General features: G+C 28.9%; 8 protein-coding genes across 12 annotated transcripts; 4 read left to right on the top strand and 4 right to left on the bottom strand.

Moving 5' to 3' along the window:
- The first annotated feature begins 40,602 nt into the window (after positions 1–40,602).
- Positions 40,603–45,659, top strand: LOC130667834 (uncharacterized). The gene is made up of 7 exons (XM_057469695.1): positions 40,603–40,973; positions 42,526–42,699; positions 42,766–42,968; positions 43,063–43,216; positions 43,825–44,093; positions 44,169–44,384; positions 45,283–45,659. The coding sequence occupies exons 1-7, from the start codon at positions 40,925–40,927 to the stop codon at positions 45,334–45,336; spliced, it is 1,119 nt and encodes a 372-aa protein (XP_057325678.1). The 5' UTR covers positions 40,603–40,924; the 3' UTR covers positions 45,337–45,659.
- A 10,888-nt stretch (positions 45,660–56,547) lies between these two features.
- On the bottom strand, positions 56,548–68,995 carry LOC130668200 (protogenin-like). 2 transcript variants are annotated; one of them, XM_057470369.1, is made up of 20 exons: positions 68,348–68,995; positions 66,841–67,106; positions 66,259–66,403; positions 65,431–65,587; positions 64,704–64,772; positions 64,393–64,619; positions 64,171–64,316; positions 63,614–63,773; positions 63,247–63,531; positions 62,386–62,550; positions 62,111–62,302; positions 61,854–62,038; positions 60,932–61,073; positions 60,758–60,856; positions 60,536–60,689; positions 59,842–59,972; positions 59,402–59,767; positions 59,058–59,335; positions 58,879–58,983; positions 56,548–57,961 (listed from the first exon to the last, which is right to left on the bottom strand). In XM_057470369.1, the coding sequence occupies exons 1-20, from the start codon at positions 68,415–68,417 to the stop codon at positions 57,767–57,769; spliced, it is 3,537 nt and encodes a 1,178-aa protein (XP_057326352.1). In that variant the 5' UTR covers positions 68,418–68,995; the 3' UTR covers positions 56,548–57,766. The 2 variants fall into 2 exon arrangements, with proteins under 2 accessions (XP_057326352.1, XP_057326351.1); XM_057470368.1 differs by having other exon boundaries at positions 56,549–57,961; positions 64,704–64,775.
- A 1,336-nt stretch (positions 68,996–70,331) lies between these two features.
- Positions 70,332–75,207, bottom strand: LOC130668215 (E3 ubiquitin-protein ligase RNF8-like). Its single transcript, XM_057470383.1, has 4 exons — positions 74,905–75,207; positions 73,107–73,977; positions 72,536–72,919; positions 70,332–71,820 (listed from the first exon to the last, which is right to left on the bottom strand). The coding sequence occupies exons 1-4, from the start codon at positions 75,022–75,024 to the stop codon at positions 71,753–71,755; spliced, it is 1,443 nt and encodes a 480-aa protein (XP_057326366.1). The 5' UTR covers positions 75,025–75,207; the 3' UTR covers positions 70,332–71,752.
- A 97-nt stretch (positions 75,208–75,304) lies between these two features.
- On the top strand, positions 75,305–78,355 carry LOC130668216 (nucleolus and neural progenitor protein-like). The gene is made up of 5 exons (XM_057470384.1): positions 75,305–75,497; positions 75,698–76,118; positions 77,116–77,286; positions 77,663–77,838; positions 77,910–78,355. Exons 1-5 carry the CDS (start codon positions 75,422–75,424, stop codon positions 78,182–78,184), a joined length of 1,119 nt encoding a protein of 372 aa, XP_057326367.1. The 5' UTR covers positions 75,305–75,421; the 3' UTR covers positions 78,185–78,355.
- A 4,104-nt stretch (positions 78,356–82,459) lies between these two features.
- Positions 82,460–85,513, bottom strand: LOC130667923 (uncharacterized). The gene is made up of 5 exons (XM_057469854.1): positions 85,399–85,513; positions 85,151–85,315; positions 84,889–85,074; positions 82,738–83,019; positions 82,460–82,674 (listed from the first exon to the last, which is right to left on the bottom strand). The coding sequence occupies exons 1-5, from the start codon at positions 85,460–85,462 to the stop codon at positions 82,577–82,579; spliced, it is 795 nt and encodes a 264-aa protein (XP_057325837.1). The 5' UTR covers positions 85,463–85,513; the 3' UTR covers positions 82,460–82,576.
- A 16,365-nt stretch (positions 85,514–101,878) lies between these two features.
- LOC130668722 (putative ankyrin repeat protein RF_0381) lies at positions 101,879–102,793 on the top strand. Its single transcript, XM_057471133.1, has one exon. It carries the CDS (start codon positions 101,879–101,881, stop codon positions 102,791–102,793), a length of 915 nt encoding a protein of 304 aa, XP_057327116.1.
- Positions 102,794–104,107: 1,314 nt separating this feature from the next.
- Positions 104,108–105,626, bottom strand: LOC130667852 (uncharacterized). 2 transcript variants are annotated; one of them, XM_057469721.1, is made up of 4 exons: positions 105,430–105,626; positions 105,278–105,351; positions 104,773–105,204; positions 104,108–104,699 (listed from the first exon to the last, which is right to left on the bottom strand). In XM_057469721.1, the coding sequence occupies exons 2-4, from the start codon at positions 105,278–105,280 to the stop codon at positions 104,265–104,267; spliced, it is 870 nt and encodes a 289-aa protein (XP_057325704.1). In that variant the 5' UTR covers positions 105,281–105,351; positions 105,430–105,626; the 3' UTR covers positions 104,108–104,264. The 2 variants fall into 2 exon arrangements, with proteins under 2 accessions (XP_057325704.1, XP_057325705.1); XM_057469722.1 differs by having other exon boundaries at positions 105,439–105,626.
- An 868-nt stretch (positions 105,627–106,494) lies between these two features.
- LOC130667842 (uncharacterized) lies at positions 106,495–108,019 on the top strand. 3 transcript variants are annotated; one of them, XM_057469709.1, is made up of 4 exons: positions 106,495–106,703; positions 106,791–106,864; positions 106,938–107,369; positions 107,443–108,019. In XM_057469709.1, exons 3-4 carry the CDS (start codon positions 107,049–107,051, stop codon positions 107,875–107,877), a joined length of 756 nt encoding a protein of 251 aa, XP_057325692.1. In that variant the 5' UTR covers positions 106,495–106,703; positions 106,791–106,864; positions 106,938–107,048; the 3' UTR covers positions 107,878–108,019. The 3 variants fall into 3 exon arrangements, with proteins under 3 accessions (XP_057325692.1, XP_057325691.1, XP_057325690.1); XM_057469708.1 differs by having other exon boundaries at positions 106,495–106,712; XM_057469707.1 differs by having other exon boundaries at positions 106,495–106,864.
- Positions 108,020–118,062: the final 10,043 nt, after the last annotated feature.

Genomic DNA, 118,062 nt, shown 5'->3' with positions numbered 1-118,062 from the left:
ATGGAAAATTACAATGAAAAAAAATTGAGAAAAAAAATGTACATTCAAGATTTCCACAAGAACCTTTAAGTAAAACTGAGTAAAAATCGATTGGCAGACGAGGTTATTTTCTGGGCTGTGCCCGGGACTCAACGCAAAACTGTCAGCGCGTGAGCAGACTTTTTGCACCATCCCTTTAATTTAATACAATGCATTAAAAGACCAACGTATACTTTTTATTATTATTATTATCCCATAAGAATCTTTATTAAAGTGTAATAATTAATATTGACACTAATAACAAAATCATCAAGTTAAAAACAGTAATTACTACACATGTCATGTATTACCTTACTAACTGGGCGTTAAAATTCCACTCAATGTTTGATGCAGAAAGTCAGTGAACAGAATTAGTAGTAGTGGGTCTAGTCTGAATATACATTGAGAAACATTACGGGGATCCTACGACGGCCTAGAGTCGTTGTTATATTTATCGAGATACTCAAATACATTTTATGATCTATTAAACACTACGTCAAAACGTTTCATACCGGCCCAAAGCAATACAGTAAAAACCTTTGCAGCTACGCTTAATCTTGAGAGTACAACAAATATATAAACAAACTTTGATTTCATGTCATATCGTGATGACTGATTGAATTTAATTACCCAATAGCCATCGAACATCATATTTTTATTAATTAATTAAATTTTTACTACTGACCATAACTTTGATAGAAAAGCTCACTTTTAATTTTGATAATGACATCAATTAGGACAAAGTATGAGATCATAAAAGTCTCCGTGTGAAAAAAAACTCGACGTCGAACTTCAAAACTTGAGACAAATTCAGACCTTTGTCGAACTTTTTCGAGGTTTCACAGATGCGAAAATGATCGAAAAGTTGTAAATTTTGATCATTTCTGCGACTCGATTCTAAAAAAGTTCGAAAACATTGAAAATATTGAAGTTTCATACTGATAACTCGTGGAAAAGTCTTTTGAAAATTGGAAATTCTGACCATTTTTGAAAGTTACTTTTTTATATTTTGGAGAAACTTAGTAGAAAATGAATGAATTTTCTGAAAATTTCTTTCTAAAATTTTGGTTTCTTTTTTTAATTTCATCCCATAATTTTTCCATATTTGTAATTTTATTAATATCGAGGTATTACGAAATTTTCTAAAATTTCGAAGTTCAAATGAAGCTTTTTTGAACTTATTTTTTATACGGTTCGTTTTTCACTTATAAAAAAGGTTTCAATTTTTTTTTTAATCCATTTGGAAAATTTTAGCAATTGATTATTTTTTTAGCAATTGATTATTTTTTTTTGAGTGAGATTAAACCACTCAATAGAAATTGGAAAATTAAATGAAAAATCATTTCATTTTCATAGTTATGTTTCATAGTTTGGAATATTAGAATAAAGTTCAAATTTTAAGAATAATCTTGATAATTAATTATCATTAATTTTTTAAATAAGCTCGTAAGTGGACCCATAATCGCTCACTAAAAGTTGTGATATCCCATTACTCGACCAACATATGGCCCTTTACGTGTGATTTTGAAAACAGTCACTTAATTTTAATTTATACTAAACCATCAATACTTTGATCCATCATGTTCTCATTTATTGAGATTCACAAATAATTATTTATCAATGATACTTTTTTACTTAAAATTTTTTTTTATAAAAATTTAAAAAACGCATGCATGCATGAATCAGTTAAAGTGACCGACTAATGGTACTATTAGTCTTCTACTTGTGTTTTTAATTTTGCTGAATGATTGTCTTGTCAATAGTTTTGGTCAAAGTATTTTTTTTTTAACTATAGAGTTTACCCGGAAATGATTTTTAAGCAGACTCATAACGTTGGAGTTCTACACCTTCGTTTTTTGTTTGAACGACCAATTAGAACACGTGCGAACAACCTGTTTAATACCGTTAACTCATGAGTTTGTAGATATAACTCATTGGTCTTGACCAAGAAAGAAATTAAAAATACGGACATCCGACGGATAACGTTCACTTGTCGACCTTCCACCTGTCAATTAACACCAAAAATCTTCTTACAAGTTTAACACTTTTACTATCAGTCTCGAATATTTTTATAAAATATTTCATTTTTCACAATATTGTTACCAAAATTTTAAATCTCAATTTAATCACAAACTGAACTATGAAATATATTATTTTTGTTTTGTAAATTTAAAATCTCACACAATATTTTTTTTTATCTCAACGCCGGCAAAGTGTAAAATCATGTCAAAGTGGTCGGTCCTTATGACGATTGAAATTTTTTTTAAACCTCAACACCTTGAAGACTTTGCACATTCTGAGGATTTTAACTGACCACAAACTGATGCTTCCTCATTTTCCGTTTTTTTTTTTATTTCTATATTTACGCTCCTCAAGGATTATTTCAAGGTCAGGGAAACTTTCTGACGGAAATGAACAAAGATGTAACGCGAAGTATTCTGTGGTCAAGTTGTCGGAAATATTTACCTCGTGGAACTAATTGTCTATTGACACAGATGGTGACAAACAAAAAAAACGAAATCTAGTAAAGAATAGAAATCTAGAGCATATACTTAGGAGCCTAAAACCATGTCGTTGTTTAGGCAATATCAATTTATCGAAATTTAGAACGGTTTTTTTTTTTTTTTAAATCATGCCAACTAAATTGTGTTGTTATTTCTTACTGAATATTTTTTTTTAGTATTTATACACAGAAAAAAAAAAATTTCTTGCCCCAAAAATTTTTCGCATTACAAATTGAAATCAAAAATTTTCTTGGGGTAAGAAATCCTTTTTTTCTGTGTATAAAAAATTCAAAGGACAATCGTTTACTGTGTTTACTATTTTCATATATTTTTCTTTGAAAAAGAATCATACATTGAAAAAAGAAAAACGGTGTTAGAATTTTTCCCGGTGATAAGAAATGTCAAAAAAAAACGTATTTTTATTTACGAAGGATCAGAAGTCAAATTTTGATTCAAATCGTCCCTCTGAAAATAGTCAAAATAGTCAAAATAGCTCAAAAAACGTCGACATCTGATGAAAACTCTAAGAAAAATCGAATAACTTCCCTTTTTTTGGAAAATTTCAATTTTTCATGGCGGGAAGTTCAAAAATGAATACGAATTCAATCATAATTGTTTTCGCAGGACAAAAAAACTTAAATTTTATAAATCCATGTTTTGTTTAATAAATAAAAATTTTATCCAGCAGAATTATTGTGCATAGAAAACAAAAATTCTTGACACAAGAAATATTTTGCATTATGAATTGAAACAAAAATTGTCTGAGGATTAGAAAAAATTGTTTTCCTGCCCCAGAAGAATTTTTTCTCGTCCTAAAAAATTTTTTTTTCAATTCTTAGTGCAAAAAATTTCTTGGGATAAAAAGAATTTAGGACTTAATTTATTCTACAGTAAAAATTAACGGTTACTTATAACGCTAATTATCACATGTCCTGTGAGTCATAAAAAATTAATTATAAAAAATCAATAAAAAAAAAAAAAATTCATTTTTGAAATTTTAATGTCTGAGCCTGATTATGTATTTAAAAACACATAAATATTTAAAATCGTTGATATTCATCAATTAAAAAAAAATAAAAAAAGTTCTTACCATCTCTTGTAAAATTTATTTTTTGAGGGTCATACATTTTAAAACATGTTACAATAATATTCAAAGATGTTAAAAAATAATTTTCGTTCAATCTCCGCTAGTAAATATTCAAAATAAAGTTGTAAATTAATTTTATGTATTCCTAAAAACTCGAAGTAATTTGATACTCCAAATTAAAAAAATTTTCGAAAAGAATATTAACTCTATGTATCTTTTGTTTTCATCATATATACATTTGATATCACCGCGAGATTAATATCAATTTTATCATGAAATTAGTGCCATTAATTTTTATAAACAAGGAGCTTTCACAAACATATAAGTGTAAACCATTTTAAATGTATGAAACGTGTTAAATTAAACATAACATTTTTTATTATGTTTGTAAAGTTTTATGGTAGTTAACTAAATTATATATGTACTAAATAACTATTTAATGGAAGTTAAATGTTATTTATCTATTTATTCATTGCACATAAAATAAAATGCTATAAATTAATATATTTAAATTACAAGAAAAAAAAAAAAGAAAACTTGATTCTACTTTTATTTATTCTATGCACTGTAAAAAATTTTTGGTGTGAAAATGGTCCCCAAGAACTTAGTAAAAAGTCCTTGGGGCCATTTTCACAATTCTTATTAATTGTTTCAAATATTAATTTATTTAATGCCGTAAGATGGACGGGCGAGTCGAATTTGAGATTTGCAATTTGCGATTTCCGATGTCGGAAAGCGAGGACTAATCGTGGAAATGGATAGGAAAATTCATTATTATTCTCATCCATCTCCACCCATCTTCATCCATCTTGATTTATCCTAATTTATCCTCATAATTTCTTATTCATTGTTTCAAATATCAATTTTTTATACTAAGTCCTCGGTGTGCATCGACGGTGTGAAATTTTTTTGGTGTGAAACATCAAGCGGTGTCAGTTAACACGGTATGAGTGTTATCTTGCACACCGTTCGGTGTTTTCAGCTCAAAACTCATACATTGTCCGATCATATGATCTGTAGTTAAAAATGACCCAAAAACTGTTTTTAATATTAAAATTGATTAGTTTAATTTCAACTTCAAAAATTTGCAACCAATTTTCTTCAATAATGATTAAAAAAAAGTACAACTTATAACTGAACCAATAAAAAACAATGTCAATGTATTTCCAATTGAACAAATTTCTCATTGCAAGTAACATTGGATTCAAAAATCTAATCAACTATAGAACATTTTTGGGCTTGGATAGATTTACAGAATATTTTAATTATACAGATTTTCGTACTGAAGCGGGAGCGTAAATGTTTTTAAACAAACCCATCAAATATAAAGGTATCGAAAACTGCATGGTTTAGAAAAAAATTTCATTACGAATATTAGTAAAAAAAAAGAAATGATCGGTAACAATATGAAAATATTTTATGTATATTGAATAAAAAAAAATATATATGCACATTGAGAATCATTAAAAGGATAAAATTTATTATTACTCACTGTTTTGTTGGAATTGAAGACGTCGTTTTATCCGCTGCTGAAAATTTACATCTTTAGACACTTAATAGTTAATGAAGAATCTTGAACATACAAACAATGCTGATAGTGATAGCTAAGAATAGAAACAAAAAAAAAGAAAATGATCAATTAACAAAATGACAAAATGATGATTAGAATTAAAGTCAATTTTCCTGAAGAAGAATATGATTGGATTTATTTATGGAAATGCAGACTTAAAGATAATAAAATAAAGTCACAGACTCACGTCATACAAACTAGAAATGGGATGCAAGTTAGTAACCAAGCCGACGGATCTGGGGTTTCGCGGTCCCTCGGCGTCCTTTCTAAAGCGTCGGCGTCGTTGAACTTTCCAACCCCTGCGCGATATTTGCAGCGCACAAAACACATCCCTGATGGTCCGGGCTGAATTTTGGGAGTGTATAAAAAATACAGACGATCAATGTCAACATTCGTATTGTAATCTTAAGTTTCACTGTTAATAGAAAAAATTCAAGAAAACGTTTCAAGTTTTTATATTTGCTACAAGTACTAGGGGTAAAAATGTTTCCAACATTGGCATCCCCAAATATTACAGAATTTTACGATTTCAAAAAGTGAATTTTTTTTTTACTACTTTAGAAGTAGTAAACTGTTCAGAGTAAAATGATTTTTGAAATCATTGTTGTTGGATTAATTACTAAAGCAGTAATTTGATATTAATATACTCGAAGAACTGATAACTTATTATAGTAAACGCATAATTTACTATCCCAGGTTAAAAAATTTGATCTAATTTTAGTCTCACTAGACTGTATTCAGACTAATTGATCTGTCTTTTAAATTTTGGCAAAATTTTAAGCTGCTTTTGATCTAAAGACGGTAAGAAACAGGCTAATAATTAGAAAGAGTACGATTTTGGTCTGGATGATAACAAAATAAGAGAAAAAAAGTCCGATTTTGATCTAGAAGCGACCAAAATTATTGAAAACGCGTTTGAATGAGGAATAGCATACGCTTATGAAAGACATACATAGATATTGTGGTGATCTTATACTAGTTAGTTAATTTAAAAAATACATTATTTATTTTTGGAGTATTATCGATTGATAAGAAAATCGTACGGTCGAGCTATTCGTAACTATTGGATTAATAGATATATATTGTACGTTCGTCTACAGTTTATAGCACGTGTTTACGGTTTTATGCTTGATCATAAAACGAAGAATATAGTTGGATGAACCAGCGATATGTTGCTTTATATATACATATATATCTAGTCTGTACATGCAAGCTTTTGCTTATTCTAGTTACTTCTAAAACAAAATTAAATGACTTTACCGGAGTGGGTGGGGATGTGGGGAAATAATTTTTATCACTGTTTTTAATTTCATTTACTTTAGATTTTACCAAACCTAAAATCTCTTTTACTAATGACGTAAATTTTTAGTATTTTATTTCACAAGAATATTATCTATAGGGACAACCGGGGCATGATGGCCCACTTAAGCCGCTAATTATTTTTTTTTGCTTTTGAGCACCGAGCACAAGTTTTTTTGATCTATCTCAAACAAATCCATCATAGTATTCCCATAATTAAAAAAAAATTCCGGGGCACGACAGACCCCTTCCAACAAATGATAAAAAAACGTTTTCATTATCAGCTGCTTGTACCCGGGCTTTTTTAGTTGAATTCCGGATGAACAATAAAACCAAATTTCCGCAATATTTATTGATAAAAGTTGTATAAAAAAGTATAAAAAAATATAGACTAAAATTTATAATAGGATGAGATGTATTTATATACATAAATAGAACTGCAAAACGTAAATATGGTCGGTATGTCCAAGAGTCGGCTTAAAGATTTACAAGTATATAGTTTCTCGCTTGTGATCATAAAACGTCCATTTTAAGTTTTGACGATCGAGAATTGCACATAACCGACAATGTAGCTGCAATAGCTGTACAAGGCATAACCCATACAAACTACAGGAGGCACATAATTTTCCCGTAAATGAATAAGAATAAATTGGATACTTGAACCAATGGTATTCTTCGGACCCAAGATGCTGCTAAGCAGTCTCACGAATGACGATGCGAAGAGATCGGTTTCAAAGTACACGAGAAGTTTTATGAAGCCTAATTACAGAGTCCTTCCGACCGCCTCCTGCCAACACCGACGCTCTAGGTGTTCGACAAAGGTTCGTTTTTTTTGCCATATTTTGCAGCATGACTAAGAATGGGCCCTTTAAAGCACTTAAATATTTACTGAACAGGAATCTCATTTTAAATTTCCACTCCAAATCAATGTTAGTATCATATAATTATACGCAAGAAACGTATTGGTTGAATAAAAAGAAGCCAATAATCTATAAATTTTTAGTAAATAAGAAATGTCTAATAAAAAATACGGTTTATGTATTTTATCAGGTATGTTACCGTTTCAAGCCATGGTTACGAAAAAAATTATAATCTTCTCTCTTTAACAGAAAAAAACTAATGAACACTATTGAAAATTCATTAATTTTGATGAGTGTTCTATTGGTGATCGTTAGTGACCATTAGTACTCCGATTATTGAATCCTACAACACTATTGGATGTGATTAATGTCGGTTTGTTTTCTATTATTGCTCATTAGACTAATGGATCTTGCCACACTATCAGAAGTGGTTAGTTTTGAATAATGTTCTATTAGTGTTCAATAGTACTCTGGCTAATGAATCTTGCAGCATTGTTGGAAGTGATTAGTATTGTATTTGTGATCATTAGTACCTCAAATATACTGAGTGTGACAGCATTATTGGAAGTAATTAGTGCTGAATAGCGTTTTAGTAGTGATCATTAATGACCATTAGTACTCCGACTATTGAATCCTACAACACTATTGGATGTGATTAATGTCGGATAGTGTTGTATTATTACTCATTAGTCGAAGTACTAATGGATCTTGCAACACTATTGGAAGTGGTTAGTTTTGAACAATGTTCTATTAGTGTTCAATAGTACTTTGGCTAATGAATCTTGCAGCATTGTTGGAAGTGATTAGTGTTGTATTTGTGATCATTAGTACCTCAAATATACTGAGTGTGACAGCATTATTGGAAGTAATTAGTGCTGAATAGCGTTTTAGTAGTGATCATTAATGACCATTAGTACTCCGACTATTGAATCCTACAACACTATTGGATGTGATTAATGTCGGATAGTGTTGTATTATTACTCATTAGTCGAAGAACTAATGGATCTTGCAACACTATTGGAAGTGGTTAGTTTTGAACAATGTTCTATTAGTGTTCAATAGTACTTTGGCTAATGAATCTTGCAGCATTGTTGGAAGTGATTAGTGTTGTATTTGTGATCATAAGTACCTCAAATACTGAGTCTGGCAGCATTATATGAGAAGTAATTAGTGCTGAATAAGCGTTTTATTAGTGATAATTGGTAGTCTGATTAATGAACTTTACAATATTACTGGAAGTGATAAGTGCTGATCAGATTTCAATAGTGGTCATTAGTAATTCGAATAGTCGATACTCTACTATGAAATTCAAATTAATGGCACTAAACACACTAATGGCACTAGACCATTAGTTCACAAAAAAACTAAAGCATTAGTGTTTCTCATTGGTGCTGATGATAATTCTCTTCCGTACGGGTAGTTCGTTTCAGCTCCCCCTCCCCCCCCCCCCTTTCCACCATATTGTTAATGGGATTTTTGTCATAATCACTTTGAAATATTTTTTAAAATCGGTTTAGATATTGATGTCATCAAATTCACTTTTTCTCGTAATCTTACGTTGAAAAAGAAAAGGATAACAAAGCAACAGGATGTTTGCGTTACAAGATAATAAACCACGGCAATATAATTGGAAATAAAACCTCAAACCTGAAATATCAGCCAAAGATTCGGCTCTGCGTGGATCATCCCTATATTTATGTTGCCTCTTGTACATTGTTCGTATTCAAAAGTTTGAGACGCAATAAAATGGCGGATAGTTGAAACTAGTCACGTAGAATAAGGTAAGAAAAATAAGATACAGCGAAAGAGTCAGTATCAGTATACTCACTCATGAATAAGGGATGAGCAGACAAGATCCTGGTATAGTCATGGCTGAATGACAACGTCTGACTTTGTATCATTCTCTAGTGCAAAATATATATCAGCACTGAAACATGTGACAACATTGAAGCTTCGGTCTTCAGGTTATATGTCGTCGTTAAACTAAAATAAAATTTCTTCTGCCTCTTGACTTTCAACATCCTTTTGTTACTGTTTCTGTTTTTTATACTTTTTAGCCGTAAGACAGACACATACACACACGTCATTATAAATCTGTATCCTTATGTCAGAGCATGATTCTCAGCCCAGATTCACCGTGTATAATGTCTCAATATGTACTTAAGTATCTACTGGACAATGAAATGAGTATAAAACAAATTCTCTACACGGATTCTAAAATATACATTTGAACATTAATATTTTTAGAGCCATAGTTGATGTGTGATGTATATTATACAATGTTATTTATGACGTATAAAACGGTTTGTCCTGCTTAATAACGCAGGCAGGTAGCAAAAGGAATAAGTATTTGCCTCAAGGACACGTTATCCTGAGTCACGCAAAGTAATTTCCGTGAGTGGAGTATCTCATACACGAGCAATAATTTTCCGAGTGAATTTTCTTTCGAAATGACATTTAAGTACTCAAACATCTCTTGTGATTTTATGACTCCTTTTTAGCGACACTCTTATCAATCAAATAAAGCGCGCCAAGGGGGGGAAGCTCACGTTTTAAGAGAACACAAAAATGACATCGAGTAAATCATAGCATTGCGATGACGTACACTAAAAAAAACATGATTCTATTAGTGATACCATTAATGACTCTGCTTCACTCTAATATTTATTGTGACATAAAATATTACTTTTTTTTTCATAATATTATCGTTACACAGTTAGAAGATTGGGGTTGAAAAAATGTCAATTATATTTGATATAGACGTTTCTCACTCGTGTTTGCTCGTCAAGGGTAGAGATCTGGATGAGCAAGAGGACGGGCCAAATAAACGAGGGTGAATGAGAAAATACTTGTCTGGAAGAGTCTTCGCATGGCCGGATTTGTATATTCAAAGGAAGTTATGATGGCGACTGCGAGACGTTGAGGGACATTAGGGGTGTGCCCCGGATATTAGCCAGAGTCACGAGTATCATACTTACGTTACCCTCTTGTGAAAGAGGCGGACTATGACGATGTACCATTTCCCTTTCTCTTCTTCTCATTTAATGTCCTGATATATATACATATAGATGGACATGTATCCAGTTATATTATACGTACTTGCGAAGACGAGAAATGCCATCATCATGTCGTTCCTCAACATCCCTTTTTGTTCCGCTTTTATTCTTTCACTTCTTCACCTCACCTCGAATTTCCAGCTCGATAAATCTCCTGGTGCGTTTATATTTCTTGCTTGCCAGAGAACGCAAGAGAGCAAGCGCTGGCGTTATGGATTTGCGGGGTGGATTCTGTAGAACCTCCATAGTCGTGGTGTAGCAAAAGACCATTCGTGATACACCCAGACGGAGGTACAAGACTTTACGAGCTATAGCCGACTATTATTCATCAAAATCCCGAAGCGAGAGCAGGTTTCAAAGCAGCATTAAATGCTATGAGAAGAACAATTGAATTTTTGAGCTTAGCTTCTTGTGGTTGGAGATTTTAATTTGACAAGTAATATATATATTTTTTTTAGACACGGTGAGAAATTAAGTGGCAATATATAGCTCGAACATTGTAGTATAATGTATTCATTGTAAATTTTTAACGACTTTCTACATAACGTTTTACGATTATAATATCAGAACAAAGTATATAATGTCCAAAAATCTTGTATATTTCTATAGAATTTTAAAGTATCTTTCCAATATTTTTTTACCGAGAAAACAGATATACATATCTATATTTATAATATATACAAAAAATTTTATTATAACGTATTATTTATGTCATTTCAGATTAAATGATATTTTTAACTTTTCATATGTTGAACAAAGACATAGCAAATCAATGGTACATTATATATTATATTCACACACACGTACGCACATATACACATGAACGTCTACCTGAAAATAGTCAAAACAGTTTCCTAATACCTCAAAATGTCGACATCTCATGAAAATTCGATTTTTGAGAATCGGATCGAAATCAATAACTTCTCTTTTTTTGAAAATTTTCAATTTTTATGGCGGGAAATTCAAAAAAATATATATTAGGGTACATAAAGCTAAAGGGTGTAATTTGAAATTTCAATCTTTTTCACTTTCTTTTTCAATGTACAATAAGAAGCTTCATATTTCTTATTTTATGAAATCAACATAAATTCTATATCTGTCCACTGTGCGTTAAATACTAGAGTTAATTATGTCTGAGATAAGAGACGAGATATTATTTGCATTCCAGATACTATGTGAGTGTGTGTGTGTGTGTGTGTGTGTGTGCGTGTGTGGGGGGCGGTTTGTGTATACATATATATCAGCACTTTACCACGAGAAAATCTCTCTTATCGATCCAAACTCACCCTGAATTACAATTCTACACAGACATGCACTTACTCTAGAATATTGACATACCTTTAGAACACGGAAATTGTCTCCTCTGAAAGCCGGGTTTATGAGTATCATAAACCATAAAGGTGGCCATTGACAAGTGATTTGAAATGTAAACGGTTGGGTACTAGAAACTAGAAGAGTTCGGGATCTTCAAAAACTCGCTGCCAGAAAAATTTAAAAATGGTCCGAAAATTGTACATTTATTTATCTTCAGTTTTTTAAAAGCTACTAAATTTTGCTTCTCTTTGATTTTTCTATTCCACAGTCACTTCGATAACAGTAACAGATAAAAAATAAACATAACGTAATATTTAATATTGTGATCAATATATCAATATTTGTATTCATATGCATGGACAAATTTTGATTTTTGAAAATGAATCATGAATATGCTTATAATTACAATATTCGTCATATATTAGAAATGAACGGAAAAAAATTGTATCCAAGAAGTTTTTAAAATGTGAGTTATTCAATACGATTTCTACAGAAATACCAGTATATTTTATATTTTGTTTTTTAGAGCAAATATATAATACAGAAAAAATAACTCAAAAACTCAGAAAAAACGAAAGGATTCCTCTTGAGTTAAAAAAGAACCCGAGACAGGTCTGTTGACCTTAATTAGTTTATTGCTGTGGATTATGCTATGGCTTACCGTCCATTGTGTGGCGTTTTCCTTTTTCCTTTTCAGTAGCATTGTTTGAAGACTATATAGATATACCCTTTATGTATGTTTAGAAACTCGACTAAAGTTCTTTTGTGTGTAATTCAGCACCTGAATTTTGTGGTTGTGGCATAGCTTTTACGCGTTTTTAGTGACAGGGTAACCCTGATTAAAAAAAATGATTAAAAAGTATTTAAAATGATTTGTTTTTTAATCATTTTAAATACTTTTTAATTCTTCAAATCATTTCTAATCCTGTCTCTTATGGACATTTAACGTGTGAAATCATTTTTAATCATTTTTTTTAATCAGGGAAGTGTTAGTGTTACTGCAGTTTGATATGTTAGGTCTAATTTTGAAAGTATGTTTTGAAGATCCACGAAAAGATATCAGTTTAGTTTTTTTTATCAATAATTTTCTTATTTAAAATCTATACTACTATGTATATAAATCTATATATGATCGGTCTGTACATTTGATTCAATATTAGGATGTGCGAATAGTTCGAAATTACAAATTATTCGTATCGAATCAAATCGAACTATTCAATTCAACTTTGAAACCGAATAATTCTAAATTTTGTATAAAATAAACTATTTTCTCAGTGTACTTATTACAAACAAGTAATTCTTTGAATTTCTTTAAACACAAAGATTTAAGGAATGGTCATAAAATATGAGCGCGTGGTGGTTTAATGATTTAACCCTGAAGCTATGGCAGCTCAATATACTTATACAAAAGAGTACAATTTAGCTGCAGAGTTGCATTACGGCTGCAATATATTTACACGTGTATTTACGACTGACCACTTTACTCGTTTTGTTTTACACTATACCTTTGTAACAAAGAAGAAGGTAATTCTCAACGTTCTTTGTTACCAACATACTTTTCACATAATGACCGTTTAAATATCCTTGGAAACTCGACTAAAACAATAAAAAAAAATAATGATACTAAACAAAATTAGGTATACTTTGAATGTTTTTAATAATCAGATCGTTCTTTTTCTTTTCAACTGAAAATTTGAAAAATAATTCAATCCGATACAATAAATTTATGAATTGATACAATAAAAGACCGGACAATACAAAGCTTATAAAAGTTTTAGAAAAAACAACTATTGTTGTTTATTATTTTAGATCCTTTTTATTTGACATCCTCCTGAATTTTTGTAATTTTTTTCGAAGGCAGTTTTTTTTTCCCACGCATTTACTGTAAAATCTTGTTTATTCAATTTAGTATCAAAAAGTGAACAATTTCGTGTGTTCAAAGTTTAAAATGTGAATTTTTAGCGCCCTCTCTCCCTTAAATAATAATATTATTAAGGACGAAAAGTTAAAAACTCTGTTTTATTTATTAAAGGGTTCTTGCAATAAACTTATATTACAGAGCATCATATATTCAGGACGACGTACGCAATACACCCTCGTAATTCATGCGTGGCCATAAAAAGTTGTCTGTCACAGGTGCACCCTCTGTACATAAAGGTCCTCATATCCTTCTGAAATCGATACCCATCGCTGCTCGTTTCCGATTTCACGACAGGATTCCCATCCGATGTAAATTAAATGCAAGCACATACATATGCATTTATTTCCCGTGGATATATACGCAGAAATATATACATTAAATAACAAAAATACGCAAAAATGCAGGCATGAAGAAAACAATTCGTCAAAATATTACTTTTAAAATATAAAAATGAACTATAAGTGTGTATTTAATACTTTACAATATGAAAAAGTTACCATCTGTGTAGTAATTTCTGTAAATCAGATAAATACCGTAGTATTAAATATTACAGCAACTAAAAATTACTAAACAGTTGCAATTTTTCGAAAGCAGATCGATAAAATTAACAATTAGTAGAGATAACGTATGCGAAAATGTATTACGAGTTCAGATGCTTCGTTCAAAAGAGACTTCGGACCAGCAGACTGCGGGCAGAATTTGCACGCGGGAGATCCGGGTTCGAATCCCGGTCAAGTCAAGTGGTTTCTAAATATGAAAATTGACACCAATTCTAATGAACATGTCAGAAATAATTGAGAGATGAATGGATTCAGTGATTTTTGAGTTATTTAAGATCGAAGTCCATTAACTCGGAACTTCCTCCAATCTTGACCCCTACTACGAGCTGCATCATACATGTAGATTTCAGAGCGCATGCGCTATAGTTTACTCTTTAAAAGAGAAAAGTGACATTCGATAAGTCGAAATTTCCAGGAAATTTCTACTCTTCCGCAGACTCTGTCCGAGTTAATGGAATTCGGCTGTCCTTAAAAATTCACTCTACTGATCAATCTCGTATTGATATGATTTCTGAAAAAGACTAACAACTTCCTCGTTTATTATGAAAAATTTTACATTTTTACTACCAATTAAAAAATGTATAATAAATATAAAATTTTCTACAAATGTTCTAAGTTTTTCTACTTAATTTTATGGAGAAGTTTACATCTAAAATAACTTTGAATTTATCTTTCGAAAGTTAAAATAATTTTAAAGCTTCTTTATGTTTTTTATCATAACCTTTCAGCAGCACCGCGATTAATAATTCACTTGAGAAATCTCCAAGTGCCATTTAATGGATTTTGTTGCAAAGCGCGAAGCCATTCTCACTATAGCTCCTTAAGAGTTTATGTATCGTTATAAGGGAATAGATCCTACCATCTTGTGGGAGTACTTCTGGGATAAAATAACGATCCGAAGGAGTATCTCTCCCTTGGAAATGAATCAGGACCAAAAGTAATCTGGACTTAGAATCCGGCGCGCCACTCCCACGTGTCTGTTAGCTGATGGAGTTTGTATGGCTAAAAAGGAATGATCCCACCTACAGATATTCTCTCAGGTTGTATCTGTACCCTCACAGAGAGATCCGAAGACCTGTTTTCCTCTCAGTCAAGAGCACAAATCATTTTTAAACCCGCGTAGCGCCACTCCTCTTTAATGGTTTTACCTCATACAGTTGAACATGCAAACGTTTTTAATGCTGAAACCCAACAAGATCAGTTTCATCTTGAATATACTTATACGTCTTATCTTCCTCCACATCCAATTTAATTTATAAAATACAATCGTCATTTCTTAAAATACAAACAACAAAAAGTTTCTTATCTACAGCTTATGGTAACGAGATTGTTTTTTATTTATTTTTTTACTACCAAAATTATAATGTTGGCTTTTCTGAAGAAATATTAATTTCTGAGGTAATAAATCTATAGTCAAGATTTATTGATAAAGGTAGGGAAGGATGGGACAAAACGAGCTGGAGAGGGGGGGGGGGTACCTCCCAAATTTGATAAAAGAAGTATCGAGACCAAAAACATGGTAAGGGACCGAAAGAAGTAAAACAAGTGAGAATTATTAACAATTTAAGCCCTTTTTTTCTTATAGGGCCCATTTTACCCCCTTTCACGTTTGTGAAATTTAATTTTTCTTCATGTGCATTACTTATAAAAAAATTTGATTTAACTAAACTTATTTGATTTCTGGCAATTTTTCTTTTCACCTTTTTTAGAGGTTACCCATTTTGCCCGCAAAAAATGGAAATTTTTTTTTTAACCAGAGCTGAAAATGTTTTCTATCTAATTTGAATATCATTAAATAAAAAAAATTTAGCGTATTTGAGTCCTCGAAAACTTTATTTTCGAAGTACTCCATTTTGCCCTCCTTTCTACTTTGAGGTTATTTTTGAAAATTTTTTTTACAGTATGTAATTTATTTGATAGTTACCCAGGTTTAATTATAACCATGACGGTAGTTATTACAAGACGAATGAAATACGTGAAAACCATAGAAAATGTGAAATGGAGGTAATAAACGAACGAAAAAACAAAGAAAACGACCAGTTAAATGTTTGGAAACTAGCAGTGTTGGTCGTGAGCTGATAATAGGTAGACGGTAAGTGGCCTTCGCGATTCCTTTTATCGGGGATCCAATAGGCACTTTATAGTATCATCACGTATAAATGTAAGATAACGATTCCAGAAGTTGAGATGAGGATCGTCAGACGTTACTTAACGAAAATAAATAAAAAAAAAGTTGTATAGCAAAACGAAAAATACTGATTTGACTTTTTATTATAGTCAATAAAATGAACGAACGCGAAAATTAAACCCATCAAAAGTCACCAAACTCAAGTGAAATATATAGAATTGTTTTACTAAAAGTGACGTAAACAGAAACTGTGTATTTTATTATTCTCTTTCATATATATTTTAAAATAGTATATTGTTTGACGAGGGATGAAACAAAACGATTTCAGAACAGAGTGAAGTTGGTCGCCCGAGCCGTAGGCGAAGGCTGACATCACCCATAGCCTGAAATCGTATGTCATCCCTTTTGTCACACAAGATATTTTTCATAATTGGATGCAGTGGAACTTAAAGTTTTAGTGTCAGTAACCTTTTAAAATCAAGTTAATGTAAGACCACACGAAAAAAACAAAACTTTAAAAATTAATGTTTTAAATTGTAACCCGGAACCTGAGAGTTCAGAGAAGAAATTTTAGCATTTAAAATGATAAATTTTATATTACGGCCTTTGAATATTAATATTTTAACTTGAAATTTAGGTATGTTTCTCTATGATTCTCATAGCAAAAGTCGGGCTAGTGGTGATCCAAAGATCTTGAAAAAAAGCTCTTAATAACTTGAAAATTAGAGGGAAATCATATAATACTTCAAATAAATTTGTTTTCAAAATGTCCACACAATGTTTTTTGTCATTTTATTTCTTCTAAAAACATTATTTTACTTCATATTGATGGAATTTTTCTTTTCTACAATTATTAAATCTATACTTGCGATAGTCTTCTGCTATATACTTACTTATAATACTTTACGTATCAGTACCATCCACCCAATCAGCTTAAGCTCGGTCGATATAATTCTGAAATATCAGAACAACAAATTCTGTCCGTTTTCACGGGTCTTACGCATAATATACATATTTTTTCTTCTGACTATTTTTTAAATGTAATATGAGATCCAAAGTTGATCATTTATCGCATTTCATACTTGTTATTGTGACAAAATAAGTACAAATTTTATTATTTTTGAAATTTCATAGATTAGTTTTGATAATGATAATTAATAAATGATATATATAATCGAAAAATATATTCCACTATATTTTATGTCGAATGCTACAATAGGTTTTGGCTAGTCTCTGAAAGTCTGAACAAGAGAATTGTTGTAGTTTTCGCTGTAGACTCAACCTCGACAAAACTCTAAAACTAAAAGATGAAATTAAACGTAAAGTAATCTTAGAATGAAACTCCGCGAAACTGTTTTGGAATTTAAACTACTCAAGTACATTTATTGAGTATATGAAACAATATTTTTTTATCACCTGAAACATACTTTTATTTTATGTATTGTGAGAAAAATTAATCAACGAAACATTAAAATTAAATATTAATGTCTTAATATAATATAGGATCCACTATATAACCATCAAATAAGATACTTGTCATTGCTGGACAACAGAGAAACATTAGACCCAAAATTATTTTCATGTTCGGAATATAACAGTTCTGAAATATATATCTTACCAGGGACACCACAAGTGGCTGGACGCGATCTAGCGGCAAGCATCGAACTCCTCCCGCTGCTGCTGACTAGAACCAGTGACTTCCCTCTCCTCGATGGATATCTTTTCTCACAAGAAATTTTTGGTTAGAGCAGGCGAGGCTGGCAAACTCGCGAATTGGGACGTCCTACCTTCCTTCGTGGTGTGTACGCTATTTTTCACCAGATCTGTACCTAAAAGTTTTTATTTTTGCTTCTGTTTGTGGGAAGAATCTCGCATGCGTTAATTTTTATCATTTGTTTTCTTGTAAAAAAAAAAAGAACGACTTTTTCCCTCTAGAGAGGCCAGGAATTTAAACTTTCGGTGTAGATATGGTGAAGAAGCATTAATTTCACATCTACCTATAGTCATAAATTATATAGGGGGAGGGGGGGGGGCAAAATGGGATACCCTCAAAATTTCGTCAAAATTTGTTTTTTTCGAAAAACTTTCGAAAATGATCAAAAATGACATCTAGTATCATTTTACACTATTAAAAGCTAAAAAAAAAACATTTTTATATTTTTTGCGAAAAGTATGATATTGGCGCCAATTTCAAATTTTGAAAAGAAATAACAAGGAAAAACTTCTTTAAAAATATGTTGAGAGTAAATTTTATTACTTACATCAATTTAGAAAGACATTATTACATCAATTTTATTCACTTGAAAAAAAAAAAAAAAAAAATTTGCTTTTTTTTTGGGGTATCCCATTTTGCCCGCAGAAAAGAAAAATGTTTTTTCTGATGGCAGTATAAAATTCGTTATATTTATTTCAAACAGAATCAAAATGAAGCCAATTTACGATATTTATGTCCCTAAAAACTTAATTTTTCGTTAAGTATCCCGTTTTGCCCCCCCCTTCCCCTATATGCAATAGTTATTAATAGTTACAACTTTCACAAGTGTAAAATTAAAAAAAAAATTATTCTTTAAATTTTATAAACTAATTTGTAATTTTTTTGATTATTATCCAATTTTTAGCCAGATTGGATAGATCATAAAAAAAAACAACAGCTATTATTTTTTACTTTTATTTTCAGAATAAGATTAAATTGAAGGCTCGGAATTCGCAAGGTTTTATTGTGCATTAATAAGTAAATTTGCTAATTATTTTTGTATACTCGTATCCGTTGAATTATTTTATCTTTCGTCATCAGCAAATATATTTAATATATATTTATAGTATATCTCTACATCACTATTTCTTTCTACAAAGCCAAAAAAAAAAAAAATATTAAATGACAACAGTCGATATCGTCCATTTTTACAAAACTCCTTACAACCGACTGTAGCATTTATGGCCGCAGAGTGAATATTTATGCTCGAATCATGATCATATACATACGAGGAGAGAAAATATATATAGACAAGCGAACGTATATCTGTAGATGATGGTTGGCATAATGGCCGCAGGCATATGAATGATGCATATCCAGACTCCCAGTGTACATAAGCCTGTTATTATTGTCCACGACCATCATCATGAATATGCCCGAAACGGGAGATACTGAAACCCGAATCAGGCATACATCAGCATAACAGACCACGCTATATAATTGTCGACTGCACTTCTGCCTGCAGAAATCCTTGATGTCAAGGCTGCTATTATATTCCATTCCGGTATCCGATACTCACCTTGCTGACGCAAGTTTACCGCAGAACTGTCTTCAGAGGTTGCCTCGGTGTGCAACGAGACAAAAAACGCAAATGTCCCTCATATAATATCATGAAACATGGCTAGAGCGAGATGAAACACGTTCATAGCTTACGGATAGGATCTTATAATATAGCATCCCATATAAGCCACGATCCTAAATCACCTTTGACTACCTTAATGGGTGGAGCCACATAAGGATGGGAGAAACAAAAAAAAATGAAGAGAATCGATGTAGAAGATAAAATAAAATCCCTCTAATAGTAAATCTAGCGACTTGACTTGACTTATTTTATCGCCTTCATTTTTGGTGTCTCAACAAGAAACTGAATGTCAGTTTGACGTATCTTGCAATATTATGTTGCCTTATCCCAAAATTCCTTTTTTTATTACACCTATGATGGCATCCCATTACTTTATGATAAAGTTCTCTTTTTACCAATAGATCACCTTCATACTTGACATTTTTAACTAATTTTATTTTTTTTATTTTATTTTATTAGTTTTTTTTCTGTCTATAAAAGTTTTTTGAAAATATATAACGTGACACTTGATAAAACATTTTTTTTTTTTTTTAGTTTTTTAAATAAGAAAAAAAAATAAACTAATACTTCCTTCGTATCCCTTTGACGTGGCCGAAAAAGGTTTTCCGCGTGTCAAGAAGTGAAATCTGTACCAACCATGAATTTTTTACAGCTCCCGAAACCCCTACACTTTCCAGAACAAAATTCCATCACTCTGAATTTTTCTTCACATAAAATCTAGGATGATTTATTACATCCGAGTTACTCTCGTCAGCAATCCGGGTTTACAATGGCATACAGGGGATTTCAATCTCATATATATATACTCTATTTGTGCTCACCAAGTCTAGCTTGTAAAGAACTAATATAAAATTCAAGTATGACTAATTTATTTTTTTAGGGAATACAGTTAACTAACGCTCTGTTATTTCAAACTTCTGCTGAACATAAATTTTTAATTGATAAAATTTTACAACATGTTCTACACAAAAAAAAAAAAAACATTCAACATTGAGATAAAAAAATTCAATAAGAATATAATTGAGCATTATTTTGAATTTTTTTACTGTTTTCGAAAAATTTTGTTTTTGTAAAAAAATATGATCCTGGTTAACAGACAATTACTAATTTTCGGATTTTTTTTTACAAGTAAATTACAAAAAAAAAATAAATAAATAAAAATATGCACATGTAGAAAATTTTAAAAACTACAAGTGCAATTTTTTCAAATATTTTTTTTTTATAATTTATTGTTTAAAAAAAAGTCCAAAAATTATTAGACGTCGACAAACTTCAGATCATAAACAATAGTATGAAATCAATTTGATTTATTCTCTTACCACTTTACAATAAAAAAACACAGTGTCAAATTATTTCAGATGTATTTCAATAATCAACTGGAAAATATTAAAAATTTTTTGAATTTTGAAATTTAATTAACTTTTAATAATTTTTTAATCTATTACTTTAAACAAAACATGATTGATTTTTTGAAAATATCTTCTTTGGAATAAAAACTGACTTAAACCTTTTACTTTGAAGTTAATAATGAATAACGATTAGGATCGACAAAATTTTCGCCATGATTTTGAAATGAGTGGTTCAAATGTGTGATATTATGGCGAAAATATTAGTCTTATCAGAAAACTTTTTAAACAAAAGTTGTAGGAAATTTAATTTTCTAAAAAAAATGTCTCATCAGATTTTTTTATACGGCCAATATTTTCACCGTAATTCCAAAATTAAGAGTCATAATGAATTATTCAAATTTTTGATAATTATGAAAATTTGAAATTTGAAACTACGGCTTTCTTTTTGGTCCTAAGAAAAAATTATAAGAGATATTTTTTTTATAAAATTAAATTTCCTACAACTTTTACTCCAAAAATTTTTTTAATCGACCAATATTTATTCCGTAATATCAAAAACTTGACACCATTATTTATGATTGGTTGATTTTAAATTGAAGCAAAAATCCTGGCCCTAATGATTACCAAATAAAAAATTACCAATTCAAAGTCAATAGTTAAGCTTTTTCAAAAGTCGAAACAGTCAAAAAATGTTAATGACTTTTGTTTTATCATAAAATCTATTAAAAATTTTTTTTTCTTCTTGTGAATTCAATAATTATGTGAAATATAATTTTCCTTTATGTAAATTACTTATAAGAAAATTTCATTTCCCCATATTTATTTAATTTCCAAATTTTTTCTTACCTTTCTAGGGGTTCCCATTTTTCCCACAAAAAATAAAATTTTATTTTAACGGCAGCTGAAAATTTTTTCTGTTCACTAAATTATTATAAAAAACAAGATTTAACATTTTTGAGTCCCCAAAACTTAGTAATTTCTTAAGTACCCCCCCCCCCTTAACTCCCCATAACAAATACGTTTTATTTTGTTATTTAATTATGCTCTGAAACGATGACATTAAATTATTATAATGTTTTACAGTTGTAAACTTAACTATCTTTTTACACATGATTAAATGGTCATATTATCCATATAATAGTTGCCATGAAATTTTAATACATATCTCCAGCTAATATTAATGAGTCGTTCTGTCGGCGTTAAAATAAAAATGAAGGGTAGCAGTTGTGTCAAAGACACAATAATATTACGCGACTGACGATTGTAAAAGAAACAGAGGATAAGTTTAAAGTATCAAGAGAGAATGAGAGGGTATATATGTTATAATATATATATGTTACTCACCGTCGGCGGCTCATGTCTCATTTCACGTGTTAATAAATAGCCGCGTTATTACTGGCAAGCTAATTCCTCAGTCACTCTCTTCATTTAACGAAGCCAATTATGACAGACATAAATGTAAGCGTTTTAATAGTTGTGTACATAAGCGCACGCGTGCAAACTTGCCCTCTACTCTGTCTGATGCCATATGAATTAACACAAGTAACCGATTTATACAAAAGAAAACATTTTGCCGTTTTTACTGGACTTGAAGTGAGTGTCAATGCAGTAAACTACTGTGCGATTCCTACATAATCAAGTATATGTTTGTATGTATGAATGTATATATATTACATATGTATGTTTTGTATACTGAATCACATTGCAAATAAGATTTTAAATGTATGTATACAGAAAAAAAGGATTCACTCGCCAAGAAATCTTTTTCTTCTGTGTAGGGGAGGGTGGGGCAGAGCGGCCCCCCTAAGCCAATTATTATTTTTTGTGGCTTTCAACCATAAGATCATTTTACTTTTGTCCTATTTCGAACAAATTTATGGACATTTTGCCAAAATTCTAAAAAAAAAAAATTATTTCTGTGGGGCAGAGCAGCCCCCCTCCAAAAAATGATAAAAAAATTTTTTTTTTCGTTTTTTTTTTTTTTTTTAATTGTTTTCATCATTAAGAATGTAGTGTTTTCTCTTGACAACTATTTTTGGTTTTATATTACTCAAAAAAAATATTTTTACGTGTAATAAATCGTTCACTCTCGATTTCCTTAATTACTAACTATTATTTAATAAAAAAAAAAATCAATTCTATAGTTTTACTTTATTTCAAAAATTTATCAACTAAAAAAAAAGTTTTATTTTTCTAAATTTTTAATGACCAAATTTACCTCTTTCATAGAGAAACGGCTGAAAAATATGAAAAAATAATTTTTTCAAAAGTTTCGGCTGGTTGATTTTGCCCCAGGTGTTATGCGTAGGGCTAGAAATGTGGAATTATAATAATTTTTTTTTAATTTGACAATAAAAAGATGAAAAAATCACTTTTTCAAAATTTTGAGCTTGTTCATTTTGCCCCAAATGTCATGCGTAGGGGTAAAAATAGTAATTAGTCGAAGAAAAAAAATTTTTTTTTTGATCAAAATTTCAGGGGGGCCGCTCTGCCCCACCCTCCCCTATAGTAGAACACTGAAAACAAAAATTTAATCATAATGAGTTAAGGCTGGTTCGTACTAAACGATTTTTTGAATTTTACTTTTATAGCTTCCGAAAAAATTTGTAAGAGAAACTTTTCTTCTCTTCTTATTACAAAAGTAAAATTCAAAAATTCGGTTAGAACTGCCCACCCTTAAGAGGATTCGCTATCTATTCTCTTTCTCACACACATGTGAACAAACGAAACGATCCTGATTGCACTTACATTAGCAAATGGAAATTTCAAATGAGCCGTTCTCAGATATGAACTGAAATTTCCGAACCGGAAGCGTTTCATTCGATGAATAATAACTTGACGCATCGAATGAAATATTTTATTGAATTGTTTGGGCCTTTATCTATGAAAACGGTTCATTTGAAAATCACCTGTTTCGCTCTTTCAAACGTTTTTTGTGAGATTTGAATGACTAATTTACGTAAAAACGCTTTTTTGATGTTCAGAAAATTCAAAGTATTTCTCAATGACACGAAGAAAAATATGAGAGCCGCAGTTTCTCATGAGAATTTCAAAGAATTACTCTGTGAGTTCATAAGACCCGATGAATCCGGATGTATTGGCTGTAATATTTGCTCCCCTGGTTATCGCACTGTCATAGCAAATACCTTCAAACAATCAATGAGATTTAAACTCATATTCTGTATATTTGACTTTTGCAGAAGAATTGAAAAATATATTTAAAAAGATATATTTTGAAACGTAATATTTAAATAATGACAGTATCTAATTTTACTAAAAGTTAAAATTTTTGTATTTTTAATTTCGAATTATTATTGACATCTCAATATTTTTTATGTTGCTATGACTTATGACACAAAAATTGTTTTGTTATCAATCATCAGTTATACATATTACAGAAAATGGGATAACTGAGGCACAATAGGATATTTTATTAAATTTTAATTATATTAATATTTCATCTACATAAATTACCATGGTATGATCATTTGCTTAGTTACATCATGATTCAAAATTTTGTAAATACTGATAATTAGTGATAGAATGATAATTACATAATATGGTAATGGTCAGCAAATATTTACTAGAAATCATTGACTTCTTATGCGAAGAATATTATGTCGTGTGAAAGAGGTTCTGGTCAGAAAGTTGTTGTCAATTAGTTGCGATCAATTTGATGACAACTTCAGCCTTAGTAACTGTTGACTACAAATTGTTGCTACCTTTCCCTTCCCTTTCCCACCATTTTTCTGGGAAAATTGATGTCAACTTTTGCGAGCAACTTTTTCAGAAAGTTGGCGTCCAGTTGTCATCAACTTGTGGAAACGCCAATTTTTCCGTCCAACTTGGTGACAAGTTGCAGCATTAGATTGCGCGTTGCTACCTTGCCATCAGCTTTTGGCTATCAAGGGTAGCATTCATCAACATTACCTGCTGCAGGACACTGCAAGACTTTTTGGTATGCTGGTAAAAACAGATTCTCTTTCGCAGCCAGATTCTTCCACAGATGGCAGTCGTACTAAATTATTAAAATACACTTCCACAAAACATACACAAATTTATAAATATTAGTGTACATGAGTTACGACCAACTTGATGATAAGTTGTCGATAACTTTCAGCTTTTGTAACTTTTGACTACAAGTTTCCCAAAAAGTTAGCGACAATGTACTGCCACAACTTGTCGACAACCATCTGAGAAACTTGTAGTCAACTCATTATCAGACTCAAATTCAATGTTTGAGTTTATATTAACGTAATAATCATTCAAGCCTTCAATATCCAGGGATAAGTTCATATAATTATTTTTTAGATTTCGTTAGTCCTAGTTTATTAAATTCATTCCGTATAATTTTTGAATTATTAGCAATAGCAAAACTATTTAACAAATAATCTGCCTTGTTTCTAGTTAACTTTTTCATCACCTTTCGAAGAGCTCGAAAATGTTTTCACAACAATGTTTTGAATATTGACTCAAGGAGCTCGAAAGCAACGGGAAGTTTTCGTGCTGGCCCGCAGGGTCAACTGACACACAGATTATGACTCCGATGTTAATTCTGTTCGATCGAAATCCAGCCCACAGATCGAAGATAACAAGAAGACGGAGCCTACACCTTCTCCGGTGAAAATTAATCACGATGAATCTGTACCTAAAGACAACCAATCATTAAAAGACGTTGTTCTAAATCTCTATCTGCGCCGTCGCATCAAATTAATGTTGTACTGCCAGAAATTATTTTACACCAAACTTATATATAAAGATTATGTATAAGCGTTCGGACTTATTCGATAGTTTTTAATAATATCAAACACCATTTAGGTCAAACGATGATTACCAAGGAGACCTAACTAACTTCGATGTGGTTAATCGTCGTTACCTTAACTGTGGGTTACGGTGATGTTGTAGTTCCACACAGTTATGGTGGAAAAATAATTACAACACTAACAGGAATTCTTGTAATAAATTTATGTATTATTATTCAGCTAATACACTGAGAAAAAATTTATTTTCTTCACGTAGTGAGAATGTGGAAAATACGGGATATCAACCTTCGCCGTCGACGTTGGTCGGGTACATTTAACGATATTCGATCATCTAACTAAGTTACGTTGCGACATGTTCACTAGAAATTGAATAGATAGTCAAGCCAAAGTATGAATAAAAATAAAAAAATTTGAATAATTACTGGTCATAATTTACTTGTATTTTGTTATTAATCAAGTTTTTGCATAAACCTAATGTACTGCATCAATTTTTGTATATATCGAGAGTAAGTATTCAAGAAAACATTGATGTATTGTCGTAATACAAGATATATTACAATCAACAAAGACAGTAGTCATTGAATAGTAAAGGTGTAATTGGCACATAAATGCTTCAAGTTGGGAATTTAAAAACTCTGGAATAAGTGTCTTACAAGGGACACTACAAATGGTAGGCGCGATCTAGTGGCGAGCACCGAACTACTCCCGCTGCTGTTGGCTTACATCGACTTAAACTAAGAGTAAAATTTTTTGGGAGTGTTACTCTAAAATAACACATATTAAGAGTAGCGTTCCTGTTTAGCCTTCGCCGAGCGAAATAACTGGGATGGAGATATAAGGATGACTGATTATTAAAAATAAAATAAAAATAAAAATGCTTCGTTGTCTAAGAGATAAATAAAATATTAAAAATAAGTAAAATAAAATTTAACAAATTCAGTAAAATAGGAAAAGCAAAATTAAAACTTCCGAATTTATTTTAGCCAAAACAATTATTTAAAAATCATTACAAAACAAAATTAAATTCACTTTAGACAATTAAATGCAGTTTACAATTTTAAAATTTTATAAAATGGATTAGCTCTCGATTTTACTTGTTATTTAATTTATTTAAAAACCATCAATTTATTATTCAAATTTTATGATTAATTATTCATTTAATTAAATTGTTACCTTGATTTATTTGGTGACTATTATTATTATAACCAACAATTATTTATTAGATTTATTAATTATTATTCTTCAGTTTTAACCTTTGATAATCGATGAAATTTTATCAATATTTAATTTTATTTATTACGTGAATTATAGTTTAATTATTCAAATTGAACTTGTTACTCGATGGAATATTTATCAAAATTATTTATTAATTTAATGAATTATAACTTTTTAATAATTTAATAATTATTTAAAAATATTCCGAATTATATAATCAGTGCACTGATAGAAGAATTTGTTAACATTTAAAAATATTTCTTAATATTTAAGAAATCATTTTTTAAGACAAGATTTGTTATATATCAAGAAACCATTTCTTAAATATTTTTAAATACCAAGAAATCCTTCTATCAGTGTAAGAATCAAAAGACTGAAATGGATTTTAAAATTCATGCAATAGATTGTTTGAAATATATTTCATAGTTAAAAAAAAACTTTTGTGTATACTCAGTTCAAAAAAATATTTATGTTACAACACTATCTAACCATATGACGCCTCATTTTTCTTTTCTACTTCAGTGTTAAAAACTGAAACGGAATTATTGGACCTGGTCATGGTGCTATATATTATTTAGTATACCAAAAAATAGAACAGCCAAGCGATTCTAATCATAGTATACAAACTTTAGTGTTACCGTAAAATATTTATTGCACCACTGACCTAATATTATTTGAACGCGACTTATATAAGAAAAGATCGTACCTTTTCTATATTATGCGTGAGTATTTTTATTGCTTTATTACTTTTTCGTGGAGAATTTTAAATTTTCAAAAAAAAAAAAGTTATAGTCATGCAAAATTTTTTACTTGACCATTAGGGTGGGTTTGAAAAAAAACTTTTTTTTTGTTTTTCTTAGCATGGGGGTAGAATTTGTACCTTATAGAAAAAAAAAAAAATTTCAAGAAATAAAAAATTTTTTTACTCAACAATTTGAGGTGGCCCACTCGTTTTTGAAATAAATAATTGATTAAACGGGGTAGTTCCAACGAAAAAATTTTTTTTTTGTCCAAAATCGTGGAAAACATTTAATAATTGTCGAATGTGATTTTTTTTTACGTCACTTTCATTTTAATTCAAAAAAAAATGCTTTTCATTTTTGGATTTTTTACTTAAATTACAAAAATAATAGGAAAAAAATTTTTTCAACTCCTGACTTTCAATTAGCTTTCAAGAGGACACCCTACAGATTCTAGAACACCATGTAATTTTTTTCGTTGGGACTACCCCGTTTGATCAATTATTTATTTTAAAAACGATTGGGCCACCTCAAAATGTTGAGTAAAAAAATTTTTTTTTTCTTAAAAAATTTTTTTTTTTATAAGGTACAAATTCTTCCCCCATGCTAAGAAAAACAAAAAAAAAGTTTTTTTTCAACCCACCCTATTGACCATAGGCGTATATTTATTTACTTTGATTTAAAAACGAGTTAAAAATCCCTTAGCGTATACTATTAGTCATTTTTTGTAATGAGATTTCTTACAGAAAAATATCCCACTTTATTTAAATAAATGGTCCAAGGGACGCTAGCTAGCGACATCCTGATCCGAAAAAATCCGATGAAAAATTTCCATAACTATGGGAACAATTCCTATAAATATGGTAAAATTTTCTATATCGCTTGATGATTGAATTATGGTAATGATTACCATAATTTTCCTTCCATGTGAATGGTTGCGGGTTCAAAACAAGTTTTATATTTATCAACATAAACACATGTGTGTTTATTAATTTCATTTATTTATTATTTGGATATAATTATATCTATTTAAATAGTCTCAGCTTTGATAGATAGATAATAAATTTTATTCGACCATGAGATCTAGATCTCCTGTGGCCGTTCAAAAACAAAATATTTACATTAGTTTTTACATCGAAAATAAAGCACAATAAAAGAAATATAATAATAATAATAAAAATAAAATTAAAATAAGTTGATACAATTATTGACACATGTGAACCTTGGAAACACAGAATTCGTCTGGAGCAGTGAAATATTTCACAATATTATTAATGCAGGTGGTTTAATAAAGACATAATTACCGAAGCGTAACATAAACTTCGAATTAACCATATATGGGAGTTGATACAATGTTCAGATAGCGAAATTTTAACTGTTTTTGGGAAAAAAAAACAACAACAAACTTAAGCTTATAAACCAATTGACTAAATATTTAAGTCGCGTCTTGTATATATTAGTCTATGATGGAACAGAGTATAAAAGGCGGGTATTTTTTATACAATTCATCACTGTTTGTCTCATTTGAGTTCACCAGCACTTCAATTATACTCGCAGGTATTATTATTATTATTTTTTTAAAATAATCGCTATTTTGCAAAAATAATTCGTGAAACAATAAGATGTGTTCTGTTAATGCTTACTCGGTCCAAGAGCTGATTCACTCACGTAGAAAATATTTTACACCATTCAAATATACTCAAAAAGAATGAAATTCGTACCATTCAAAAAATAATTTATTCATGAATAAAACAAACACATTTGAAGTCATTTTTTTAAAAACAATGATTGATAAAAAAAAAAAATATAAACAAACCCTGTAATATATGTGAGTATGTATGGATGTTGGTGAACGTACTACACTAAAAAAAAAAATCGCTAGCTGCTAGCGATTATTATCTTTAGCAGTTAGCAATTAAAAATCGTTAGCTGCAAGCGATTCTTTCGCTAGCAGCTAGCGCTTTTTTCGTTAGCAGGCAGTGATTAAAAATCGCTTGCCAAAAGCGATTCTTTCGCTAGCAGCGAGCGATTTTTTCGCTAGTAGCTAGTACGGTGTAGGTAGAGGAACCTGGGGCACGAAGGCCCCCAAAAAAAGTTTTTTATGCTTTTTCTGGAGAGGGGGCCGTCGTGCCCAAGAAAAAAAAATTTTTTTCGTTACAATTTTTTTTTCGAGTGATCCATAGTGCCCTACATATCGCAGATCAACTTAAAATATCTTTAAAACATCAGAGGTATCATGATTAGACCCAAAATGAAAAAAAAATTTTTTACCAAATTTTTGAGGGGGACCTTTTTGAGTTGAACTCAGATTGATTTGATTAAGAAAATGAGTTTGAATCAAATTTTCAAATTTTTACACTAAAGATGTAGGGGAGGGGCGGGCAAACCGGGGTACCCCCAAAATTTTAGGAAAAAAATTATTTTTTTCTAAATGCTTTTTAAACATTCCAAAATAACTTTTTTAAATATAACAGCATTATTTTGAATTTTTTTTGTTAAACTTTTCTACAAATCTAGTATCAGTCAAAAAATGTTAATGAATTTGGTTCTGTGAAAAAATGTTCTCATTTGACTCAAAAGTCACCTTATATCAAGTTCTCAATTTATGATGTTTTTCAATATTAAAATCCTAAAAGTTAGAAAAGATTTCAACTTGAAGTTCTACTCTGTCTCAAAATTAGAAGTACTATATTTCGAACTTTTTTGAAATTTTTTTGTAACTAATTTTTTTCACCCGGTTCTTTATAAATTTAAAGTTACAATACCTTTTAATTTCAGTTAATTACCAATTATTCTGCAAAAATGACTTTGAAATCGATGGCTCTTATCTTATTGTTCGCACTGTTGTCAATCAGTGGAATTGTTCAAGTTGCAGTAAGTTCAAAAATACAGTTTTAATTAAATTTATCAAAAATTGTCATTTAATTATTTATTTATTTTTTCTAATTACAGGCCCAAGAATGTGGAATCGAAAGTGCCGCTGACGTAAATTTAAAATTAAATTTTTCCTTTTTTCAAATTTTTCCGATAAATTTTAAATTATTATTCATTACTCTTTCAATTTTACAGGCTGATGGCGCCACTAGCAGCTATATGAACTAATTTAGTGACTGTAAGCCTAAAAACATATCGTCAATTATATTTGAATTGCAATGAAATTCGTAATATTTATTTCATTTAATCTTATTAAAGGGCTACTGATAAGGTAGAGAATAACGACGAAAATAATAATGACTCAGGCTCAGGTGTTTTGTCAATTTTCTTAACTTTTATTATTTCGGCTGGTCACCGCGTCCGTCATTCTCTTCCTTTTCAAAACAACTCCATGCAGAATTTCACTCGAATACTGTTTTTTTGTAAAATGAATCTAACATCCGCTTGTTTAATAAAAACTGCTTACTCAATAAATTTGTCTATTTTTTTTACATCCATGAAAAAAAAAATTTAATATGATTATACACTCATGCCATAAATTAAAGGAACAGAAAAATTTTAGAAATTTTTTAGTGATTTTTGCAAAGCTGTAACTTCATTTTTCGTTTGAAGGCTGATATCTCAGCGACAAGTTGTCGTACGAATCTAAAAAAAATGCAAACTAAAAGCTGATTAAATTTGCTAACCGACCTATGCATTGGTTTCGCTGAAAAAAAATTTTCGCAGCCCGTGGACTCTCTCAAAGAACAGAAAAAATTTAGAAAATTTTTATCTCGCGGTATTTTTCATGTTTGCGAAATGGCTAAAGGTTTAAAAAAAATGATTAGAATGCGTCAAAACTAGAGATTTCAAGCTACAAAATTTTTTTTAACTTCCCGCTAAGAAAATTGTAATTTTTCAAAAATTCGGGAAGTTATTGGTTTCGGTCCGATTTACGAAAACCGAGTTTTCATCAGATGTCGACGTTTTGAGGTCCTAGGAAGCTATTCTGACTAATTTCAAGATGATGTCCGAGTGTATGTATGTATGTACGTACGTATGTAAATACCTGTATCTTTTGAACGGATGAACTGATTTTGAACTTTAAGGTGTCATTCGACGCGGATTGTCAATATCTTGAAGCCGAGAGAAAATTGAGCTTGATCGGTAGGGCCCGTTCAGAGATATTCCAAAAATAAACTTTTTTCAAAAATATTTTTTTTGGATAACTTTTAATGTGCTCGATGGATTGATTCCAAAATAGACTGAGCTCTAAAGCTTTATAAGCCGCGTCGAATGCCACCTCAACCATCAAAATCGGTTCATTCTTTCAAGAGAAACCGTTGTCGAAAGAATTAAAAAAAAAAAATTTTTGTTTTTTCTGAAATATCTCAAAAGCGACTCGATAAATCGAATTCAAAATTTGAACAGCTATAGAACTTGATAAAACGCGTAGATTTATTTGTTTGAGAGATATCGTTAGAGAAAAAATGGTGAAAAACGTTTTTTTTCGAAAACAACAGCATACAAACGTATTTTCGAGCTCTTCGAGCTCGAATATGTCTTCACAATAATGTTTTCGAGGTTCTTGAGCTCGAAAACACCGGGAAGTTTCGGGGCTGGCCCGCAGGGTCAACTGACAGACCGATTTTTTTTTTCGATACCATTATTTTTCACGAAGTTACAGCCTTGCAAAAATCACTAAAAAATTTATGAAATTTTTCTTTTCCTTTAATTTATGGCATGAGTTTATATAGCCATAGAAAAATGACTCATAAATTTCATAATAAAATTGTTCCTTTAAAATCTCGAATATAACAAATTATGAAATACTTTAAAAATTTGAAAACTTTTCAGGAATATCACAAATAATATTTATTTATTAAATTGATTGATTTGAGCAATTAATTTATTTTTTAAATACCTTTTCTTTTCTTACTATCCCAAACGCGCTCCACTAGTCAGTTTTGAATATACTTCAGATACAATTTAGACAATTGACCTCGAAAACCGATCAGATGTAACTGACTCACAATTAAGTCCTTCCATTGTCCCAAAAATGACTTCGATATCTCGAAACATTGCAGATATTTTTCAGAGTACGATCTTCTTGCAAAAATTGAATAGATTTTTATTTAAAATATAAACTTAGTAAATCTGGAGACCAAAATATAAAACACTGCAGATTCCAAAATAACCTTCTGAACAAGTGAAATTTGTTATATATTTTGAAATTTGTGTTATCTAAATAGCGAGTAGTCATCAGAATCCATTTTTCTCAGAAAAAAAATACCACGCCCATCGCAGCCATAGTTTTACTCATATAAAGAGTATCCATAGCAACAACCGCAAATAAAATGTTAGAAATGACTTTCTACTCGTTATAGATCCAACCCTCATGCTTTTCACCCTTCGTAAAATAGAATCGGAGAAACATTAGAAAAGAAAGTTTAATTCGATGACGGTCTTTTCTGTCAGCATTTCTTAAGAACGATCATATGGTAATTTTATTTTTTTATTTTATCAATTCTCTTGAGAATAATGCGTCATATAACTTCATGATGTCATACGCTAGTTAGAATTTTTTATTGTGCTATTTTTTTGAATATATTTGAATTCAAAGGCAAATCTATAAATAAATCGTTAGTGGCAGTCGTAAATTAAAATGAAAATATATTTCTTCGCATATAAAAATTTTTCGTTGCGAATATAATATATGACGTAATGAGATGTCTAAAATTTGAAAATAATTTAAATGGACTTATTATTCATATGTTCAAAGCCATATTTTATGATTACTGCCAGTACTGCCTGGGTCGATCGACGGTCTGGGTTCGATTCCCAGTTCGGGCTTGTCTATATTTTTTTCAGTTTATCTATAAATTGTCTTATTGAGAAGGTTATTTGCATGGTTGCATGTTTAGGTTTCCACTACCCGGGTCAAAAATAAAATTTGATTCAGGCTCGCTTTGCCTTATTTTCTTTTGAAGTTATCAATTTTCCGACGATTTTTTGATAAGATCTTGACTTTTTCGACTTAAATTTAATTTTTTTCAACTTTTTGAACTTTTTCCATCTTAGTTTCAACTTATTCGTCTTTACTTTGAGCACGATAGTCATTCACATTACTTTTGACTTGCTAAACCAAGTCGAAAAAAGTCATTTATTCGCCTTACTTTCGCCTTAATATATCAAAATTATTTCACCTTAGTTCTGACTTTTTCGCCTTACATTTTAAGTCGAATAAGTCTAAACCAAGTCAGTTTCAACTTGATCTTGACTTTTTCGTCTTAAAATTTAAGTCGAATAAGTCTAAACCAAAGTCAGTTTCGACTTGATTTCAACTTTTTCGTCTTAAATCGTGACTAAGTAAGCCAGTTAAGTCTAAAACAAGGTGAAAACTTAATATGTTTCATACCTCCGTAAAAAAGTCGAGTTTGTCTTGTGAAAAACGGCTCCAAATTTCGACTTGGTAAACCAAGTCTAAATCAAGTTTTATTTTTGACCCGGGTATATTTAAATGGAACAAAATTCGTGTTTATAAAAATATGATAATTTTAATCTGACGATGATTAATGAAAAATTTAAGATCCGCATAAGGCTGAACCCGGAACAAAGGGAACATATAATAAAGTTATAGGGGCGTTTTTGGCCATTTAATATTTGAAAAAAAATTTATTAAAATCATTGAATGTTGATGTTTCCGAAATTCATAAAAGTTGAGGTAGATAATGCGAATCAATAAATTTTGTGTGGTTTAGATTGAATTTTTATTTTCTGTACTCTTTAATTACATATAGAACATCTGCACAAATTTGCAATAATTGATGTATGTCAATTACTGAAGATATATATCGCATATATGCGTTAAATTAAATATGAATATTAAATATGGGCTTGACATAATTTTTTTCCAGAAAATCTCTAAATTATTTGCGATTTTAGTTTGACTGACCCTGTGCTTGACGGGCACCTGCAACATAATTACGCCAAATAATGCTCCAGGCTTTGTTCCAGGCATCGGAATCAGCTTGACTGAAGTCGTCCTGGTTGCAACGTATAGTACTGATGAAAACGTCTTGGACAACCTGAAATGTTATTATAAATTTAACGGTTAACTTGATTAAAAAGAAAAAAGTTAATTTTATTATTAAATAGATCAATAAACGTACGTCCATATCCTTTTGACTGTATCCTGATGCTGCAGCGAGGTATGGCCATTTTCTCCAGAGATCTACGCTACTGATATTCTCCAAAAGAACAGAGCGGACAAGATCATTCAATGCAAGAGTGTAGTTAAATGATACTTGTCTGAATTCTTTATTATTTAGCAGACAATAATTTGGTATGTCCTTAAATCTTCGATACTGTTCTTTGTACTCTGGATATTTCTCGAATAATCTAAATTTAAAAACCATAAATAAGTTTTTTTGTTACGAGGACTTAAGGATAATTTTCAGGGTTTAAAAAGTATAAGGATGAGGTAGAGCGGTAAATTTCTGTTAATTTGAGTACCCACATCACTAGGTTTTGATAAAAAAAATGTATCATAAATTTTATATATATAAAAATATGATATTTTTAATCGGATGCGAATGTGAGCTTGTGGGTACTCAAACGAACGGAAATTTACTGCTTGCAAAAAGTATGACATTAATTTTACGGATTAATTATAAAGACAATGACAGTGTGCTGATAAAAGGATATTATATATATATATATATATATATATATTCCAAAAAAAAATAAATAAATATTTACGCCAATAGCCAGACGGTACCAAAGTCTACTTGTTAGTTTCCAGTATTACGAATGTATAAATCTAGAAGTCTGTTTTTTTCAGCATTAATTAACCGAATTGGATTTGGTATATTGACATTTAGGTAGCCACCACTTTGAGTTGAGCTTGAACTTTGCGATGAGCTAGCACTTTGCGCTGAGCTTTGAGCATTGGTACTTATCAAAGTATTTGCTAGGACTCCAACAAAGAGGACAAATAAAAATCCAGCGTACATTTTTATTTAGTCACGTGACACTGATACGGAAGCTAACAATCAAGTTATTAAAATTATTATTATTAATTATAAATTTATTTAATAAGTACTTACAAATAAAATGCAGAGTTATTCAAGAAAGAAGAATAATCTTTGATGCCAGAACATGACAACTCGAGGTATTTATACTCTCTGTTATCAAAATATTTTAATTTGAGTTCCCTCTCTTGGGTGCAAGGTTGTAAATAATGCATTAATTTTTTTAATGCATTAGCGATTTCATTAGCCATTAAATTTAATTTTTTAATGGTGGAATTATCCACTAGCTATGAAATGTAATTTTGGAATAGTGGAATTTCAGCGATTAAATTTAATTTTTAATGGCAAAAAATTCCATTAATCATTAAATTGAATTTTTTAATGGTAGAATTCTCCACTAGCCATTAAATTGAGATTTTTAATATAGTAAATTACCTGTAATCTTTGAAGATTTATTGATTTTTTTAATGAAAAGTAAGTCGTTTTTGAATAAACAAATTATTACTCACAATTTGAAAAATAACAATTAATCAAAAAGATTTTTATTCGAGTGATAGACCAAAAATCATCATATATATATCATCATATATTTTTATGATAAAATGAACTGTCTGATTATTGTAATTGAACTTACAATTTAAGATCAAAGTTCTATTTTCTAATCTATAATTATAATTATTATATAGATCACTCAAAAATTATACAAAACCTTTCTTAATATGCAGTAATCTACAAAGTTTATTTTTATGTATATACACTGTTAAAAATAATTTGAAAATTACAATACAAAAGGAATTGAATTTTCATAACTAAATATTTGAATTGTATTTTCAATGAAAAAAGCTTTAAATTTAATATACGTAATTTAATAATCAAGCTGGTATTCAAAATTAAGAAAAAAAAAAAGAATTTTAATAAACGTACTCAAAAATTATACTTGATTTTTAAATTTTCAAAGCAAGTATTGAAAACTCTAAAACATATATTGAATTTTAAAAATTCTATTTGAAATTTCATAATACTTATTTGAAAATTCAAAAAAAAGTATTTGAAAATCCAAAGTGTTAATTTGAAAATTCAAAAACGTGTATTTTAAATTTTCTATGAAATTAGTAATGAAATTTCAAGCACAAATGTATGTGTTTATTGCGTTATATACAATCTTTGAAAATTCAAACAATTTTTTTTACACTGTATGGGACAAATTCCACGCCAAATCGGACGGTTTCAAAAATTGTTGTTTTCGATTTTCATAGTTTTTTGGTATTTTTCAGTACCCTCAAAAGAGGCTTCCTGGTAAGTTTTGACATATTTTTGATCAATGGTTCAAAAAATATCGAATTTTTTTAAAAATCGTTCTGTTTATGGTTTTTTGATCATAACTTTCGCAATAATAGTTGAAATCCAATGTTTTTTTTTTTTTTTTCAAAATTTTCGTTTTTAGATGGCCTTTACAGAAAAAAATACATAACAAATATTTGAAGTGTTTTTAATGGAGATTTTTGAATTTTAAGTTTTCAATCGTGTTTTTAAAACTGTGTGTATCCTTCGATTGTCTAGAAAATTTTCTATATTAAACTTCTATCCATTGCAACTTTTAAGCCCGGTCCGGTAGTGGGCCCTCCATAATTACTATTTCCAAAATTAGACTAAAAATTATTGAAAACAAGTCTGAATTAAAATAGTCTAAATAAGGAATAAGTACATGCAAAACTCGATTAAATTTCACATGTTAATTAAATACAAGTAAAAATTGAAACTTAATAAAACCAACTTAAAGTTTTTATTTGACTTAAAATAGATTAATTTTTTGACCATATTTCAAAATGTTTGTATTAAAATTTTAGATATTGTTTAATTTTGATATAGAGCCATTGAAAAATGGAAGCATCGCCCATAAGAAGTTTTGAGAAAACTCGTGACAATACTTGATTTCTACGCAATAATGTCTTTCCAAAAATATTTTTTTCATTCATGAATACCAAAATTACAGATGAAAGGCATGTTACAGATAACCGTTAGCTTCTACAATATTGTTCTTAACAATTAACCGACGAATTCAACTGAAATTTAATTCTATACCCGGTTATAAAAATTCCTGTTAGCTTGCAACTTCTTACAGTAGCATTTATATATACTCGGGCAGCAGTAGCTTGATTTACAACGGGGTAATATATGATACCTTGTTACATTTATAAAAGGAACCCGACAGAATGTCTTGAGTCAGCCTAGAGATGGTATATAGTCGAAACGTTCGGCATCATCTCGCGAGTATGCCGTTTTATGATACAGGGAGAAGTTGAAAGATATACGATACGGACGTAGGGCACAAGCCTTGGGATCCTCGTAAAAAAGTTTATTAGAAGCATTGGGGTGAGATTACGATCAGCCAGCCAATGCTACCATTTTGCCAGGGGATATTAAAATAAGCCAACCAATCGACGTTCTCTTTTTGACGTACCCCTGCGACCTGCTTTCTACAGAGGGTACTTGTGCACTTTCATCCGCGTCATAAGAAATGTAATGGCGGACATTTGTGATCTGGTTCGTTAAATATTAACGACGACTACCTCCAAATTAATCTTGTTAAATAGATCGTTGAGAGCATTACAGACACCGCAATATAACAGATAACGATTTTATCACGTGATACCACTGACTATATTGTTATATCACAATCCGCTATGACTCTTCTATGGGCCAATTATTGAATGACGGTTCATTTTTTCACTGATACTTAAATTTATTTAATGAAAATAACAAATATCAGTTTTATATTCATTTTATACACAAAACCTATTAGTAACTTTTTTATTTCAAAATATATACATTCTTTATTTTCTGTTAATTTACACTTAATAACTACTATTTTCAGAAGAGGAATATAAAAAAAAACAACCAAATAAAAAAATAAAACTGAATAAGGAGAAACATAATAAATTTTAAATTTTGAACAAGTTCATAGTAAATCAGTAACAATTGATAAAAAAAATATTTTTGAACGCTGAAGGTGCATAATTTTTTGTTGGACAATAAAAAAGAAAATAAATTATTAATAATACATTTTATTAATTTTCATAAAATATTATAAGTAGTATACTACGTGTCAAGAGGTAAAACAAGAAGATTTCAGACGAGAGTGAAATTGACTTATCGAGCCGATAATACTCACCCGATCTTTAAAATTTTTAAACTTGATCAAGATAATTGCTTGAAGAATAAGTATACAAGATTTTATAGTCACCCGTCAAAAGCCTTCGAAGATATTACAATGACATTTTTATCATAACACAAGAGTCGATCATGTAACTTTGAAGCCTTATTAAAATTGAAAAAATGTTCGTGAAACAAAACATAAAAATTGATTTAAACATTTATTTATTTAAATAAAAAAAAATTAAAATTTGATGTCAAGTATCAGCAGTCTACATTATTTATTTAATTATTAAAAAGATCCTAGATCCTTTCTGAAATAAATAGTTCGTACAGAGATTAAATATCGGTGATAATATGGAGTAAACGTAAAAAGCGCGTAAAGAATGCCCAGAACGCAGCAGTATCCCAGTATAGACTAAGTAAAATTTCTTTTCTTCTCTTTCACTCGTAAATTTGAATTTTTGTATCCTTAATGAAGTTGTACATTAGAAACGAATTAGTGATTGTTTCTAATTAATAGAGGTATCTCTACCCTCCTTACAATAGACGCATTTCCAAGTAGAAACCATTAAAAAAAAAAAGTTTGGGTCGTTAGAAGGGAAGATTTAGAATTACGTAATTATGACACGCAATTTAAATGCATTTTTTTTTTTCATCTTTGAAAAAACAATTTTCTCTAATTATCATTTATTTTTTTCGCATTTTTAAAGATTACAATTATAGATTTTAAAAATTATACAATATAAATTTTAGTTTTCTTCAGATAATTTCGCCAAATCTATGTCACTCAAATATGAGGAAATCACGACTAAAAATATTTTTAAAAAAACTTTCAGCGTTAAATATCAACTTTTTTTTTTGTATTGCTTTTCTAAACGATTAAAAATCATTCCTCTATATAGAGGAAATTTTATGTTCGATTTCAGTTCAAAAATTTCATGTGTTTTGACATTCGTTATTCCCAATGCTAGCTTGCGTAGAGGTTTGTGTAATATACTATACAAATTAAAGTATGTATTAGCAAATGTAGTATTTTTCAAAAGTTTTACTTCTCTTCCTTGCACTGTTCACGCAAGTTATCAAACTCTTCACCACTCACAGCTTTTAAATTTTTCTCACAGACGTGATAATTACAAGCAATTAATTTAACAATATGTCGTCTAATTATTGGTATAACTCTATTCGATTTTCGTCCATTATATTCAATCGGGAGTTTATGCCTTTTATCTTCTGAATTGACATCAATACCATCATCCAGAAGAAATTCAGTTACCGTTTCATCAATATCGCAGGGGATCGATTTCCCCGTTTTAAATCGTTTAAAAATTAATTTTTCTGGAAATATCAACACTATTTTAGTTTCCTTCGTTATCGACTTTCCGAAGAGTTTTCTCTTCGTATTATCCGCCTGAAATACTTTACTATACCGCGCGCGCACAGTAGATACACAGAACAGAAGAGAAAGAGCACCAGACACCATCTGTCTCTTTATATTGGAACGGCTTTCACTTACAAGGACTGACCATATAGAAGTATTGAATTTATTAATGTTGAAAAAAATTAAAATAATTATTAGGCCTCTGCTAATTTCGGTATCATCTTAGATCCTTTCAAAAAAATAAAATCATTTTTTCTTTTAATGATTCAAAGTTCAAATTTTAAATTTCACAATCGAATGAAAAATATCGACAATCGATTGTTCGAGTAATCGATTCCATGTTACAACACCAGTTCCAGACTCCAGACCGTATGTCTGTATGCTTTCACATTCACGTGTGTTGTGTGCGCATACAAGCAAACACACAAATTAAATGTCGACTTACACATTCTTACATCTTATCAAATTTATTGTAAGCCAAAGATCATTTCAACTACCGAAGTTCAATCATTAACAGTTACTTGCTAAAAAAAGCCAACTGTCACATAACATATTTTACTTAATTGCTTTGTTTTTCTCAAACAATTAACATTCAATTGTAATAATATTTAAAGTTTTAACATCAGGCAACAATTGTCTAAACTTTAAGTTTTTTTGTCAGTTTACTGTAACGTTTTAAACGCATGCCGATAGTGACATCGTTAAATGATAATTGATAATTCAGAATGGCAACTCCCACAAACAACCGGAAACCTGGAGTTATAATTTTAGGAGGTAATTTATTATCAATTTAACAATATAGTCAATTTTAGTTTTTTTATTATTAGTGGACGTTCAGGTCTACGTATTTTTATTTGTTTAGTAATTTTATCGGCCTGAGATCTATAAGGGCCACAGATACAAAAGTAAACAAATTTATTTATTTATTTGATCGTAGAACTGTCACCTAACGACCATAAGCAAAATAAACAAAAATTACAAAGTGTACAGGTATAATGTATATATATTTATAAATATTCTGATTGAAAAATCTGCTTTATCACTCCATTATAACGCAAGTAAAAAATTACATTACAAGAAAAGTTATGTAGCACTAAAAAAGATTAGTACTATAGTAAGCTAACAATTTTTTTTACTGTAAAATGTTAAAATGCATGTATCTCATGAACAGTGCACTTTAGCAATATAAGTGTGATGAGCAATTTTGTAGAGGACAAAATTTCCTAAAAGATTGGTCCTATGCATATTTTTTGTAAGATGAGCCGTTTCTTCACTATTAACAAAAATAAATGAAAAAAGTGAAAAATTGACTTTCGGAGCTGATATAATCGACATGGATCGAGTTAGACCAAAACCGTTTTATACACTTTTAAAAAGCAACAAATACTCTACAAATAAAAATTGGTTTCAAAACGATAGCTCAAAATCGGGCTAAGTTATAGTAATTTAAAAAAAAAGTTATTCGATTTACATGCTTTTTAAATGGGAAAACTTTGATGCTTGAGAGAAAGTACTTAAAATTAAGAGCTGAAATTTTCAGGGAATTTTTCTCTCAACATAAACAACAAAATTTTCTTGTGTTCGCTAAAAAAAATATGTTCGTTTCAAATGAAGAACCCTAATATATCTACATATTTATTGACTCTATACAAATGAAAATATAAAAGACATTCGTTAATACATTTATCCATGATCATTTTCAAGAAATAATCAGTAACAGGCGGATCTGAGTTCTTGATAAGTATTTAGTGCAACACCTGTCAAGAAATTCCATGTGGGATTGCATGAGAACCCATAGGAATTCATATAGGGAAGTGTATTTATATAAGAATCCATGTAGGAAACCATGGGTATCTGGATTCCCACATGGGAACAATGCTTTTTATAACGTGGCACTTTTTGTTAATTGTCCTAATTCCTAATCTGTAGAAAATTCCCATATAGACTTTTACATGGTGCGGATTCCCATGGAAAATCTTGGTAAAAATCCACATGAGAATTCACATTAAATTCCCATATAAATTTTGCATAGTGAGGGTTCCCACAGGAACCCATGTAAGAATCTATATTGGGATCTACGCTGAATTTCTATGTGGATTTTTTTGATAGGTGGTTTTTGGTGTCTAAATACAGGCTGCGTTGTTGACCTCCTGTAAACTACCAAAAATGATGGCTCGTTTTGCCTGAATTTAGCTTCAAAATATTATCAGAACATCATATCTCAATTTTTTCAATGACACCATCAAGTTTAGCCGCTGTTTGATCTATTTCAGCTGCGTATATGTAGAGAACATGATAAACTGGTATTATTTTTTTTTTTTTGCAGGATGTGGTTTCATTGGAAGGAACCTCGCGGCTTACCTGATTGAACAAAATTTAGTTTCACACATTAGAATTGTGGATAAAGTGCCTCCACAAACTGCTTGGCTCAATAAAAAACATCAATTAATATTTGAAAATCCACTAATTGAATTCAAAAGTGCTAATCTAATAAACCCTGGTACAGTATTTTGTTTATTTAATAATTTAATTTAACATATTTATTATTATTATTAAATTTTTTTAGTTTCGTGCCAAAATGCCTTTGTCACTGACAATCCCATTGACTATGTGTTTAATTGTGCGGGAGAAACTAAAAGTGGCCAAACAGACCCCGTTTACCGAGAAGGTATCTATAAACTAAGCATCAATTGCGCTCAACATGCTGTCAAACTTGGAGTCAAACGCTTTGTTGAAATATCATCGGGTAATATGAGTTCATCAGAAAAAGTAATAACTTTATTTAAACAATTGTTTTTGTCCGACTGAGTAATTAAATTTATTTATTTTTACTTTAATTTGTAATAAATAATTTTAATTTTAGGCTCCCCACAAGGAAGATGATCCTACAGACCCATGGACATTTATTGCTAAACATAAATTACAAGTAGAAAATGACTTAAAAAACATTCCAGGACTTAAATATACAATACTCCGTCCAGCGGTTGTTTATGGAGTAGCTGATAAAAGTGGTCTAGGTAAATTAATAATCCATAAGTATTAAAATTTTTAGTATATATCTATACATTAGGAAACTAGAACCCTATCAAAAAACAACTACCCATTCAAAGAACTAATAGCTGATCAGGGAAGTAGTACCCGATCAAAGAACTATTTTCCGATCGGTGAACTATCACCTGGTCAGGGAATTAGTACCCGATCAGGTAATCAGTACCTGTTCAGAGAACGACTACTCCAGCAGAGAACTAGAACCTGATCAGGGAACTAGTACTTGATCAGAGAATTAGTACCTGATCAAAGAACTAGTATCTCATCAGAGAGCTAGTGTCTGATCAGGGAACAACTACTCCATCAGAGAACTAGTACCTGTTCAGGGAACGACTACTCCGTCAGAGAAGTAGTACCTGGTCAGGGAAATAGTACCCGATTACTCATGTATTTTTGTACATCGATATTTACTAAATTTTACTAAATACAGGTATATAAATACATGGAGTGATCGGGTACTAGTTCCCTGATCAGGTACTGGGTCTCTTACCTTCGCACCTAAAAAAAAATATTTAAATGAATTTATTTCCATAAATGATCTACACATAATTAATTAATTGAGTAAATAATTTATCAGCTCCGCGTCTTGTCGTTGGCGCTGTTTACAAACATTTGGGTGAAATGATGAAATTACTCTGGGGTCCTAATCTTCATATGAATACTGTCCATGTACTTGATGTCGCCCGAGCATTGTGGCATGTAGCTATCAGAGATGATACAATCGGTCAAGTTTACAATTTAGTTGATGAAGGAGATTCAACACAAGGATCTATAAGTGCCATGGTTTCGGAATTATTTAATATTAATCACGACTATTGGGGTACTGCTCTTTCTACATTAGCCAAGGTAATTTTTCCCCAGTAAAATTAACTCTCAAAAAATTATTACAAGTATTATTTGATAATTTATTGTTACAATTAGACGGACATGAGTACGGTCGTTGAAGAAGTCAACGATAAACATATGGGTCCCTGGGCAGAAGCCTGCACTAAAGATGGTATAGAAAATAGTCCATTGTCGCCATACATTGATCAGGAATTGCTGTACAACAAACATCTTTATTTATATAATGGAAAGTTACTTAAAATTGGATTTAATTACAATTATCCAAAAGTTACTAAGGAACTATTGAAAGAGGTACAAATTTTTTTTGTTTATTTATTAGAATCCGAATTACGGTAATTACCGTAGTTTACGGTATTCTGGAGAATTTCGTTAATTTACAACAATTTACGATAAACTTACGGCAAAAGCACAGCATTTTCCCGTACACTTGCGGCAAAATAACGGTTGTTTGCCGAAAAATTGCAACAATTCTGCGGTACTTTACCGTAAAGTGAAGTATTGCAATTTACGAATTTTAAAAAGCATACGGTTTTTACGGTAAAAATATCATAAATTACCGCAATTTGCGGCATTTTTGCAATGAAATCTACCCTAGCAGATCTAAATTACGGTTTCGACGGTAAATTTGCGGTGAAATTGTGGCAATACTACGGTATTTTACGGCAAAATACGGTAATTTACTGCATTTCCACAGCAGATGTACCGTAAATTGCGGTAGTTTTCAGTTAAGCGCGGTAATTTGCCGTAATTCGAATCTGCTAGGGCGTATACTATTTTGTTTTTACAATGCAATACTTCACTTACGGCAAAATACCTCAAATTTCCATAAATTGCCGTAATTCTTCCGAATACCGTAAATTACGGTACTTACTGTAATTTACGGTATCCAGTAGGATTGCCGCAATTAACGGTAAAATACGACAATTTACCCAAATTGCGGTAATTCTGCTGGGTATAGTAAATTGCGGTAAATTACGATAATTACTGTGATTTACCGTAATTCGGATCCACTAGGGTGACGTCTCTTGTATTTATCAAGAAATGTTTATATAAGGATTGTATGACAACCTTCTTGTCATAAATTTAAAATGCGCGCGGTTTTTAAAATAAAAAACTAACGACTAATGTTCTATGTGATTCTCTTACCTTTAATTTTTCTATAAATAATTTATGAATTTATTTGTTCCAGATGCTCGATGATTATGTTTTAATGAAAATTTTTCCACATTCCTTAATGCTGTAGAAGAAATCCAAGCTGCCAATACTCGACGATGCAATAATGACTAATTCAATAAGGCCTAGAATTATAAATTTTAGACCCTTAAGTCTGTCATAGAGATAAAAATTTTCACCTCGTGCCTAATATTCTTTCGGAATCATATATTAGATTAATGCGTTATGTGTCTCATTGATATTTGGCAATTTATTGACACTTATCCCATAAATTATAATTATAAAAAAAAAAGTTATTAACTTTAAAAAAGACATCACGTTACTAAAATTTAAAAAATTTCAATTTAACTAATTTTAAATTAGTTAGTTATTGAAAATTCGGTAATGATACATATATGTATATATATATATATATATATATATATATATATATATATATATATATATATATATATATATATATATTTTAGCAGTCAATTTCCATTGAATGAATAAATAATAAAAAAAGTCTGCTACTGTATTGTGATAAACACAGGAACGCACGTACTTAATATGTTAATTGCCTAAAAATTCGGTAGTTTTATTAATTGTAATTAATTGTGACTGGATACTAGTCAGGATATGAGGCCTAAATCAAAGCGAATTCAATTAATTCGATGGTGTAAAATGGACATAACGTTCACTAGGCATAATGATAGTGTTAGTCTATCTAATTTTTTTTTTAGACAACAATTTACTTTAAATAAGGCGCGCTCCCAATCCCAAAAAGGCAAATACCGGATGTAGATCTAGTATTAGATCTAATAGGGATAGAAATTTTTATTTTTATGCTCGATCAAAAAAAATTAAAACTAAAGAGGCCTATAAATATATATCTCTGATTAAAAACTCCGATTTGAAAATTTGAATCGGAGGGTTCCGTATAAATCCAATTGAAAGTTAATCAAAAATCGTAAAGTTAATTTGAAAAAATAAAAAATTATTTTCTGATTAAATCTGATGGGAAAATTTCAATCAGATAATTGGAACGCTCCCGAGAAATTCTGATTAAACGTTTGTTTCTGATTGAATCTGATAAAAATCCGATGGAGCTCCAATCAGTTTTAATTGGATTCAATCGGAAGGTTCTGAATGAATCCGATTAAAAGTTGATCGAATATTGGAAACATAATTATTATTTTTTGATTGATTCTGATTAAAAAATTTCTATCGGATTCAATTAAATCCGCAAATTCAAATTATTCAAATTTTTCGATGATTGTTGAAAGTTTGCATTCAAGTGAAAAATGACCGTTTCGCGAATTTAAAAAAAGCCATTTTTGTAGGTTAAGATTCTAGTTTCCAAATTTTTTGGTTAACAATCTTTGGAAAGTACTTGTCGCTTTACTTACGAAATTGATCGAAAACAAAAATTTATTCATAGGCCTTTTTTTCATTAGCTAAAAATTAAAAATAAAATTAATGCCCACGCATATATTTGCTGTTATAGGCCATTTTGTAATAAATATTTTAAATTTTGTATTTTGATCAATTTCGTGATTCTTGAGCGATAGGTGAATTCAAAAAAACTATATGCCTTTTTGGTACTAGGGGTGCGAAGTGCTTTGTGCACTATTTCTTAAATAGCGAAATAAGAATATACAATGTCTTATTTTTTTTTTTTTAAACTTTTTAAGGATTTTTATAAAGACAATTTACTTAGCATTCCAATTTTAATATAAAATACTTTTGACGTGATGGAATAGGTTTATTTATGATATTAGATGGAAAAATTGAGTACAAATAGTATTATAAATGATGATTAAATTGTTACTAAAATAAATTTCGAAAACATATTTGCTGTTGTTATATCGCCAAGTGAAGTTGATTACACAATAAATAATAGTATATTACACACCTAGGGTAGTAAAGTAAAAAATGTCTCAGATCACATGTGATCTGACACGGAAAGATTGGAACCCGACTCATTACGGTGCTGGAAAAAAATGCTCGATTGTGGTGCAGCGCCACACTGATTACTGTGCGGAACCTGACTGAGTTGTGTGCGCACATCACTCAGTCAGGTTCCGTGGAGGCTTTCTTATTTACTGCCCAAGGAGTGTATACTATTTTTCTCCTCGACGGAGGCGGAACGCGGCAACTTCGTTTTGCTCAGCAGGACAAAAGTTGACGCTTTTCACCCGGAGGTGAGAAAAATTGTTATTTTAAAAAAATTAATAATTAAATAAGCAATATGCTAATTTTAAATTGTACTGACAGACGATCTTCCTCAATTGAAATTATTATACTATTTATTAAATAACTCGTGTTAATATTTTTAGGTATGCTACCATATTTTGATATTAAATTTGCTCATAGATAAACTTCATTTTGTGTTTTCTTTAAATATCTTTTTTTTTATTTTTACCAAACCTTCACCGAAAGTTTCCTGTCCTGTTTAGTGGAAAAAATGACATTAATTTTCATTGCTGTAAAAAAAAAATCCTTATAAATACAGGATTTAAGACAAAAGTATTAAAAAAAAAAAAAAACATTTTACTGTCTTATTTTTTTATTGAATTATCGCAACAATACGGTGTCAACAATATTGTTAAATATTTCGTATATTGTTTTTATTTTAATACTTGTTTTTTTTATTTTATTTTATTATTTTTTTATTAAACAATAAGATGATGCAATGAATTATACATGTAATATATTAAAATATATACTTTCAATATTTTGTTACGCTTTTTCACATTACTCAATTATGATCTTAACAATCGTACATATTTTATATATATATTATAGAAATACTCTAAATTATTTAAATATAAAATAATAATAATAATAATAATAATAATAATAATAATAATAATAATAATAATGGAATCATGAAAACAATTATATTAATCAACGGTGAAATAATAGTATATTGTGTGACAAGGGATGAAACGAAACGATTTCAGACCAGAGTGAAGTTGGCCTTCGAGCCTTAGGCGGCTGACATTACCCACAAGTGGAAATCGTGTTTTATCCTGAGTCACACACTATATTTTTCATGATTGCCTGCATTGGAACTTGAAGTTTCAGTGTCAGCATCCAGTCAGAAACAAGTTAATTTACGACCAATGGTGTGATCAATTATTAACGTATGTTTCAATAAACGGGCAGACATTATTTTCACTACACCTGCGCCGAAAGTTTAAATTCCTGCCCTGTAGAGGAATAAAGTCGTTTTTTGGTCTTATGAAAATGAAGGAAAATGATGAAAATTGGCGCATGCGCGATTTTTCCCACAGAGGCAAAAATTTAAACTTTCAGGGGGGAGATCGGCTGTCCTAATATGCGTGTTTGCCGCACTCGCCTTTGGCTCGGGTAGCCAATTACACGCGCGGTTGGAATGTCCAACTTACACCCTAGGTGCGTAATCTACTAATTCTTCCCAAGGGACAAAACAAAATTTTTTCCGCCCGCTGGATGAAGACATTCGCATTTACGCGTTTGCTGATATTTGTTCGCGACATTGAACTGAAATGGGCGTTCGGACTGTAGAGACACTGAAACTTGAAGTTTCGATGCTGGTATCATGAAAATAATTATTTTTTTTTGTTATGAATGTCCGTTTGGTTAACAACTAAAATTAATCGCCGCATAATACATTTATGGCTTAAAATATACTCGGTTGAAAAAATAATATTGAGGTAAAAATGATTTTATTAAAGTCTATTAATAATAATAATCATTATTATTTATCGCTGCTAAGTTATTATTATTTTTAATTAATAATTAAGTAATTAGTATTGACCCCTTTTTTATACTTATATATAAAAAGAGTTATAAAAACATTGTGGAGGTATATTCGTTCGACTAGAGTCGCCGTACGATACTATTAATTATTCGAATATTATAAATAAGTAAATTACCAGGGAGCGTTTTTCATTTTTTTTGTTGCTTATTATCTATTTCTCTTTTTTTAATAGCGCAGTGTTCGATGAATAATCATTAATTAAATGCGATATAAAATTGAATTCAATAAATTACAAATGGTTTTATAAATAGTTATAACTGTATGTATAAAAATGTACAAAAGCTTCACCGTTATGACTTTATTGTCCCGGGTAAAAATATTTGACCGAAAATACGCCGAAAAAGAGCCGAAAAGGCTAAGTCTGGTCGAAATCACGTCGAAAATAGAAATTTTTTTCGAAAAAGCCTGAAATTTGGCCGAAATATCGCTGAAGCCGTAGAATTTCACTGGATAAAGTCGAAATCCTTCCGAAGTTACGTCGAAACCACAGAATTTTAATAGGAAAGGTCGCAAATTGTCCGAAATTAAATCGTAATCACAGAATTTCATTAGAAAAGGCCGAAAATTAGCCGAAATTTCGCTAAAGCTGTAGAATTTTTTCGGAAAAACCTGAAATTTGGCCGAAATATCACTGAAGCCGTAGAATTTTACTGGAAAAGGTCGAAAATCGTCCGTAATTAAGTCGTAACTACAGAATTTTATTAGAAAAGACCGACAGTTGAGCGAAATCTCGCTAAAGCTGTGGAATTTTAGTGGAAAAAGTCGAAAATTGTTCGAAACTACTCCGAAAACACAGAATTTTATTAGAAAAGGCCGAAATTGGCCCGAAAACACGACGAAATTTTGATATTTTCAATAAATTGAGTCAGCCGATGTTAAGTTTTTTTTTTAGGCCTAATTATTCGCAATTTTTCGGCTTGAAATTTTTTTACCCGGGTTTTTACATAGAAATCAAATGTATTCATTATTTTTTTACTACACAAGCTAATAATTATTTTTTAACATAAAAATTGATATGGTTTATTTACAATAACGGTGGTGGGATATTAAATTATTTCGATAAATAAATAATATATAATTTTATTAATTAAAATGAAATAAAAATATATAAAACAGTATTCAAAAGCAGATAAAAAAAAATTTAAAAAGGTTGATAACTTTTTATTTTTTTATTGCTTTGTACTTTTGAGTAATGTAACACCTTAGATCCTTAATAAACTATTTTACCATAAATATATTCAACCCGGCGACTCCATACAATGAGTTGCGAAACAAAAAAAATATTTTAATGAACTATCACATCCCTTATTTAAACAATCCAATATGTTATCATTCATATTTATAAAATCTGTTGCTAAATTTATAAAAACTTGAAAAAAAAAGAATCATAAGCGAATTTGGTGCGAGATGCTACCGCGTTTTTGAATTTAAGCTACGAAATTATATTTCAAAATGTTTTTTTTTTTGATACGCAAAAAAAATTTCAATTTTTACAACCCATTGATAAATTTATCAGAACGTAACGAAATGATGCACGTACCTGGCGCGAGATGCTACCGCGTCTTTAAATTTAAACTATGAAATCATACTTCAAAATTATTTTTTTTTATACACAAAAGAAAGTTATTATTTTTAAATCGGATTTTTACAATCTGTTGATGAATTTATAAAAACTTCTAACAAAATGATGCGCATACTTGGCGCGAGATACTACCGCGTCTTTAGATTTTAACTGTAAAATTAAACTTCAAAATGATTATTTTTTTTTCTTACAAATTTTGATTAATAAAATGCGTATCAGTTTTGACAGAGAATATTGAAACACATGAGAACCGGCTTGAACTAAATAAAAATTTAATTATTGGATTATTTAAACAAGGGCAATATAAATGTTTATGTGTTGAATGATTGATGATTAATTTTTTTTTCTGATGAAATTTAAAATATATTAAATTAAAATATATAATAATTATTATTAAAATAATATTATTTTTCACAAACATTTAAACATAAAAATTTTTTTTTTTAAATATGACCTGAGAGTTGTACATCTGGTGTTTTAAATACTACTATGTATACGCAATATATAAAACTACAAAACAATTACGCCGTTACAAATAATACGATTCAAACAGTCTGGTAAGCGTAAAGTGATCTTTTTTTTTCTTTTTTCTTTTTTTTCTCATTAAAACTTGTCATACACTACTGAAAACATTCAGAAAATTTCTATACCAACGCATAATTATTACAGTATGTGTAAATCAGACATCAAAGCCATTTTATGTAACTCATACCCGAAAAAAAGCGCCGCTGTCTAAAGTCATCATAATATTTTATATTACATTACGGACCTTTGTGATTGGTCAAAAGTGTCATATAATATATATTTAACGACATTTTAGTGAAATGGGCGGAGCTTATCCCTACTCAATGATTCCAGCCAATAACGAATCTATTACTTGTCCCTTTTATGACGTCACTGAATTTAGCTGCCTTATTAACGTGACCAAAATCCCTAGACTGCGCATGCGCATTTAATCAATCAGCACACGCACGCGCAGATCAATGCAGCATCAGCTTATCACCTTACATATTTTTATTAATTTATACGACATAATAACAAAGTTGATGTTTTTTAATGAGTTAAGTTTTGTTAAGTGAATGCTATTAAAGATATTATCCGATTCCATGAAGAATTAATATTTTTTGACAATAATCAAATTATTTTTCTAACCCCGACTGCATGACAATGACTTTAGATATCTTACGGCGTTTTTTTCATGCATTCATTACATGAACTATTGTATCAATCTAGTGACATCGTGTATTATACTCTCGAGTGTTGGCAACACGTGCGTCGCTCATGCCAACAATCCCGCACTCGACTATATAATATCGATTGCACTAGATGTATAATATACTATTTTGTAATGACTTCCCTAGCAGATCCGAATCGCGGTAAATTACTGTAATTTACGGCAATTTGCGGTAAATATGGGGTAATTTACGGTAGTATTGTTGAATTTCTACCGTAAAACAATAAAATACTTCACTTTGCGTAAAAATACCGTAATTGTAAAGTAAATCTACACATTTACGGTGAAATACCGCAAAGTTACCGCAAAGTTGCGGTAGAATACTACGTTTTTACTAAAAAGTTACCGCACTTTTAGCCGTAAATTTCCAGTTAATGATCGTACTTTTGACGTAACATACCGCAATTTACTACAAAATACTGAAAGTTATCACTAGATACCGTATTTTGCTGCAAGTTTTCCGCATTTGACAGTAATTTGCGGTAAATTACGCTAAATTACGGCAGTTTGCGGTAAAAATGCGGTCATTTGTGGCATTTCTACCGTAACACAATGAAATACTTTACGTTAAAATACCACAGTATTGCCGCAAATTCGTGATTAATTACCGTAATTAGAATCCACTAGGATTATACGTGTAAAAAATATTTTGAACACTGGGTTGGTAAAGACGTGGGAGTCTATGACAAGCAAATACGTCAGCGTGAAGAAAAATAAAAAAAAAGCTTGTTTATAATAAAGTAAACACGACTGCATAATCTTTAAAACTTAAATTCATTATTTAACATACTTTACAATATAGTAAAATAAAAAAAAATTTTATATTAATATTAATTATTAATAATTAATTTTATCCAAGAGTAATTTTTTTTTTTAATTTTTTACGTATAAAAATAATTTTGAATTAAACACTCAAATATTCACTGATGAGTTGCTAATTTTTATAACTATAACTATATATAATTATAATAATAGTAATGAGTAATGAGATTAATAATATTGATAGTAATAATAGTAATAATAATAATAAAAAATTAAATAAACGGGTGATTATTATTATTATTATTTATAATTATGATTAATAATGAACAATATTTTGCTGCCGTTATTATTCCAGACTATTTACAACATATAGCAGGAATAGAAATATGTTAAACGTTATTTAATAACAAAACGTTTATAAAATGAACTACTTTTTTTATCATGTTTGTAACAATTTAATATATTGTTAATAAATTTTGAATCTTTCATTCATTCATTTATTTTTATTTTATTTTTTTTTTTTCAGGTATCTTTTATACTATTTATTAAATAGGAAATTAAAATTCGTTAGATAAAAATAATTGAAAGATATCCCTGATTAAAAACTCCAATTAAATCCGATTAAAATTCAATCGAATTTCTATCAGATTTAGTCAGAAATAAAAATTTTATCGAAATGGTTCAGGAGAGTTCCGAGTATCCAATTAAATTACAATCAGACTGAATTTAATTTAATTGGAAAATAATAATTTAATTTCAATTATTTTCCAATTGAATCCGATAGAAATTTTCTAATAGGATTTTATCGGAAAATAATAATTTTTTGTTTCGATTTACTTTCCAATTTCCGATTACCTTTCAATCGGATCCATTCGGAACTTTCCAATTAAATCTAGTTGAAATTTTCCAATCAAATAGTATCCGATTGTATCGGAAAATAGTACATTTATTTTTCAATTATTTTCTTATTAAATCCGATTGAAAATTTTAATCGGATTTTATCGGAAAATGATAATTTGTTTCCGATTAACTTTCAATTGGATCCATTTAGACTTATTGATTAATTCCCATTGAAACTTTTCAATCAGATTCTATGGGATTTTATCGGAAAATAATTTTTTTTTTCGAGTAACTTTCCAAATTCCTATTAACTTTCAATCGGAGGGAAAATGACAATTTTTTCCAATTATTTTCCAATTCAATTCGACTAAATACGATTCAAATTTTTCAATCAGATTTAATCGGAAAATAATAATTTTTTTTCCAATCAACTTTCATTTCGATTAATTCGGAATTTTCCGACTTCTGATTAGAATTTTCCAATCGGATTCAATCGAAGTTTTTAATCAGACAGAACTAGAATAAATGATAATTCGTGTAGTTTTACTCATAAATAAATCAGTTATGTTTCTCTATTGTTATAAATAAAAAAAATTGATATATAAATAGTATGTATGTTAAATAAATAATCATGTAACATCAGTGCGTTGCTTAAAAAAAAAATTGTACAAAATAATAAGTTGATTTAAATGTTATAATGATTATTGGAGCAGTTAAATAACAAAATATGAAAATTTAAATAAAATAATCTGTATAAAAAAGTAACTATTGCATTGTATTGTTGAGGATCATTGATAATGAAATATATATCCTGACTCTTATTGTAATATATAAGTCTTTTGTTTTTATGGGAAGAATATTTAGAATGTAACAAGTGGTCTATTGCAATAAATGGATTATTGTAATAATGGAATTAAACAAAATATTCATTGAATGTATGAAGTAATAAATAACAATTGTATCAAAGTATGGTTATAACATTGACATTTTTTTTTTTTTAAATGCTTCAAACTCTAGACATCTAAAAGATATAACTTAGTCTATATCAGGTACTGAAATAGGTTTTCTGTCATGGTAACATACGCCAGTCAGGTATGTGGTCTGGATTCTATCCGTGTAAAAAAAAATTTCGAAAAAGTTTTCTTGTCGAGCTTCGACATTTGACAGTTGAAATTTTTGAAAATTTCAGGAGAAAAATAAAGAAAGGAATTAGAAGACAAAATGAAAATTTTACAAGGACGTTTCCAGTAATTTTTTTTTCTTATTAAAGTTTTCAAATTTAAAATTGGTCAGAGTTTTTGATTTTTAAGAAATTTTCCCGAAAGTCTTTTCAATTTGAAGTTCGAAATTATTAATTTTTTTTCTAATTTTTTTAGAATTGAAATTCAGTCCCGGAAATGACCAAAATTTACGACTTTTCAATGAATTTTATCGACATGAAAGTTTGAAAAAGTTCAATTTTCTTGAACTTTTTCAAAGTCGGAATAAAATTTTATTTGAGTCGCGGAAATGACAAAAGTTTCCAATTTTCCAAAAAAATATCAGTTCGAAATTTTCTGTTTTCTCAACCTTTTTTAGAATTGAAATGAAAAAATTAATTTGAGTCACGAAAATTATTGAAATTTTCCAATTTTCCAATAGTTTTACCACTATGAGATGTTCAATTTTTCCAGACATTTTCAAACTTTGAAATTCCTGAGAACTACAGAAATATTTCAAATTTTTATCATTTTTGCGACTCAAAATTTAATTATTTTCCATTTCAAAATTTTTTGAAAAGTCAAAAATTCAAAACACACCAAAGTAAGAAGTAAATAAATTTTCTAAAAAAAATTTGAAAACTTTTCATTCCCTTTCCCAATTCTACTCTATAACTTCTTTCTTTATTTTTCTACTCCTGGAATTTTCCAAAAGCCCGAAATTGTCTCAACCTGATGGAAGTTTTGCGGAATTTTCTCTGAAAAACTCAGTTCTAAAGTTCTAAAGACTTTTTCGGAGTTTTTCAGAGAAAAGTCCGAACAATTTCCACCAGGGCAAACTTTGAAGTCCGTCATCAAACTTTTTTTTTACACAGATACTAATTATTTCTTCTTTGAATTGTTTATTTTAAAATATTTTCTTTTGTTTAAATTGTTATAGTGGACTAATCAAATGACATTTGAAAACCGTAGGTAATGAAAAACTTAAATTACATAAAAAAAAAATAATTATCCGACTATGAACGTAAAGAATACTTATTATTTATGTCAAAAATAATGACAAAAGTTAATCTAATTTGTATCAATTTACGTTCTTATTTTTTTTTAAATATTTTAATTATTTATTGTTATTATTATTACTATTATTACTTAGTATGATAATAATAATTTATATCATTAATTACTATTATTATCCAATTATTATTATTTAATATAATTATTAATTTACGTTAATAAAAATACGTTTATTCAAATTCTTTTCGTTCATAGTTATATCCAACTTACTAATAATCACAACTATTAAAAAATTCGATAGTAATAAATTTAAAAAAAAATATATATGATGTATATATATATGTAAAATTAAAATATTAATAATTATCTAAGCTAAAAATTTTAATAAAATGAACTACCATTTAAATTTTGTTCAATTCAAAGAAGTACGTAATTACAAGTGGAATGTAATATTTTTTAAATAATAATAATAATTAAAAAAATTGATTAAAAAAATTATACCGCTAATTATATCGATCTTGAATTAATGAAAAGGACTCTTCGGTGAAATCTACTTATTAACTTTTTTTCTTCTTGTTTATTAAAAATAATGAAGAAAATTTTTTTGTTAATTTATCGTTTATCGCAAACAACTCAAGAGATTAATTAAGAAAAAGTAGTAAAGTTAAATTTTTAAATTATGAAGGTAATTTTTTAATTTCATCTTTTTTTTTTTTTCATTGAAATCAAGACAAACATTTTTTTATAAAATAAGAGAACTGAAAATTTTGATTTTTTTTTAAATTTTAATTTTTCTTGAAGGAAAATTTTTAAAAAATTATCAATTATTTTTTGAGCGCAACAAAAAAAGTTACACAGTAAAAAAAGATTTTTTTGTGCAAAAAAAGTTTTACTTCTCCGAGAAATAGAAAACAAATATTTTCTCCGAGCAAAAAAAATTCTAAGACGAAAAAAAATTTCTTGCATCAAGCAATTTTTCTAGTCCTAAGAAAATTTTTGTCTTCAATTCATAATCCAAACTTTTAACGTACAAAATTTTTCTGTGCATAAATGAACGTTTTTAGATTTTTTTGTCTCTCCATTAAAAGTCATAAATTTTATTATTTTTTTCAATGCAAAAAAATAAATCATTATTTTTTTTTTTAATTTAAAAAATTTAAAAAAAGTTCATCATTTTTTGAAGTAAAAAAATATTCCACCTTAAATAAATTTTTTAAAACTCCCAAAAAAATTTTGTATTTAAATAGACGTCATCTAAAATAATTTCCACAATTATCGAACTACCTTCAGTATTTTTTTCTCTTTTTTTTTTGTACAAAAAATATATTTTTCATTACGAATATCCGAGTCATTTCTTCTGCTTACTTGTTCTTAATTAATCTCTTAAATTGTAATTTTATGTACATTGTGTTTTATTTATTAGTAATTAATAATCTTATATTAATTTAACTTAATTAATCGAACCTCCAATATCTCATTTAAACGTGAGCAATCATCATTTCTTTGTTATTTTTGTCAATCATCATTTTTTTTTAAATTTATTTCGAGGCACATAGCTCGTAATACACTTGAATTTGTATTCAATTGCGCTTATAAATCCAAGCGCTACCTAATTATTATTTTTTTTTCTTCAATGATAATTATATGTACGCTTAATAACAACTATAATATATAAGCAATTTCAGATGAAATTTTCAAATTCCACATGATTTTTTTTTTCTTATTTTCTCTTTTTTTTAAAAAACTATGATACTCTTTATATGCATGAATAAAATGATTCTTTACATCAGGTGATTTTTTTTTAAATAGATCACGAACTTTTTTTTTATACCCAATAATTTCCTTTTTTTTTTTTTTTTTTTGATTAAATTACTAATGATCGAATAATCGTATTCTCATATTAATCTTTCCTCAATTTGTAATTTTTTCAGGTAAATAATTTTAGCGTAATTATAAATTTTGTTTGTTTGTTTGTAATAATATTGAACGTACCTTAATATTTTATACAAACTTTAATTAATGTCGCTGTTATTGTTGATTGGTGTTGCGGTTGTTTGAGCTGCGTATTAAAAATAGTGTTCATCCGTTCGGCTCCAACACGGGAATCACTGGCGGTATTATTTTCTTTGGAGTTGACAGTGGGCAACCGAGATTGTTATTTAAACTGGTAGTGCTGCTGTTCAGAGTACAGTCGAGTGTTGTAAGTTCGGTGATATTCAAGTCTTCATCGGGCCTTAATTGTTTTTTTAAAACCGGACTATCACTTTGTTTGTACTGTAAAAAAATAATTATTAAGTTAATAATGGGGACGGCGGAGCAAACTGGTTGGGGAAGGGGGGGGGGGGATTCCGCCAAAATTAAAAAAAAGTTTGTTTTTTAAATGGTGTGCCGTCAAGTGATCAGAATAATTTTATACAAGTGATCCCTGCAAATTGATTCCATCGACACCAGATCCCATCGACATATGGTTGAAAATGATGAAGATAAAGATTTTGAAGATGATAATGAAAGTTATAAAAATTTTGATGAAACTGATGAATTAAAAGATCAGTTGTCAGTTGAACCAGCTGTCAGTTGGATCTAGTTTGTGGGATCAGTTGCTTATGGGTTCAATTGTCTGTGGGATCAATTGTCAGTTGAATTTGGTTTGTGGGATCAGTTGTCTATGGGTTCAATTGTCTGTGGGATCAATTGTCAGTTGAATTTGGTATGTGGGATCAGTTGTCTATGGGATAATTTGTCTGTGGGATCAGTTGTCAGTTGGATCTAGTCTGTGGAATCAGTTGCTTATGGGTTCAATTGTCTGTGGGATCAATTGTCAGTTGAATTTGGTTTGTGGGATAATTTGTCTGTGGGATCAATTGACTGTGGGATCAGTTGTCTATGGAATCATTTGTTTGTGGGATCAACTGTCAGTTGGATCTTGTTTATGAAATCAGTTGTTTATAGGATCAATTGTCTATGAGTTCAATTGTCTGTGGGATCAATCGTCAGTTGGATCTAGTTTGTAGAATCAGTTGTTTATGGGATCATTTGTCTGTAGGATCAGTTGTTTATGGGATCGATTGTCTGTGGGATCAATTGTCAGTTGGATCTACTCCGTGGGATCAATTATCGTGTGATCACTTGTAGGGGATCAGTGGTCATGGAATCCATAAAACTATATGTGTTTAATATAAAATTATGATTACTTGTATATTTTCCGTAATATGTAAATCTCGATTTTCTTCATTTGAATTCCAAGAAGTCAGAAGCGGCTCTTTAGCTCCCGTTTCAATACCATTTGCCAGCGTACCCTATTTCAAAATAAATATTAACATTATTTTAAATTCAAATTTAATTTTAATTATTTATTTTTAGATATTTTTACTTTAGTGTCCAATTGTGGGTTCGTCGAAGTCGGCGATGATGGACAAAGTACCGCTAATTCAATTTCATTACAACCAATTCGATTGTTCGCTTGCTGGCTCACTGAAGTCGATGACTGTTCAATACAACACGTAGTACTATTTCTTGAAAAAATACGATTTTTGAATGGCTGAGCACTTTCTCGAAGTGATCGTGAGTGTTCCCATTTTTTACGACAGTATATACTGCACAGGCTTATTATTATGAAGCAAATACTTATACCCACACCTAATATGATGCCTAAAATTTATAAAAAAAAAACAAATAAGTAAATTACAAAAAAATATTTGATGATTTAAAATTTACCAAGACTTTGATCGGGTTTTGATTTAGCTGGCGGTTTTTGTTTGTCTGATGAAGTAGAGGTTTTAGACAAACTTACTCCCGTAAATATAAAAATAGGATCAGAACGTCTTCCATATCCAGCCTTAGTTGCTGCTTGTACCATAATATAATAACGTTCTCCCAGTGGTAAGTCAGGCAAAATAACAGAAGTTTTGTTTCCAGGTACAGTCATATTACCCCAAGTTAATGTGGAATTTATTAAATCCGATGAATAATAAGATAAAAAATATGATAATATTATTCCATTTGTTTTGCTCGGTTCCTTCCAAACCACACGTATTTTTGTACCATTTTGAAAAACTTGCACTTCTTCAGGTTTACCAGGGACTGAATTTAAATATTTTGTTTTGAATTTCACATAAATTAATGGTGATACTTTTAATTTTAATAAAATTACTTACCATCTTCACTTGTATAACACTCGATGCTTTCACTAAACTGACTGCTATTTAAATCTTTTAGTAACATTCTTACTTTGAATCGGTACAATGTAAAGGCTTTGAGTTCACCAATAATTGCTTTGGTATCATTCCTGAAATTAAATTTATGTTCAAACCAAAACTGTGACATAAACTTCCGGTAATTTTAAGCTCTAGATTTTTAAATTTACTTTTTAGTTTAAACTTCAAATATCTCGAAATCTATCATGTTTTCGAAAAAAGTGTAAGATTTGTTTTTTGTAGAAAATTTAAAACACTACAAAAAAGGTATCTTGCAATTTTTTCGATAGTTGAATATTTACGCAGATATTTGCAAAAAACCAATGGCACTTTTTTATTTGGAGTGAAAAATTTATCAACTTTTTTACGTGATTTTATTTTTAGTATTTTCTTTCTTAAAATTCGTGAAAAATTTTAAAAAAGACTAAAAGTGTAAAGAAAAATTACATTATGAAAATTTTATTGTAGATATTTATTATTTTCTGATAGAAATTCGACTAAGTTTCAATCAGATTCAATTGAATTTAATCAGAGTTTTTATTTTTGTTCATAAATCCGCGGTCAAATATTTTGTATCCTCAAAAATAAATAGAGCCGTACGTGTGCACCTACCAAAATTTTAAATAATAATTAGACAATTAAAATATATACTTACACAACAACACATTTAGATAAATTATAATCTGGATACTGTACTGGTTCATAACAGACTTCATATTGATCTACACTAGTTTTATTTATTACAGTCCAAGTTAATTGAATCGATGATGGTGATAATGGATTAGCCTCTAAAGCTACAGGAATATTACCTGTAAATAAAATAAATCAGTAATTTGACCTGCTGACTTTTACTGTCAATTGACGTTAATAAACTCACCTGATTCATAATAAATGGATTTTATAATTTTTAATATACAATCACTGGACACTCCTTTAGTTACGATACACAAGCCCACTGTATAAGAAATATTTGGTTCTAAAAAGATAAATTTTATTACATGATAATTTATATTAATAAAATTAATAACGACAATTAGAAATTAAAATTTACCAAGATTCGTAAATAAATACTCTGTAGAATTTTTATCCAATAACGCAGTAAATAATTTATCACCGTTGACAGATTCGCAATATATTTGCCATGAGTCGAATTTAAATGTCTCAAAATCAGCCTCTTTTATTTGCCATTTCATCTGATAAAAATAATATCAATTATTTGTTTATTATTTAAAAATTATCGATTAAAAAAAAAGAATTCTTAGAAAATATTCCTCACTTTTTAAAAATATTCAATTACTTTTAACTGTCACAGCATAAAAATTTTATTAATCATCAAAAAAAAAAAAAAAAAATTAAATCATTAATTGAAAAGAAGACGACGTAGTAAAAATTTTACTAAGATATAATTTAGAAAAAATAAATTATTTACAATTTTTATCAATTAGGAATTAAACGAAATTTTTTGAATTTCAGTGAAATCTCGATTAAAATTCGAAACGTCAAATTTTTATGATACTGAAGTTAGCGGACGTCTAATGATTTTTGGATTTTTTAAAAGACGATAAATTATAAAAAAAAAAAAAATATTTAAAAAAATTGCACTTATAGTCTTTTTAATTTTCTACATGTGCATTTTTTCAGTTTCTTTTTTTCTTCAAATTTAATTGTTCAAAATAAAATCATAAAATTTTTAACTGTCTGCTAACTTCAGGATCATAAATTTTTTGGGCTGAAATTTATTTACCAAATTTCATTTTACTCCTGATTGATAAAAATTGTAAGTAATTTATTTTTTTATTTTCATTCGATAAATAAAATTTTAATATCACGAAAGTTGAGTCATTAAATATTTTTATAAAGTGGGGGGTCACTGTCTGAAAATGACCTTAAATTATAAATAAATTAAAAAAATTAATATTATAAATTAGATGATCAATTGGTAATTAAATTAATCAACAGGTAAATAATAAAACCTTTAAATGAGAAGCATTCATGTTGATCATCTCAACATCCAAAATGTTTCTAATGTTGTAATTATCAGTATCACTGGTAGGCATTACGACTGTGTTCCATCCAAGAAGAGATTCACTGATATTCGGCCATCCTTTTTCCGTTCTTGCTAATACTCGTAAATCATATTGTGCTCCAGGTAGTAAGTCTGCAATAAAAATTAATAATTAATATAATCAATAATAAAATTAAATAATTTGTAAAATAATAATAATAATACCAGTCAGTAAATGATGTTCAACATTAGCAGGAACAAAAATTACTCGATACGAAGGATGTTCATGAAGCCTCCATTGAATTTTGTATTCAACGACAGCACCCCTTGCTTCTTTTTTCGTCAAAGGTTGCCACGTTATGTTTAATTTTGTAGAACTTAATACATCCACAGTTACTTTTGGAGCGGTTTTGGGAACTGAATATTCAAAATGTATTAATGATATTAATTTAAATAATCAGATTATACTTAAGTACATATTTTATTGGGTAAACACAAACCGCTTGGTGCAGTAGCACACACTATTGTGGCTGATTGATCACTAGCTCCATGATTATTCCAAACCCTCACGTAAAATGAATAATTCGTGTATGGCTCAAGAAGTTTTGATACTTCAACGGACGTTGAGTTGCCCGGTTCTGGCGAAACTTCTTCTTTTCCACCTCCTTAAATTTTTGAAAATTTATAAAATAATTTTTTTGAATTTGAAGTAAAAATTTTGAACAAAAAAAATAAGAAAAAGTAAGTGGAGAATTTGGTTTTTTCTTTTTGAGTAAAAAGAACACGTGTTTCAGGACGATCATTTTTCGATACGATCGCGGTTTTTTTAAATATCTCATGAAATATGCAGATTAGAAGAAAAAGTCATAGGAATAATTTTGTAGGAAATTAAATTTTTGACAAAAAAGGTCATGTTCATTTTTTTTATAAAATGTGTATTTACGAAGATATTGTAAAAAAACGTTCTTTTTAAAATTTGTAATAAAATCTAAAAAAAGTTTTTTTTAAATATCTTCGAAAATACACATTTTATAAAAAAAATGAACATGACCTTTTTTATCAAGAATTTAATTTCTTACAAAATTGTTCCTATGACTTTTTCCTTTAATCTGCATATTTCATGAGATATTTAAAAAAAACCGCGATTGTATCGAAAAATGATCGTCCTGCGGCACATGTTCTTTTTACTTAAAAAGAAAAAACCAAATTCCCCGCGTGTTTTTTCACTCAAGATTTTTATGGGGCGTCTGAGAAAATTTAATTTTTAACAACCACTCATATATATATATACATGAGTGATCGGGTACTGGGTCTCTTTCCTTAATAAAATTAATTATATATTAAATATATGATTGATATACCTTCAGGGCTATAATGAACAGTGTAAGCAGTAATACTAGAAGGTGGCAAAGATTGAGGTGGAATCCACGAGATAGTTATTTTAACTGGTGATGGCGCGTAACATTTCAATTCAGTCGGGGCAGCAGGACTATTACGCGACGCATTAACTTGTAACCGACCAGCGGCCCAAATTTCTCCGGCAGAATTAACAGCCACACACTGATAGTCACCAGAATCAGATGGTACTGTGGCTGAAATCGCCAGCTCCACTTTATTATTCTCCTTTACATAAATTGTTTTCCGTCCTAAATTAAAAACATTATTTTATATTTCACATTTTAAATTCGAAAAATATTTATTGATATTTTTTTCAAGTTTAATTCCTACCATTGACCGTAATATTTTCCGCATCTTTGAGCCAATATATAGTTGGAGTTGGTACTCCATCTGCTTGACATTCAAATCTAGCTGTTCTTCCATTGGGACAATTTTGATTTATTGGTTTTTTAATGAACGTTGGAGGAACTGTTACGTCTACAGTTATATTCTGAAGTAAATAAATTAAAAATTAATTAGTAAATAATTATTTTAATAAAAACATTTCGCCAAAAATGTGTAGAAAAATTTTTATTTTCAACAAATAGGCCATAGTATTTTTTTTTTTTTTTAAATGATAGGACTTTGAAAAATTTTATGATACTGAAGTTCCCGGACGTTTAATAATTTTTTTATTTTTTTTCCAGACGATAAATTATAAAAAAAAAAATTTGAAAAAATTTCACTGATAGTTTATATGATTTTCTACACGCGCATATTTTTAGTTTTTTTTTTTTTGCAATCGAGTTGTAAAAAAATCTGAAAATTTTTAATTGTTAACTTTAGGGTCATAAAATTTAATCCAACTCAAAATAGAACTTAAAAAATAATATTATTTAAAAATGTACCTGAATCTCCATAGCGCCAGTGACAACATTTTCTACGGAACACAGATAAGTGCCAGCGTGAAAAATGCTGACATTTTTTAATTCGAGTATACTGATACCGGTAGTCGAGTTAAGAAGAATGCGAGGTTGCGCTGAATTGGCTCCATCTTAAATATCAACGTACGTTTAATTAATAAAATTGTTTTTCTATTTTTTTTTTTAATTTGAAAGCAATTAGAATACCTGAACGTTGTGGCACAAATGACCACTTTAAAAATGATAATGGATTACCAGATACTGCACAAACGAGAGTAACATTCGATCCATTAATTAAAGAATAATTATAATAACTTTGTGGGAATAATGAGGCTGGAATGTTTGATTCTTGTAATTTTATTTTTGGAACAACTGTCAGTTTTGCCTCTTTGCTTTTTTTGGTTTTTTTAATAAAATCATTTGTAACTATACATCTAAAAAAAATATTTTATATTTATTATTTTATTATCAAATCAAAGATAATGTTGGTAATTAAAAAAAAACTTGATTTTTTTTACCTATATAAGCCAGCATCAGACTGTTTTGTTGAAGTTATATAAAGAACACCTGGTGGTACCATGATATATCTACTAATAATAATTATTATTTATTTATAATCGTAATTGGTAATTATATAGAAGTGACGCTCAATCAATTTTTGAATTTCAAAAATCGAACAATTGACATGTCGTCAATTTTTTTTTATTCTGCTCTTTAACGATAAAAAAAATTCTTACAGTATTTTTTTATATCAAAAATCGAACAATTGACATGACATTAAAAATTTTTTTTATTCTGATCTTTAGCGAATTAATAAAAAAAAAAATTCTTAGTTATTGCAACTTAAAAATCATGATAATTTTTTTTTGTTAATTTCCGTATAAATAATCACGATGTCATTTTTAGTCGGTATTTTTTTTTTGTCGTTTTTTAGAAAAACAAAATTTTTTATTATTGAATGAGCAAGTGAGTTATGCAGGTTTAGATTTTCAAATTTTTTCATACTGCGCATGAAATATAGAATTAAAAAAAAAAATGCCGGTCTTAGATTTTTTTGAAATTAATTATTTTGTTTAAAAAATAATTTAATTAATTTGCCAGAGTAGATTAGAGTAAAATAAATTACAAAATCTTAATTTTAGTTTTTATGTCCGGAAACTAATGGAACCCCACTTCTATGTAATTATTTGATAATTAAATAAAATATATATTGATTATACGAATAAATAGTAAATTGATCCATACTTAGTATTATTGCGATCTGATAATAAAGATTTTCCATTATGCTGCCATGTAATATTCGGAGGATACGGTACACTATCAATTAAACAGGATAATCTAGTAACTTCTCCTTCATGTACCGTAACATCATTAGGAGATTTCTTAAAAGTATATGATAGATCTATAAATAAAAATTTTAATAAATGAATCAAGTTTTAAATATCAAGAATTTCTCGTTAAATAATCAAAGGTTTAGATTTACTTTATTATTAAAATAAAAATTAAAAGTTTCATCTTCATTTACCTCATTAATTTCCGACCTAATTCAATATCAAATGACAAGAAAATTTAATTATAATTTTAGCCCTCGATCTTAATGGGAACTCACGTTGACAAGTAAAATATTTTCTTTTATTTAAAAAGTTTTAGTTATCGTGGCAGAAAAAATTTTATTTGTGGATTAAATAAATACGTGAAATTATACATTTTTAATTCGAGAAATATCGATTTAATTTAAATTATGGATTACGATTACATGCATTTATTTATTATGAAGGTAATTAATCATTATTGGAACAGGAATTAATTTAATGAATCAGTAATTTAAGTTTAAATTTTAATTAGTGAAAATAAAAGTAAAGTTAAAATTTTCAGTAGGATTCAAAAGCTTAATAATTAATTCAAAAATTTTTGAAATTTGAATAGGATTTGGCGGGAAATCAGAGTTTAAAATTTTAAAAGAAAAAAAATTTCATAATTATAAAAAATGATAAGTAGTAAAATCTAAACCTTGAGTAATTTAACGTAAAATATCTCTTAAGTACTTAATAAATTAAATAAAATCAACTATACCAGCAATTTGTATGAATACCGGCGAAGATCGTAAAAATCCTCCAGAAGAAGTCTGTCCAATACATCGATACTCGTGTTTTTTATACATATCATTAATCGATTCATTTCGTCCAATAGATTTTTGTGCCAATTGTAAATTTTGTTTCTATTAAAAATAAAAATTTTATTAGTATAATTCTTAAATCAATTAATATTCCACAATAAAAATAAAAAATTTTTCTATAATTTAATTACGCCAATTTCGAAATGAAAATCTTTTAAATCTGTCATATTTTTTCTTTGTTCAAATCCAGGCAAAAGTGCCTCAGAAAACAAGAATTAGTAGATTACACACCAAGGGAGGAAAGGACATAAATTTTATAAATAAATGTGAAGTAATTTATATGACCACTGTACGAATTAATGACAGTGCGTTTTTAGGGCTCTCAGTATTCCAAAGATTGAATAAAAAATTTTTGATTTCAAAGGATGTTGAAGGAAGTTGAATAAATAATTGAATAAAAGCCCGCCAGTAATTGTTACTCTGTTGACAATTGAGTCTTTTACCTCAAACGCGTGTTATTATTTAAAATAAATAAGAACCTTGTAGAAATGAAGTGAGCCATTGTCGAGAATTGTGCATCTTGGAATCCCACATGGTGGTGCTGGTTCGCCATTGTAAAGCCAAGATACATCGTGATTATTTCCTGGTAAACAATTTAGAGTAACACCTTTTTTTCCCAGCACAACATATCCCCCAGGCTCAATTCTTAAATTTTGGCTCGAACTTTTACTTAAGTTTAAATTCACCCCATCTCGTTTCGATCCATTTTTGTTGCCGTTTAAATTATTACCAGTTCCTTTACCACCTAAAAAATTGAATTATTTTATTAGAATTTTATCATACAAAGTAAAATTAATATTTTTTATTACTCTTGATAAAAAATTCAGGTAACAAACCCAGAAATTAAATTTTATAATTTCCAGTAATCAAGAATATAATCATTGAATATATTTTTTTATACTAAAATTTTTTGCATTAAGAATAAAAAAGGAAAATTTTCTTGGGACGAGAAGAAATTTTCTTGAGGTCAGAAATTTATTTTAGTCCTAAAAAATGTTTGATTTACTTTATAATGAAAAATTTTTACTCTTTCCAAGAAAATTTCTTCTTTTCTCAAAAAATTTTTTGCATAATGAATTGAAATCAAAAATTTTTTCGAAGCTTGAAAAAATTTTTCTACTCCAAAAAAAAATTTTGTTTTCATTTCTTAATGAAAAATTTTTGCTCGCCCTAAGAAAATTTCTACTTCTCTCAGTAAATTTTTTCATGATGAATTGAAAATAAAAATTTCCTTAGAACGTTAAAAAATTAAATGACAGTAAAGTTAGCGGACATCTGACAATTTTAAAAACTTTTTAAATATTAAACTGAAATGTTTATAAAATAAAAAGAAAAAAATTCATGTTTAGAGAATTCAAAATTTAGTAAATGCATTTTTTTAAATTTTGTTTCTTTGACTATTAAATTTTTTTATATGGAATTAACAAATTTTCGTATGTCTGCTACATTTACCCGTAAAAATTTTTCAACTCCAAAAATTTTTTTTTCATTTCACAAAGAAAAATTTTTTTTGCATGCAACCCAAGCAATTATTTGAATTTAATTTTATGTAATTACCCCTAAAAAATACATTTACTTAAAATTACATATGAAAATATTTAAAAAAATTGAATGATGTACAATAAAGTGAAATAAAAAAAAAAAAAAAATATATACATATATCTGTACAAACAGACGTATTCATGGAAACATAAGTATAAATCATAAGATGTCCGATGAATTTATCCACTAAAAAAAATTCATTGTTTGAATGACAGGTTGTCACCATCACGCTATCGATCGCGGGTGCGTGACGCAAAAATAACCTGCCCCAAAAAAATAAATTACACATCACATGGATACGCTACCAAATATAATCCATGTAATAAAAACCCATTAATTAGTAAAATAAAAATCCAACAATTAAATACCGACAGAAATAAAAAACATGCAAATCAGAGTAATAAAAAATATTTAAAATTTAAAAACGTGACTTAAAAAACCCACCTGCGGCGCAAACGGGCTCGAGTACTACTTCCGTAAACAAGATGCCGAACAAAAGCACCCGCGCCGCCATAAATCTGGGCTCATTTGCACCCTAATTATATTTTACCAGGAAATTTTAATCAACAGGACACTGAAACTCCGCACCTTTATCACTATTTCTCGTGATAATTTACGCCGCATGTTTGACATCACCGTCACTTATTTAACCGATGGTTATTTATTTTTAAAAATTATTTATTAGCCTCGGTCGTTACTTGTATCGCGACTTTGCAACTCGAACTCGCGGACTAAAACTCGCCGTTCCGTTCACCAAACACTCGCCCCGCGGACCACTAACGCGACAATCACGCCTCTGTACATTACATTCTTACTGTACTGAAAAATAAATACACTAATATATTACGCGACAATAAATATTTCCTTGGATATTTTATTTAGTCCGAGGATATTAGTTTAAATTAAACACGTGAGTATGTGATAAAGACACGCGCGAAACTCGGAGATTATAACGCACATTCACCAGCAAGATTAACGACTCACGTTTCCGTGTGTAATGTAACTAAAAACTAAAACAAGTCGTTGAGTTGTATATAGTCTACAATCACACGCGATCGCGCATCTCCGCCTCTTTCCCCTCGACGGTTCGCGAGTTTATTCTTTTCTCTTCCTCTTTCTTTTATCCTTCTCCCGTATTCGCCAACGTGAGCGCGCATATCGCGAATAACGTTTGCGTATAATACACTCGTTTTCGCGCCAAAATAATGAATTATTTGAAATTAATTTAACTGTCATTTACTTTTTACCAAAAAAAAAAACGATTGTGCAGACATCAAATTTAAAATTATTAGTAAATAATTAAAAAAATAAAATTTAAAAAAAATGCGCATTGAAAAAACTTAAAAATTAATAAGTGCATTTTTTTTAAATTTCACTTTTTTAATTATTTGCTCTATTTATTTATAATTTTAAATTTGTTTAATTTCATGAGTGTGAATGTAGCGGACGTCAGACAAATTTAAAATTATAAATAAATAGAGTAAATAATTAAAAAAATAAAATTTAAAAAAAATACGCATTTAAAAAATTTAAAAATCAACAAGTGCTTTTTTTTTAATTTCATTTTTTAAATTATTTGCTCTATTTATTTATAATTTTAAATTTGTCTGTCTGCTACATTCACACTCATCGAGGTTTGCAGGCAATTAAAAATTTTTGAATTTTTTCTTCAACATCAATTGCAAAAAAAAAAAAAACTAAAAATATGCACACGTAAAAAATCAAAAAAATTATAGGTGCAATTTTTCGAAGTGTTTTTTTTTTTAATCTATTAAAAAAAAACTCCAAAAATCATTAGACGTCAGCTAACTTCAGTGTCATTTAAAAATCGCATTTAAAAAACTAAAAAAAATTTGTTAAAAATTACAAAATTTTCTGATATCTGCTTCTGCCAATCATTAATATTTTACTTGAACAAACAAACAAAGGATTGTATTATTGATAATTATTATGGATAAATCCGTAATAAGTTAAAAGTTATGCAGAATATTGACTGCAACAAAACATCGAATATGATTATTGTTCTCATGAGTTTTATAAATTTGAAATAAAATATGAATGTATTATATGTAACATTTTTTTAAAGCGCAATATTTATTTAGTGATTCATCAATTGTCGAGTGAAAATATTTATTATTTTTTTAATTCTTACCAACGTATCCTCGTTGAGAAAAATAATGTATACAATTACTCATATTTATATTTTATCATGACATTATTTATTACTTTTATTTTTATGTATGATACATATTATAAGTCTTATAAAATTATCCAATCTAAAGTAAATGCTATGTACTCGTTTTATTTTTTAAACAAATAAATATTATTTAATATTCTCTATTGCATAAACAATAATATTTACTTGTTTTACACAAAGAAATAATTTTTTTTTTCAAGCTCACGAAGAAAAAAAAATTTAGTCTTTAATTATTACTTTTTCTAAGTACAGTAATTTTTACAAAGTACGTAGAAGATGAACAGTAAAACAAAATTTTCCACATTTTCTTTACCATTAAAAAAAAACTAAATGACCTTCAAAAAAAGTTTATTAATTTTCATTAGTAAATAATTATAAATTACTATTCATTACTTATTTGATCGGTTATTAGCATAATATGTTACAAGGAATGAAACAAAACGATTTAAAACGAGAGTGAGATTCATTGTCCAAGCTGAACTTGACCCGGAAGGAGAATGAACTTCAAAGTCCCCCCACTACTGGTTATTCCTAAACTGCGCATGTGTAAGAAAAAGTGGGAAAGTATTTAGTACATAGAAGACCCAGAGTGGGAGTAAAAACCGAAAATACCCGAGCTGCACGATCTTGTTGAAATAATTTTACAAGCTATTGGGATTTTCTTTATGATGTGCATATTTTTCTCACCATCTTGCGCGAAGAGAATTAAATTCTTATTCATTAGCGAAAAATAAATTCCGGTTATCGTATGTGCGATGAAGTATGGACGCACAATGTCCTCTCAAGCAATGAAGTTTGAACTTTTTATTGAAAATATGATAAAAAATATTATGCACACCATAGAGAAAAGAAGTACAGTCGAACTCCATTAACTCGGTCGGTTAGTTTACGGAGGAGCGGAAATTTCTTGGAATTTTCGAGTTAACGGGTGCCCCTTCTTTCTTAAAAGGAAACTACAACGCATGCCCTGTTACATCTACCTGAATGATATATAGATAAATACAAACAGAGACATACAAATGTATAGTATCGGGTGGGAGACAGCGTAGCTCGTAGCGGGGGTCAAGATTGAGGGGAAGTTCCGAGATAATGGAGTTCTGTATATCTAAAAATTGCATGTTAATGGTATCATTTTTAATTTTTCACTCAGAAAACTAAAGAAATATGTCAGTTGGGCAGTATACAATTTTTATTCGACAGATATAAATTGCTCTAATTATTTAAGACCATTCTTAAATGAATAAGGATATTTATTTAAAAAGAACGTAAAAGGTGATAGCCTTCGAAGTAAAAAAATAAACATGTCGTATAAAAGAATAATTATTTTCTCAATATTTGATATTTATATTTTTTTTGGCTTATATTTTAATTACTTTAACGATAAACTTTCTTTAAATACATGTTACAAGTTTATTACGTAATAATACTTGTAATTTTTTTATATTAATAAATAATAGAACAATATAAAATAAATATTTCAGATAATTAATATTATAAAAATTTTGTCTTTCATTATATTTTAAAATTTAAATAATTTTTTTTTGTTTCTAAATTAATATCGTTTGAATAATTAACTAATAATTACTTAATTATAAAACTCAAATGAAAGCTATAAAATTTTTCCTGAGATTTGTTGTGTTTCAGTATAAAAATTACGGACGTCCACGAACTGCTTTTTTTCTTGGATTGATATTTCCAAAACCCATCGTACGACACGCAGCTGAAAAAATGTAAACGTAAAAATATTAATTACCTTGGCGGATCCTAATTACGGAAAATTACCATATATATACCGTAAATTGCGGCAATTACCGTAATCTGCCGTAATTTATGGTATTCTGAGAGATTACGGTATTTTATGTCACATAAGACAATTTAAGATGCAAGTTCGGTAATTTACCGTCAATTTGCGGCAACCCCGTAGTATTTTCCCGTAAATTTCCGTACTTTACGGTATTATTGAGAGCTACGGTATTTTATGCTAAATACGGAAATTTTTGATAGAGTTACGGTATTAGGAATTTACCGCAAATTCGCGGCAGCCCTGAGGTATTCTTCCGGTAATTTACGGTATTAGGAATACTGGCGGTAAAATACGGTATTTTAAAATAACGTCGCGGTAATTTACTGTAACTTCGCGGCAATCATCCGGTATTTTTCCATACAGTTGCACTAAATTGCGGTACTTTCCGTATTTTACGGACAATTGTGGTATTTTATACTAAATATGTCATTTTACAATAGAAGTGCGGTAATTTACCGTAAATTTGCGGCCGCTCTGTAGTATTTTTCCGTAAAATTTCGGTGTTTACCGCAAAGTGACGTATAGTACTGTGTTTAAGGTAAAAATACGACAACTTCCGGTAATTTGATTCACCAGGGTAAACAAGGACGTCATATAAAAATTATTTTAAAAAACAGAAGCTGAATTTTACCTTTATGCTGATTTACTAATTCTCTTCTACGTTCTTTGTGATGAGTAGACAGATCATTGACCATTTGTTCAATAAAGTTATCCAAGACTAATGATCTTGAAATTGTAGTAATTACTGCCCGACAGATTGGACACTCGCGCTTCTTTTTCATCCACATATATATACAATACTGGCAATACGTATGAGAACAGTGAAGAGTTACTGCTGTAACGAAAAGTTCTGAACATATTTGACACGTCAATTGTTCGTCCAAAATGTTGCCAACTTTGTCAACTATTGCACTATTTGATTTGGATGAACCCGGTCGAATGTCATCTTTAGTCAGATCAATAGTTTCTAGAGATTCTCCTTGTACTTCATTTGCTGCTATTTCGACTACAATAACTAAAAATTCAAAATTAAAAATCTACTGAGTGACACAGGATAAAAAAAAAACACGATTTCCACCTGCGGGTAGTCAGCCGCCTACGGCTCGGCGGCCAACTTGACCCTGGTCTAAAATCGTTTTGTTTCATCCCTTGTCATACAATATACCATTTTATGTATATATACAACAAACAAAAACATATACCTTGTTGATTTTGTACAGTATTTTGTAGCTGCTCAGCAAGAACAGTTTTTTCCTGCAAAGCTCTTTCAGCCTCAATCAATCTTTGTTCAAGCAAAGCTTTTTCATCAGCTAATTTTTTCTGGATGTCTTTTTCTTTTTTCACCAGGTCATCAACGACGGTAGTCCACTCGGCATTTTGCTTAGCTCTCCATGTCGCCATATCATCCAACATTTTTTTCTCCATAGCTTCTTTTTCCTGTTTCGTCATGTCCAATGTCTGCTGCCATTTAAGTCTTTCAGCATCCAATAGTTGTTCAAATTGTTGTTTCTGAGCTTCAACCGTAGACAAAAGATGCTTATAGTTTTGTTGAAGTTGTGTTTCAACAGCATTTCCACTTTTTATTTTGTCCTCAAGCTGCTTTATCAGCTCGTGTTGCTCTTCACTTTTTCCTTCTGCTTCTTGCTGGCATTTTAATAATTCATCTAATCGAGTTTTCAATTCTTCTTGTTCTTTTTGTTTGTTCATAAGCTGGTCTTCCATTTCTCTTCTCTTCAACTCCTGTTCTTCTGCAAACGCTTTCTGTCTTTTAATTTCTTCATTAAAAACAGATTCATCAAGACGTTGTTTTTTAATCTTTGGTCCGTTTTCAATAAATTCTTTAACATAAAACTTAAATTTATTTGATTCACTGAATTGAATAAAGTCTCCTGTCTGAAGAACGTGAGGTTTGTCTTTATCTAAAATATCATCATTTAGCTTTGTTCCAGTTGAGCTTAAATTTGTAATGCTCCATTGTTCAGTCTCATTATTGAATTTAAGAATACAATGATTTCTTGAAATAAGAACATCAAGAATATGAGCATTGCAATCACGTCCCCTGCCAATTTTATACTGTGAAAAAAAAAAATTTATTTATTAATTTATTGTCTACGTAAAAAATGATACTTAGGCTTGATAATTTTTTTTTTATCAAGAATATTTTCTGTTATTAAGAAGGAAACTTAGAAATTTCTTAGTTCAAGAAAAAAAGTTCTTGGTTCAAGAAAGTGGTTTTTGAATAAAGATTTTTTATCTCGACCTAAGAATATTTTTGCAATCTAGGCGGGAAACTAAAATTTTCTTATTTCAAGAAAAAAAATTTTGGTTCAAAAAATTTTTCTTGAATCAAAAATTTTTTATTGATCTTGAGCCAAGAAAAAAATCTTGATTCAAAAAATAAAATTCACAATTTAAGAAAAATCTTGACTTAGTTCCCAAAAACGTTTGTCTTTCAAAATATTTTCTTGACTCAACACTTTTTTTTCTGCGTCATAAAAAATTTCTGACTTTTGTCAACATTTTTGTGCCTAATCTATACACAAAAAAAGGATTTCTTGTCTCAAGAAATATTTTGTACTATGAATTAAAGAAAAAAAATTTCTTAGGACGGAAAAAAATTTCTTGATGCAAACAAATTTTTCTCACCTTAAGAAAATTTTTGTTTTCAATTTATAATTGAAAAAATTTGTATTTCGGGGCAAGAACAAACTTTTTGAATAAATATCTACAAAAATTGAACTTCTAAAGGTAAAAAAAATTTTTTTAGACTGAAATAAGTCAAGTTTATGAGTGTAGCAGACATGAGACAATTTATAAATTTTAAATATATAAAAATAATGAAATTAAAAAAAATGTGTAGACTGATGTCCCAATTATTCAAACACGAATTTTAAATTTCAATTTTAAAATTTTATTTGAAAATTTAAAAAATTGCCAATGGCCAGTGACATTCACACTCACGTCAAATTAAACTTCTGCATGTTTACTTAAATTACTTACATTATTTTTGTTGACATAAATGTCTTGTAACTCGGAGTTTTCTTTGTCACACTTTACCAGAACGATCATGTTTTCAGGTGGTATTTTGTTGTCATCATCATTGGCTGATGTTGAATCCATATTTTCAAATATTTGAAACTTTTATGTCATAAATGAAATAATTTGACTACTGCTCGTTTTTAATTATCGAGTCATAAAATATTTGTAATTTAAAATTGCAACAAAAAAAATAAAAATTAAATTCAACGCAGTTTCCACATGTGATTGTTTACGCTTTGCTCTGCTCGTAAAAACAACCAGCAACTAAACAGTTGAACAAGAAATTTACGTATTGCGACATCACCCAACAAGCAGGAGAGTTATTTATTTGGAGATCGAACTGACATTCAGTCGATAACTTTAACGCCTTCAACTATCGATAATTCCATGATGAAAGCATGGAAATGTTTTGATCATAAACATAACCTAGACTTTTTTAAATTTTAAATAAATTTAAAAAACAACATTTTTTATAAAAATGGATATTCCATGGAATCAATTAAATTTGCAAAGGCCACCAACAAGTTCCTGGAAAACAACATCAGATAAATTTGGTAAATTTTACTTATGAATAATTAGCACGATAATTAAACTAGCTGACAGAAAAATTTTTAATTTTTATAAATGAGATAATAAATTTGTTTATTTAAAAGTTGTAAAATTTTCTGCTAATTTTCTTATCAAAAAATTTAATACGATAATTAAATTTAAATTAATAATTTATGAGTTGAAAATTAACAACTTTTTTTTTTAGATACAAGAATTTTTGTAAATACATTAAACAAAATATACAATGACATAAAATCACAAAATATTTTATGCAGTGAAGCAACGATATTAAGTCGGTTAATATACAGAATGAAAACAAAATTCAGAAATGACAAGGGTTTGAAAAATATGGAAAAAGTAAATCGCGCATTACTTAATTATTTAAAACTGTCACTGGAAAATGAATACAAGTATTTGATTGACAATGTTGTAATTAGTGATACTGTCAGCTTACCTACAAGACAAATGCTCCAGTATGTTTTAACAAGAACTCAGGGATTTGCCAAATTGATGTGTAGAATTGAAAATGTTTCAAAATGTGCAGCGACATTTTTTAGAGCGAGAATTCAAATTGGACATGCGTGGACTCCTTCGACTATAGCTTACGCAGTTCTCTCAAGGATATGGTATTTTTTAAATTTATTTTAATTATTTAAAATTTTCTCATTAGCGAGTCTACTAAAACTAAAACTCTACAAAAAAAAACGGATTTCTTGACGCAAAAAATTTTACTCTCCCCTAGAAAATTTCTTGCCTCAAGAAAATTTTTTCTAGTCCTAACAAATTTTTGCTTTCATTTTATAATAAAAGATTTTTACTCTTCCCAAGAAAATTTTTTTCTGGTTCAAGAAATTTTTTGTGTTATGAAGTGAAAACGAAAATTTTTTTGAGACAAGAATTTTTTTGTAACCCTAAGAAAAATTTTTTCTTTAATTCAAAATCTGCTACGATATGTCTAAATAATTTCTTTCAACAAAATCTTCTCCGTTTTTGAAACTCTAATAAAAAAGTGACAGCAATAAAATCACTGCTGTGTGAACACTTGTATTTAAAATCTCTACCATCGACAGTTTAAAATCGTTATTAAAAACAGAATTGACTTGAAATTTTAAACAGCGAATATTTTAATAGAGAAGAAATTTTTTAGGCAGACATACTGCGGCAGAATTTTACTTTTGGTTGACTCGCTTGTATAAAAATTGTAAATGCGGTGAGTGCTCAAGTTTAAAAAAGAAAGTTAACTCCAGAAAGTATCGAGGGCTTAGTAAAAATATAATTTTTTTCACTAATTTATTAATTGCAAACAAATAATTGAATAAAATTCATAATAAAGTAGATTCCAAATGAATAATTCAAATTTTGTCATAAGAAATCTTTGAATTATAATGAAGCTCATAAATATTTTAATGGAAAAAATTTCATCATTTTAAACTTAAAAAAAATTACAAATTTTCTTTTGGTTTCTCTTTTTTTTTTTTAAACGAATAATTATTTGAAATAGATGAATAATTTAATAGAAAATACCTGCAGTATTATTTTAATTAACTCAAACAAATTAAAACTTGAATAATTATTTGCATATTTATTTACTTACCCCACATTAAATAACTTTTTTTTTTTTAGGATACTGTCTAGGCATCTGGTAAATAAATGTTGTGTTTGGTACAATAAAATATATCCATTTAATGAACGGTTGGAATTGGTTGGGATTCAGTGGATGCCTTCAAATTATTCTTTACCAGCAGATTTGAAACAATGGCTGTGTTTATCGTGGACTGATGAGCCGATTCAATGGTAAATTTCTATTATTAACTATAATTTTACTGACTTTTTAAATATTTTTATTCAAATGGGAATAGAATTTATTGATAACGAAAATTGATCTTGATAATTACGAGTTTATTCCATTTTATTTCTATTTAAAACTTATCGTACACAGAAAAAAAAAAATTCTTGGATCAAAAAATATTTTTCATTATGAATTGAGGACAAAACTTTTCTTGCCTCAAGAAAAATTTTTATCGCTCCAAGAAAATTTTTATTTTTAATTTAAAATGTAAAAAATTTCTTAGAGGGAGTAAAAATTTTTCGCACCAAGAAATTCTGATTTTTTGTATGCAGTAAAATAAAACGAGTCTTGGATAAAATTAAACTTTATTTTTTTTTATAGTTTACCAATGGATGGAAATTCATCTGATTCCATATTCAGTTTAATTAAACCTCAAGATGAATTAACTGATGAAAAAACTGATGATTTATTAATCTGTGAAAATAATAATTCTCAAGAGCAACTAAAAAAAGTACAAGAAAATCAAGAGATTTCTTTTTCTTCAAATGATGTTGGTGGTAAGTTTTATTATATATTAATATTTAAAATATGAGAAACATTAATAGTTATATTTTTATATTGATTTTAGTTCCTATATCACGTGAATCTTTTTCATCGACTCCGGAAGTCAAAAAATCATCGAAGAAATCTAAGAAAATAAATATAAAAAATATTAAAACAGAGGAAGATTTAAATTTACTGCTGACGCTCGATTCTTATCCAGGAATGGATAAATTGCAGTGGAATATTATGAAGAATACGATAAATAAAAAATTAATAAAAATTAAAAAATTTAACAAAGAAGAGAAGAAAAAACTTTTACTAGAAAAAACAATTCGATTAATAAAAAAAAACTTAATCTGATATATTATTATTTTTTTTTTAATTAAGGTAAAATTTAATTGTTAAATTTTTTACATAACTTGTATATATTTATATTTAATTTACTACCGTAAATAAATTAATTATGTTAAATAAAAAATTATAAAAAGTGGGTGCGCGTACTTTTGTACGCGCGTTAAAATTTAAACTTAAAAAATAAATAGCATTATATCGATAAATATATGTGATCTTTTATTTGTTCAAATGGAAAAATGTTTTTATTAAATTAAAAATGAAAATTTACATTTAATTATTTTGAATATTTCATATCTTTTATTTTTATAACTTGATAATAAACTCTAAAAAATGATAAAATGAAATATAAATACAATATTCGATGCATTATAGATTATTAGATGGAAGCAGAATTCATATTAGACCGTGACAAAAATATCAGTTATAAAGAGTCAGATAATTTATGAATCATAATAAAATTTTGAATGTCCAGTTTCTTCGGATGGTACCAACCAGAGTTTAAATCCAAGGTTCGGTGCTCGTTTTCTTAAATTATTGAAGCAACATGCACGGAATTGTCGAGTTCCACATATCGGAGTACATTCCCGGCCGCACTGATCACATGTTAGTATCCCGCTACAATTCCACAGCGCGTACACTAAATTTTATTTAATTTTTAATATTATTAATTAATTATCTCTGTCGTATATTTTACATATATATAAGAAGAGGGGGGGGGGGGTACATAAGGAATTTTTTTGAATGGTATTCAAAGTGAATAAAAAAAATTTTTAATAGTTTTTATGATAAAACTAAAGTCATTAACATTTTTCGACTGACACTCGATTTTTGCAAAAGTTTAACTGCCGACTTTAAATTGGTAATTTTTTATTTGTTAATCACTATTTGTTATTAACTTCGAAGTAAACGATTTAAGTCAGTTTTCATTCCAAAGAAGAAATTTTTAGAAAAGCAATTATATATTTTTTAAAATAATAGACTAAAAAATTATCAAAAGTTAATTAAATTTCAAAATTATACAAATTTTAAATATTTTCCAGTTGATTATTAAAATACATTTAAAGTAATTTGACACCGAGTTTTTTTATTGTAAATTAAGAAAAAAAATCAAATTGATTTCATACTATTTTTTTACAACAAAATTTTTTGAATACAGTAAAAAATAAAATTCAAAATAATGCTCAGTTTTACAAAAGTAAAAAACAATTTTTGAGGATACCCCATTTTACCCGGAACTGTCACTTTTCATCCAAAGACAAAATATCCGCGATAAATATCGCGGATATTTTATCCGTGAGCTACAAGTCGTGTTACCATTTTACCCACCCCGCTCTTCCCTATAAATTGATATTTTAAAAAATTGCTATTGAAATTAAAATTATGAATTTGAATTTATTGAAAATCAATCCTATTATTATTTATAAGACGTTAATATTTAAAAACTCCGAATGAATGAATGTCAATTATGTAATTATAAGTTTTCTTATTTGGTAGTCAAACGCCGCATAAATTTCATTAAATTTTCCCGGCACGCTTATAAAGTTATTTCTCTGATCTTAAGGCGCTAACTTTTAATCCGTATCCTCTTTTATTCTTTCATAAAAATACCCCATTAATGTATATTAAAAATTAAATATTATTTTTATATTCCATAATAAATTACTTCATTTAAATTCATATATTTTTTAATGAGTAACTGACTTTACTAATAAATGATTTTAACTTACAAATACTACTTTTTAAAATATCATATCACTCGATTCAATTTTATATACAAAATATATATAAAAATATAACGAATTTTTATTTACCAGCAATAAAAATGATCATGTAGAGTCGGCTCATCTTCAGTCTAGTGAAGAGAAACTTTTCGTTGACAAAAATTTCCGTAAGTATCTTAAACATTTAAATAAAAAAAAAAAGTTAGAAAATCCAACTGTACACAACTCGTTCATTCAAAAACTAAAAAAAAAAAATATTAATAACAATAAAAATATATAAGTATGAAAAAGAATAACTTTCATATATTCGTTAGTAATTGAAGAAAAATTGCAGTGTAAAAAAGTGATGAACAGCGCTCCTGTATGCAAGAAATAAAAAAATGACAGCTAATTTTTTTTTACGAACTGTCAGTTTTAACTTTTTATGAATTACAATTAAATAAAATAAATTTAGATGATAAATTTTAATATGGTTTTATTATTGAAGAATTTAATTATAAAAAAAAAAAAATACTTCAATCTGTTGTACATTTTTAAAGTTATTGTGTTTATTAACATCCGTACATCGACGCGCATCACAAGTTTTTTTCATAATTTTCTTTATTTTCAATAATTATGATTAAAAAATTGACTTAAAATTATTTCCGGTGTGTTCATTAAAAAATTATCTTTCAAATGATTCGAATTTCGCTCTAGTTGATCATCTCTGGACGAGTAAATATGTTTTTTACGTGAGTAAATCAACTAGGACCGAGTAAGCGTTAGTAGAAAAAATTTCATTGCTTCGCGATTGAGGTGTGCAAAAAAAAAAAATTTATAAAGATAAAGTAATTTGAAGAGTAAATAAAAGCAATGAAATAGTAATGTTACATTCAAGTATAATGTTCTAAGTATAAAATAAAATTTATCAGAGCTTACCTGCTCAGACGAAAGTCAAGTTGCGAGTGTCGATGCAGAAGAGATTAACCAGCTCTTCTATCAACTTTTCATAACTTTTTCCCCACTTTCTTATTTATATTCATCCCCTTCTAGCTTCCTATCCGTTGACTTTCCACCTACATGATACAGTTTCCAAGTTATTTAGTGGCTACATTATTTCATCCCTAAACCACTTGATTTTGCGCATTCACAATATCACAGATCGTGTATCATCTATGATGTGCATATCATCTTGTTGATCATTTATTTTTCTTGCTACAATAGCTTTCAAAAAGGGAAAAAAATAACATAATAATTGACCGCTAACGCAACTGACAATTTATCATCGCATTTTTAATGAATATGCAACAGGTCTACACTTAGAACTTGGTTTCTTTTAATTTTAAGTTTCAAATTACAAATAATTACACTTTTTGTAAAATTAATATATTATTCTTTTTGACGTCATAATAAAAGTTTTCTTTTATTTAATCAATCTTGTGCAGTCTCTCTAGGCGCATATTTCTTTACAAATTATATGTTCAAATAATTTTTAAAAATTAATTCCATAGTTTATTCAACTGTAACTTAATTTCAAAATTGATTATTACAAAATATTAAAATGTAAAAAAACCAAAGAATAAAACGAGAATTATCTGAAACGTATTTTTTGTTTTTTTATTACGAGAAAAATTAATCATGTGACCATTGATATTAATTAATAATTTCATCATGGGCTATAGAATATACTTCAGTACAATCGAAGAAGGTACTTGTCATTCTGTCAAATGACAGAGGTATACTTGAATAAAATTGCATTGAAATTTTCAATATAATTTCTGAAATATATTTCTTATCATGGACACCACGAGTAGCTAGGCGCGATCTCGTGGCGAGCACCGAACTACTTCCAATCCCAGACAGCATTCAAGTCTGAATGACTGCTTTACTTGGCCTTTTTGAAGTCGTTCTCAACAAGTCTTATAATGACTTCTTAAAGGTGTCATTTTTAAGAACTCTTAATTAAGAGTTCTTGGAAACTCCATAAATAAGACGTCAGTTTTGTGACGACTAAATGTATTCTTTTTTTTTACTTCTTTATAAAATTCAAAATTAGGAGCTTCTTAAGACGTCATGGTAAATTCATACTGAAGTCTTATGTGCGAAGTCAGAAAAAAAAACTCTTCTTAAAAAACTCTTCTTAATAAAAATTATTTTTAAATAAATTTTAAAAAAAATTATTTTTTTATGACACACCCTAATATATATATATATATTTAACTATCTATAACGAAAAAAATGCGACTCATCTACTCGACTCAATCATTAATCTATATATGTTTTCCAAGCATAACTACAAGATGTATAAAAAAAAAACATTATTCAATCTGAACACAGCTATTGTTAGTAATTCAAAAGGTTGAATCTAATTTTCAACTAAAAAAATCATCACCTCATTATATTATATTAACTTGTATATTTTCTATAAACTCTAGATGAATAAAGACAATTACCCTCTGACGCTTATTTTCCGATCAGATCGATATATCGATTAGACCCATTGCTCAGTGAAACGGAAATACGCCCCGGCATTTCACGATTCAGTAGATTATACAGTTTATTGGCTTAAGACTTAAAAAACAATCACATGTTTTATTTCTGTCCATATATTTTTTATTTATTACTACAGTGAATTAATTAAAATTATAAATACATTTATTTATCCGCTTTCTTTATTTTAAATAACTATTTTTATCTATTAACTATTAAAAAATGTAATTAAAGTCAGTACGTTAATTATTGGTGTTATCAATGACGAAGAATCTTGAGCCACAGAATTTTTTTCGAATCCTTTATCTGTAATTGAATAAAGAAATTGACAAAATATTTTAATTAATAATATTAAATGAATGTACTTACTATAATAATAAATTAATTTTTCCCGTTTTCTATATCCCGTTCCAGGTATTGTTATTTCGCATTGAATAATTGACGGATTTGAATAATTTGAAACTATGGCTTCTTGTTTTATCCATGGGTACTTTCGATAATTCTCTATACGAATACTCCGATTGTCTAATTGCTTACCGTCAACTATAATAGTCAAACTAGGACTAGGACGAGCACCTTTCGCAATACATGTTAAATTTATATGAGTGTTGTTGTAATAAACAGCATAAATACTCAACTTATGATCGGGAACTGTAATAATTTATTGAAAATTGACAATTTTATTACTGAGTTAAAACTATAATTTATACATACCCGTGTAAAAAAAATTTGTTTCAAAAAGATTCTAAAAAAGTTCCGCATAAGGAACTTCTAAAGATCAGACAGATTAGAATTTCAAATGGAACTTTTTTGGAACCTTAGTAATTCTGATGGTAAAAAAAAGTTTTTACGAGCAAATTTAGAGTAAGAAAAGGACGTTCTTGGAACTTTTTTGGAATTTTTTATGGACGTTTTTTTTTAGTTCTATAAAAAATTCAAAAGCAGTGATTTTTGAACTATTTTGGCATGTTTCTAGAACGTCTTTAGTCTACAAAAGATGCAAAAGTAGTGATTTTGGAATTCTTCTTTTAGTCCATAAAAAAGTCAAAAGTGGTAATTCTGTAACTTTTTTGGAATTTCCATATAAAATTCCAAAAAAGTTCCAAAAACGTTCTTTTTTTACTCTAAATTTGCTCATAAAAACTTTTTACTACCATCGAAATTACTAACGTTCCAAAAAAGTTCTATTCGAAGTTCTAATCTGTCTCATGTTTAGAAGTTCCACATGCGGAATCTTTTTGGAACGAGTTTTTTTTACACGGGTAGTAAAAAATTTATCGAATTTAAGTAAAGAAAAAAAACTGCGTTAAAAATTTTATGTTGAATATTTAACATTTTTGTGTTAATTTAACATACTGCTTTTGTGTTTTTCGATCAGTTCATTTTTAACACAAAAAATTTTAATTGAAAAAAAAGTAACATTTATTCAGTATTACTGCCGAAATAACAGTTTTAAATATAATTTTAACATAGAACGCGTGTTAATTCATTAAACACAAAGAATATGTTAAATTAACCGTAGTAACTTCTTAAGCTTACGTATAGGGAAGGGGAAGGGGAATCGGGTTACTCAGGAAATACTTAGTATCAAAATAACACAAATAATGATGTTAAAACAATATAAAAATTTATGTAAAATATTGTTCACATAAAGTTTTGTGTTAATTTTAACAAAATTTTTAACTTCCCGCTAAGAAAATTGTAAATTTTCAAAAATTCGGGAAGTTATTGGTTTTGGTCCGATTTACGAAAATCAAATTTCCATCAGATGTCGACGTTTCGAGGTCCTAGGAAGCTATCCTGACTAATTTCACGATGATGTCCGAGTGTATGTATGTGTGTACGTACGTACGTACGTACGTACGTATGTATGTATGTAAATATTCATAACTCTTGAACGGATGAACCGATTTTGATCGTTGAGGTGTCATTCGACGCGGCTTGTTAATGTCTTGAAGCCGTAAAAATTTGAACTTAATCGGTAGGGTACGTTCAGAGATATTTCAAAAATAAAATTTTTTCGAAAATGTTTTATTTGGATAACTTTTAATTTGCTCGATGGATTGATTCCAAAATCTAATCAGCTCTAAAACTCTATAAGCCGCGTCGAATGCCACCTTAACCATCAAAATCGGTTCATTCGTTCAAGAGAAACCGTTGACGAAAGAATTCAAAAAAAAATTTTTCCTTGGTTTTTTTGAAATTTCTCAAAAACGGCTAAATAAATCAATTTCAAAATTTGATCAGCTTTAGAACTTGATAAAACGCGTCGATTGCCACCTCAATCATCAAAATCGGTTAATTCGTTCGCGAGATATCGTGGGAGAAAGAAATGCTAAAAAATGTATTTTTACAAAACAATGGCATACAAAAGTATTTACGAGCTCGAAGAGCTCGAAAATATATTCACAATAATGTTTTCGAGCTCGTTGAGCTCGAAAACAGCGGGAAGTTTTGGGGCTGGCCCGCAGGGTCAACTGACAGACCGATTTTTTTTACTGTATTTAAAATAAAAATTACCGTAAACTGTCATTTTTTTCGATTCCGTACTATCTTCGAGAATAGTACTGACACTGCAAGTATAGACACCAGTCATAGCAAGATTTACTTTTTTCAATCGGATAATTGAACGTGAATATGGTCTATTAATATTTTCTGGTAAATATTCAGTTAGACCGGAAAGTATACCTTTGTCTTCGGGTGGCACTGCACAGTAATAAGACATTTTTATTGTCAATATGAGAAGAAAGGTCAATTAATATGATAAAAAATTTAAACTGACTTGGTGGGATCCACTGATAAATTTGATGCAAATCATGGAACCATTTTACAACTAGACCATTTTCTTGTTTTCCTATTTGATAAACACATAGTAATTCTACTGGTCCCGTTCCGTTGTGTATTGCTACGGGTAATTTTAATTTTGTTATTTTTACTCCATTGTATCCTAAAATAAATTTTATCGTTGAGTGAATTATTATTTTATTAACACTATTGTTATTTAATAAATATATAGTTTTATTAATAAACCAGAAATTGTGATGATTATAAAAAATATCCTGGTGATTAAGGTTTTCCATGAAAAATACCTCATAGTCAATTGTCGTTAATCACTAAACTGATGGGTTTCTATCGGTAGTTGTTATGATTCTGCGCAATATCAAGTTATCTGTTTATAAATTTATAAAATAAGAAATCCGAGTGAACGCAGAGTAGATGATTTTTTTATTTCTTCACTTCCCTGTAGAGTGAATTTCACTCCGAAAGGGAGTTTTGGAAAATATTAATTTGAAATAGTGACTATTGACTGTTTACTAGTGAAAAGTATGTCACTAATTCAAACAGTGGTATGCTTTGCACTGGCAATAAGTGAATATTCACTGCCGAATAGTAATTGTCACGTGATTTTCTCTAATTCGTTTTTAGAAAGCTCTGTAACGAAATAGTGTTCTGATCGATTTCAAGAGCTTGACTTTCAAATGGAAATAACTAGGAAATTATGTAGAATTAGAAAAAACTTTATCAGAGATAATTTGTAGGAAATAAAATTGTCTACAAAAAAGATTCTATGACATTTTATGATAAGTCTGATAGTTTTGCTGGAAAAGTAAAAATATATCGAAATTTACTACAAATTTGAGTTCAAGCTCCAATAACTTTTGAACAGATGTATTTATCAAAAAAAAGATAAGAGACTTTTTTTGACGAGCTGAGTCTAGATATTCTATAAAATTTCTATAGAATTTCTTAGATGGCGATCCTGATAAAAATTAAGGCGTTCATTGGTTTTCCCAAAAGACTTTTCTGATACCCCCGAAGTCTTTAGGCATCCATCGGACGCCATAATTTTGATCAGGATCGCCGTCTAAGAAAGTTTACAGAAATTTTTTCTATAAAATATTTTTCTGTATATTATATTGTGTTAAATAAGCTGGGTTAAAATGGACTTATTTTACAACCCAGAATAGGTATCGTTGGTTTAAAATATCATAACTAAAACCTCGGAATGTTGGAATTGGAATAAAAAACAAGTAATAACTAATTACTTATTATTTTTAAGGTATTATTTTAAATGATCATTGTTTTTGTTTTTCTCATAGTTCATTCAATCCGAATATTCCCAACGGAAGCTATAATATTACTTTATTATTCACAATTAAATTAAGACCATTTTTAAAAAACATGATCTCATACATAAAATTTATTTTTATCAAAGAATAAAATTTTATTTACCCAAAAAACAATTAAATTAATCACGGCTACTAATATATATTTAGTATCCCTTATCAAAGCAACTCATTATCGATTAGCTGGGACACTGTTACAATTAGAAATTATTTTGAATGTGAACTGTTTCAAATTATTTTAACGTTGTCGAATCAATAAATTATTTTGCTAAATAAAAAATGTTTTTAATTATCGAATTCGTAAACACAATGCTACTAATTACATTATTCAAATTACTTATTGTAACGGAGCTATCATTAGGGAGATTGATACCAATGTGCTTACCAATAGATTCATATGTAAGTATATGCACACCAAGTACCTTCAATAATTTTCTTTTCAATTTTTGATATTATCGAAAAAATTTGTTTTTTAATTTGGCAACATCCCACCCATATAACAATCTGTTTCAATTCTTGAGTAAGTCTGCTCTCAAGATCCATAGGTGCTAGTGTCTTTTTCTGCGCCCGTACGAAAAAAATATATATCCGGATATCTCCGGGCCAATCTGCATATAAACGACATCTACACTGAGAAAAAATTTCTCTTTGGACAATTAAATTGGTTTTGTTAAATTCTGTTAAACTAAAATTTATTTGGGATAGCTAAATTCTATTACGTCAATACAATTTATTTTATCATTTTTAACAAATGATTTAATAGACTCTATTTGGTTGACATTAATATTTCTCTCTCTAAGATAATAAAATCATTTGGTAAAGTTAAGAAAATATTCATTTAATGGACAACTAAACTATTTTATAGTGCCAACAAATCCAAATATTAAAGCAAAATATTATTTTATTAACTCTAATAAATATTACTTAGACACAAAAAAATATATTCATTTAGAATAAATATATATATTTGTTCGAGGTTAATAAATATATATTTGAACCTAATGATTATTGATTTAAAAAGTTATGGTGTTAGGCAGCAGCAGCTGGAGTAGTTCGATGCTCGCCACTAGATCGCGCCCACCATTTGTGGTGTCCCTGGTAAGATACTTATTCCAGAGTTTTTATATTCGCCAGCTTGAAGCATTCATGGGACGGGTTATCCTCTGAAGATTATTGATTATAGTGGTATCCTGTATTACACTATGATATTATTCTTCTAAATATGCAATTGTTTAACTGTTATATAAATATTCTGTCATTTTAAAAGAATATTCAATTATTATTAATAACACATTCTCTAAAGATCACTCATATATTTCATTATGACTACTTTATAGACTCTACAGGTAATCAATTTGATTTTAGGCTTTCTACTAAACGCGTAACTATAATTACTAAATATTTTATAGTTTCTAATAACTAGTTTTGTTGGTGTATTATAAAATATTTAGTTAAAACAACCAAATATATGATTGGCAATGGGCAATCAAATCATTTTCTTGTCATAACTAATATTTAGTTGTCAGGAGAAAATTTTTTTCTCAGTGTATAAAAATGTATGTCTCATTTGCAGATTGGCCCGGATATATCCGGATATATATTTTTTTCGTATGGGCGTATGTGTCTTGCTGCAGATACTTGTGACCAGATTTAAATTGCAAGTCTAGTAAAAGCCTTACACAAGAAATTTGCGCCAGATTATAACTCAATTCTGGAGGAAGACTGTAGTTGAAAATAGTTGCGCATGGCTTGCTCAAGATCTGCTCAAGGCTCAAGGTCAATTTTGAGCCTTGAGCAGATCTTGAGCAAGCCATGCGTAAGTACCTACTGTAAGTCACTAGTGCGAGAAATGCGTCAGACATAGTTTCTTTACACATGTTCAAGATATCTTTAATATTCTTGCATACGCTACCATGAGCAAGAGATACACAAATCTTGACATAGGTTTTTTGATACACGATCTTGCGAAAGACACATACGTAGAAAAAGACACTCGCAGCTAGGGGTCTTGCTCAAAATACTTACTCCAGAATCTTGCTCAAACACGTGTTACTAGGGGCAGTTACTCGATTTTTTGCGATTTGTATATTTTCTGAAGTATTTTTATATTTTTTTATTTTACAACATATGTTTGACAGAAATGTTTCTATAAAATAAAAATACACACCATAGAAATTATTATACTTACTTCTTATAAATTAAAATTTTAAAGAAAGTTTTTTATTTGTTTATCGATAGTGTAACGGAGACGACCGATGCTGTTCTCAATTTTGTAACTCTCCATTGTATCCTTTGCCCTCAACCTGCTCCTATTCTAATTCACATAATATTACAATGGATTTCAATAGAACTTTTACATATTGGATGAAATAATTACGGATAAAACTAGTGTAAGTTGTAGACAATATTTAAATTTGTCAAAATTTTAGAACCGGTAACAAAGAGTATTAACATTTTTTTTTACACAAATGAACAATGTCAAGACAACATAAAAATTTATGTAAAATGTTGTTTTAACACATCATTTGTGTTAATTTTTACTAAATTTTTTTTACTGTGTAATAAATAATAAATATATAATGAGTTTTTAACAAAATAATTCAATGATAATGTGTAAATAAAATATGATAATCAAAAAAGTTATTATACGTGATATCAATTCACAAAATAAAATTGTTGATATCAATTAATATTGTTCTTTATACATCGACTATAATTTTAAGAATACATTATACGTCTGATCAATTGTGGTAATTCATATGTAGACTCTATAAAAAGACCCGCTGAATTATAGTAATGAGTACTGTATCGTAAAAGACAACCAACAAGCGAGAGGTCCAGCGTTCGAGTCCAGAACTCGGCTTTGAGCGGGCAAAGAATAAATTTGGGGAAAAACTTGAAATAAAAGGGGAATAAGTGTTGAAAAACGAAAAAGGATTAAGTGGGAAATCATAAAAGAAAGGGTCGAAAAATGTAATATATAAGAGTGGGCGGTCAAAAGCTTATGGGATATGAAATAATAACTATTGTTTGTAAATTTCATTCACGATAATTGGTAATAAAACAGACCTGTTATAAGTTGCCCGAATGTCATGATAATTTTAGAATTGTATGTAGGGGAGGGTGGGGCAGAGCGGCCCCCCTAAAATTTTGATAAAAAAAAATTTTTTTTTTTTCGACTAATTACTATAAATCCGATATGTTTGCGCATTTTTACCCCTACGCATGACATTTGGGGCAAAATGAACAAGCCCAAAATTTTGAACTAATGATTATAATTCTACATTTCCAGCCGTACGCATAACACCTGGGGCAAAATGGACCAGCCAAAACTTCCGAAAAAATTATTTTTTCATATTTTTCGGCCGTTTCTCTATGTAAAAGGCAAATTTGGTCACTAAAAATTTATAAAAATAAATTTTTTTGTTAGTTGATAAATTTTTGAAATAAAGTAAAACTATAGAATTGTTTTTTTTTCTTATCAAATAACAATTAGTAATTAAGGTAATTGAGAGTGAACGATTTATTACACCTTAAAAAATTTTTTTCTCACCTCCGGGCGGAAAGCGTCAACTTTCGTCCCGCTGTGCAAAACGAAGTTGCCGTTTTCCGCCTCCGTCGAGGAGAAAAATAGTATACACTCCTCGGGAAGTAAATAAGAAAGCCTCAGATCACATGTTTGTTGACCTCGGCTTCGCCTCGGCCAACAATTACATGTGATCTGAGACATTTCTTACTTTACTTCCCTCGATGTGTAATATACTATTTCGAGTAATATAAAACCAAAAATAGTTGTCAAGAGAAAGAAATACATTCTTAATGATGATAACAATTTAAAAGAAAAAAAACGAAAAAAAAAATTTTTTATCATTTTTTTGAGGGGGGCCGCTGTGCCCCACAAAAAAAAAAATTTTTTTCAGAATTTCGGCAAAATGTCCATAAATTTGTTCGAAATAGGACAAAAGTAAAGTGATCTTATGGTTCAAAGCCACAAAAAGTAATAATTGGCTTAGGGGGGCCGCTCTGCCCCAACCTCCCCTATATTCAGGCAGAGATCATTGTAAGTGATCGAAATAAGGATTTAAATCAGTTCTGACTCATATCAGAGCGTTAATACATACAATATCCAAGGAAAATATTGAAAACGGTGTTATTTTTTCAATTTTTTTGTGATAATATCATTAAAACTAAAGAGTTACATTACATTACATGGCGATCGAAAGAGACCATAACAAGAGTTCACATTTTTCTCTCTATTACACTCACACCCACGAACGGTACTATCTTTGTTGCACTTATACGGTAAATGGAAACTTCGGCCGAGTTTTTCTCTTAAACAAACGAATATTATGAAACAATTAAAGCGCACTTCGCTAGATTAGACAGTAATGCATCAAAGTGCGGTCTGTGTTTTGTATTGAGAGATTTTGTTTTCGAAAAAAACCCAGCCGAAAATATCTGATAACCCCTGATAAAGACGAAGAGTATTCCCAAAAAAAAATTTATTTAACAAAATGTATTAGAATTTATAAGTTATATGTTTATTCTTTAAAATCAAGTTTTCTTCATGTATTGTTTTTATCAAGTCGGTGAAGAGCTGTAATCCTTGCACATATTTCAAATTTTCATCGGCTTCAGAAAATACTATTACGACCTCTACGTTAATTCCAATAGAAGTTTGAATTTTTATTGAAGGAAAACAATTCAAATGAGTGTCTAATTGTAAATATTAAAATATATTTATCAGTTTCCATGAAAACTAGTAATATTTAGTCATCTAAGTATTGCTAATAAATTACTATAGACAAAGCTTTTAAATACGAGTGTAATAATTAAAAATGATTCATTCGAATAATCACGTTCAAAGTGACACATACTAAAATTTAAAATTAATAAGACAGTTTTTATAATATTTTGATAATTTCGTTATTTGATATATATTTTTTTAATCTATTTTAAAAATGGTAAGTGAATTTGAGTCAACTGAAAAAAAAAAATTTTCTTTTTCTGTCAATTAACTGATTTATTAATTAATTTTGAATAGGAGGCTTGTACTACAATGGGCTGTATGTGTGAAAAATACAATTTCATGGAAATATTATGCAAGAAAAAAGATTTTATTATTAGTATGATAGACCGTATTAAAAAATCGCAATACACAATGAATAACGTGTTCAATCAATATGTCAATACCTCCGACATCGCTGAAAAACTAGACCTTTATGACGAGGCTCAAAAATCTTTGACAGATCTTCAAATAAATGTCAACGCTGAAATTAAATCGATTATCAATTGCCCGATCATGATGAATATTTTGGAAAGTAATGAAGGACGTGAATTTTTGGATTTAATTCAAGAAAACAAAAAGTATCTCAACGACGGATTGAAAGGTGATCACAGGCTGAATTAATTATCCGCAAATCAATAGGTGATTAATCTAATTTTTAAATCATTTTTATATTTATAATGCAAAACATATCAGAATTTTAGTGTTAACTTAGTAATTAAGATCTCATGTCAATCTTCCGTTAAAATACTTGATAATCATTTGCTCTGTAATTTCATCCCAACTGACTTACAAATCCAAAAAATTTAATAGGATTCAATTCAAAAATATTAGAATGTGTATATTTAAAAATAATTGTTTTTGTAATTATTATCAAAAAAAAAAATTATGTTCGTATTTTATGCGCCAGCTGTAGAAATTAAGTTTATATTTACCAAAAAATGCAGTATTAAATTTTATTATAAGTTTTAACGCAAAATATTAATTATCAAAATTTTTTAAAAATTTATAATTTATGTATCAATTCATTAAATTAAGTTTTTATTTATGTATTGTTAATATAAATTCAGTGAGCTGCAGTGCCTTCTATATAGTACAAATAAAAATAAAATTCAATACAACATAAAATTTTTGTCTTATTTACTTATCTAAATTCCAAGCTTATTAATAATCTTATTATAATTATAACAGGAATTTATTTCAGCAGCAAATGCATTTTAACTTTCAACCTATGACTCATAAATAGATAGATAATGAATATAATACATTTTATTTGACCATTGAATGATCAACAATTGATCATTCAATATTTTAAATAACTTAATCCTTAACTAATAAGTATATTAATATTATTCATATTAGATTCAAATAGAGGGAGTTGGCCGACTATACACAAAACTTTGGTGTATTTTTTTCTATCTTTGAAACTTGTGCTAATTAAAACTTCCTGTAAAGGTTGATTTGAGAATAACTCGCTGAAACTCGATTATAGTCTTATTTATTCAGTTTCCATCGTCAATTAGATGATAAACAGCATGTGCGAATGTATAGCAGATATGAGATAAATTTTAAATTACAAATAGACGTATAAAAAATTTTTTTCAAGCCGAATTTGATATTTACAAATTTTTTTTAATGTTAATACTTATGCTATTAAAAATATGTTAAATTTAATTTAATTTCTCGCTTCTTCTTAATCCCATGTTAAGATGTTTTTTATAGTTTTCAATTAAAACCAGAAATTCTCGCCCATTTTTATCACTTAGAATATTCATAATAATATTGCAGTTAAAAACTGTTTTAATTTCAGCGACAACAGATTTTTGAAGAGTTATCAAAGTTTCCTGTGCTTTCTCATAACTGTCGATTGTATTTGACATCGAAATGATGTCAGTCATTGGATCCAAATAAAGATTGGTGATGCGGTCTCTTGCAGATACCACCGTTCTCAGCCCTTCTCGAATTATCTCTTTTTTCTCATGTAATTTTTTCGTAAAATCTCTCGATTCACAGATGCAGTTGGTTACTGTGCATGCCTAATTATAAAAAACAAAAATTAATTAATTATGTCACAAATAAAAAATATGTTAATTAACAGTTGAGCAATCGCACTGTGAGGTCAACTTACATTCACAGAAATAAAGGGATTTCGGAGCGCAAGAAATATTTTGCACTATGAGTTAAAGACAAAAATTTTCTTAGTACTAAAAAAAATTTCTTGGAGTAAAAAAGGATTTTCTGGGGCAAGAAAAAAAATTTTCGCGTCAAAAAATGTTTTTCTTTTCTGTGTTTAATTTGACTCCGCTAACAAAAACTCTCTGTTCACTCGATTGCGAACGTGATTTATTTTTTAAACTCCGAAATTCCAAATAACGAAGTAAATTCAGACGAAAAATTTATTCCGAATTTACTCCCGATTTTTTATCGTCTACGAGAATAGTTTTTCAACTAAATTGATAAAATTGAATGAGAATAAATCATGTGGGTGATTTCCGGTACCATGACCGAGATATTTGAAAGTTTAGTGCGATGGCAGCAGATTTAATAAATATTACTTACCATTTTTATAATAGATGGATAACTCAATAATATTTTTAGATATTCCTGTTTATATTCACTCAATCAACACAAATTTGTATGAGAAATGAGAGTTGAGAACTGAAATGATGTCGCTTAGACTGTCGGCCACATTATGTCCCAGGTAAATTTCCTCCGTTCTTTTTGAGTCCTAATAACTCATAACGATGTCCCATACCACGTGATGGGGGTCCATCGTAGTCATAAACACAAATCCCAAAATACTTAGCAAATGGTAAGTTCTTATACTTAGAGTAATTACGAGAACTCATTAACGAAACACTTCTGACGTTTTCTAGGTCAAAAATAAAACTTGATGTAGTCTTGGTTTCGTTAACTGGTCTTACTTAGTCACGATATAAGACGATCAAATCTAAATTAAGTTTTATTTACACCAGGGAACGCAGTAAATCACAAAGTAATTGAAATTAATTCAAAAATCTATTTTCCACCTACTTTTTAAAATACGCCACTTAATGCGTTCAAATTACAAAATAACTACCTTTTTCTGGAGTGAATAAAAAAACAAACATTGTGATCATATAACTTAGAACTGAAAATGCAGCTTTTTAAAGAAAAAATCTTCAAAACTCACTTTTTTCAGTTTTTAATGTCATTATTGTTATTTCAAAATGGAATTAATTACCTAAATAGTACATCTATTTTACGCAGATTCGTATGAACTTTAATGTAACAAAAACTTTGTTTATAGCTTTATTAGGAGCCGAGGTATTTAGATTAAATCATGTACCTCGTACTTTCAACCAACTGTGCCGGTAGAGGAATACTTTTTCGATGTAGGCCTCTGCCAGGGGATAATAAATATTTAAACAGTTTATTTTTACGATTTCATTTATTCAATATCTATGGTATTCATAAATATATATCTATGATAGTATTTAAGTCCATACTAGATATAGGATACAACAGTAAATACAGTTATCTAAAACAGAAACCGTATTATGCACTGACGCAAAATATTATCCCTTAAAATTATTAAGTAGTTGCAAAAAATATTTTGATGATTGTGTATCCTCAGAAGTTACTGCGGGATCTTGAATTCTTTTTTTCTTTTTAGAAATTTTTTTCATTCTTTTTTTGATCATTGGTACAAGGTAAGGATACTTTACAAATTTTTGTAAAATCATGGCTGTTGGACATGGCAACTTCGTGATACAACAATACCCCCCCCCCCCACAACTGAATTATTATTCAATTTGTACTTGAAAGTATAAAAGAAAAATTGATAATACGCGTCCATTAGGCTGTATCAAAAAAATCGAATATTTTTTATTTTTAAAAGTACACTGAAAATATTTTTCAGGATACCGTAAAGATGACCCTGTTAAAACGGCAGCTCGTAATTTTAAATTGAGTATAGTGCCTCATCGCGATTTTAAACTTCTGAACATCTTATCCGACCCGTAAGCCCAAAGCATGTTATCTTATAAAAAATAAAACGCTCTACAAAAAAGGTCTTTTACAACCCTAGTAGAAACGTAATCAAGTATCTGGCCAGTAACTGGCTAGTTTAACTAGACTTAAGCTAGGAACTGGCTAGTATAATATCCAGTAACTGTCTAGTAACTGGCCAGTTTTACTAGATAGCAAATAAAACATGGCGACTCTTGTTGATCTTGAGGTTATTGAGTATTAAATATTGATTTTATTACAATTAAAAATTATAATAATAACAACAACAACAATAATAATAATAATAATAATAATAATAATAATAATAATAATAATAATAATAATAATAATAATAATACACGGAAAAGTTATAAAATTTATTTATTAATTTATTATATTATATTTATAAATATAAAACGAGAAACATTAATAACATTGATTGTTTTTATATCAATAATATAAATATTAATATAATAACATGAAATGTTTTTGCACACATTGGCAAATCTGGGATAACTCCTCGTAAAATTTTTAATAATTCGTCTAGATGACAATCTGGAGTATTTGTTTTGATTGCCCACAACCGTAATTCGTTTATTGTGTCGATTTTTTTAACTTCATCCATTTTTTAAAATATATTACCGATTATTTTTATTTTGAAAGACACAATTTTTATTTTTTGTTAATTATTTGTATTGTTTCTTGATGTTTACTAAATATTATTCAACTTACAGGTTAAAGTGAAAAAATAAACATACACATACACTAGTATAAGTAGAACATCAGTGTGACCAATGTTTACGATTCAGTTATAGGTGGCGCAACTTCCAGTTTTTACCTAGTTTCACTAGCCAGTTACTGGATAAGATTGCTGGCCAGTTACTAGATATGAACGCTAGCCAGATACTAGACTTAATCGAGTAAAAAATTGAACATTTCTACTAGGGAACATTTTGATATATATCTACTTCTTCAGAAGTTATTCTATTCACTAGAAATTATGATGTTTTTTCACTTTTTTTGCGAATTTATTAGACTTGTTGCAAAATTTTGCCCTTAAAAATTTCTTTTAAATGCTGGGAGCGTCTTAGGGTCATTTTAATGGTACTTCTGTTCAAAAAAATTAGTTTTAGACGCTTTACATTGATACTCATATTTTAAAAATATTTTGTTCATTTTCTATTCATTTGAAAACATTATCTAGCTAAAAATGATGTGACTATAAAAATATCTTTTATTGAAAAGTAATGCGATATTAAATAGATTTTGTGAAAAGAAGTTTCTTGAATGTTAATAAATTTTTTCCGTACAAATTTCAGTGATGCCCTTATTAAAAGAAACGATTTAAAACGATTAAGAAAAAAAAATTTTAAATACTTTTTAATGCTTTTGAATACTTTGAATCGTCCTTCTTACGGACATTTAACACAAGTGTGTGTTTACAAAAATTCCATATTCTTAAATAGTAATAATCGTTAAGAATCTTTTAAATTGCTTACTATTAGAATTAAAAGCTGCTGTTTCAACAAGGTCATCTTTACAGTATCCTGAACAATTTTTTCAGAGTACTTTTTAAAAAAACAAATATTCGATTTTTTGATACAATCTAGTGTTCATATTGAACATATTATAATTAAAAAATATTTACAACTTACCATTGTTTTAAATCGTTATAAATTATATATAGTCTGGCTTTATGAATTTTCGAAGTACTGAAGCTGGCTAAACTTAAAATCTTCTTTTTAATTTAAAACTACGAACAAAATCGATTAAATATACTGTATTTTTAAGTTAAAATATATATACAATTGAACGGTTGATATACACTGTAAAAAATCCGGAGTGAATTCGGATTGAAATTAAATCCGGATTCACTCCGCCACTCGGAGTTCCGGAGTTTAAAAAAAAAATCACTCCGCATGCGGAGTGAATTGGGAGTTTTTTTTTAGCGAAGTGATTGCGGAGTGACGCGGATTTTATTTCACTCCCAATTCACTCCGGTCCGGAGTTTTAATACTTAAATAAATTTATATTAAACTGATAAACAATGTGTGTGTGTGTGTGTGTGTGTGTGTGTGTGTGTGTGTGTGTGTGTGTGTGTGTGTGTGTGTGTGTGTGTGTGTGCGAGTGTGTGTTTGGGTGTGTGCAGGTGTTTGTGTGCGTGTGTGCAAATGTGTCCATGTGTGAAAATTTGTGCGTGTGTGCAAATGTGTGCGTGTGTGCAAATGTGGGCGTGTGTGTGTTCGAATGTGTGCGTGTGTGCAAATGTGTGCGTGCGTGTGTGTGCCTTAATATGTATGTGCGTATGTGTGTGCATATCAGCTGATCAATAATGTAATACGCGAATTTTTACTTCGATTATATTATGTGGAGTTATATTTTATTAATAATATTATCTAAAACTCGTAGAACGCGTGTAAATGAGCTTTTACTTAAAAAATTCTTTTATAAGAGTCATAAAAATTTCTTAAAAAGTAGAAAAAAAGTGACATTTTCCCTTCACTTTCTTCTTCTTATATTGGATAATAATAGTAAATTAATTAAAGAGATCAAGTATATATACACAGAAAAATTAATTTTTATTTATTTATTTTTCCGTTACAAATTGAAACCAGTTCAATTAATTACAATTATCACAAGTTCTAAAAATTATACATTTCAGTTGCCGTTTTAAATTTAATATTTCTATGTTCATACGTAATTATAAAATACAGTGCCCAGTAATTTTATAATTTATTATTAAAGAAATATTCTCATAAATATTTTTTCAAGCCGAATTTCATATTTATGATTTTTTAAAAATGTTAATACATATATGTTATTAAAAGTATGTGTTATTTTCGAGAAAAACAAAGAAATATAAATTTTTTAAAATTTAATATAATTTAATTTCTCGCTACTTCTTAATCCCAAGTTGAGTTCTTTGTTATAATTTTCAATTAAAGCCAAAAATTCTTGCCCATCTTTATCCTTTAGAATATTCATGATAATTTTGCAGTTAAAAATCTTTCTAATTTCAGCGACGATAGATTTTTCCTGAATTAGATAAAGTTCCTGCGCTTCCTCATAACTTTCGATTGCATTTAACATCTTAATGACGTAGTCAGTTTCAGTTAAATAATCCCAATTAAGTTCGGGGATGGTGTCACTTAACTGTACCAATAATCTTAGCCCTAGTTGAATTGACTTTTTTTTTTCATCTAATTTTTCCATAAAGTCTCTCGATTCACAGATGCAATTGGTTACTGTGCATGCCTAATTATAAAAAACAAAAATTTATTAATTATGTCACAAATAAAAAATATGTTAATTAACAGTTGAGCAATCGCACTGTGAGGTCAACTTACATACACAGAAATAAAGGGATTTCGGAGCGCAAGAAATATTTTGCACTATGAGTTAAAGACAAAAATTTTCTTAGTACTAAAAAAAATTTCTTGGAGTAAAAAAGGATTTGCTGGGGCAAGAAAAAAAATTTTCGCGTCAAAAAATCTTTTTCTTTTCTGTGTTTAATTTGACTCCGCTAACAAAAACTCTCTGTTCACTTGATTGCGAACGTGATTTATTTCTTAAACTCCGAAATTTCAAATAACGACGTAAATTCAGACGAAAAATTTATTCCGAATTTACTCCCGATTTTTTATCGTCTACGAGAATAGTTTTTCAACTAATTTGACGAAATTGAATGAGAATAAATCATGTGGGTGATTTCCGGGGTACCATGACCGGGATATTTGAAAGTTTAGTGCGATGGCAGAAGATTTAATAAATTTTACTTACCATTTTTATAATAGATGGATAACTCAATAATATTTTTAGATATTCCTGTTTATATTCACTCAATCTGCACAAATTTGTATGAGAAATGAGAGTTGAGAACTGAAATGATGTCGCTTAGACTGTCGACCACACTATCCCAGTGAACACATGACCTTATTTTGACGTCATACGTAGGTCATAGAAATGTCACGGCATCTGATGTAAATTTGATGTCAATCTGACGTTCTGCATGACTTTAATATGATGTAAAGCTTGTGACATCATATTGATGTACACATGACTCTTGTATGACGTCAGAGTTATGACTTATGTATTACGTACGTTTGACATAAAATCTACATCACATTATTACGTAGTAATAAAGTCATTATCGTATATCATAATGATGTAATTTTAAAATCATACATTTATGTCAGTAGCAAAGTCACGGTTATACCTAATATGGATGTCACTCTTAAATCATATCTTTACATCAGTGACAAGTCATTATTTTACGCAATGCTGATGTAATTTCCGAGTCTTAGTTTTTGTCATCTATTTATTAAAATAAAACAATCATAGAATAAATTTTCAAAAATTTGTAAATGTGTAAAAATAACAACTAAACGTCGTAGATTTTTGGGTCCAAAGTAATCGATAAACTCGATAATAGATTATTCAGACGTTTTAGATTGAAACATTAGCATCATAAAAAAATTAATTTTATTTTTTTAAATGATATATCGAAATCATCATTTAGGATGACAAAGAAAATGTAACGACAGTTTAAACTCTTTTGATATTAAGATTATAAAGTTTAGTATCGCAATTTTTCAATCGATTAAATTTCATTCGATTTTGTGCAATTGTTTAATATTTCGCAAAATTTTATATAAGATTTTTCAAATTTCACATCACAACAAAAAATTAAAAAATTGGATGAAACTTAATGAAATTTTAAACAATTATCATCGAGGCCGAAAAATATTGTTTCTATAAATATTCATATAAGTTCATAAAGTTTTTTTAAATTTTGTAAAAATCTTTCACGAAAACTTATGAACATTGTCTTTTCCGGCATTTCACTCTAAATACATCAATTAAGCACGAGCTTTGAACTCTCGTGATGTGGACCGGTGAGCAACGTTCAAGACTACCAGCCAAGAGGAACCGTGTTCGAACCCAGCAGACGCCCAGGATTTTTATATTATTTAACGTTATCTAATCTTGTTTCTGAATTCACAATACATTAGGGCGGTAATAATCAGATCAAAATTTCGGTATTTCATTTTTTTTTTTTTTTTTTTCAAAAATATTTTTTCTGAATTGATAATTTTGACATCACCCATATGTCATATTGACGTCATAGAATGTCACACAGACATCACATTGACGTCATGTATACGTCATTAGTTTTACATCATAATCTTACGTAAAAAAGTGGGAAATAATGAGTCACACCTGACTCATTCGTGACTTATATCTTACGTAAATGATGACTTAGCGTAAAGTCACACTGACGTCAAATTTACGTAAATGTGTTTACTGGGATGTCCCAGGTAAATTTCTTCCGTTCTTTTTGAGTCCTACTAACTTATAACGATGTCCCATACCACGTGATGGGGGTACATCGACGGCATAAGCACCAATCCCAAAATACTTAGTAAATGGTAAGTTCTTACACTTATAATAATTACAACGACTCATTAACGAAAATCTTCTGACATCTCCATTATAATTGAAATTTAATGATAAATACTCTTAAAAATAAATACTTGAAAATTGAAAATTATCATATAGCTCTCTTGATTTTTTCCACGAATTTGTAATTACTTAATTTTTATACTCATATGCATTACGAGATAAGTGTTTTTGAGCTTAAAAAAATTTGATTCACAATTTTTTTGAATTTTACCTTTAAAATATTTGATAAATTATTATTTCAAATTATTTGGAAATTTGAAAAACCTTTACGATTGCATTATTGTGCCTTTTAAAACAATTAGTATCAACCAGTTTTCACCTAAGACTCTTATACACAGAAAAAAACTGATTTCTTGGCGTCAGAACTTTTTTTTTTGCATTATGAACTATAAACAAAAAATTTCTTGAGACAATTAAATATTTCTTGCGCCAAAAAATGTTTTTTACTGAGTACGGACTCGAGTCCATTAACAAAAACATTAAGAAGTATTAGAATTTTTTTGTTTTTAATCCTTTTAAATCGATTCTTTCAATAAGGGACGCTCGTGCATGTGAATAGGACCAAACTTTACAGCATATGACACATAATTTTACAGTAATTTAATTAGATAAAAGTCATCTTCAATAATAAATTTAATTTTACAAATATTTTTTTTTCACACTCATAATTTTAATCAAATCATCTACAATAGTATATTGCGCGGCAAGGGATGAAAACTTGACTTCCCGAGCTGGAAACTTCAATTAATTTCCTAACGCATTATTTTTTTTTCTTTTAAATAATAACTGCCTATAAAATTTTACGAAATTTTCCAAAATTATTTTTTCCCGGCAATTTTAAATATCAAAACCTTCATGTTGTTTTGAAATTGATAAAACTGTACATCGAATGCGCAGAAATCAATTTACTATAATACATAATTATCTATACGATAAGAAGTATACTAATTAATAAATCTTAACCTCAAATAAATTTTCCAAGTGAGTCGTTATTTTTCATTTTACACCTCCGTCATAGTGAGTAAAATATACATGGTGACGATTAAGTAATTATTTTGTTGGGAAAAATAATTTTACAAGGCAAAAAATATATAACTAATTATATATCTGAGTAAAAAGTGTATTTGTCCATAATAAATTAACAATGTCGACAAATAGTTTGAAAAGTCTATTCACTTCTTCTATTCGAACTGGCAATATTGGAAAGTTTCGAAATATAATAAATTCAATAAATATATCCGACCAAATCACATCAACTGGCTGGTATACGGCATTGAAAAGAGCTCTAAAGTACAAACATTTCAAAATAGCCAAATTGCTGCTTGCGAACCACGCCAACGTTTTCAAAACTTCTGATCCGCGGTTAAATCCGTTGCTTCATTACACTATAAAAATTGGAAACTTATCAATCGTCAAACTACTTTTGGAACGAGGTGCCGATGTTAATTCCGAAGAATCAAATGGTGTTACTGCACTTCATGTTGCTGTTTTACACCAACATTTGACAATTGTTCAGTGTCTATTGAGAGAAGGAGCGTTGGTTAATTTGAAATGTACTTTGCCTGACAAAGCGGGTTATACAGCACTTCATTTGGCTTGCGAAATTCCCAATGATGACTTTGCCAGAGTATTGCTAGATAGCGGAGCCGATGTCAATTCAAAATCAGTGGACGATATACAGCCAATTCATATCGCTGTTTTATGCGAAAATGAAGAGATTATTCACTTGCTTTTGCGTCGTGGCGCGAATATTAACTCTCATTACCAAGACTGTAATTTACAAAGTAGATATTTTTACCCACCGACACTGTTGAGTTTTGCTGTTGAGACTAAAAATTTAAATGTCGCGAAAATATTGATAAAATATGGGGCCAGTATTTATGCTCAAGATGACAATGGGAAGACTTTATTGATGTATGCGGTTGAAAATAATGACATAGAAATGGTGAAGCTTCTCTTGAGCAACGGAGCTGTTGTTAATGATTTCGACAATGTGGGAAGAACGGTGCTCAATTTTCTGACTTGCAATAATACATTATGCAAATATAACTCTATTTGATCAGAACGTTAATTTAAATCTTATTCATGAAATATTATAAAGATTTGAAAAAAAAGAAATCTTTTTGTTTAAAAACTATATATACTATTGTTAATAGATCAATTTATCATATTATGATATAAATATGAATGTAATTCGAGTTTTTGGGAAACGAAATGAATTGAGATTTATGTAACAAATAGTAATAGAAATTTTTCACTACTTATGTTTTAATTTATGATAAATTGTTACTTCAAGTTATTTTATATTAATCTCCTTTGTAATTTTTTTTTCTAAATCAATTTCATAATAATATTTGTTCGAAATATTATTGATAGTTAAAATACTTGATTTATATTATTTTTTATGTTAAAAATTTACTATTAGAATTTTTTTTAATTTAATACCGAAACTCATTCTCTAACAATTGTTATAATTTAATTTTTTTCGATAATAAATTTTGATTGAATAAAAAAAAAAAATGAATACTTTAATTTTAAATTAATTTAGACAGATTGTAATTTTTACTTTTATAATTTAACGTTAACTAGATAAGCAGGACTGATTATTATATCAGAAATATACACTTGCTGCCTTTTCTTAAGCTCTAAACCTAGATTCTAAATAAAATTTATGCATTAGTCCAGCAGTTAAAGCTTTTTGCCCTAATAAAAACAGCTAAAAGTAGTTTTACATTCATAAGATATTACAGAATATATTTTTTATGATACTTATCACTGTTGCGAATAAATATAAGCGAATGCGTGAATTTCGAATGCCTCAAACATAGGGCAGAACAATATAGTGAATTGCAAATCAGAATTTATGCATACGCTGATGGTTCCCGCGTCATAAACCTTAAATTATCTTGATTTTGACTGGCCACTGACAACAGAACTTGAATTCAATGCAAGTAATAATGAAAAATATAGTGTGTGGTAGAGGACAAATCGATATGTCTTCGCGTGGTGCCAGCCTACTTTACCTAAGTATAAAATCATTCCTTGTCCCATAATATGCTGTTATTTAATAAATAGAAACAAAATACCTATACAATTACGTGGGCCTGCACTGAATGAATAGTACTGGGAAAAAGTCCCAGTATTGTATTCCCTTCTGATATTAAGTCGGAAATCTAGTCGGCATAGCTAGAACTGCGCAAATTTCCTGGAAATTCCGAGTCATCGAAAGAAAAAAATTATCGACACATCAATACTCGAAGACAACTACTTTTAAGTGGCTGATAAAATATAATTCTATTTTAACGATTTTTAAAAATGGTGGAAAAATGGGTGATAATTCCTGTATATATTTAAATAAAGTTGAAACATTCAATGCAAGAAATTAAATGTCCAAAATTTTATTGAAAGCGGATAGTATTACAGGATCAACACAAAATTAATTAATAAAAAATTTCAAATTGTTACTGGAGTTTTGTATATTTGTGAGGAATTAATATGATAAACGTTCAAACAGTTTATTTTTTCAATATTTATAATCCATTATGAACTGATGGATTTTCCATCATAGAAGACATATCTTCACTACTAATAGCCATTATTTCATTTATTAAATCAGAATCTCTTTCTTTGACAAATAAGAATTCTCTTCCAAAATTTGTTGTTTGTATAAAATAAGAACTATACGGACATTCTTCAAACGTCTTAACCGCATAATGCGTCGTCACAATCGGAATTGCTTGAAATATATACAACAATCGCAAACGGTCTTGTTCTTTGCTTATCTCCTCAGGAGTCGATTTCGGATCGTCGATTTTTTTTTTAGATTCAGCAATACATTTTTTTTTTTCTTTGATCTCTCGCAAATAAAATTTTAAAGATCTACAGCTTCTTCGCATAGCGGCTATTGGATTATCCCATTTCCTGAAACAGAACCCAACACAATTGCATTCTGGTGGATTGTTCTCCTGAAAGTATTAAAAAAAATATAACATTTATTCATATTAAATATATTATAATTTAAAAGTGTTCTCAACTTACCATCGTATGAACTAATGGATTTTTTATCATTAAAGATGAATCTTCACTACTAATAGCCATTATTTTATTAAATAAATCAGAATGTTCTTCTTTTAATAATAAGAATTCTCTTCCATAATCTGATGATGGTATAAAATAAGAACAGTGCGGACATTCTTCTAAGTTCTTAACCAAACGATACATCATCGCAATCAGAAATGCTTCAGATTTATAATCCGATTGCAAACAGTCTTGTGCTTTGCTTATCTCCTCAGGAGTCGATTTCGGATCTTCGATTATTTCTTTAGACTGAGCAATCTTTTTTTCTATTTTGTTGATCATTCGCAATTTGAAATTTGAACGTCTACATTTTATTTCAACAGCGGCTATTGGATTATCCCCTTCCCTGACACAGAACTCATCAGCACAATTGCATTCTGGTGGAATGTTCTCCTGAAAGTATTAAAAAAAATATAACATTTATTCATATTAAATATATTATAATTTAAAAATGTTCTCAACTTACCATTGTTTTAAATCGTTATAAATTATATAAAGTCCGGCTTTATAAAATTTTTCGAAGTACTAAAGCTGGCTAACCTTTAAATCAACGTTTTAATTTAAAACCACATGCAAAGTCGATACGTAATTAATATTAAATTTGTAATTAAATCATACTGTAAATACAATTAATTAGATGATACAAGTTGTATAATATTGAAAGAGTAATTTAAATCAACGGGCGGAACAAATCGTTGAAACTGTTGCAAATGCAGATGAATTACCAAAATTTAATATGGCTCAAGTATTTGATACCTTGTACTGTATATTGTATGGAGTACAGGTACATACCTCTACCCTCCATAGAATAAACATTCTTAAGTCATGAGAGCGCCTCTTGCGGAGGACGCAGTTAATATTTAAAAATTACGATACAATATCGTAATTTTTAAAGCTTACATCGTATTATAACAGAGGCAGCACTGTAATATTTATTTTACTCAAAAGTACATAGAAAGATAAATATAGGAATAAATATAGTTTTCGAATTGTAATTTTTATTTCTTTTTTTTTACGATGTTAAATTGTAATTTTTGAAGTTATTTTTAATCCAAAAGTCTTTGATGAAATTACGATGTTAAATAGTAAAAAATATAACCCACATAGTAAATTTTGAAATAAGATATTTTAAAATTGACGCTAATGAAAGTCTAGTCGACGATTACGATATTAACATCGTAAATTTTGCTAGAATTTTCTTTCCGTGTAGGACCTCAAAACGTCGACATCTCGAAATTTCGATTTTCGCGAATCGGGGTGAAAACAATAACTTCCCAATTTTTCGAAAATCGTCGATTTTTTTAGCGGGAAGTTAAAAAAAACAAATTTCTTTTGCTGTAAATTTTTGAACGATCATATAGTAGTTCCATGTTCCTTTACAAATTTAGTTTAGTTTATTGCAAAGTTTGGCAAAATTAAATTTGATAATAATTATTTTCTATTGAAGCATTTTTCCTACACTCTTTATATAAATCAGCGGCATTAGTTTTCAAATTTTATATAAAAAAATGTTACCATTTGCTGCTTCTTGTCTATCGCGCTTGATTTTTACTTTCAATTACCTATAGAGCACAGATCCAATCTCTGAAGAGTATTGAAAATTCATCCAAATGCTTCGGGAAAGCTGATTGGTAGACCAGCATTTATTCTTAGAAAGGAACCAGCGACAAAATTTAACATTGGGATAATGGTTGACCCAACCTCCTTATTCTAGGAACCTTGTCTCTCTCTAGAGCTCCCACAGAAACAATATACAGTATAAAGTATCAAATACTTGAGCCAAATTAAATTTTGGTAATTCATCTGCATCTGCAACAGTTTCAACGATTTGTTCCGCCAGTTGATTTAAATTACTCTTTCAATATTATACAACTTGTATCATCTAATTAATTGTATTTACAGTATGATTTAATTACAAATTTAATATTAATTACGTATCGACTTTGCATGTGGTTTTAAATTAAAACGTTGATTTAAAGGTTAGCCAGCTTTAGTACTTCGAAAAATTTTATAAAGCCGGACTTTATATAATTTATAACGATTTAAAACAATGGTAAGTTGAGAACATTTTTAAATTATAATATATTTAATATGAATAAATGTTATATTTTTTTTAATACTTTCAGGAGAACATTCCACCAGAATGCAATTGTGCTGATGAGTTCTGTGTCAGGGAAGGGGATAATCCAATGGCCGCTGTTGAAACAAGATGTAGACGTTCAAGTTTAACATTGTAAATGATCAACAGAATAGAAAAAAAGATTGCTCAGTCTAAAAAAATAATCGAAGATCCGAAATCGACTCCTGAGGAGATAAGCAAAGCACAAGACTGTTTGCAATCGGATTATAAATCTGAAGCATTTCTGATTGAGATGATGTATCATTTGGTTAAGAACTTAGAAGAATGTCCGCACTGTTCTTATTTTATACCATCATCAGATTATGGAAGAGAATTCTTATTATTAAAAGAAGAACATTCTGATTTATTTGATAAAATAATGGCTATTAGTAGTGAAGATATATCTTTAATGATAAAAAATCCATTAGTTCATACGATGGTAAGTTGAGAACATTTTTAAATTATAATATATTTAATATGAATAAATGTTATATTTTTTTTAATACTTTCAGGAGAACAATCCACCAGAATGCAATTGTGCTGAGGTCTGTTTCAGGAAATGGGAAAATCCAATAGCCGCTATGCGAAGAAGCTGTACATCTTTCAGCTTTCATTTGCGAGAGATCAACAACACAAAAAAATGTATTGCTGAATCTAAAAAAAAAATCGACGATCCGAAATCGACTCCTGAGGAGATAAGCAAAGAACAAGACCGTTTGCGATTGTTGTATATATTTCAAGCACTTGCGATTGTGACGACGCATTATGCGGTTAAGACGTTTGAAGAATGTCCGTATAGTTCTTATTTTATACAAACAACAAATTTTGGAAGAGAATTCTTATTTGTCAAAGAAAGAGATTCTGATTTAATAAATGAAATAATGGCTATTAGTAGTGAAGATATATCTTCAATGATGGAAAATCCATCAGTTCATAATGGATTATAAATATTGAAAAAATAAACTGTTTGAACGTTTATCATATTAATTCCTCACATATATACAAAACTCCAGTAACAATTTGAAATTTTTTTTTAATTAATTTTGTGTTGATCCTGTAATACTATCCGCTTTCAATAAAATTTTGGACATTTAATTTCTTGCATTGAATGTTTCAACTTTATTTAAATATATACAGGAATTATCACCCATTTTTCCACCATTTTTAAAAATCTTTAAAATAGAATTATATTTTATCAGCCACTTAAAAGTAGTTGTCTTCAAGTATTGATGTGTCGATAATTTTTTTCTTTCGATGACTCGGAATTTCCAGGAAATTTGCGCAGTTCTAGCTATGCCGACTAGATTTCCGACTTAATATCAGAAGGGAATACAATACTGGGACTTTTTCCCAGTACTATTCATTCAGTGCAGGCCCACGTAATTGTATAGTTATTTTGTTTCTATTTATTAAATAACAGCATATTATGGGACAAGGAATGATTTTATACTTAGGTAAAGTAGGCTGGCACCACGCGAAGACATATCGATTTATCCTCTACCACACACTATATTTTTCATTATTACTTGCATTGAATTCAAGTTCTGTTGTCAGTGGCCAGTCAAAATCAAGATAATTTAAGGTTTATGACGCGGGAACCATCAGCGTATGCATAAATTCTGATTTGCAATTCACTATATTGTTCTGCCCTATGTTTGAGGCATTCGAAATTCACGCATTCGCTTATATTTATTCGCAACAGTGATAAGTATCATAAAAAATATATTCTGTAATATCTTATGAATGTAAAACTACTTTTAGCAGTTTTTATTAGGGCAAAAAGCTTTAACTGCTGGACTAATGCATAAATTTTATTTAGAACCTATGTTTAGAGTTTAAGAAAAGGCAGCAAGCGTATATTTCTGATATAATAATCAGTCCTGCTTATCTAGTTAACGTTAAATCATAAAAGTAAAAATTACAATCTGTCTAAATTAATTTAAAATTAAAGTATTCATTTTTTTTTTTTTTATTAAATCAAAATTTATTATCGGAAAACATTAAATTATAAAAATTGTTAGAGAATGAGTTTCGGTATTAAATTAAAAAAAATTCTAATAGTAAATTTTTAACATGAAAAATAATATAAATCAAGTATTTTAACTATCAATAATATTTTGAACTAATATTATTATGAAATTGATTTAGAAAAAAAAATTACAAAGGAGATTAATATAAAATAACTTGAAGTAACAATTTATCATAAATTAAAAAATAAGTAGTGAAAAATTTCTATTACTATTTGTTACATAAATCTCAATTCATTTCGGTTCCCAAAAACTCGAATTACATTCATATTTATATCATAATATGATAAATTGATCTATTAACAATAGTATATATAGTTTTTAAACAAAAAGATTTCTTTTTTTTCAAATCTTTATAATATTTCATGAATTAGATTTAAATTAACGTTCTGATCAAATAGAGTTATATTTGCATAATGTATCATTGCAAGTCAGAAAATTGAGCACCGTTCTTCCCACATTGTCGAAATCATTAACAACAGCTCCGTTGCTCAAGAGAAGCTTCACCATTTCTATGTCATTATTTTCAACCGCATACATCAATAAAGTCTTCCCATTGTCATCTTGAGCACAAATACTGGCCCCATATTTTATCAATATTTTCGCGACATTTAAATTTTGAGTCTCAACAGCAAAACTCAACAGTGTCGGTGGGTAAAAATATCTACTTTGTAAATTACAGTCTTGGTAATGAGAGTTAATATTCGCGCCACGACGCAAAAGCAAGTGAATAATCTCTTCATTTTCGCATAAAACAGCGATATGAATTGGCTGTATATCGTCCACTGATTTTGAATTGACATCGGCTCCGCTATCTAGCAATACTCTGGCAAAGTCATCATTGGGAATTTCGCAAGCCAAATGAAGTGCTGTATAACCCGCTTTGTCAGGCAAAGTACATTTCAAATTAACCAACGCTCCTTCTCTCAATAGACACTGAACAATTGTCAAATGTTGGTGTAAAACAGCAACATGAAGTGCAGTAACACCATTTGATTCTTCGGAATTAACATCGGCGCCTCGTTCCAAAAGTAGTTTGACGATTGATCAGTTTCCAATTTTTATAGTGTAAATGAAGCAACGGATTTAACCGCGGATCAGAAGTTTCCCGGGTGAAAATATTCTAAAAGTAATTTTTATTCTCGGCCGAAAATTGGCCGAAAAAAGGCCTAGGTAGTGAACACGAGGCCGAAATTTTGCCGAAACTCGTTAGACCTAAAAATGGCCGAAAAAAGGCCGACAATGAAGCTTAAAAATGTCTGACGCCAGACACGAGGATGTATACTATTATTATTATTATTATTATATTTGATTGGATAGAATGGTTGCTAATACTGAATTATTGGTATAAATTTTATATATAATTTGTATACAATTACTATCAAAATAATTATTGGTATAAATTTTATATATAATTTCTATACAATTACTATCACAATAATTATTTGTATAAATTTTATATATAATTTGTGGCCATTTAAATATAGTGGAAACCTAAACATGCAAACCTCCCAATAAGACAATTTAGAGATAAAGTGAGAAAAACATAGATAGCCCGAACTGGGAATCGAACCCAGACCAATTCGGTATCACGCCGAGTGCTCTACCAGTTATAGATCATTGTATACTCAAAATGTATATTTTTATATTTTAACGTCTATATTTTATAAATTTTTATTCAGAAGCAATTTTGTATATTATAGATCAGCTAGATAAAATTATAAAGAACCCGATATAATAATAAACTCATCATTTATATCTTTGACTAAGTAAAATACAAATTCTTTTGTTTATTATATTTTAGTTTTTTTTTTTTTTTTGTTTTTTGATGTCCAGAACTCGGCTTTGAGCGGGCAAAGAATAAATTTGGGGAAAAACTTGAAATAGAAGGGGAACAAGTGTTGAAAAACAAATAAGAATTAAGTGGGAAATCATAAAAGAAAGGGTCGAGAAATGTAATATATATAAGAGTGGGCGGTCGAAAGCTTATGGGTTACGAAATAATAACTATTGTTTGTCAATTTCATTCACGAAGATTGGTAATAAAACAGACCTGTTATAAGTTGCCCAAATGTCATGAAAATGTTAGAATTGTGTGTAGGGGAGGGTGGGGCAGAGCGGCCCCTCTGAAATTTTGATCAAAAAAAATTTTTTTTTTTTTTTTCGACTAATTAGTATAAATCCGATATGTTTGCGCATTTTCAGCCCTACGCATAACATCTGGGGCAAAATGGACCAACCGAAACTTCCGAAAAAATTATTTTTTCATATTTTTCGGCCGTTTCTCTAAATTTTTGAAATAAATAAAACTATAGAATTGTTTTTGTTTTTTTATTAAATTACAATTAGTAATTAAGGTAATTGAGAGTGAACGATTTATTACACCTTAAAAAATTTTTTTCGAGTAATATAAAACCAAAAATAGTTGTCAAGAGAAAGAAATACATCCTTAATGATGATAACAATTTAAAAAAAAAAAAAACGAAAAAAAAAATTTTTTATCATTTTTTGGAGGGGGGCCGCTGTGCCCCACAAAAAAAAAATTTTTTTCGGAATTTTGGCAAAATGTCCATAAATTTGTTCGAAATAGGACAAAAGTAAAGTGATCTTATGGTTCAAAGCCATAAAAAGTAATAATTGGCTTAAGGGGGCCGCTCTGCCCCACCCTCCCCTATATTCAGGCAGAGATCATTGTAAGTGATCGAAATAAGGATTTAAATCAGTTCTGACTCATATCAGAGCGTTAATACATACAATATCCAAGAAAAATATTGAAAACGGTGTTTTTTCAATTTTTTTGTTGATAATATCATTAAAACTAAAGAGTTACATTACATTACATGGCGATCGAAAGAGACCATAACAGGAGTTCACATTTTTCTCTCTATTACACTCAAGTCTACGAACAATACTATCTTTGTTGCACTTGTACAGTAAATCGAAACTTTGGCCGAGTTTTTCTCTTAAACAAACGAATATTATCAAACAATTAAAGCGCACTTCGCTAGATTAGACAGTAATGCATCAAAGTGCGGTCGGTGTTTTGTATTGACAGATTTTGTTTCCGAAAAAATCCCAGCCGAAAATATCTGATAACCCCTGATAAAGACGAAGAGTATTCCCAAAAAAAAATTTAATAAACAAAATGTATTAGAATTTATAAGCTATATGTTTATTCTTTAAAATCAAGTTTTCTTCATGTATTGTTTTTATCAAGTCGGTGAAGAGCTGTAGTCCTTGCACATATTTCAAATTTTCATTGGCTTCAGAAAATACTATTACGACCTCTACCTTAATTTCAATAGAAGTTTAAATTTTTTTTTGTAGGAAAATAATTCAAATGAGTGTCCAATGTGAATATTAAAATTCATTTATCAGTTTCCATGAAAACTAGTAATATTTAGTCATCTAAGTATTGCTAATAAATTACCATAGACAAAGCTTTTAAATACGAGTGTAATAATTAAAAATGATTCATTCGAATAATCACGTTCAAAGTGACACATACTAAAATTTAAAATTAATAAGACAGTTTTTATAATATTTTGATAATTTCGTTATTTGATATATATTTTTTTAATCTACTTTAATAATGGTAAGTGAATTTGAGTCAATTGAAAAAAAAATTTTTCTTTTTCTGTCAGTTAACTGATTTATTAACTAATTTTGAATAGGAGGCATGTACTACAACGGGCTGTATGTGTGAAAAATACAATTTCATGGAAATATTATGCAAGAAAAAAGATTTTATTATTAGTATGATAGACCGTATTAAAATTTCGCAATACACAATGAATAACGTGTTCAATCAATATGTCAATACCTCCGACATCGCTGAAAAACTAGACCTTTATGATGAGGCTCAAAAATCTTTGACAGATCTTCAAATAAATATCAACGCTGAAATTAAATCGATTATCAATTGCCCGATCATGATGAATATTTTGGAAAATAATGAAGGACGTGAATTTTTGGATTTAATTCAAGAAAATAAAAAGTATCTCAACGACGGATTGAGTGGCGATCACAGGCTGAATTAATTATCCGCAAATCAATAGGTGATTAATCAAATTTTTAAATCATTTTTATATTTATAATGCAAAACATATCAGAATTTTATTGTTAACTTAGTAATTAAGATCTCATATCAATCTTCCGTTAAAATACTTGATAATTATTTGCTCTGTAATTTCATCCCAACTGACTTACAAATTCAAAAAATTTAATAGGATTCAATTCAAAAATATAAGAATGTGTACATTCAAAAATAATTGTTTTTGTATTTATTATCAAAAAAAAAAATTATGTTCGTATTTTATGCGCCAGCTGTAGAAATTAAGTTTATATTTACCAAAAAATGCAGTATTAAATTTTATTATAAGTTTTAACGCAAAATATTAATTATCAAAATTTTTTTAAAATTTATAATTTATGTATCAATTCATTAAATTAAGTTTTTATTCATGTATTGTTAATATAAATACAGTGAGCTGCAGTGCCGTCTATATAGTACAAATAAAAATAAAATTCAATACAACATAAAATTTTTGTCTGATTTATTTATCTAAATTCCAAGCTTATTAATAGTCTTATTATAATTATAACAGGAATTTATTTCAGCAGCAAATGCATTTTAACTTTCAACCTATGACTCATAGATAGATAGATAATGTATATAATACATTTTATTTGACCATTGAATGATCAACAATTGATCATTCAATATTTTAAATAACTTAATCCTTAACTAATAAGTATATTAATATTATTCATATTAGATTCAAATAGAGGGAGTTGGCCGACTATACACAAAACTTTGGTGTATTTTTTTCTATCTTTGAAACTTGTGCTAATTAAAACTTCCTGTAAAGGTTGATTTGAGAATAACTCGCTGAAACTCGATTATAGTCTTATTTATTCAGTTTCCATCGTCAATTAGATGATAAACAGCATGTGTGAATGTATAACAGATATGAGAGAAACTTTAAATTACAACTAGACGTATCAAAAATTTTATTCAAGCCGAATTTCATATTTACAAATTTTTTTTAATGTTAATACTTATGCTATTAAAAAGATGTTAAATTTAATTTAATTTCTCGCTTCTTCTTAATCCCATGTTAAGATGTTTCTTATAGTTTTCAATTAAAACCAGAAATTCTCGCCCATTTTTATCACTTAGAATATTCATGATAATATTGCAGTTAAAAACTGTTTTAATTTCAGCGATAACAGATTTTTGAAGAGTTATCAAAGTTTCCTGTGCTTTCTCATAACTGTCGATTGTATTTGACATCGAGATGATGTCAGTCATTGAATCCAAATAAAGGTTGGTGATGCGGTCTCTTGCAGATACCACCGTTCTCAGCCCTTCTCGAATTATCTCTTTTTTCTCTTGTAATTTTTTCATAAAGTCTCTCGATTTACAGATGCACCTGGTTACTGTGCATGCCTAATTATAACAAAAATAATTAATTAATTATGTCACAAATAAAAGATATGTTAATTCACAGTTGAGCAATCGCACTGTGAGGTCAACTCACATACACAGAAATAAAGGGATTTCGGAGCGCAAGAAATATTTTGCACTATGAATTAAAGACAAAAATTTTCTTAGTACTAAAAAAAATTTCTTGGAGTGAAAAAGGATTTTCTGGGGCAAGAAAAAAAATTTTCGCGTCAAAAAATCTTTTTCTTTTCTGTGTTTAATTTGACTCCGCTAATAAAAACTCTCTGTTCACTCGATTGCGAACGTGATTTATTTTTTAAACTCCGGAATTCCAAATAACGAAGTAAATTCAGAAGAAAAATTTAATCCGAATTTACTCCCGATTTTTTATCGTCTACGAAAATAGTTTTCCAACTAAATTGACGAAATTGAATGAGAATAAATCATGTGGGTGATTTCCGGGGTACCATGACCGCGACATTTGAAAGTTTAGTGCGATGGCAGCAGATTTAATAAATATTACTTACCATTTTTATAATATATGGATAACTCAATAATATTTTTAGATATTCCTGTTTATATTCACTCAATCTGCACAAATTTGTATGAGAAATGAGAGTTGAGAACTGAAATGATGTCGCTTAGACTGTCGGCCACATTATGTCCCAGGTAAATTTTCTCCGTTCTTTTTGAGTCCTAATAACTCATAACGATGTCCCATACCACGTGATGGGGGTCCATCGTAGTCATAAACACAAATCCCAAAATACTTAGCAAATGGTAAGTTCTTATACTTAGAGTAATTACGAGAACTCATTAACGAAACACTTCTGACGTTTTCTAGGTCAAAAATAAAACTTGATGTAGACTTGGTTTCGTTAACTGGTCTTACTTAGTCACGATATAAGACGATCAAATCTAAATTAAGTTTTATTTACACCAGGGAACGCAGTAAATCACAAAGTAATTGAAATTAATTCAAAAATCTATTTTCCACCTACTTTTTAAAATACGCCACTTAATGCGTTCAAATTACAAAATAACTACCTTTTTCTGGAGTGAATAAAAAAACAAACATTGTGATCATATAACTTAGAACTGAAAATGCAGCTTTTTAAAGAAAAAATCTTCAAAACTCACTTTTTTCAGTTTTTAATGTCATTATTGTTATTTCAAAATGGAATTAATTACCTAAATAGTACATCTATTTTACGCAGATTCGTATGAACTTTAATGTAACAAAAACTTTGTTTATAGCTTTATTAGGAGCCGAGGTATTTAGATTAAATCATGTACCTCGTACTTTCAACCAACTGTGCCGGTAGAGGAATACTTTTTCGATGTAGGCCTCTGCCAGGGGATAATAAATATTTAAACAGTTTATTTTTACGATTTCATTTATTCAATATCTATGGTATTCATAAATATATATCTATGATAGTATTTAAGTCCATACTAGATATAGGATACAACAGTAAATACAGTTATCTAAAACAGAAACCGTATTATGCACTGACGCAAAATATTATCCCTTAAAATTATTAAGTAGTTGCAAAAAATATTTTGATGATTGTGTATCCTCAGGAGTTACCGCGGGATCTTGAATTCTTTTTTTCTTTTCAGAAATTTTTTTCATTCCTTTTTCGATCATTGGTACAAGGTAAGGATACTTTACACATTTTTATAAAATCATAGCTGTTGGACATGGCAACTTCGTGATACAACAATACCCCCCCCCCCCACAACTGAATTATTGTTCAATTTGTACTTGAAAGTATAAAAGAAAAATATAATACGCGTTCATTAGGCTGTGTCAAAAAAATCTAATATTTTTTATTTTTAAAAGTACACTGAAAATATTTTTCAGGATACCGTAAAGATGACCCTGTTAAAACGACAGCTCGTAATTTTAAATTGAGTATAGTGCCTCATCGCGATTTTAAACTTCTGAACATCTTATTCGACCCGTAAGCCCGAAGCATGTTATCTTATAAAAAATAAAACGCTCTACAAAAAAGGTCTTTTACAACATTTTGATATATATCTACTTCTTCAGAAGTTATTCTATTCACTAGAAATTATGATGTTTTTTCACTTTTTTTGCGAATTTATAAGACTTGTTGCAAAATTTTGCCCTTAAAAATTTTTTTTAAATGCTGGGAGCGTCTTAGGGTCATTTTAATGGTACTGTTCAAAAAAATTAGTTTTAGACGCTTTACATTGATACTCATATTTTTAAAATATTTTGTTCATTTTCTATTCATTTGAAAACATTATCTAGCTAAAAATGATGTGACTATAAAAATATCTTTTATTGAAAAGTAATGCGATATTAAATAGACTTTGTGAAAAGAAGTTTCTTGAATGTTAATAAATTTTTTACGTACAAATTTCAGTGATGCCCTTATTAAAAGAAACGATTTAAAACGATTAAGAAAAAAAAATTTTAAATACTTTTTAATGCTTTTGAATACTTTGAATCGTCCTTCTTACGGACATTTAACACAAGTGTGTGTTTACAAAAATTACATATTCTTAAATAGTAATAATCGTTAAGAATCTTTTAAATTGCTTACTATTAGAATTAAAAGCTGCTGTTTCAACAAGGTCATCTTCACAGTATCCTGAACAATATTTTCAGAGTACTTTTTAAAAAAACAAATATTCGATTTTTTGATACAATCTAGTGTTCATATTGAACATGTTATAATTAAAAAATATTTACAACTTACCATTGTTTTAAATCGTTATAAATTATATATAGTCTGGCTTTATGAATTTTCGAAGTACTGAAGCTGGCTAAACTTAAAATCTTCTTTTTAATTTAAAACTACGAACAAAATCGATTAAATATACTGTATTTTTAAGTTAAAATATATATACAATTGAACGGTTGATATACACTGTAAAAAATCCGGAGTGAATTCGGATTGAAATTAAATCCGGATTCACTCCGCCACTCGGAGTTCCGGAGTTTAAAAAAAAAATCACTCCGCATGCGGAGTGAATTGGGAGTTTTTTTTTAGCGAAGTGATTGCGGAGTGACGTGGATTTTATTTCACTCCCAATTCACTCCGGTCCGGAGTTTTAATACTTAAATAAATTTATATTAAACTGATAAACAATGTGTGTGTGTGTGTGTGTGTGTGTGTGCGAGTGTGTGTTTGGGTGTGTGCAGGTGTTTGTGTGCGTGTGTGTGTTCGAATGTATGCGTGTGTGCAAATGTGTGCGTGCGTGTGTGTGCCTTAATATGTATGTGCGTATGTGTGTGCATATCAGCTGATCAATAATGTAATACGCGAATTTTTACTTCGATTATATTATGTGGAGTTATATTTTATTAATAATATTATCTAAAACTCGTAGAACGCGTGTAAACGAGCTTTTACTTAAAAAATTCTTTTATAAGAGTCATAAAAATTTCTTAAAAAGTAGAAAAAAAGTGATATTTTCCCTTCACTTTCTTCTTCTTATATTGGATAATAATAGTAAATTAATTAAAGAGATCAAGTATATATACACAGAAAAATTAATTTTTATTTATTTATTTTTTCGTCACAAATTGAAACCAGTTCAATTAATTACAATTATCACGAGTTCTAAAAATTATACATTTCAGTTGCCGTTTTAAATTTAATATTTCTATGTTCATACTT

Source organism: Microplitis mediator, chromosome 5, assembly GCF_029852145.1.
Source record: "Microplitis mediator isolate UGA2020A chromosome 5, iyMicMedi2.1, whole genome shotgun sequence".
In the NCBI taxonomy this organism is placed as follows: Eukaryota; Metazoa; Arthropoda; class Insecta; order Hymenoptera; family Braconidae; genus Microplitis; species Microplitis mediator.
This window is presented reverse-complemented; position numbering and strand designations above follow the sequence as displayed.

Coding starts and splice junctions, on each gene's coding strand:
- LOC130667842 (XM_057469709.1), top strand. CDS start 107,049: ATGATCAACAGAATAGAAAAAAAGATTGCTCAGTCTAAAAAAATAATC. Junction 107,370..107,442: donor ATCCATTAGTTCATACGATG/GTAAGTTGAGAA, acceptor TAATACTTTCAG/GAGAACAATCCACCAGAATG.
- LOC130668200 (XM_057470368.1), bottom strand. CDS start 68,417: ATGGCGGCGCGGGTGCTTTTGTTCGGCATCTTGTTTACGGAAGTAGTA. Junction 64,776..65,430: donor TCAGATCGCAATAATACTAA/GTATGGATCAAT, acceptor AATTATTATTAG/TAGATATATCATGGTACCAC. Junction 57,962..58,878: donor ATATTACGGAAAATATACAA/GTAATCATAATT, acceptor ATTTTTTTACAG/TACAAACAAAGTGATAGTCC.
- LOC130668722 (XM_057471133.1), top strand. CDS start 101,879: ATGTCGACAAATAGTTTGAAAAGTCTATTCACTTCTTCTATTCGAACT.
- LOC130667834 (XM_057469695.1), top strand. CDS start 40,925: ATGGCAACTCCCACAAACAACCGGAAACCTGGAGTTATAATTTTAGGA. Junction 43,217..43,824: donor AGCTGATAAAAGTGGTCTAG/GTAAATTAATAA, acceptor ATAATTTATCAG/CTCCGCGTCTTGTCGTTGGC. Junction 44,094..44,168: donor CTCTTTCTACATTAGCCAAG/GTAATTTTTCCC, acceptor TGTTACAATTAG/ACGGACATGAGTACGGTCGT.
- LOC130667852 (XM_057469721.1), bottom strand. Junction 104,700..104,772: donor ATCCATTAGTTCATACGATG/GTAAGTTGAGAA, acceptor TAATACTTTCAG/GAGAACAATCCACCAGAATG.
- LOC130668215 (XM_057470383.1), bottom strand. CDS start 75,024: ATGGATTCAACATCAGCCAATGATGATGACAACAAAATACCACCTGAA. Junction 72,920..73,106: donor TACTGTACAAAATCAACAAG/GTATATGTTTTT, acceptor TTGAATTTTTAG/TTATTGTAGTCGAAATAGCA. Junction 71,821..72,535: donor ATTAGTAAATCAGCATAAAG/GTAAAATTCAGC, acceptor ACATTTTTTCAG/CTGCGTGTCGTACGATGGGT.
- LOC130668216 (XM_057470384.1), top strand. CDS start 75,422: ATGGATATTCCATGGAATCAATTAAATTTGCAAAGGCCACCAACAAGT. Junction 77,287..77,662: donor ACTGATGAGCCGATTCAATG/GTAAATTTCTAT, acceptor TTTTTTTTATAG/TTTACCAATGGATGGAAATT. Junction 77,839..77,909: donor TTCTTCAAATGATGTTGGTG/GTAAGTTTTATT, acceptor TATTGATTTTAG/TTCCTATATCACGTGAATCT.
- LOC130667923 (XM_057469854.1), bottom strand. CDS start 85,462: ATGAGGTATTTTTCATGGAAAACCTTAATCACCAGGATATTTTTTATA. Junction 85,316..85,398: donor TATAATCATCACAATTTCTG/GTTTATTAATAA, acceptor AATTTATTTTAG/GATACAATGGAGTAAAAATA. Junction 82,675..82,737: donor AAAATTAATTTATTATTATA/GTAAGTACATTC, acceptor ATTCAATTACAG/ATAAAGGATTCGAAAAAAAT.